Genomic DNA, 121,896 nt, shown 5'->3' with positions numbered 1-121,896 from the left:
CCCTGGGTATCTCTCATAATACATAATAAACACAAATACATAACAAATACAAATCCTGGACCCCACTCCAAACAGGTCAGAAAATCCCAGGGAGGGAACTAGGAACCTAAACCTATAACAGCATCCCAGGTGATTCTGATAATCGGACCAGCCACTTCAAGGACCTAAGCAGAGGCACAAAAATGATGGAGTCATGGTCCCTACTCTCTGAGAGATGAAGTAACTTGCCCAAGGTTACACAGCTAATAAGTGGCATTGCCAGGATTTGGACCCAGGCAGTCTGGTCCCAGAGCCAGTACTCTTAACCACTCTACAGCTTCTAACATAGTTCATGGGCATATGGTACACCAATGACTTCTAGGAAAGCAAAAACCATGGTTAAGTCTCATGAGAAGCACTACAAGCAAAGCATCTGCTCTGTATACGGGAGAAGCTCAATTCCTGTTCAACTAACATCACAAAACGGAGATGGGAAGAGCAGGTAGGTGGCTATTCCAGCCTCAATGTGAGCTGCTGAGGATCTGAATGTCACAAAGATAAAGAAGACTTTCTATAGTCCTATTGTTCGGTGCCAATTTCTCATCATGAGAATAGGGGAAAATCAAGGAGCAGCCTGTAGGGAAACAGTGAAACTCTGAAAGTGACTCATGAAGTGACTCACTGACACATGGCATGCTGACATCAGACACCTACGATAACATTCTTGCAGTATGTAATCTCTCTATAGTCTCTGATTTCAAACGCTTAATCCTGAGGGTTTCTAAGAAAATCCTGGATATCACCGCTAATTATATGAAGAGCAACAGACCGTTTCCACCACCCTGTTGCATCTGGGCAGCTGAATCACATGGCAGGCACCTCCAAATACTTGGATGGTAGTTGAGTATAACTTGTCCCACGGTTTAACCTGAGTCTGCCCTTTGGCAACAACAATCCCCAGAGTACCCTTGAATATTAACAGCATTGGCAGCCTTCCTGATCACAAACAAGATTTAAATAGGGAAGGGCTGCTGTGTTTCACACGTTACTAACAAACAGTATTTTCCTCACCTGTCATATATCCGTCAGCCTCCTGCCCTATGCACAAAAAGAATCAAGAGCCATGAATTCAACAGTGTGAGCATAAAAGCATTTAAACAGGTATAAATAATCTTCAGGGTCATTCATGTGTAGACCATCTGTTTTTGGACAGTTCATGGAGGAAAAGAGGAAGAAAATGGTTATAATCTGCCCTCTCTGATATGGGGGTCGGTTCCCAGTCACAAACACGTACAGCTTCGGGTTTCAAATATAACTCACTGGATCAGCAGTTGTAAGACTGCTGTGCTGCTCCAGCTATACCTTCGCAGATGTTCTCCAAAGACCACCTGAACACTAGGCAGTCCTCAATTTATGAAAGGATTGTGTTTCCAAACTCACATTGATTGTTTTAAATTGGGAATATAGTTTTCTTCAAACATACATATGATTGTTAAAAATTGAGGCATTGAACTTTTACCTATCTATATACCCAGGTAACTAACCAGATCAAGGTATAGCACCCCAAAGGCTCCCACATGCCCCATCCCAGCCAATAACCATCTCTCAGAGGTAACCTCTCTTCTGAATTCTATCACCAGAGATTAGATTTTTAAAATACAGTAGCTTTTTTATTGATATAGAACAGACATATGTTAAGTGTATACAATGAACCCAACAGCACAGTGAAATAAATATTTATATAGCCATGTAACTACCATCCAGAGCAATGTATGGAACATTTTCATACCCAAAAGGCTCCCTCATACCCCTTCCCAGTTAATAACTGGCTTTCCGAAGTTAATCCCTATTCTTAGATCACCACTGTTTAATCTTGCCTGATTTGGGGCTTTATATAGAATTGTGCAGTATGTGCTCTGGTCTGGCTTTTGTTCAACATTGTGTTGTGTTTTGCATGTAACAGCAAGTCACTCTTCTTTAAAATTGCTCTGTAGTATTCTATGACTATACCACAATTTCTCATTTCTACTACTCTACTGTTGACAGACATCTGAGTTATTGCTAGCTTGGGGCTATTATGAGTAAAGCTGCTATGAACATTCTTGTACACACCTTTTGGTAAACACCTGTACTCATTTCAATAAGAGGTACAAGTGTAGAAGAGCATATAGTAGGAGGATTTGACCTAATCTGGAAAGGCCAGGAAATTACTGCACTGCAATGCTTTCTGGGTGATAATGTTTTTCTGAATCTCAAACCTGGAGGCCAGGGACACATTCCTACATCTAGGACCTTAGTGGGGACCCTTCCTGTCTTTCTTCTCAGCTCTGGAAGCATTAAGGTTACAAGTGTTCTGGCACTGGCTGTCATGTGCATATCTGGCCTGTTCGTAAGTGAGTTAAGATAAATCCCCGACTACACTCACAATTAGGACAACTATTAATCTGTAGGTGATATTTGTTTCCTCTTTGGCTGTCAGCATCCAAATCCCTTCATACTCTGGGGAATTCCCCAAGTGATGAATCTCAGTAGGAAGCCGGGTCGGCCTGCTGAAGCTCAAAAGGCCCTTCCCATCCCAGTCTCCTTTGCAATTAGAGCATGGCACGGGACCTAGCTTCCACCAATCCATCTCTCACTCTGAATCATCTGAATCTGAGTCACACTTCCAAGGATGGCAGGGCTGGTAGTGCATTTGGCACACAGAGGGCAGCAGGAGCAGGAGAGCTGTTTTCACCGGATTGGATTTTAGGTGTGATTTTGGGCATTTTTCCTGCTGCATAGCCTCCAACTCAGTTTTCCAGGTCTCCCAGCAATTCTGTAAGCTAGACAGTAGATAGTAATAAATCTCTCTTCTTAAATCAACCAGCTTTGGTTTTTGTGGCTTATGACTGAGAACACTGACTGCTAAATCCTCCTACTAAAATTCCCCCATAAATAATGATTACAAATAGTTTTAACTGGTAGCACAAAATGGTGTTTTGTGTAAAAAGAGCAACATTGTACACTACTTACAATTCAAACGGTCTTGATAAACGCCTACTATGGGTCTAATATCTTGCAATAACTTTAGTTTCTCCAAAGCAGTTAAGTGGTAGGGTTATTCATTAAACAAATTACAAGGCAAACAGAATTGTCATTAAATACACACCTGGGGCTTCCCTGGTGGCGCAGTGGTTAAGAGTCCGCCTGCCGATGCAGGGGACACGGGTTCGTGCCCTGGTCCGGGAAGATCCCACATGCTGCGGAGCGGTTGGGCCCGTGAGCCATGGCCGCTGGGCCTGCGCGTCCAGAGCCTGTGCTCCGCAATGGGAGAGGCCACAACAATGAGAAGCCCGCATACCGAAGGGAAAAAAAAAAAAAAGAAAACCATACCTGGAAGTGGGGTGCGTGACGAAGTTCTTATATCTGGGGGCCTTTTTTCTACTTTATAAAGAAGAAAGGAAGGTGCCAAATCTGTACTCCATTAATTGGAAAATTCCTCCCGTTCCCCAGTGGCCTGCTCTTTGCTCCTTTCACACTGGCACATGCTGTGGCTTCCAAGTCAATCAGCTGAAATGGAAATATTCTTTGTATGTATCAAGGCCATTCTGGCTGTACCAGAATATACAGACCTCCAAAGAAGCCCTGATTATATAGTAAATATGCTATTTTTATTATATTTTATTTTATAAATATGCTGTTTTATATTTTATTATATTTATTATTATCAAGTTATAATGAACTAAAGAAAATTTCTTATTGATAACATTATCAGAACAAAAATATAAATAAATGTAAGGATTTTTCAGAGATTTATGGTTTATGACATTATTTCAGGTAATTTTTGTTTGTTTTGCTGTGCCACACGCCTGTGGGATCTTAGTTCCCCCACCAGGGACTGAAGCACTGGAAGCTCGGAGTCTTAACCACTGGAGGGCCAGGGAAGTTCCCACCTTAGGTACTTTTACCTCATCTAATCCCATTGCTCAAAGGAGTTAAGTGACTTAGGCGCCTGAGGCCACACAGCTTGAATCTAGACCTAACTCCCATTCCTTGCTTTTTCCGCCATACAACATGAACATCAGTAACTAAAACAATAATATAACTGCATTAAAATGAAATAAATAGAAAACATAAAAACTATAAATTCAGAAAAATTACAGTCTAGTTTTATTAATTAAAACACAAAACACAACGTACTATATAATACTCATTTTGTAAATACCAAAACTTTCTGTATATAATATGCTTACACAAATACATACCTGTGTAAGATGAGAATGGAAGGATATGATCTCAAATGTTAAGTGACTATCTCCAAGGGCAGAATTATGGGCAATTTTATTTGTGTGAGCTTGGAAGAGTTCATTTTCTAAATTTTTCTGCAATAAATGCATTACCTACACACTTTCAAAAACAGTCCTTTATTATTGTTATTATCAAAGTCATTTTGATATTCTACCTTTAAAACAGCCAATTCATTATCTAACTTAGTGAAAAGTACAGTTTGAATTGAATAGCTAGCCACCACTAATCGAGCAAGCATCTTCCTGATATTTTACAAACCTTATTCCATTTAATTCTGATAAGTTTCATCAGGTAGTAATATTATCCCGTCACACATAAGGAGGCTGATGCTTAGGTTCAAGATCACACAGGAAATAAAGGAGTCTTTGTTGTGGTGAGCTTGAAGTCCACCTTGCCCTTCTGCTGGGCTCCTCCTACCTTCCTTCTAAGCCTGGCTTGGAGAGCCGCTCTACCACATGCTGGTGCAGCCTCCCAGATACTCTTCTTTGAAAACACTTATGGTATTAAAGTAGACCATTTAAAACTGATTACATGTATTATAAAAAGACTGGAAGGGACTTCCCTGGTGGCACAGTGGTTAAGAATCCGCCTGCCAATGCAGGGGACACAGGTTCGAGCCCTGTTCCAGGAAGATCCTACATGCAGCTGAGCAACTAAGCCCGTGAGCCACAACTACTGAGCCCGTGTGCCTAGAGCCCGTGCTCCGCAACAAGAGAAGCCACCGCAATGAGAAGCCTGCACACCACAACGAAGAGTAGCTCCTGCTCGCCGCAACTAGAGAAAGCCCGTGTGCTGCAATGAAGACCCAACACAGTCAAAAATAAATAAATACATAAAATAAAATAAAATAAAAATAAAAAAATAAAAAGACTGGAAGGATATGCTCCAAACAGTATATATGACCAGGGTGGCAGGACTTCCATTTTCTATGCTTTTGTATCTATTCAGTATTTTTCTTCAAAAAATTTTTCTCTAATAGTTTTTTTAAAAAAATTGAGTCAGAAAAAATTATAGATTTTTCCTATATTGTCTATCTTTTGAACATTGGTGCATCTCAGTATCAGGGTCTCTACACAAACCATTTATAGAAAAGCACATAAGAAAAATGCATACTTCATCACCAATCCTTTATCTTCTCATTCAGATCCTCCTGTTAGACAGTAACCTCAGGGTCTCTACCTGTTTTACTGACTACCATATCTTCAGTGCTAGAACATCTGGCCAATGAAAGCATTTGGCACATAACTGACAAATGAATGAGTGAAGGATATATACTTTTCTCTTTTCAAGTTTTAGATATGCTGATATCTTCTCATATTAAGTTTCAAAATAGAATACATGTTAAAAGTCAGGTGAGAAAAAAATGTACAGGGAACTATCTTTTTCTGAATCTCACAACTTGCTAAAGGTGGCTGTTATGGGTTGAACTGTGTCCTCTCCAAAGAAGATGGGTTGAAGTCCTAACCTCTGGGACCTCAGAATGTGACATTATTTGGACATAGGGTCTTTGCAGGTGTAATTAGTTAAGGTGAGGTCATACTAGAGAGGGTGGGTCCCTGATCCAATATGACTGGTGTCCTTATAAGAACATAGCCTTGTTAAGACAGAGGCACAGGGAGAAGGCCACGTGAAGACAGAGGATTGGGGCAATATGTATACAAACTAAGGAATGTCAAAGACTGCCAGCCCAAACCACCAGAAACTGGGAAGGATTCCCCTACAGGCTTCAAGGGAGGTTGGCCCTGCTGACACCTTGATTTCAGACTTCAAGCCTGCAGAACTGTGAGACAATACATTTCTGTTGTTTTAAGCTTGTGGTACTTGGTTAAGGCAGGCAGCCCGAGGAAACCAACAGTGGCCTTAACTTTGAATTCTTGCAAATAATGGGGGAGAAGGAAATAGTCACCTGAGCATCATGATCTACAAGTTTTCAATGACTTTCCGGTTTATTTTCTGATAATGGAGAATATGCCCAGTCAACTCAGGAACGCTAGAAAAGTAAACAATAAAGGATACACACAAAACAACAGGTGACTGAAATTTTAATATGCCTAGGTATTCACATAAAAACTGTAAAAATCAGCATTACAACATTGGTCTTCAAAGATTAACATTTACAACTGTAGTAAAATAAAGTTTCACAAAGTCAAATTTCCTTAACACTTCATTTCAATATTAATCTCTTTACAGTTCATCAAATTGGTATTATTTCATCTTTCTTTCTTTTTTTTTGCGGTTCGCGGGCCTCTCACTGTGGTGGCCTCTCCCGTGGTGGAGCACAGGCTCCGGACACGCAGGCTCAGCGGCCATGGCTCACGGGCCCAGCCAGACCGGGGCACGAACCCGCGTCCCCTGCATCGGCAGGCGGACTCTCAACCACTGCGCCACCAGGGAAGCCCCTCATCTTTCTTTTTTTATTAAAGCATGCTCTTCTTATGCGAAATGTTAACATGGGGTCCCAATATGTAAAACAGAACGTGCAGCTGTTCTAGTTTGGGGGGCGGTCCAGAGGGAGCCTAGCCTCACACTTTCCTCAGTATCACCTCTTAAGACTCTCAGCACCCTAAGCATAGTCTGAGAACCATGGATTGAAAATAGTAACAATATACACTAAATAAGATATCACTGACAAAGAAGAAGTAGGAAGTTTATTCAGTATCCAATACTCGGTCAGCCTTCGCTTTTCCACATTCTTTTCTTTGGTTTCATCACTTCGAAAATTCCTCCAGTATTAATTGTTTGAACGGCAACTATATGAAGCAGAAATTGTATTTCTACACCTGGGAAATTATCTACAAGATAGATGCTGCTGAATAGGAACCAATAACAATGATTTTTTTAAAACATTTTTAAAGCAGTCTCTTGTTCACATTAATAAAAATAAAACATTTCTCATGAATAAAGCCTCAAAGCCAAGATAATTCTTGGGACAATGAAGCATTCCAATAAATCAAAGGGAGATTCTAAGCAGATGCAACATCATGGGGCCTTAGGATGGACATCTAAACAGGATAGAAATGGCAACAATATTCACACAATCCTTGTATTTGAGGTTTACAGGAAGGGCTGGGCTGTGGGGACGTTGAGAGATGTGCACAGTGATGCTGATTAAAGAAAAGGCGGCTGCACTGGACCCCAGTAGGCACAGGGCCACAGGGAAGCATCTGCTTAAGGCGATGTTTGTAAGATTTATTTACAGCACAAAAAAAAGAAAGTCATGAGGCCATGGCCTTGGTTTAGCTGGCTGGACTTGCTCTTTAAGGTCCTTTCCTTGAGACTTATTCTATGTAGTTTATTCATTCCACAAACACGTCTATATAGTTCACAAACACTAATGCAGTGCTCACAAATGTGCCAGGCTCTGTTCTAAGTGCTTTACAAATATTGACTCATTTAATCCTCATAACAACCCTAGGAGGTAGGTCCTATGATGAGCCCCATTTTACAGATGAGGAAATAGGCACAGGCAGATTAAACAACTCGCCCAAGATCATAAGGCTTCAAAATGGTGAATTCAAACCCCTTTCAAGGGCAGAAATGACATCTTTGGCTAGGAAGAGAAATTTGTCCTAAAAGAATCCCAGGAAATGGCCTAAGTAAAAAAGGAAAAAGCAGCACCAGAATTGACACTCCACTTGATCATCAACCACAAGGACACAATGCTTAAATCAATTTTAACAAGATAAATATAAATTGTACACAGATGAATCCAGAATTTCTTCCACCCTTAGTAAAGGCCCTTAGTAAATTTGAATTTGTTTTGAAATGTCTGAAATGCAATCACATACTGTTTTAACTTGACATACCAGCTAAACCAACTACAAGCTGATTCAGGAGGCATTTGCTTCTCTATCACAGAGACGAACATAAAAAAAGACAGTAAATAAATATGAAGTTTGATATAAAAAAGTGGTTTCAAATAAGTTTTAAGAATAACCCTCTACATCCCAATTCATTACTTTATCATATTCTTGAATCCTTTGCTTTATGTGAGAAAGTTTATTCTTCAGATAATCACAGCGTTCTTTTTTTTCCAGAAATGTAGGATCCTAGAAAAGAAACATAGCTATTATCTCAGCCTCTGGCTTCCTCAGCAAAAAACACAGAAACACACATTATCACCCAGAAAATGACCTTTCATAGCAGATTTTCCTGCGGCAGATTTCAAAATCTGCCTAACAAGAATAACAGGTAAGCTCTCTACATTTTTTTCAGTGGATTTTATTTTTTAGAAGCTTTTGGTTCACAGCGAAATTGAGTCGAAGTAGAGAGCTGAGGCGCCCTTGAGTATTAAAATACATTAAAAAGTAATTAATGGATTAATAAAAGCTCCCTCCATCCTCTAATTTGTGCAATTAAGTTAAGGATGGAATTAGAAACCTGTAAAAGAACTTAATCTTTGTGAATGAAATGTGGGTGAAGAGCTCTATATGGGTGCTCATTTCCCTGGGCTCCTAAATCAAGAACAGCAGAATGTATTCAGGACAGAGACGAGAAGAAAAGGCACCCAGGGGCTTCCCTGGTGGCTCAGGGTTTAAGAATCTGCCTGCCAGTGCAGAGGACATGGGTTCGGCCCTGGTCCGGGAAGATCCCACATGCCGCAGAGCAACTAAGCCCGTGCGCCACAACTACTGAGCCCACACGCCACAACTACTGAAACCTGTGTGCTCTAGTGCCCACGTGTCATAACTACTGAGCCCGTGTGCTGCAACTACTGAAGCCTGCACTCTGCAACAAGAAAAGCCACCACAATGAGAAGCCCGTGCACTGCAACGAAGAGTAGACCCCACTCGCTGCAACTCGAGAAAGCCTGCACGCAGAGCAACGAACACCCAACGCAGCCAAAAGGTAAATTAAAAAAAAAAAAAGGCACCCAGCAGCCACCCATGGTCCCTAACAAGTAGCATCTTAAGAAATACAAAAAAAGAACTACTTTAGCTGCAAGAATCTAAAATCTGTCAGCTGTCACCACTGTACCTGGATAAGAATACACTTTAAAGAAGAAAATGGTTTTACTCACATTCCTTTTTTTCTTAAACTCTTCATGGACTCTTGAAATTCTCTCATGTTCCTAAAAATAATATACTGTATATGTGAACGAAAATACTTGCAGTTACTCACATCATATCTCAAGAATGTCTCAAGAGTACAGTGGGCATAAGAACAGAAAACAATTTTTACCTAAGACTATAATGAAAATATTCATACACGAACAAATTCAACTCACTGGATAAATATTTGAGGGCTTACTCTTGGTCAGGCCCTGAGATCCAGGGATGAACAGTAGGGCGAGGCCCCTGCTCGTGTAAAACCTGGACCGAGTTCCAGTGCCACTGCTTGCCGGCGGTGTGACTTGGGCAAGCTCTTTAGCGTAAGACTTGGTTTCCTTATCAGTAAAATGGGAATAATAACCATAACTATCTCATAGTGTTGTGAGAAAGTTCATTTATTTGAAATGATCCTTCTAAAGTGCTTGCCACATAATAACCACATTAGCTATAATTAGGTAGCACTTTCATCCCCTTTGGCAAGTTGAGACTATTCAACTTTTGGAAATAGCTAATATGAGGCTCCTTCCAACTTTATTCTAAGTTTAATAATAAATATGAAATTTGTTAAAGGGTTGAATAGTCTATCCAAAGGAAATAGGTTACTAGAGCAATGCCCTCATTTATCCAGGTAAACCTATGCTTTGGAGATTGCGAAGCACTGTACACCTAATAAATACAAAATAAAATGTAATAATTTATGTTCTAAAAGCTTCCCCTGAGAACATTTTCCATCACAAATCCACATCCTTTTCCCAATATATTTTAACTCTTCAATGTTTTTTACATACTAAGATCATGAGTATTGTTTGTGTTTTGACTGCTTGCCATCAGTGAGATGAACCTGGTTATTCAGTTGTCATCTACATTAACAGGTCCTGGCCTGGGACTGAACTAGCTGCCTGGGGGCAGGGGTGCTGTGCTGGAGACGCAGGCAGAGATGAGAGCTGTAAAAATCTATCCTAGAGTCGGTCAGAGAGACTGAATTAGGAGGGTGAGGACCGGAGAGATTATTTTGAGCAAAACTCCTATTGGATGGGCTTAGAAAAGTCATGTGATGGTTTAATTTTTCACGGGTGCATGAGCAGGTGTGTGTGAGAACCCATGCCCCCAGCAGGCCCGCTGGGCACAGAGACACTTCCCTGGGGATGCGCTAGGGGACGAGTGAGCCTTGCCGGCAGACTCTTGCCCACCGCAAAACTCAGCCTGTGGCTGCGAAGAAGTTCACTTTTGTGATACAATTGATATCTCCACTTTAGATAAGGCCTGGAGGAGACACCGAGACTAACTACATTTGGCTGTCATTTAGCTACTTACTTGCCAAGCTATGCTGAAAACCAAAGGAAATGACTACTGTGAGATTGTGTGGGAGTACTGTGGGAGGACTCAGTTTCTCAGCACCTGCTGTAATCAGGACCCTCCCACCCCCAATCGCACACCACAAGCCTGAGCCCTTGCCCACGCACACACAGCCTACACACCCGACGCCTCCGGGCCTGGGCTCAAAGGCCACGTCACGTTCAGGTTTCTCAGCGTTATGTCTGTTAACCAGCTTGCTCTTCCCAATCTGCGGTGATCCAGACGCTTGGGGCCTGCTCCTTCTTTCCTGCACTCCTTTGAGGGCAGCTAAACTTGGTCACCCTTCTTGGACCTGTGGACCTTGCTTGTTCTCCAAATGGTACTAACTGACCCTGAACCTGCAGTATGTGCTGGATTTCTCCTGCTTCCTGGTACTGGCATCTCTTAGCCAACACCCTTCCATCACTCCAAGACTGGGAAAATGTCACTACTCTATACATTTGGCTTAGAGGACTTGTAATTACAACTCATTTAAATGTACACTTAAAGGTCTGGTCAAAACAAAGATGCCCAACTAATGCAGGTCTCAGGAGAAGAATCCATCATCTATCTATATAAAAAATGTGTGTATATATTATGTATACATACATTTGACATTTACTAAAAAATGCTGTATGTTTTTAAAATTTCAATTACACAAATAGATTAGATGAATACATTCTCTTTAAAAAGGACAGGATATTACACACACATGTTCATAGCAGCATTATTTATAATAGCCAAAAAGTGGAAACAAACAAAAAAAAAGTGGAAACAACCCACTGTCCATCATCTGATAAATGGATAAAAAAATGTGGTATATTCATACAATGGAATATTATTATTTCACCACAAAAAATAATGAAATATTGATTCTTGACACATAGATGAACCTTGAAAACATGATGCTAAGCAAAAGAAGCCAGACATGAGGCCACATATTATATCACTGCATTTACCCATACAGACAGAAAGTACATTAGTAGTTGTCAGTGGTTGGAGAGAGGGGAAATGGGGAAAAAGTGCTAACGGGTATGGGTTATTTCTTGGGGGGTGATGAAAATGTTCTGGAATTACAGTGGTAATGGTTATACCCCTTTGTGAAAATACTAAAACCCACTGAATTGTACACTTAAAAGCAGTGAATTTTATGGTATGCGAATTATTTCTCAATGAAAAAATATATGTCAGGTAAAAAATGCCATTGATTATGAGGGCATCCTGATTTCCCAGATATTAAAATGTGAAGAAAAAAAAAGACAGAACATTAGAGAAAACACTTCAGTCCCCTATGACTGCCATCTCCACCCTCGTTTTCCTCTCTGCCATAATCACGGTTATTGGTCTGAAGCATGAGCCCTGTAGCTCATGTATGCAGCCTCAGATCCACTCTCCGTCCCTACCCACTGTGCTCTCTGGGCTTGGGGTGCTAACTGCTTGGCTGTGACTTACCCTGGAGAATGCATGGCCACTGGCAGCTCCTCTACACCCCCGTCCACCATTTGTGAATAAACCTTCCTCAAATTACCTCAAATAAAAATTCCTCAAATTACCTTAGAGTGTGCTATCTGTCTCCTTTGGGACCCTGATTGACCCGGTATGTATGTTAGGCAAATTTATACTTAAGTAAGAAAATAAAATACTGTTTAATAATTGAAGGCAAAAGACATTAAATTATATATTTTGAACTGTCACCCTGCCAGTGAGCTTCCTAGACAGCAGATGCAGATGGTCATGCCTTCTCTACAATTCAAACGAAGTCAGAGTTCATCCTTCCGCTATCAGAACTCCTCCCCAGCAGCTGCAGGCACTCACCTGCTGGTTTTCTGAACGATGTGGCAATCTGCTCATCACTGCATCCAGCTCATCAAACTTCTTCAAGACGGCTTGAACTTCTGCAGAGAGCTCTTTGTACTCTGAAAACTGGTCCTGGAACACAGCTTTATAGCGTTCTCGTTCATCATCCGTCTGAATCATAGGGTATTTCCTGAGGAAAAAAAATAAACCAAAGTTGAGGTGTGGCCAAGATGGCAGAGGAGGAAGACCCTGAGCCCACCTCCTCCCACGGGCACGCCCAAGTTACAACTATCTACAGAGCAACTACTGATGAGAAAGACTGGACGACTAGCAGAAGATATCTTCTACAATTAAAGATATAAAGTAGGCACCACCAGATGGACAGGAGGGTAGAGACACGGTATAGTCAAGACCCATACCCTTGGGTGGGTGACCCACAAATGGGAGGATAACTGCAAGTGCAGAGGGTCTCCCCAATGAGTGAGGTGTCTAAGCCCCACATTGGGCTCCCCAGCACTGGGAAGACAAGCCCCGAGAATGTTTGGTTTTGAAGGTCATCAGGGCTGACTTTCGGGACTCTGAGGGCTGTGGGAAATAGAGACTCCACCCTTACAGGGCGCACACAAAATCTCACACGCTCCAGGACCCAAAGCAGAAGCAGTGATCTGAAAGGAGCCTGGGTCAGACCCACCTGTTGATCCTGGAGAGCCTCCTGCAGAGGCAGGAGGCCACTGGAGCTCACCCTGGGGACACAGACACTGACAGTAGCTATGTTGGGGAGCTCATTCTACCACGAGGACACTGGTGCTGGCAGGCGCCATTCGGTAATCCTCCCGCTAGCTTGCTGGCAAAGGGACTGGGCCCTGCCCACCAGCCTGTCAGCACCAGTACTGGGATGCCTCAGGCCAAGCAGCCAGCCAGGTGGGGACACAGTGCCACCCACCAAGAGGCCAGCTGTCTTAAGATCCCCTGATCCCCCTGGTGGATGGGGCCAGGATCTCATCCACCAGAGGACCAACACCAGCTCTGGGACGCCTGGGCCCTGCAGCCAGAGACCCCAGGACCCAGCTCTGCCCACCAGTGGGCCAGCACTAGCTCCAGGACCCCAGGACCTGGCCCCATCGACCAGCGGGCTGGTACTAGCCCCAGGATCCCCTGGGTCCCAGCCCTGTCTACCAGCAGGCTGAAGTCACGGGACCCCCAGACGCCAGCACACCCACCAGAAGGCCAACATCAGCGCTGAGACACTCTGGGCCCCTAAGCCAGCTGCCCTGGGATCTGACACCAGCTTTGAGACACCTGGACCCCACACAGCCAGCCATGTCAGGAACCGGTCTCACTCAAGCAGGCTGACACTAGATATGGGATCCCCAGGCCTGCAACCACCAACCTTGGAAACCAGCTCTGCCCATCCATGGACCAGCACTAGCCCTGGGACCCCTCAGGACTCCATAGACAGCAACCTTACGACCCAGCTCCACCCACCAGTGGCTGGTAGCCTCCACACAAGGCAGGGCCTGGCAACCAACAGGACTGGGGGCTGGCCATGCCTATCAGACCACCCACAGTAGTCAGCCTGCCACAACAGAAGGACCCACGCAGCCCACACAGGGGACACCCTTAGAGCATATAGCCATATAGAAGACACAGGACGTCTTCTACAAAAGGCCACTTCTCCAAGGTCGAGAAACAAAACCAACCTACCAAACACACAGAAATAAAACAGCAAATTAGGCAAAATTAGGCTACAGGCAATTATGTTCCAAGTGAAGCAACACGATAAAACTCCAGAAAAACCAAGTAAAGTGGAAATAGGCAAACTACCCAATAATACTTGTAAAGATGTTCAAAGAACTTGGGAGAAGAATGGATGAACAGAGTGAGAAGTTAAAAGTTTTAAACAAAGAGTGAAAAAATAAAAAGACATATTAAGCACAGCTGAAGAATACAGTAACTAAAATGAAAAATATACTAAAAGGAATCAAGAGTAGTTTCGACGATACAGAGCAGTGGATCAGCTAACTGGAAGACAGAGCAGTGGAAATGACTCAAGCGGAACAGAAAAAAGAAAAGAAAAAAAAAAAAGAGAACTCTGGGACAACATCATGCATACTAACATTCACATTATAGGGGTCCCAGAAGGCGAATAGAGAGAGAAAGGGGCAGAGAACATATTTGGAGACATAATAGCTGAAAACTTCCTTAACCTGGGCAGCAAGGGAAAAGCAACAATTTACTACAAGGGAACTGGCATAAGGTTATCACATGACTTTTCAGTAGAAAATCTGCATGCCAGAAAGAAGTGACATAATATATTTAAAGTGACGATAAGGAAACACCTACAACCAAGAATACTCTACCTCAGTGGTCCCCACCCTTTTTGGCTCTAGGGACCAGTTTCATGGAAGACAGTTTTTCCATGGACGGGGTGGGGGTGTGGGATGGGTCAGGTGGTAATGTGAGTGATGGGGAGCGATGCAGAGCCGCAGATGAAGCTTCGCTCGCTTGCCTACCCCTCACCTCCTGCTGTGCGGCCCAGTTCCTAACAGGGACTGGTACCGGTCCGCGGCCCTGGGGTTGGGGACCCCTGCTCTACCTGACAAGGCTTTTGTTCAGATTTGTTGGAGAGATCAAAAGTTTTACAGACAAGCAAAAGATAAAAGAGTCAGTACCACCAAACCAGCTTTACAAGAAATGTTAAAGGAACTTCTCTAAGTAGAAAAGAAAAGGCCACAGCTAGAAATCTGAAAATTACAAAAAATTACAAAAAATTACAAAATTACAAAATTACAAAAAATCTTATTGGCAAAGGCAAATATACAGTAAAGGTAGTAAATCAGCCCTGTTATAAAGCTAGTAGGAAGGTTAAAAGACAGAAGTCATAAAGTCATCTATATCCCCAATAAGTAGTTAAGGGAGACACAAAGCAAAAAGATGTAAAATTTGATGTCAAAAACAGTAAACGCTGGGGATGGAGAGCAAAAATATAGGGTTGTTAAAATGTGTTCAAAGTTAAGAGATCAGCAACTTAAAATAATCACAGATAGATACATACATATATATACAGTTTGCTATGTATAAACCTCATGGTAACCCAAACCAAAAATCTGTAATAGATGGGACTTCCCTGGTGGTCCAGTGGCTAAGACTCCACACTCCCAATGCAGGAGGCCCAGGTTCAATCTCTGGTCATGGAACTAGATCCCACATGCATACCGCAACTAAGAGTTCACATGTGGCAACTAAAGATCCTGCATGCCACAATGAAGATACCACATGCCGCAACTAAGACCTGGTGTGGCCAAATAAATAAATATTTTAAAAATATCTATAATAGATACACACACAAAAAAGAGCGAGAAATCCAAACATAACACTAATGATAGTCATCTAATCATAAGGGAAGAGAGCAAAAGAAGAAGAAAGGAACAAAAAAGAACCATAAAAACAACTCCCAAACAATTAACAAAATGGCAATATGTACACACCTATGAATAATTATTTTAAATGTAAATGGACTAAATGCTCCAATCAAAAGACACAGAATGTTTGAAAGGAGTATTACTGAGCCATAAAAAAGAATGAATGTTATGTGGCAGGCTGGATGGGAGGGGAGTTTGGGGGAGAATGGATACATGCATATGTATGGCTGAGTCCCTTTGCTGTGCACCTGAAACTATCACAACATTGTTAATCGGCTGTACTCCAATACAAAATGAAAAGTTAAAAAAAAAAAAAGGAATGAAATCTTGCCATTTGCAACAACATGGATGGACCTAGAGGGTATCATGCTTGCTGAAATAAGTCAAACAGAGAAAGACAAATACTGTATGATTTCACTTACATGTGGAATCTAGAAAACAAAATAACTGAACAAACATAACCAAACAGAAACAGACTCATAGGTACAGAGAACAAACAGGTGGTTGCCAGAGGGGTGGGGGGTGGGGGAAGTGAAGCAATAGGTGAGGGAGATTAAGAGGTAAAAACTTTCAGATGCAAAATAAATGAGTCACAGGTACAACATGTACAGTATGGGGAATATAGTCAATAACTATGTAATATCTTTGTACGGTGACAGATAATAACCAGAGTTATCCTGGGGATGATTTTGAAATGTATAGAAATATACATTTCACTATGTTGTGCACCAGGAACTAACAGTGCTGTAGGTCAATTATACTTCAAAAACAAACAGACAAACTCATAGAAAAAGAGATCAGATGTGTGGTTACCAGAGGCAGGGGGAGGAAGTAGGGGGAGAGGGAATTGGATGAAGGTAGTCAAAACCTATAAACTTCCAGTTATAAGATAAATAAGTATTAGCGATGTAATGTACATGATAAATATAATTAACACTGCTGTATGTTACATATGAAAGTTAAGAGAGTAAATCCTAAGAGTTCTCATCACAAGGAAAATATTTTTTTTCTATTTCTTTAATTTTTTATCTATATGAGATGATGGATGGTCACTAAACCTACTGTGATAATCATTTCAGGATGCATGCAAGTCAAATCATTATGCTGTACATTTCAAACTTATACATTGCTATAGGTCAATTATATCTCAATAAAACTGGAAGAAAAAAAATAAACTGAAGTGATAACTTTTTCACTAAAACAAGAGGAATAGGAAATCAGCTTATTAGCTTATTCCTCAACGACCATACTGTACCTTCAATTCAATATACTACCTCCCAGGAAACAAACAACTGTTCAAATATAATTGACTTTAAGCAGAGTATTAACTTCTAGACAAACAGAAAAGAGAAAACCCAAATGGAACCTCTCTATTTTTACCTTGAAGAAGGACTTAGGTAGATACTCACGCCACATAGTCTGGCATCACGATTGGTTTCGGGATGTGGCCAGCGGGGATATGTCCACTCAGTAGCTCAGGTTTCATTTTTGTTGCTCTCAGTTCTTTAAAATTAACTTCTTGGTCTCTCTGTCTGTCACAACCGGTGGCCATGTCACACTACAGTTAGAGAGAAAAAGAGGATTTATTTATAAATGAAGGCAGAAGAACAAACAAAAATCCCAACTTTATTCTTAGAAGAAACCTGGGGGGTGGGAGCAGGAGGAAGAAGAGTAGAGACAGCAATCAACAATTTCCCTTCAGAATTACGTGTTTTATAGTCACAGAGTTGTTCAGAACACTTCTGTAACAGTTAAGGGGAAACAGTGAGCTACGAGAGTATATAATAGATTAAACACCCTCTAATCCCAGTTGTGGGATCATCAAAGGTGGATGATGAAATGGTAAATGTGTCTTAAGTACATTTAAGACGTATACCCCAACTAACTGTAAAAGAACAGAAAATGTAGTTCAAAGTAAGAAATTCAGCGATAAAAATGGAACAAGTCGGGCTTCCCTGGTGGTGCAGTGGTTGAGAGTCCGCCTGCCGATGCAGGGGACACGGGTTCATGCCCCGGTCTGGGAAGATCCCACATGCGGCTGGGCCTGTGAGCCATGGCCACTGAGCCTGTGTGTCCGGAGCCTGTGCTCCGCGGTGGGAGAGGCCACAACAGTGAGAGGCCCGCATACCGCAAAAAAAAAAAAAAAAAGGAACAAGTCAACTTAAATGGAAAGAGAAAAAAATGACACCAGCAACTTGAGATGAATCAATTACAAGTAGCCACTGAGTAGGTCAGAATGGGGGACGAGTCACATTGTTTCATCATCTGAAAAAGAGAGCAAGCAAAACCAAGGGAAGGGCGGTGGATGGCTTTACTTTCCCAGGTGTTCTTAACCTGCGGTTCCTTGAAGAGGTCTACGGGAATGCTGGAGACAGTGGTTTAAGTCACCTGGCTTCTACACTGGAGAGCTCCTAGAGGTCTCTGTAGGAAAAGGATCCATTCAAAGAGGGGGAAAGAACATGAGACAGAAATGCCCAAGGAGGAAGCATGGGGGCAGACCTTAAGAGCTAAAATAGGGCTTCCCTGGTGGTGCAGTGGTTAATAAGCATCCACCTGTCAATGCAGGGGACACGGGTTCAAGCTCTGGTCCAGGAAGATCCCACGTGCCGCAGAGCAACTAAGCCCGTGTGCCACAACTACTGAGCCTGCGCCCTAGAGCCTGTGTGCCACAACTACTGAGCTCATGTGCTACAACTACTGAGCCCATGTGCCACAACTACTGAAGCCCGCATGCCTAGAGCCCATGTGCCACAACTACTGAGCCCACGTGCCACAACTACTGAGCCCACATGCCACAACTACTGAAGCCCGCGTGTCTAGAGCCTGTGCTCTGCAGCAAGAGAAGCCACTGCAATGAGAAGCCCGTGCACTGCAAGGAAGAGTAGCCCCCGCTTGCTGCAACTAGAGAAAGGCCGCGCGCAGCAACGAAGACCCTATGCAGCCAAAAATAAAATTAATTAATTTTTAAAAAATGGGCTGAATGACTACGCTGTCAAGTTAGAAATAGGGAGAGCCAGACATGTGTTTCAGGGTGCTTTTGTCCAATTTCTGATTCTCCTTCCCTTTGAGCGTATGATGTAATGATGCATAGACCCCAATGCCAAACCCACACTATTACTTTTGATACCCAGATTAGATTTTGACTTTTCTAGTTTAGAAAAGCAATCTACTCAACACGTAGGGACTTATTAGAATTTGTTTCTGTCTCTGTTTGATCTTACTCTATATATATTATTTATTTTTTAAATGACCTTATTTGCTTTTTAAAAATTGTGTTCGTGAAAATACAAAACAAGAAGGGACAGCCTAGCTGATAGTTCCAGACAAGGGACAGGAAACTAAGTTCAGGGAGGGTAAGTAATTTCCCCTGAATCTCAGAGTTAGTAGTACTCAAATTCAAATTTGCCTGATTCCAAAGTTTATCTTCTCTTCACCACACTACACTGCCCCTCCTGTGGTCATCTGCAAATTCTTCCCTACCAAGAGCTGGGAAGGAAGCAGGGGAAAATCATACCCAATGAGAAGCTGGAGATTCAACCTTTCCTATAAGGTTCCCATTGGTAAGTCCAACAGAGATTCCTCAATTAAGTCATGAGATTGCCTCTGTCTCTGAATACATTTAAATATGTTGATCCACAGTGACCCATCTCCCAGGAAAAGAGGCCTTTGAAAGGATGCTCTTTGCATTCTGCTCCCATATCTTGAACGAGCAGACGTTAACTGGACTGATATGATTCTCAAAGAGTCTTAGGAATGGGGATTCTAACTCCACTAAGGTTATTCCCGATTATTCCAGGACCTCTCAGGATCTGAGATGCTGCAACACACCCTGGACATACTAGGCACCACCCTTCCAGGGCAGCTGAAAAGACCTACCTAGAACTCTCCAGCAGATCTTCCTAATCCCGTACCACCTGCAGAAGCCACATCAGACTACCCCATCATTTGGGGCAACTTCCTCCAGCTCAGCCAAGCCCTTCAGGTTGACTCTACCCTGCACTTAATCCCCTTGGTAAGTCCCAGCACCTCAGGGACTGATCAGAAGGCCCATAAGATCCACCCTGACCAAGAATGACCACCATTGCTGTGTCACTGCCACACTGCAGCTTAGTGAGACAGTCCCACCCAGCCTGGTGCTGTGCAGTCAACATCCACAAAAGGCATACCACCTTTAACCCCCACCAAGCAAAGAGATTCTTCTCTTGTGCCCCTGGAGATGTTCCGAAACATACTTCCTGATGTTAACATTCTGACTTCAGATTTTGATATCATCTGTCAACAAGAGTGTCAACTTTTAGAAAGTGAGTCTCCTTATATATTTTTTCTTGTATGTTTTTAGGCCTCTTTTCCATTCTGAGCAATACTTCTAATCCAGATCCATCTTCTAAACCAAAGTCTGATTAAGCTTGATCTTTTCCCTGCAGTGAATTTTATTTTAGAACTCTTACTGGGCTGTGATGTAGCAAAGGTTATCGTTCCAGGTCAGGCTAAAATTTATAAGTTTCCTAGTCAGTCCCTCTGAGGGAGTAGGATTTACCAATGGGTTATAGCAATATGGCAACCTTGAATGAGAGTATTGGCAATAATCTGCCAAAGCCATTCTTTTTTTTTTTGTACGCGGCCCTCTCACTGTTGTGGCCTCTCCCGTTGCGGAGCACAGGCTCCGGACACACAGGCTCAGCGGCCATGGCTCACGGGCCCAGCCGCTCTGCGGCATGTGGGATCTTCCTGGACCGGGACACGAACCCGTGCCCCCTGCATCGGCAGGGGGACTCTCAACCACTGTGCCACCAGGGAAGCCCTGCCAAAGCCATTCTTAACGATGACTCTGAGTTTAGAAGACTGCCCTCTCCATTTGGTCAAACTCACTTATATCTCTGTACTAACACTGGAAGTCAGCCATAGGTTAGGGAATTTGCACTCAAATTTCAAACAAAGGGCAGTGTTATTAATTATTTAAATATCAGCCTTATATTGCTTATCTCAATATTTGAAATGAGCATTTACTAACTTAACTTTTTTAAAACTTAAAAAAATTTGAATAGGTAATGTATAGACATAACGTATAATTCAAAAGGTCCAAAAGGATACATAATGGAAAGTAAGTCTCCCTCTTTACCTATCCCCTCACAATTAGCCAGTTACCCTCCTAAAGGCAACTACTATTTATCAGTTTCAAGTATATCTGATTGGTTTGTTTGTTTATTTATTTATTTATGGCTGCCTTGGGTCTTCGTTGCTGCACACAGGCTTTCTGTAGTTGCGGCGAGCGGGGGCTACTCTTCGTTGCGGTGCGCAGGCTTCTCATTGTGCTGGCTTCTCTTGTTGCGGAGCACGGGCTCTAGGTGCGCGGGCTTCAGCAGTTGTGGCACGTGGGCTCTGGAACACGGGCTCAGTAGTTGTGGTGCTCAGGCTTAGTTGCTCTGTAGCATGTGGGATCTTCCCGGACCAGGGCTCGAACCCATGTCCCCTGCATTGGCAGGCAGATTCTTAACCACTGTGCCACCAGGGAAGTCCCCTGATATGTATATTTCAGACAGCTTAAAACTGATGATCTATTTAGCTTCCTGATTGTTAGTGTCACTGAGTCTAATTGAAATGTGTATCTTGAAGCAATAAATGTTGAATAAATAAATGAACATTTAAAACAAATTAAACACAAGGGAATCAGGAAGTTAAAACAAAGTACAATAAAAAAACAAACAAGGGCTTCCTTGGCAGTGCAGTGGTTAAGACTCCGTGGTTCCACTGCAGGGACTCCGATTTGACCCCTAGTCAGGGAAGCTCCATATGACACAAGGTGCAGCCAAAAAAACCCACAAACAAACAAAATGCCACACACACACACACAAAGCAGTATTGCTCTAATTCTATGAACAGTGAGTAAATTGTAGAGGTTTGTAACATTAGGTCCACACTGCACTGTGAGAGAGAAACTCTTCAGTATTCTGTAGACCAGCTAATCCCAGCCTCACTCATCCCATGCCTGGTCAGTCAGAACTGGTCAGATATCTCTTGATTTCTAACGATTTATGGATATCCAAGAAAACCACAGTAGAGCTCAACTGTAATTCAGATGACTTTACATACGTGTCAGAAATCATTTAAGGACTTCCCTGGTGGCGCAGTGGTTAAGAATCTGCTTGCCAATGCAGGAGACACGGGTTTGAGCCCTAGTCCGGGAAAATCCCACATGCCATGGAACAACTAAGCCTGTGTGTCACAACTACTGGGTCTGCGCTCTAGAGCCTGTGAGCCACAATTACTGAGCCTGTGTGCCACAACTACTGAAGCCTGTGTGCCTAGAGCCCATGCTCCGCAACAAGAGAAGCCACTGCAATGAGAAGCCCGTGCACCGCTAAACCCCTGCTCGCCACAAGTGGAGAAAGCCCAAGCACAGCAATGAAGACCCAACACAGACAAAAAAGAAAAAAAAAAAAAAAGGGCTTCCCTGGTGGTGCAGTGGTTGGGAGTCCGCCTGCCGATGCAGGGGACACGGGTTCGTGCCCCAGTCCGGGAAGATCCCACATGCCGTGGAGCGGCTGGGCCCGTGAGCCATGGCCGCTGAGCCTGCACGCCCGGAGCCTGTGCTCCGCAACGGGAGAGGCCACAACAGTGAGAGGCCCGCGTACCACAAAATAAAAAAATAAAAACCACTGTTAAATTCAGCATTTAATAATGCTGAATTTGAGACATCATTCATAAATTGATTTCCTGAGATGTCATAGAAACACAAATCTCTAAGCAAGTTAGTTTAATTTTGTACTTCCTGCTGGCTTGCTCTCTCTCTCATACTCTACTAATCTTTCATCTGTGTTTTTCTTTTTCACCAGATTTGTAAGCCCCTGGAAAATGGAGATAATGCCATTGTTGTATCCATATCACTGGCCCACAGCCTGTGACATGTTTGTTCAATGAATGAATGAATGATGACAGCAATGTATTAATTATGATCGCTTGGATAGGCTGCCGTTCATCCACTTAATAAATTCCGTATTTCAGCATGAACAAAACATTTTCAAGTAATATTTGTATGTTACAACATAGAGAATAAAGTTAAAAAGAACCTCATCAAACGTATTTTCAAAACGAATGCACTTAACCAAAAAGAACTTATACAAATCAGCAACCCAATAAAAAACCTGGACAGGATATGAACAGACAGTTAATAGGAAGAAAATGCAAACATATATATATGAAAAATGCTCAACCTCACTCCTGATAAGAGACATGCAAATTATAACTACATTAGTACCGTTTTTCACCTATCAGGTTGATAGATGCTAACAAATTTCCTGACACTGTGTTGGTCCGGGTGTGAGGAAGCCTGTAGTGCTGTTGGGGGTGGGAACTGGTAGAATTTCTACTGGGCAATCTAGCAGTCAAAACAAAAATGTACACCGCTTTTCATCCAGAAATTCACTTCTCAGAATTTACATTTCAGGTGTACTTGTACTGGGTTGGTGAAAAAGTTCGTTTGGGTTTTTCTGTATCATCTTACGGAAAAACCCAAACAAACTTTTTGGCCACCCCAATACATATAGAGAAGGAAGTATTTATTCGTATGTATAAGGTTATTCACTGTGGCACTGTTTTTAATAGTGAGAGACTGGAAACATGTTAATATACGATAAATTATGGTACATCCATAAAATGCAACACTTACGTAGTTGTAAACCAAAATGCAGAAATTTTCTATGTACTACCTTAGAAATATATTAAGTGAAAAAAATAAGGGACATAACAGCATGTATGGTATGCTACCATTTCTGTAAAAGAGGAAGGAAAGCAAATATATATATGTGTGTGTGTATATATATGTATATATCTCTCACACAGGATACTGGTAACACTGGGCCTCCACAGGAGAACTGGGAAGCCATGGTACACGATGAAAGAAGACTTTGTGTGAGAGACCTTTTTGAATTTTGATCCAAGGGAATATACTCCGTTTTCAGAGACACAAACAAACCCAAAGGCTGAATTCTTAACTTCTTGCTTAGAAATAATGCCCAATATCTTAAAAAAGAACTTTTCAATGAGGTAAAATTATGATTATTAAAATACATTAAATTATTACATATATGTAAATAATTATAACCACAGCATCTTAATCTTATCAAGCAATCTTGTGAGGCAGAAATTATTATTATTCCAATTTTACGGATGAAGGAACCAAGGCCTGGGAAGGTTAAGTACCTTGTCTATTGTCACGCAGTTAAGTAAATTGTGGAATAGGGATTTCTTTCCTGACACAACAAAATTTGGCATCTGAAAGCAAGGTGAGAAGAATAGGAAATAATGGGGAAGAACTTTAAAGAGACTGAAGAAAATTTGGGAGAATCACCTTTATTAAAAAATAAATAAATAGGGCTTCCCTAATAAATAAATAGGAATTCCCTATTCCCTATTTATAGGTGGCGCCATGATTGAGAGTCCGCCTGCCGATGCAGGGGACGCAGGTTCGTGCCCTGGTCTGGGAAGATCCCACATGCCGCGGAGCGGCTGGGCCCGTGAGCCGTGGCCGCTGAGCCTGCGTGTCCAGAGCCTGTGCTCCGCAACGGGAGAGGCTACAACAGTGAGAGGCCCGCATACTGCAAAAAATAAAAAAAATTTAAAAAAAATAAATAAATAATAAATAAATAAATTAGGGACTTCCCTGGTGGCGCAGTGGTTAAGAATCTGCCTGCCAATTCAGGGGACATGGGTTTGAACCCTGGTCTGGGAAGATCCCACATGCTGCGGAGCAACTAAGCCCATGCACCACAACTACTGAGCCTGTGCTCTAGACCCACGTGCCACAACTACTGAAGCCTGCGTGCCTAGAGCCTGTGCTTTGCAACAAGAGAAGCCACCGCAATGAGAAGCCCGTGCACCACAATGAAGAGTAGACCCGGCTCGCCGCAACTAGAGAAAGCCCGTGTGCAGCAACGAAGACCCAACGCAGCCAAAAATAAATAAATAAATAATAAAATTTTTTTTAAAATTAAATTTAAATATGTAAGGAGAACCAACTAGGTTCACTTGTAGAAGCTTTATTTAACACAATTAAAAGATGCTACAAATAGCCTTGTCTGATTTGGTCCTCTTAGTATTAGAAAAAAGCTGAGGGACTTCCCTGGCGGTACAGTGATTAAGAATCCACCTACCAATGCAGGGGACACGGGTTCGATCCCTGGGCTGGGAGGATCCCACATGCTGTGGAGCAACTAAGCCTGTGCGCCACAACTACTGAGCCTGCGCTCTAGAGCCCACGAGCCAGAACTACTGAGCCCGCGCACCACAACTACTGAAGCCAGCGTGCCTAGAGCCCGTGCTGCACAACAAGAGAAGCCACTGCAATGAGAAGCCTGCATACCGCCATGAAGAGTAGCCCCCACTCGCCGCAACTAGAGAAAGCCCACGCAAGCAACGAAGACCCAACACAGCCAAAATGTAAATAAATAAAATTTTAAAAAGAATAAAAAAAAAAAGAAAAGAAAGCTGAAAGTCGTATTATGAACTTAATGCAACAGATACACTTTTACAGACAGATGGTCTACTCTAAACAGGTAAGAGAGAAAATTATTTAACAAATCTAGAGATAAAATATAACGTGAGCTTTATTCTTACCATTTTCCTTTTCGATGGCAATGATTGCTCACTTATCTGGAACAAAAAGAGTTAAAATGACTTTTCAGAGGTGTGTGAAGCTACTTTGCAAATATTTTTGTCCATTTGCATCTATAGCCCAATCTCAACTTTACAGATGTTGATTCTCTACCATACAGATGATCCTCCTACTCTTTTGGCCACGTTTTGATGGGCCAGTGGAGAACCAGAGGAGGAGGGATAACTGTGATTCCCTGTCAATCAGGAGCAGAGAGCAGAGTTGGAAATATGGAGATAGTGGTGACTCTTATGTGAGTTGCTCTGAATTACCTAGAGACTTTATTTATTCTTGGTTCCTATTACCTTGCACGATTAAAGAGTTTGGGATGGTTAAATTATAAAATTAATAGAAAAAAGCTATATGCCATTATGTATTTTAACGCTTAGGAAGTTACAGCAACACACAAACAGGAATCATAGGTGACTCAAGTTTAATTAACCATAAGTCTTATAAAAACAAATTTTTGTTGAGAAAAGGAAAAGAAATAAAAGTACTGTTGATAACAGTCATATTCATGTAGAATTTGAAATGATATTAAGAACTCCATTGTTAATAAACTTACATAAAATTATAAGGAAGTGTGTGCTTCACTATCTGGATTTCACACTGATTAGAATTTAAAGTTCCTTACTTTGTATACACAGATGTAAATTAAAAAAATAGGTGGTGCAGTGGTTAAGAATCTGCCTGCCAATGCAGGGGACACAGCTTTGAGCCCTGGTCCAGGAAGATCCCACATGCCGTGGAGCAACTAAGCCCGTGCACCACAACTACTGAGCCTGCGCTCTAGAGCCCACGAGCCACAACTACTGAGCCCGCACGCCACAACAAGAGAAGCCACCGCAATGAGAAGCCCACGCACGTACCGCAACGAAGGGTAGCCCCCGCTCAACTCAACTAGAGAAAGCCTGCATGCAGCAACGAAGACCCAATGCAGCCAAAAATAATTAAATAAATAAAATTTTAAAAAACGCTTACAGTGCTGAGATAAATTTTTAGAAACAACTTGAATCTATGTCAAATTCTAGTAAGATAAATATATTTTATGACACTAGAGTATGGGGTTCTGTATAGAACACATAAGGTACCTATTATAAAGTTAGTCAAGTTTTTTGCTGTTATGAATATGATTAAAAAAATACATAGGTCAGTGAGTAAATACGTAGGTTATTGAGTATATAAGGAAGGATTTTATTTTTAGCTATAGTTTTGCCCAATATACACCATCTGCCATTGTACCTAGGAAGTCTTTGGAAAAGTGGGGAAAAAAATGCACGGTATAGTTGACTTAAAATTAAGAAAATATTTAAGGTAATACTGACATTTTCAGAGGCACAGGAAATTCTACTACACACTCCTCCTTAGAAGAAAGCAAAACATCAACTTATTTCAGGGAATAATGAAGTTAGCAGAACATACTCTAACATTTTTGCTACCATTCCAAAAAAAATATTTTTAATAGGGCTTTTATATAATCTTATGCAGGTATTATCATCATTTCTTCTTTGTAGAAATTCAGTAGTTGTTTTCCCCTTAAGTATCAGACAGACAATACTGCAACCGACAAACTATATATTGTATTACACATCTGGGGTCTACCTGCAACATTCTACAAATGACACACCAGAGTGGGTTATCCTGGTCAGAGCATGTCAGATGCTGAGTGGGGCCTTTTGAACTTCAGACCCTTAAAAACAACAACAGCTTTGTTTCGAGAACTATACATATTTAAGGAGTAAACAGAAAGAAAGAACAAAGATCACGAAATCCCTTACCTCCTGTTGCCCCATGAATTCCCTATGTCTTCGAGCCGCCTCGTGCCTCCATAACTTTAGGCAAACCAAAGCTCCAATGAGATAAACAATCATGGTGACAAAGAGGAAGATCATTGCTGCTATCTGTCCTCCTTCCACCCGGCACAACGCTGCATTCACTGGCGTGTTAAATAATGGATAGTAGCAGAGCCCACCTCGGTTGGTATCATTCACATAGACTATGGCTGCGGCCATGTACAAGATAAACAAGGAGATGTTAATTCCAAATTCAGTTAGGGGCCACCAATTTGAGTCCAAAAGAATGGTCCGATAATACATGGACATGCCAAGCACCAGAATAATAATGGTGGTGATCCAAGCCAATCCAGCAACCACAAGCACAAAAGCGGTTTTGGGACCACTATAGTAATAGCCCCCATACATGCTGCCCAGGCCACCAACGCCTCCCATGCCATAGGGCTGTGAATATCCAAACAGGTTATACCACTCGCTGTCCTTGTGAATGTACGCCGTGACACAAGCGAAGACGCCGGCCCCCAGAAGCAGCTCCACCACGCCCAGAATCCGCAGCAGGCCTGCCCATGACTTCATGTAGGAATACCTCAGGTGATACTCCTCCACCTTCTCACTGTAGGTTCGGGCTGTGTGTGTGCGTCGGCCTAGGGATCCATAGGGATCCTGGGGAAACATTGCCTCGGCCTCTTTCCGGGAACGACAGCTGCCTTCTGACCCGCCCTGAGGATCTTCGCAGGAGTTGGGGGGTGAACAGTGGTTTGGTCTTGCAGGAGAGGCTGGAGGTGAACACTCCACTCCATCGGAGATGTATCTGATGTCTGACACCCGCTTATCCCACTCTGGGTCCTTTTTCTTCCCTCTGAAGAAGTTCTTCCAGGACTCAGGGACAAAGCGCCTTACAGGCTTGAGATCTGGTGCTACGGCCGGTTCCTCTGTGTCACCTGAGTAGAATTCTGGGCCGAATGGTGGCTGTAATGGGAGAGGGGGTGGTGGCAACGGATCAGCGCTCACAGCCAGCTCACTGTCGTGAAGAGTCTGGAAGGTTCTTACGGTGCCATCTTGATAGTCTGAGTCCCTTGGGACCTCATCGTAGTGCCTGTCCCGATTCCTGGATCTTCCGTCATTTGACAACATTTGTGATGTTCACACCTGGGGCCGAGATTAAAGTTATCACTTATGCTTAGCTATTTATCCTTTCAATGATGCTGGTTTTATTCACTTTGTAGCAAATGATCATATTCAGGAAACCAACATGATCATATCTAATTATTATGATATATAAAAATGACAACAGAAATTATGTACACTTTAAACATGTGTAACAATTATGTTAGCCAGGGATCTACTAATCATTCTATGAGATTTTAAGGGCAATCAAAATTTTAAATCTTAGCTCTTGATTAAAACATAAGTTGAATTTACCTATGAGCCCTATAAACAACAAAATGCAAAAAACCAAAAATGAGACTAAATTTTAATAATACAGGATGCTAACACATTCCAAGTAAGAGTTCTTTCCTCAAATATCTAAATCAACATATTTAAGAGTTGACATACCAAAATGTGATGGGTCAGCAAATACTCTTCACTTTCATTAACTCAAGTCTGCTTTGGAATGGCCCAGGAGAAGCAGTCTGATAAACACAGGGAGTGGAGAGTCCCTTTCTTTTCTAACTCGGGAAGTCACATTACGGGAGTTGCTTCTTCCACTCTAATAGTATAACACTTGATACTAGATATAAAAAATTGAATTCTCAGAAAAAAAAAATCACCAAAGGCTAAGTAAGGTTCCCTGAAAGTACAGCACAGAGCCACAGCAATGGCCATGGACATCACTCTTTCCAGACCAATTATTTAAAGGTGACTTGCTGTTGCCATGGAAAGACCCAAAAAGTATCTTACAGGGTATTCAATCCACCTGAAAAATAAAGCATAGAAAAAGCACTTTTTATCAAACTTGTTGATTTCCTTCATGAAATCAATAACCTGGACATGTATGTAAAAAGGAAACTATTTGCTAATATAACTACTATGTTTAAGGCACAATGATCTTCTCCCTCAAACTGCTCATGAGTATTTACTGAAGACTCGCTGGACACATGGCATTGTACTTGGCACTATGAAGGTCTCAAAATTAAAGCTGGTAATCCCACCTTTACGGTGTTGAACAATTTAGAAATTCCTAAGGCTTTGTTTTGTTTTACTTTGTAAAATGGAGATCTATCACTCAACAAGTATTTACCAAGTGCCTGCCATGCACCAGGCTTGCTGAAGATGTATCAGTGAACAAAGCCAATGGAAATCCTTGCCTTCATGGAGCTTAAATTCCAGTGGGGGAGCGGGGGTGACAAATGATAGATGAAGCAAGTGAAATATATCGGATGCCAAGGAACAAGTTAAGAAAGAGGATAAGAAGTGCAGTGTGGACAGGGTGTTATAATTTTAAACAGAGTGACGAGGGAAGTCTTCAGAGAGAACATGACACCTGAATATAGAAATGAAGGAAATGAGGGAGGAAGCCAGGCAGGTATAAGTGTTCCACACAGATGGAACAGCTCGTGTAAAAGCCTTAAAGTGGGAGTGCCTGGCATGTTCGAGAACTGTTAAGGAATGGAGGCAGCAGCAGGGTGAGTGAGAGGGTGAGTAGTAGAATTGAGGCCATCTGAAACGTTAGGGCTTAAAAATCATTAGAGGGACTTACCTGGTGGTGCAGTGGTTAAGAATCCACCTGCCAATGCAGGGGACACGGGTTTGAGCCCTGGTCCGCGAAGATACCACATGCGCGGAGCAACTAAGCCCCTGCGCCACAACTACTGAGCCTGTACTCTAGAGCCCTTGAGCCACAACTCCTGAGCCTACGTGCCACAACTACTGAAGCCCACACACCTAGAGCCCGTGGTCCGCAACAAGGGAAGACACCACAATAAGAAGCCTGAGCACTGCAATGAAGAGGAGCTTCTGCTCGCCACAACTAGAGAAAGCCCGCGCGCAGCAATGAAGACCCAATGCAGCCAAAGATAAACAAATAAATAAAATAAATTTAAAAAATAAATAAAAATCATTAGAAAGATTTAGGCTTCTACTGGGAGTGAGAAGCCACTGGAAAATTTTCAGTAAAGGTCTGACATGATATGACTTATTTTAACCAGATCACTCTGGGTGCTCTGTTAAGAGTACCTTCCAGGAGAAAAGGGTGAAAAGAGGGAGACTGGCTAGGAGGCCAGTGAAATACAGTTGACGCTTGACCAACACAGGGATTAGGGGCACCAACTCTCTTCGCAGTCAAAAACCCAAGTGTAACTTTATAGTTGGTAATATGTAGCTGTGGTCCCGAATCCACGGATTCAACCAACTGCAGACCACACAGCACCGCAGTACATATTTATTGAAAAAAAAAACCAAAAACGCATATAAGCAGACCCCTGCAGTTCAAACCTGTGTTGTCCAACTGTAATCCAATGGACCATGGTGGTAGCAACGAAGATAGCAAGAAGAGCTTAAACTCTATGTTCAGGGAATTAAAAATTTTTATTTTAGAAATTTCCAAAGACAATAAAAAGTGGAAAGAACAGTATTATGAGCCCTTATGTGCCCATCAACCACTTTCGATAATTATCAATTTATGACCAATCTTGTTTCATCTATACCCTCTACCGTATTCCTTTTGTCAATAGATTACTTTAAAGCAAATCCCAGATCATTTCATCTGCAACATTTCTCCAACCCTCCAGCTTAGTCCTGGGAGAAGCAGCCTGAAGAGAGTCTGAGATACCTGTTAGAAGTCCAGGTAAAGATATCAAGTAGGCAGTCTACCCACAGAAGTGTATATACTACACAGACTAAATACAATCACCTGGGGGTGGAGATGGAGAAGAGGTCTAAATTCTAGGGTCTTCTAATGGGCCACTCCAATTTTAGAGAATTAACTGTGAGTCCCAGCATGGTGCCCAATGCAAAGCAGGAGAAAAAAATTTAGTACAGAAAAAAATTTCTATAATGATAGCAATTAAAAGTTACCTTTTTGTCTTTCATCGCTTTATCTGTTGTCTAAAAACATTTAAATTCTAGGAATGCATAGTACTACTATAATTCTTGAAATATATTTTCCTAAAAATAGTAGAGGCAAAAGCACAACAAATAACTTTAGCAAGTTTTACATATCCTTCAATATCTTTGATATACAGGCATTTAAAGGACACTGGTTGCTTAATTAAACTCACTGGCAAAAGTATGCTTCACTATAATGGATTTAATTCATGCTCACCTGTGAAATGTGGCTTATTTGAATTAGATCACCTTATCAGTGTTTAAATAAAAAGCCAAAATTACAAATTTGAAGAATTGTGGAATAGCAAATTATGTGATTTTGGAAGGGAATAATGGTCAGTTGTATTTTACCACATTTCAATGTCTGGATACCCCTAGCATCTCTCAGGGTGTCACTGAGAGTCCACTTAGAATCAGCACGCTGAGGCAGAGCGGGTCTTTGTTTTGTTCCAGCCGCCGGGGCCCGACTCCATTCTGTTGGCACACAAATCTCCGCAAGTCAAAGCGGTGGGAGGAGAAATGGTTCTCCCCAGCGAAGTGTTACAGGAATCCAGTTGGTCACCTTTACACCAACAGAATCACCACTAAGCTGGCTTTAAAGTTTTGCTGGCCCCGAGAAAGGGGCCGATTTCAGACGTTTCTGGGTTTCCAGGGGGATGGGAAATCCCCTGCGCTCTGAACTGAACCCTCGAGCGAGTGCCCGGGAATACAGAGCATCCTCGTCCGGGGTCCTTCCCCAGGCCGCGGCTCGGCGCTACGTCCCCGACCCACCAACCTCGCTCAGTACTCAGCTCTGCCCACCCAGGTGCGCGTCTCCACGTCAGAGGGAAAATACACTCTTCGTCTCCCGAGATTGTCCCCGAAGTGGCCGGAACTAAATCGGGCCGGACGTGCCCAGCTCGGGATAACCCCGCGCCCGGAAGGACCGCGGCTTCGCGGCCGGGGGTGGGCGCGTCTCGCCCGGCACCTGTGTCCGCCGAATGAAACCTGGCCGGCCGAGGGGCCCTCCAGCCTCCCAGGCCCCCCGCTCTCCCCGGGGCCCCGCACCCCTTACCGCGTCGGCCTCCGGCCTCGGGCGCAGGTAGTGGCCGGCCGCGCAGCGAGCGCGCCGTTTCTAGGGGCCGAGGGACGCCGAGGGACGCCGAGGGACGCCGAGCTACCCCAGACGCCGCGCGCCTGCCCGGGGTCCGCCGGCCCCTCCCCGCGGTCCGCCGGCCCCTCCCCGCCCACGCCCCGGTCACGTGGGCCCCACCCCTGGCGCCCAGCTCACCTGCGCAGCCGCCGGGAAGTGCGCGCCCGCCGCCCGCGGCTCTGAAACCGGGATTGGGCGCCGGGGGCGGGGCCGGGCCGAGCTGAACTTCGCCCCGCCTGGCTTTGTCAGGCCCGGACTGCCGCCTGGGGCCCGGGCGGGTCGGTGCCCTCACCCCCACCGCACCTCAGGGCAACAGCTAGGAGAGCTCTGGAAAGGCCGTTAAAGGTGAGAGCAAACCCTCCGGAAAGTTTTCTTCGCAAGGTTGCAGTCCCCCTCCTTTCTATTTTTGAAAAAGGTTGGCACTGGATGAAGGAGACTTGCGTACTATGACCAGTGACACATGGCAGACCGTGCGTGTTAAGAATCATTGAAGGACAGGAGAAACAAAACAAAACAGAACAGAACAAATTCAACATTTTAATTTTGATATAAATTATGTAAATAGTTTCCAGAAAGTATCTAAAATATTCCACTGTACAACATATAAAAATGGTATCTGAAGAAGCTAGAGACCAGAGAAATTGTGAATAAGGCACAAAGTTTATTTACACTCTTAATTGCATCCTAAACTTTTATAATTCTTATTTACAACCCACAGAGTTTCTGTATTCTGAATTATTCCTTCACATTTTCTGATATTTGGCATAATGTTCAAACACATTTCATACACACTGACCTCTCCCAACACCACTCACAAGGCTAAATAAATACTAGAGAAAAAGATTAAGAGATTATTTGAAGGTTTGATCTTCTATTTACTTCAACATGACAGAAATCAGTTCTCTGTGCTGAAATACTACAAGAGTGAAGAATTAACAAACTAATTCACCTGAAAAGTCTATTATCTCTGTTCAAGTACCACTGAATAAAACGAATATGAATCTGTCAAGTAACAATCTCATGGGCAGGCTGCTTTCTATGTCTCATCACTCTCATAGTCTTCTATTATTATGTCTTCCTCTTCCATGTCTCTCTGGGCTGCAAAGGGCTGAGGCTGGCTGGCAGGCAGTTCACTCCCACTATCCTGACTCAAAGGAAGAGACCAGGTTTCAGGTTCAGCTGTCTGAGTGCGTTCACCCAGCGCTTCCTCTGCAGGTTGCCCTCCACTAAGCTGGGCTTCATCTCCACTGTCCAGGTCTGTCATTCCATGCTCCCTGTCAGTCAGGGCTTCCATTTTCAATCTGCCAGATGCATAACACAGGCATTAATAATAATCAAAGGAGGGGATTCCTTTAAATTACACCATGCGTGTGGTGATTATGAAGCCCTCTCCTGTAGTCTCTCATTTACCTTCCTTGTGCTGTTTAGCCAGGTGGACCGGTTTATTTAACAATATAAACAAAACTAAAAAGTAAATGACAAACTGAATAAATCATTACAACTTATAACACAACCAAGTTAATTAATATCTTTAGTAAAGAGTTCTTACAAAAAGAAAGAATTAAATGGAATAGGAAAACAGACATAAAACATGTACAGATAGCTTACAGAAGAATGGTTACTAAATAAATTGCTCAACCTAATTTGTAATTTTAAAATGGAAATTAATATTGTCATCTTTCAAACTGGTAAAGACCTTTTAAAATAATAAAACCCAGTGGTGGTACGAGGAGAAAAGAACATGCTGAAACACTGTTAAGTGGGCATAAGATTGGCAAAATATTCTTGGAAGTAATCTGGCAATATAGAGCAAAGGTGTATATCCATTGATCCAGCAATTTTATTTCTAGGAATTCATCCTACATAAATAGTATTTGATATGCATGATGATTTAGCTTCAAGGAAGGCTGTGACAACAAAAGCTGGAAACAAGCTAAATGTACAAAACCAAGGTGTAGGAGGACTTCCCTTGTGGCCCAGTGGTTAAGAATCAGCCTTCCAATACAGGGGATGCGGGTTTGAACCCTGGTCAGGGAACTAAGATCCCACATGCCACGGGGCAACTAAGCCTGTGCTCCACAACTAGAGAGAAGCCTACGTGCCACAACTAGAGAGAAGCCCTCGCACTGTAACGAAAGATCCTATGTGCCACAACTAAGACCCAACTCAGCCAAAAATAATAAACAAAACAAAACAAGGTGTAGGTTCAATTATAGGAAATTATGCAGCTATTAAATAGCAATATTAAATGTTAAGTTTAAGTATTAATATTCAATATTATCAATATAAATCAAAGATAATGTTAAAATGGTCACTAATGTTAAAATGGTCACTATAAATGAAAGACAACAGTACTAGTCATTGTAATAAGTAGCACTGACAAATCCTGCCTCCCAATTCAGATCAAGTAGCTGAACCAGTAATAAAACACTGACTCCCATGCTTTTAATTACATCTTAGGAGGAAAAAGACAATAGAAGACAATGGTCTTCCCTTGATTTTGATATCATAATCTTGTGGGGAAAGGAGCCAGTGAAAACAGCTGGTCCTTCTTTGATTCAGAGGGAAGTGAGGAGAAAAGGGAAGTTTATAAAAGGTTTGAGCCCTGATCACATCCCAGTGGGATGATGCTGTAAGATCCATCCATCACTGTATTTCTGTAAAAGGAAAGATGGGCTCCCAATAGCTAAGTCATTATAAGGAAGAAACCATTAACACTACAAAGGCCTTTACTGAATCTATGAAGGCAGAGGGAAAAAAAGCCCAGATAAGCTAGTTTTCCATTTGGGACCAGGAATAGGAGAAGTAGTAGAAGGGGTAATAGATGCCATTTCTATCATTTACTTTTATCCTTGCAACCAGGAAGCAAGCACTTTTTAACCTTTTTTAGAATACCTGAGTGCCTAATTTAACCTTACAAATAAGCCAAGTAGAAATGAACTACAAGCACTGTGTTAATCACTGATATTAGGCCAGAAGCCATTTTGCAATGGAATGAACAGTATGGATGTAGATTTATCTCTATATATATTTTTTTACTTGTCTGAATTTTCTGTGATAAAGAAATAAAAAAGACAGTGCTCTTTTGAGGTAGTTCCTGATTATTGCAGTCTCCAAATATAGACTAAGAACACCTCTTGGCATGAAAGCTGAAAAGGGGTTTTCAGCTATGCAAAATTTGTTGAACTCAAGGATTTTAAAGATTCCTCTGCCTCTGTGATTCAATGATTCTATTTAGCCTAATATTCCATTCTGAGATGGTGAAAATAGCTGTTACATGTAATATATATAATAGATGGGTCTATAATGCAATCATATGGTCTCTGATCGCTAGTACAACATGTATTTCTTGGCCTTTACAGATAACATTTATTGACTGTATAATGAATAAATACATAAGGTATTTGGTGGTTATTTCAGTAACAGCTCTTTGAAAATTAAAATGATCAGCTTACCTTCCAAAGTGTCGCTTCAGAGGAAGTCTTCCAATATCCTGGATAAAAGAAATCTGAGCTAAAAGAGATTTTTAAAAAGCTTTAAATAGACATTTCTCCAAAGAAGAATGGCCAAAAAGCACATGAAAAGATGCTTAAAGTCACAAATTGTTAGGAAAATGCAAACCAAAACCATGAGATACTATTTCACACCCCTTAGGATGGCTATTATCAAAACACCCCATAAAACAACAAGGTTTGACAAGGACGTGGAGAAAGCTGTAGAAATACAAAATGGTGTAGCTGCTGTGGAAAATGGTAAGGTAGTTCCTCAAAAAACTGAAAACAGAATTACTATATAATCAATTCCACTTCTGGGTATACACCCAAAAGAATTGAAAGCAAGATCTCGAAGAAACATCTGTATATCCATATTTATAACAACATTATTCATAACAGTCAAAACGTGGAAGCATATATATATATGTATAGCTGATTCACTTTGTTATACAGCAGAAACTAACACACCACTGTAAAGCAATTATACTCCAATAATGGTGTTAAAAAAAAAAAAGTGGAAGAAACTTGTGTCCAAAAACAGATGAATGGATAAACAAAATGTGGTAAATATATACAATGTAATATTATCCAGCCTTAAAAAGGAAGGAAGTTCTGACACATGCTATAACATGGATAAACCCTGATGACATGCTAAATGAAATAAGCCAGTCACAAAAAGACAAATATTGTATGGTTGCACTTAAGTGGGTACCTAGGGTGGTCAAATTCATAGATAGAAAGTAGGTAGTGTTGGACTTCCCTGGTGGCACAGTAGTTAAGAATCCATCTGCCAATGCAGAGGACACAGGTTCGAGCCCTGGTCTGGGAAGATCCCACATGCCACGGAGCAACTAAGCCTGTGTGCCACAACTACTGAGCCTGTGCTCTAGAGCCTGCGAGCCACAACTACTGAGCCCATGTGCCACAACTACTGAAGTCCATGTGCCTAGAGCCTGTGCTCCACAACAAGAGAAGCCACCACAATGAGAAGCCCACGCATCACAACAAAGAGTAGCCCCTGCTCACCGCAACTAGAGAAATCCCGTGTGCAGCAACGAAGACCAAACACAGTCAAAAATAAATAAATGAAATAAATACATTTAAAAAATAAAATAAAATAAAAAGAAGTAAAGGGAGCTATAATGACAATGACTCATCAAATAGGGAATATCAGTAAAGAGAAGGAAATTGCAAAAAAGAACCAAATGGAAATTCTGGACTTGAAAAGTACAATAACCAAAATGAAAAGTCCACTGCAGGGGCTCAATAGTAGATTTGAACTGGGAGAAGAAATAATCAGTAACCTGGAACACAGACTGATAGAGATTATGCAATCAAAGAGAAAACAGAATGAAACGTGAGATACCTGTAAGTATTCTAAAAAACACTAATGGAGGACTAGAAAAGAGGACAGAGAGAAATGAGCAGAAGAAACATAAAATGTCTGAAATGACATAGTAAAGTGAAAGAAATGGGATAAAAATTGATGAATAAAAAGAAAAGCCAAGGGCTTCCCTGGTGGCACAGTGGTTGAGAGTCCGCCTGCCAATGCAGGGGACACAGGTTCGAGCCCTGGTCAGGGAAGATCCCACATGCCTCGGAGCAACCAAGCCCATGTGCCACAACTACTGAGCCTGCGCTCTAGAGCCCATGAGCCACAACTACTGAGCCCGCGTGCCACAACTACTGAAGCCCGCGTGCCTAGAGCCCGTGTTCCACAACAAGAGAAGCCACCGCAATGAGAAGCCTGCACACCGCAAGGAAGAGTAGCCACTGCTCACCACAACTAGAGAAAGCCTGTGTGCAGCAAAGACCCAACACAGCCAAAAATAAATTAAAAAAAAAAAAAGACCACAAGACAAAAAAAAAAGCCAAAACATCCTATTTTTGACTAAATTTTATAAACCTTCTAAAGTCTGCAAATCAAACACTACCTTACCTTTTTAAAAATCCACTACACAATATGACTAGGATTTTTAAAAAACAGCTTTTTGATATGGAAAACTTAAGGGTTGTGATCCTGGAATGTGAACTTTCTAGTGGATATAATGATTCTCTAGATGATTCCAATGTGAGTAATCCAAACCAATACTTCTCAAACTCCTCAAACATCTCCTGCATAAGAATCACCTGGAGGGCTTCCCTGGTGGCACAGTGGTTGAGAGTCCGCCTACCAATGTGGGGGACACGGGTTCGTGCCCCGGTCTGGGAAGATCCCACATGCCGCAGAGCGGCTAGGTCCGTGAGCCATGGCTGCTGAGCCTGCGCATCTGGAGCCTGTGCTCCACAACGGGAGAGGCCACAACAGTGAGCGGCCCGCATACCGCCAAAAAAAAAAAAAGAATCACCTGGAGAATCTTGCTAATTGATCTTGCAGATCAATTCAGTAGGTCTTGGTTGAGGCCTGAGATTCTGCATTTTTCTCAAGCTTCCAGGTGATGCTGATGATTCTGGTCCAAGGAGACTCTTACTAATCAAACCGATTCATTGTCGCACAGCTAGGAGTGGGACAAAGAATGTGAATGGCTGTGCCAATGTAAGTTGGTGGCAGTAGGGCTGGGACTGAAGGAGCAGCCTGCATTGTCAGGAAATAGGTTATAGACACAGGAATTAAGTAAACAAGTAAATATATTTAGCAAAGTGGGAGATGGGTCCATATCCACTAAAAGGAACCAGGACTCATTGAGATTTCTAAGTCCATGTAGGGAGAGTATGAAATAATCCGGGAACACTTTGTATCGGAAAGAAAGTACACTAAGAGTAAAGGCACAGAGTTACCTTAAAGCAGCTTGCACTGGCCAAATCTGGACAATTTAAGTCCAAAATAAATAATGATAGAAACAACAGCTGAAAAAGCTCCAGAGTCCATACAAATATAAACAAACAAACAAACAAACAAATGGGGAAGAAGGCGAAGCAATACCTTACAGCAGAGTTTATTAACACAAATACAGAAGGAATAATGCCATTAGAAAATCACTTGCCAACCATGACGGATTCAGGAAATAATTATCAAAAGATGCTATAACTAGTGGGTGACATTTTAATGAGAAATAGGATATTTACATAGTCTCAAAGTGTCTCCCCACAAAACACTTAATAACTTTACAATGAAGAACCTGAGAGATGTTATCTTACCAAATAATTAAAGTTAACTTCACCAGCATGGTTTAAATAGACATCATATTCCCCTGATGTGATGCACTGAGAAGAACACAGCATCACTTCTGTGGTGTTCCTGCACAAAATATATATCCTAAATCCACTCATGAGGAATCCTCAGATAAACCCAAATTGAGGGGCAGCCCATGTTATAACAATCTGCTTCAGAAATGTAATGAATGAAGAAAGACCACAGTACTACTCTAAATCAAAGAAGACTAAAGAGATAGCAACTAAGTAACTAAATGTATCATGTGATCTTGCATTGGATTTCTAGACAAGAGAGAACAAGTTTTTGTTGTTAATTTACAAAGGGCATTATTAGGACAATTGGCAAAATTTGAATGGAGTCTATAAATTACAAATGGAGTCTAATAATTAAACTATAAATTAGCAGTAATATATCAATGTTAATTTCCTGATTTTGATGTATATACTGTGGTTATGTAGGAGAATGTCCTTGTTTTCAGGAAGTACATGCTGAAGTGTTTAAGAATAATGGGCATAATGTCTGCACTTTACTCACACATGGTTCAGAAAAAAATACATATATTTGTGTACATGTGTGTATAAAGAAAAAGAATACAAGGCAAATATGGTAAAAAATGAAACACTGAGGAATCTTGGTGAAGGATATACAAGAACTTCTTTGTACCATTCTTCTAATTTCTAAGTTTGAAATTACTTCAAAATAAAGTTTAAAAACTAGTATAACCTGGGATTTCCCTGGTGGTCCAGTGGTTAGGACTCCGTACTTCCACTGCTGAGGGCCCGGGTTCAATCCCTGGTCGGGGAACTAAGATCCCACAAGCCATGCAGCACAGCCAAAACGATAAATAAATAAAAACGAGTATAATCTAAAAATAATAGTCAAGGATAGGGAACTCTCTGGATTCTGACTCACAGATTAATCATTCCCATTGCTCAAAAGTCATCTCACTTCTGCCTGTAAATACAGAATATTTTAAATCTTTAAGTATCAATATTCTTAAAAGATGAGACTCTCATTGTATGAAGGCAGACATTTACTCTATAATCCTCTCTTCTGATAATTCATAAGGCAAACCCTATCTTTAAAATTTGAGAAGTTTTGGACTTTCCTGGTGGCGCAGTGGTTAAGAATCCACCTGCCAATGCAGGGGACATGGGTTTGAGCCCTGGTCTGGGAAGATCCCACATGCCGCAGAGCAACTAAGCCCATGAGCCACAACTACTGAGCCAGCGTGCCACAACTACTGAAGCCCGCGCACCTAGAGCATGTGCTCCGCAACAAGAGAAGCCACCACAATGAGAAGCCTGCCCACAGCAATGAAGAGTAGCCTCCACTCACCGCAACTAGAGAAAGCCCGCGTGCAGCAACGAAGACCCAACACAGCCAAAAATAATTAAAAAAAAAAAAATTGAAAGTTTAAAAAACACTTGAGAAGTTTGATGTGTTATGTAGTAGATTAGTAATATTTTCAATATTACACAAATTCTCTGTTCTACCTTGAAGATCAGCACCACAGACATGTGACCTAGGACTGTTAATGAAATGTGGCCCTTAAGACACACATTAAAAAAGAGAAACAACTGATGGAAAAATTGGTAAAGTTCAAAAAAAGGCAAACCTCAGTAGACACAAACTGGGCAAGTGTGTATTGCCAAAGACATACTAATTTTTTTTAGCATTATTTATAATTTCAAAACTTGGAAAGACAATGTAAATATACTATTAATAGATACTGCTTGTAATATTGAAATCAACCAAAATACCTATCAATAAGGTTGAATAAAATTATACATTTTGAAAAAATCTGAGTTAGATTTGAATATACTTTCGCATTGCTGCTGTTATAGACTAAATGCTTCTGTCACCCCAAATTCATATTTTGAAATCCTAACCCCTGAAGTGATGTTATTAGGAGATGGAGCCTTGGGAGGTGCTTAGGTCATGAGGGTAGAGCCCTCATGAATGGGATTAGTGCCTTTATATAAGAGAACCCAGAGAGAGCTCTCTTTTACTCTGCTCTTTACCATGTGAGAATACAATGAGAAGATGGCCATCTGCAAACTAGGAAGCAGGCCCTCACCAGACACTGGATCTGCTGGCACCTTGATTTTGGACTTCCCAGCCTCTAGAGCTCCTTTGCCCTAATTATAAAATATGGAGCGCTATGCATGATAAGTGACAAAAAAAATTAAAGTTTACATCTAACATTTGTATACACACAGGAAAATGTCTAGAAGAATTTACACCAATCTGTCAAAAGGAATTACGTGTGGTTATAGGGGACTTTCAATTTTTACTTTAGGTACTTCTTTATTATTTAATTTCTTTCTTTTTTAATCAAAAAGCATGTATTAATTCTGATTCAAAAAATAAAGGGGAAAAAAACTTACTGTCACTGGTACATAGGAATAAGTTGATCCACAAAAACATAATGTTATAAAACACTACTTCTTGGGGATAAGGAAAACCCATATTATTACCTTGATTTCTCATTGGAATGGTTAGCAAAGCAAGGTATGGCAACAGCTGAGTTTGGAGGCATAAAGCTGGTAAGCAGAAGTCAGAAAAAAGTGCTTTTGCTGCCAGGCAATTTTCCCGATACTGCAGAGAAGGAAAAACATGGTGAAATGAAAAATAAAAATTTAAATATGGATATTTGTCCCTAGACTAAGTTTATTATATCACAAAGTATGTGGGTTTATATGCTACAAATATACTCTAAGAGTTTATCTGATCAGTTCCTTTTCTTTTTTTTGGCCACGCCGGGCAGCTTGATTAGTCCTTTATAACTGTCCTAGCATTATCTAACAAAGCGTTTTATCTACACAACTATTTCACACTTGATATAACAGCAATAAGAACAAGACTTAAGGTAGAAGAAAAACAAACTTAAAAATCAAAGGACTTCTGTTTATGAGCATACACATATCACAAATTATGTGAGGATATTGTTTCTCAATGAAAGAAGGTATTTTCTTCAGTTAAGAGAAGGCACTATGTTACAGTGATGATAAAAGACGTATGATCTCTGCCTTTCAGGTGCTCACAGTCTTAGGTCATTTATATGTAACAAACGCAAAATTAATATACATGCTATAAAGTGCAAAGCAAGTCAATAAGGGACATAAATTGCTTAAAAGTAATGAAATTCTCCAAGAAATCCACTGAAAATTTTCTTAGGTAATGAATGATAGGTTCATATGTAGCCATATGAATTTAAAACTGGAAGACATCTTAGAGATGACCTAGTCCGGGGGTCACAAATTCAGATGCTATAGGAGTCAGGCAGTTAATAGAAATCAGTGCAGTGGAACAGCTGGGGGAGGTGGTACTGACCACTCCCATCACCAAGGGGCAGATTATACTTGGCTTGAGCAGACTGCTGCCATGTAAAATATGGACCAGTGTTGCCTTACTTCCAATTTTTTTTTTCAGGAGATTGCAGAAATTCTGAAGCCAGAAATCCTTATCTGAGTTTTAACTATTATACTAGTTTTCAAAGATTGGCAATTCATTTAAAAAAATCTGTGTGTAGGTTGTATTCAACTTGTGAGCCACCTGTTTTTGACCTCTAAATAACTCAATCCTCCATATTTATAGCTGTGGAAAATAATGGCATATTAAGTGAAATAACTTGTGCAGATGGTTAGAGGTAAAGCCAGGATTTATTTTCAACTGAAACGAAAATATAATTACAACTATAGGCATACCTCAGGGATATTGTGGGTTCAAGTTCCAGACCACTGCAATAAAGTATCACAATAAAGCAAGTCACACAAATTTTGTGGTTTCCCAGTGCATATAAAAGTTATGCTTGGGACTTCCCTGGTGGTCCAGTGGTTAAGACTGCGCTCCCACTGCAGGGGGGCACAGGTTCAATCCCTGGTCAGGGAACTAAGATCCTGCATGCCATTCGGCGTGGCCAAAAAAAAAAAAGTTATGCTCACACTAGACTATAGTCTCCTAAGTGTGCAATAGCATTATGTCTAAAAAAACAATGTACATACTTTAATTAAAAAATACTTCATTGCTAAAAAATGCTAACCATCACCTGAGCCGTCATCCAGTCATACTCTTTTGCTGGTAGAGGGTTTGAAATATTGCTAGAATTATCAAAATGTGACACAGAGACACGAGGTGAGCAAATGCTGTTGGAAAAACGGTGCTGATAGACTTGCTTGATGCAGGATTAACACAAACCTTCAATTTGTAAAAAACTCATTATCTGTGAAACGCTTTAATAAAGTACTATAAAACGAGGTAGTCCTGTATACTTTGATTCCAATAAAATAGGTATATGCTTCCAATTTTTGAGCGCTTTTTCCTTAAAAAAATGACTAAGCATTTAAGAAGACTGTCCTTTTTATGTTTTATCATAGTTCTAAGAAAACTGTGGGCCTTAGCAACTATTTCTCATTAAGAATGAAAGACCATTTTTCTTTTTCAATTAAAAGAAAAAACCAACTTTACTGAGATATAATTCACATACCATAAATAGTTCACTCTTTGAAAATGTACAATTCTTTTTTTTACCTTTTTATTTATTAGAAACCATTGGGGTTTATGCAAGGGTCGAAAACTTGACCCTCCTCCTTGGCAATGAGCAAATCCTCGGGCTTTGTTGGAATGTATCACACCTCTCGTAGCTATAGATGTACTATATTCCCTGAGTAAAGAGCGCGTCTAGAAAAGGAGACAAGATATGAAATAAAGAAAATAAGAGATTTATAAAACAGTACTTATTGGTACTACTGACCCCCAAAAAAGGCTAATCATATTTAGTTACTGTATGTTCATGTTTTTCAACCTCACCACAGCCCTAAAAATAATAGTGCTACAAAATTTTGAAGAAAATTCAACTGCGACATAATAATCAAATGCTATGAGTGAATATTAACTGGATGTTGGATGGAGGTGGTGGAAATAACTTTAAATACATTTTTGAGATAACTGGGGAAACAGGAATAAGGACAGTATATTACTGAATTTATGTTTATTTTCTTAGGTATGATAATGCTATTGTGGTTGTAATAGAGCAATGTCCTTATGCATGCTTAAGTGTTAAATGTTGTGATGCTACAATTACTTTCCAATTATTTAGCCAAAACAAGTGTGTCAATACAGATTAAGCAAATGTGGAAAAATGTGAAAAACTGGTGAACAAAAGCTAAAGGTATTCAGGTATTCATTGTGTATTCTTTCTATTTGTCAACAGGTTGGAAAATTTCAAAATAAAAAAGGAGCAATATAAAAAAATTGAGCAAATGCAACTGCTGAATAATGAAACTCTAAATATATAACAGAAACTGTATCATAACTGTTTAAATGATGGAAATATGGCTAGTGTGACCAGGGAACTGAATTTTTTTTTTTAATTTTTGTTTTGGCTGTGCTGCATTTTAGCTGTGGCATGTGGGATCTTTAGTTGCAGCATGCAGGCTTCTTAGTTGCGGCATGCATGTGGGCTTCTTAGTTGCAGCATGCCTGTGGGATCTAGTTCCCCGACCAGGGATCGAACCTGGGGCCCCCTGTATTGGGAGCACAGAGTCTTACCCACTGGACCACCAGGGAAATCCCTGAATTTTTAATTTAATTTAAATAGCTACAAGTGTCTAGTAACTACTATACCAGTCAGAGCAGAGTTAAACTGTTAAGAAAAAATACAAACTTTATAGTGAATAATTTCAAATGTGCAAATAAATAAATAAATAAATAAATTTAAAAACCATCAGAAAGTATAGCAAGAAACACAGGGGACTTCCCTGGAGGTTCAGTAATTAAGATTCCACGCTTCCACTGGAAGGAGCATGGGTTTGATCCCTGGTCAGGGAACTAAGAGCGCATGCCACACAGCGTGGCCAAAAAAAAAAAAAAAGAAGAAGAAGAAAAGATAGAGGCACAGTTCCTTTCCTTCTGTCTACTTTTCAACAGTTGTCAAGTTTTCCGACTATGTATTAGTTTTATAATCAGAAAATAACTTTAGAAAAAATTAGTGTATGTTATCATAGAAAAATCAGATTCACTGCTGAAGTTTCACTGGGTTGGATGAATTAATTTTGTCATAGTTATTAAGAAGTTACTTAAAATAATGTCAAATCGGGCTTCCCTGGTGGCGCAGTGGTTGAGAGTCCACCTGCCGATGCAGGGGACACGGGTCCGTGCCCCGGTCCGGCAAGATCCCACATGCCGTGGAGCGGCTGGGCCCGTGAGCCATGGCCACTGAGCCTGCGCGTCCGGAGCCTGTGCTCCGCAATGGGAGAGGCCACAACAGTAAGAGGCCCGCGTACCGCAAAAAAAAAAAATGTCAAATCAGTATGAATAAAAGTAAACTTTCTTTCTCAATTCTGAGGAAATAGTCATAAACAAAAACATTTAAGTCAAATGGTCTTACATTCCAGTCACCACTGAGGATATCTGCAAAACTCAGAAATTCACTGGCTCTCACAAGATCATCCACTTCTGTGAAGAAATCTATGTAGTTCTGATGAAGATATAAATTAAATAATTCTCCTGGCATGTGTGACATTTCTACTACTTCCTATAAAAAGAAGTATATATAATTTTGGTAAAAATTCAGTGGTCATATTTATATGGACACATATTTAATATTAATAGTATACAGCCTGTAAATAGTACTAAGTGTTACCTCAGGTTGAACAAGCAATGTATCTCGCTCATACTCTGATAAATGAGAAGGCAATCGAGGTGAACCTAATTCTGTTACAGATGCTCCTATTAAAAAAAATGTCCGGAGTTATTAAAAATAACACCACCTTTATATAATTATATAGCACCTCTCATTTGAAGATTTTTCAACAGTTGGTTTTAATGTTTAATCCCACTCATAATCCAAAAATACTCTATCTAAATACATTTTTCTGCTATGTCTTTCTTAGGCCCTGCCAAAGAGTATCTGACCTAGTCCTAGCTCTTTCTTGTAACTGAACCAAATATATGACATTTAAAAAAATGTATTTTATTTCAATTATAAGATAATAACAGATTTTTAAAAAATGTATAAGGTTTTCTTACGTTTACAATATAGTATTTTCCCCAAAGCTCTGAAGAGAAAAAGAGAAACATCTTTGCCACCAATAGCTTGGACCTCTTGATTTTCAAATATCCTATCAGGTTTTTGTCTTCCTTTTGATTTTGACAGCACAGCATCTGATTTTAATGAAGACATTCGTTTTTTCCTTGGCCATAAATTGTTCTTTCCTAAATAATATACACCCAAGAAACAATATTTAAAATAAAATTAAAATATAAAAATTAAAACTGAGAAAATTTCAGATATAGTTACACTAGGTATTTTAATTTAAATGTTTTTCTAATAAATAATTATGAAGTATACAGAGTCAGAGTCCTCTTTCAGTTACTAAACTATTAAAACGAACTAAAATGTCATCTAAAAGTACGTCATGACACAGATTTCAAATTTTCACATACACAATGACATACTCTAACATAGTCATATCACCTTGGTTTCTCATGGTGTTAATGGCAAGGTACTATTCTTGCTGCATGGTATGTACTAACTAATTTAGTCCTCATAACAACCCTATCAGAGGAGAACTATTATTATACAGAGTAAAGAAATGAGACATAAAGAGGTTAAGTAACTGGCTAAAGGTCAGCAGCTAGTAAGTGATTTGAATCCAGACAGTCTGGTTCTGCAATCCATGCATAACAATGATGCTATATTACTTCTTTACTGATTTGGACAGTCTCCAATTTATGAATATGCCCGTGTTCAAATTTCACTGGGAAATCTACTTTTTAAAACTCAGGGACTCCCTGGTGGTGCAGTGGTTAAGAATCTGCCTGCCAATGTAGGGGTTCGATCCCTGGTCTGGGAAGACCTCATATGCTGTGGAGGAACTGAGCCCGTGTGCCACAACTACTGAAGCCCGGGTGCCTAGAGCCCATGCTCCGCAACAAGAGAAGCCACCACAATGAGAAGCCTGCGCACCGCAACGAAGAGTAGCCCCTGCTCGCAGCAACTAGAGAAAGCCCGCGCACAGCAACAAAGACCCAACGCAGCCAGAAATAAATAAATAAATAAATTTATAACAAAACAAAAACAACTCAGAATGCATGACTTCAGAAAACCAGCCTGGAGTATTAGAAAAACACAGGATCTATGTTTGAATCCTACTATTGTCTATCTCATTAGGCTGGTCTGAGAATTAAATGAAAAAAAATATAATTGCTAATACAGTTCCTGACCCACTATTATTTTCTTCCCTCTGAAATTTCTGAGCTCAGAGCAATAACGTTATAAATGGTAGTAAGGATCCCAAACTGACCCATCCCTAATTCTAGTAGTGAACCTAAGCACAATTTACATTTATGTTTCTACAGCAAAAAGCAGAATTCTGGTTTCAGTTGTGTTAGGATGTCTATTTCTGTAGAGTTATTTTGAAAAACAAAGATGTAACTAAATGAACAGGTTACACTTGTGGGTAGAAACTAGGATTTCAGGTGGATTTTGAGAGCTCCAAAGAGCTTTTAATTTTTTAAGGTCAATTCCTCAATGTTAAGCATCAAGTAGGTCACTTGTTAAATGTTTTCTGATGAAGACTGTATGCAGTAAACTATGATCATTAAGAGCAAAAATTAACTCATTGCTATTAGTGGGGCTATCTCTTTACTATAACATGGCTAGGGACCCCTTTTATATATTAACAAGTGGAAATGCATTTGTTAAACATATCATATATGAACTATTATTAAATTCATTAACAGCTGGCCATTTGAGCACTGAATGTGTGTCAAGCACTGGAATAAACACTCTACAAGGATTACCTCACTCTTCACACATCTTGATCAGACAGGTTCTCATATAAAAGGTGAAAAAATAAAGGCATGGGAAGATTAAGTAACTCGCAAGATTCAGTCACTGAAAAGTGGCAGAGCCAGGATTTTCTCTCAGGAAGTCTCATTCCAAATTAACTTTGAAAGGTAAAGTGGCAAACCACGTAAATAAATCAGCTTTTGTCTCAGATATATAAATACATATGGTGACACATTCATAGTGGTGTGTGTATGCATGTGTACATACATAATTTTATTACACTGTCTCAATAAAAAACTCGTAAGTGAAGATAGGTATATACCAATTTTAAGTTAAAATGTTTAGTTTAATTTCATTTCATGAACAATTAAGAAAAAGTTAGTCACCTATATAATACCATAAGAGTGTATCTTTTCCAGTTACCTGTTGAAGAAGAAAACTGGAGGCTGTTTATTGCACTTCTGATATCACCAGAACATCCTTGACAGAGCAACTCTAGAGAAGTTTTATCAGGGACAACAATCTTTCCTCCATCCTAAAATGAAAAAATTAAAATTAAAAAAGCTATTTTCTAAGCAAAAAACAAACAAAACCACCTATTTTCTAAACTTAATGGAAGTATAATAGAATCTTTCCAATTTGAATGCTAAAAAGCCTACATGTTAAACAACAGTCTGCTTGTGAAGGTACAAGTGTCAATGACATCACAGTTTAAGGTAAAATTTCAAGGTTATAAAATATCGTTTTACTTTTTTACTTGGACTAGGTTATATTTTGAAGTTCTCTCTCTTTCACTATATACACACATATATACAAATATAGATAGATAAACACACACACTCACACACATATGCATAAATATGTGAATACGATATATCACCTATCACACCCTTGGTAGATCAAGTATAAGACAAGAAAAACTTCTCCTCTCTTCCCCCTCAGAAACTCCTAATAGTTTACTGACAACATAACTTAAGCTGAATTCATGTGATTGTTCATAGATGATCCCATTTCAGCTCTTGACAGAAAAACAGTACTGTGCTATGATCTTCAATATATTTTTAACTTTATTAACCAAAGCTGTTTCAAAAGTTCTTTATGAAAGTTATCCTTTTGCTCTACAGATCCCAACTTTGTAACATGTGTTAACATTTTAGGAGGAGCCTTTCCAGACCACTTTTTGTGCACACGTATCTGTAAGTAAATATAGTATCTGTAAGTATATTCAGAGTTAATTTTTTTAAATATAAGTGGGATAATATCATATGTATTATTCTATGAATTAATACCGTTCTTTGTGATCTTTCTATGTTAGTACCTTTAAGTCTATATAGTTTTAAAAAAAATGTTATGGGTAGACAGTAATTTAACTAGCATTTCCCCCAATGAAGGGACATTTACATTGTTTCCACTTTTTTACTATTCCAGACCTATATATATACTATTTATACAGCTGACCCTTGAATAATGTGGGGTTAGGGACACCAGCCCTCCTCACAGTCGAAAATCCAAGTGTAACTTATAGTTTTCCCTCTGTAGCCGTGGTTCTGCATCCTCGGATTCAACCAATCATGGATCAGGTAGTACTGCAGTATTCACTACTGAAAGAAATGCACATATATGTGGCCCATGCAGCTCAAACCCATATTGCTCAAGGGTCAACTGTATACCTTTGCCAACATGCATGAACATTTCTGTAGAAGCAGAGGGCCCTTCAAAGTGTCTGTAACATTTACCAGTTTTATTTTTCCTAGCAATGGTAGGTGAGAGTGTTCATTTTTCCATATCTTTGACAACCCTGTATATAAATCTTAAATTTTTTGTGCTCTGATATGTGAAAAATGTTACCTGGTTTAAATATGAATTTCTCTGATTACTATGTAGGGCTGAACACCTCTCATGTTTACTATCCATTTGTATTTCTTTGTGTACTGGCTTCTGTTCTTAGCCTTTTTTTTCTTGTAGGCATATTTTTATGTATTCAGGTATCAGTGGGGCTTCCCTGGTGGCGCATTGGTTAAGAATCCGTCTGCCAGTGCAGGGACACAGGTGCAAGCCCTGGTCTGGGAAGATCCCACATGCCGCGGAACAGGTAAGCCTGTGCGCCGCAACTACTGAGCCTGAGCTCTAGAGCCTGCAAGCCACAACTACTGAAGCCTGTGCTCTAGAGCCTGTGGTCCGCAGCAAGAGAAGCCACCACAATAAGTCCGCGCACCGCAATGAAGAGTAGCTCCCACTTGCCACAAGTAGAGAAAGCCCGCACACGGCAACGAAGACCCAACACAGCCAAAAGTAAAATGAATAAAAAATAAAAATTCAGATATTAGTGCTTTTCTGTTAAAAAAACTGCAAATATTTTCTTTCATTCTCATGCTTGTCTTTTATCTTTACCATGCCTTCTGTCATTTCCTAAGTTTTCCATTTTTTTTGAAGTAAATCCATGGCTTTCAGGTTTTGTTTCTTGCTTAGAAGACTTTCCCCCAACCCAAAGTATTTTTTCCTAATACTCTTCTAATTTTTGTATTTAACTCTTTAATCAAAGTTTAAATTGTTTTTGTGCATAGTATGAACTAAAGAGGCAACCTTGGGCTTCCCTGGTGGCGTAGTGGTTGAGAGTCCGCCTGCCGATGCAGGGGACACGGGTTTGTGCCCCGGTCCGGGAAGATCCCACATGCCGCGGAGCGGCTGGGCCCGTGAGCCATGGCCGCTGAGCCTGCGCTTCCGGAGCCTGTGCTCCGCAACGGGAGAGGCCACAACAGTGAGAGGCCCGTGTATCGCAAAAAAAAAAAAAAAAAGAGGCAACCTTATGTTTTCCTATATGAATATCCAATTGTTCCAACACCAGTTGTTAACCATAGTAGTCTACTCTCCTTCCCCAGTGATGTAAAATGCCACTTCCATTATATAAAAAATTCCCATTTACACATACTGATCTATTTCTGTGCTGTCTTCTCATTTTATTCTTCCATTTGTCTATTACTGTGCTAATACCACACTGCTGTACCCTAGAGTTTCATCATATTATGTTCCAATACCTAGACAGCAAGTCTCTCTTCATCACTCTTTTACAAAATTTCCTTGCTCATGCCTTCTTTTCCAGATTAACTTTATTTTTATTGGGAATACGTTTACCTTAAAAATTGTTTTGAGAGGAGTACTTGTTTTTGAAAAATTCTAGATATGGATTACTTGCCAGTAAGGAAATATAATTTGAAATTATAATCCTTGGCAGCTGAAGAAAATACTATGGATGTTAATTACTGTGAACATGGCAAATATGGCTAAGATGTATGATCAGCAGTTCCTTCCACACTTTACATACCTAATGATATCAGAAAAGACTAAAGATCTTTCTTCCTATGAATACAGAGAAACATTTAGACTTAAAGAAAAACACTTAAGATATTCAACACTCTTTCTTATTATAACTCATTCATTTAAGACGTCAACACTCTTCCCTAATATAATTAACTAAGCTACAGAATACCAGAGATTAAACTCTCCTTTAAATCTTCTTATACTATCATTATCATCCTTGGAGACTCCAGACAGTATCATGACATTTGATTTTATATTTGATTTATATTTACATGTAAATATTGTGCTTGTTGCTGCTCCTTTTATGTAACATATCAATGATGATATCAAAAGTATACTAGTTCTAAAATTCTTGCTGGTCAACTATTTAAGGTAAAGCACATTAACCACATGACAAAGAAGTTATGGTATCTCCTTTTACTAACTTGCTAGAGTAAATGCCATTTGCAATTTAATGACTTAGTCTAAAAAGAAGTTGTGAGTAATGTGATACAGTAGTATGATGCTGACTATTTTTATTTCTTCAGTGTTTAATAAATATTTAAATATAGTTTATAATTATCATGCTTATAGTAGAAAACAGAGATTTTTTTCAAAAAGACAATAAAAAAATCACAAGTTATCCTACCATCCAGAATAACACTCAGCATTTTTATGTATTTCTTTTAGTATGTATAGGTTTATGTATATATGTGCATTGTGTTGTCATTGACAACTGTATGTTTTGTTCTAGCACAGTGAATTGGAGTCAGAACAAAACTTAAGCTCATCTGATACTTAATAGTCATGGAATATTATTCGAGTTATTTCCCTCCAAAGTTCAGCTTCCTTACCTATAAAATGGGGATAATTCTGTATGGTTGTGGTGAGGGTTTAATAAGATCAGGTATGTAAAATTACTTTGCATAGGGCTTGACAGATATATCAAGGGCTGGAAACATCATTTCTATTGTTAGAATTATCATATAACTTCGCATCTTGTTATTTTTAACTTGACATTAAATTGTATTTCCCCATGTCACTGAATATTTTCAAAATGCTAATTAATGACATAATAGTTCACCACAGTAACTGCTCCCTCTATTCCTGGACTCAGGGTGTTTCTAATATTTCACTATTAATACTTGTACTTATTCAGCTAGGTGCTCTACATGCATACATTATTCTGTTTAATCCTCAAAAATAACCTCTCCCTTGGAGACTTCCCTCAGTTCCTGTGATCCAGCACTCTAAATATATTATGATGTAAGATCCAGTTGATTTATAGCAGTAGGGCCCCCTAGAACCACGCTGCTTGGAGTAGAAGTTTCATCAATTTATCTTAACATCATCTTGATTTGAAAGATAGAAAACAATGATGCATTAAAAGTAACAGCTATGGGACTTCCCTGTGGTGCAGTGGTTAAGAATCTGCCTGCCAATGCAGGGGACACGGGTTCAAGCCCTGGTCTGGGAAGATCCCACATGCTGCGGAGCAACTAAGCCCATGCACCACAACTACTGAGCCCGTGCTCTAGAGCCCGCAAGCCACAACTACTGAGCCCGCATGCCACAACTATTGAAGCCCACGCGCCTAGAGCCCGTGCTCTTCAACAGGAGAGGCCACCGCAACGAGAGGTCCATGCACCACAACAAAGAGTAGCCCCTGCTGGCCGCAATTAGAGAAAGCCTCCATGCAGCAACGAAGACCCAAAGCAGCCAAATAAATAAATAAATAAATAAATAAAATTTATGGGGGGAAAAAGTAACAGCTATTTCAGGGACTTTGCTGATGGCGCAGTGGATAAGACTCCGTGCTCCCAGTGCAGGGGGCCTGGGTTTGATCCTTGATCAGGGAACTAGATTCCACATGCATGCCACAACTAAGAGTTCGCATGCCACAACTAAGGAGCCTGCCTGCCGCAACTAAGACCCTGCACAACCAAATTAAAAAAAAGAAAAAAAAAAAACTAACAGCTATTTCAGAACAATGTTAGTATACTTAACACTATTGAATTGGATGGTTAAAAATGGTTAAGATATTTCTAATATATAATACAGCTAATAATACTGTATTACATATTTGAAAGTTGCTAAGAGAAAAAAATCTTAAATGTTCTCACCACAAAAAAGAAATGGTAATTACATGACATGATGCAGGTGTTAGATAACCTATGGTGGTAATCATTTTTCATTACATAAGTTTATCGAATCAATGTGTCATACACCTTAAACTTACATGATGTTATATGTCAGTTATATCTCAATAAAGCTGGAATAAAATGGTTAAGATGTTAAATTTTATGATTTTTTTTATCAAAATAAAAAATATATTAAATCTTTAAAAAGTGACAAGACAAAAGTAGAGCTGGACTGTTGCTGACTAATGGACGTAGATGCCAGAAAACAGCTTCTTGATAACAGATACAATTTAAAACACTAAGCCAAGCAAAGGGAAATTTACCTCAATGTGAAAAAGAAAATTAAGTTTAAAAGTAGAAAAAGGTTAAGGATTTTTAAAATTAGTATTTCCTACATTTTCTAAAATGACGTGCTTTATGAGTGTAATTAAAATTTTTTAATTTTAAAAACTGAAATAGTTTGTGTCTCTAACTCCTCAAGTTTATATAATACTACTTAAGTTTGGCTTTCTATAATTACAATGTAAGATTCAAATTAATCAGTTCTTAAAAGACTTACCTTATTAGCTTCTTTTGTCACTATTCGATTAAGAAACTTCATCATAATTGTTGGTGCCACAGGGTTGAAACTGTGAAAGTTTTACAAAGAAAGATAGTGGTTATGTGATTAATTTAAAAATACAGTATGTATATGAAATTTTAAGCAGAAATTTCATTCTTACCTAATATTTGATATAGCACACTCCTCCTGAATTTCTTTGGGAAACAGTAACCTTTGATTATTACCTCCACTGAGACTGTCAGAGATTATAAATATTAGAGGACATCGACCAATCTGCACGTACTTCCTAAAATAACAAAAGATAGCAAGCAAGGTTGAAATTTAAACCACCTGCCATTTAATCTGAAGTTTTAAAAAAGTTCACTGAAACTCACCTCAGAACTTCATGTAAAGTATGAGAATCTCGATAAAACTGGTTAGGTAAATCCTACCAAAAACAAAGGAGAAACATTAGCTCAGTTTTATTCCCATGTAAATTTATTTTCAGATTTATATTTACCAAAACAGGAGAAATGTTATCTATTCAATGTACTGTAACCAGAACTGTTGTAGAAAGGGAGACATCAAATAGCTGATGTCCTAAATAGTAATACACATCAATGGGATTTTGATAGCAAATTCCTTAGGATCACTACAGATCATAATATTTTTACTAAGACGTCACTTTCTAAATATTTTTTGCCTTTCTATACGTAGGCCATTAAATTTTTAAAGTTCATTAACCTATAGCTACTCTATCCAAGTTTACTGCAAGAAACTTTAGGTTTCTTCTATTGCACAAAGCCTTTATGTTATATTTTACCAGTACTAATACTATGGAGAGAGTAAATGTCATTATCACATAAAATATATCTTACAATTGTTTACTCAATAGTTATAGCAGAATTTCAAAAGCTGTCCTTACTTCAACTAGAATTATCTTCTTATCAGTTCTCAGATCATCTCCAAGCATTTGTAGTTTGTTATATTTTGTCGCTCTTAGTAGAAACTCTTTAAAAACTGCTATCTGAGACTGATAAGGAAATACATGGAAGCTTGATTCTGAAAGGAAACATATTTAACACTTTTATTTTCAACCAATTATATACACATCAATATTATACATATGTACGTAATATAGATATACGTTAATGAATACATTTACATATACATGAAGGAGCACACTATTGTAGACTCTTTTTCAATTAGGCAAAACAGTTCAAATTTAAAATATTCATTTCAAAAGACAAAAGTCACTATGAACAACAGTAACTTTTCTGTACCAATGAATGTAATATGGAGTTAACTGATTTCAGAACACAGCTGTTAGTATAAAAGTCATACAATTGGTAAAAATATTTATGACTCTGCCTACACATTGAAGATTCTCCCAATCAGTGCATGACTATAAATGAGCTGTTTTCAATAATAGTAAGTTTTGGGCTTCCCTGGTGGCAGTGGTTAAGAATCCGCCTGCCAATGCAGGGGACACGGGTTCGAGCCCTGGTCTAGGAAGAGATCCCACATGCCACAGAGCAACTAAGCCTGTGAGCCGCACCTGCTGAAGTCTGAGCGCCTAGAGCCTGTGCTCTGCAAGAGAAGCCACCGCAACGAGAAGCCCATGCACCACAACGAAGAGTAGCCCCCACTCTCCACAACTAGAGAAAGCCCATGCGCAGCAACAAAGACCCAAGGCAGCCAAAAATAAAAAATAAATAAAATAAATAAATCTATTTAAAAAATAATAAGTTTTAATGACAAAAAGAGAATGACTGATTAGTGAATTTGGGAATAAGGGAAGAAATACTTTATACAGAAGACTGTAAATAAAGACTTCCTAACAGGATAGAGAGCCCAGAGATAAACCCACGCACATATGGTCACCTTATCTTTGATAAAGGAGGCAGGAATGTACAGTGGAGAAAGGACAGCCTCTTCAATAAGTGGTGCTGGGAAAACTGGACAGTTACATGTAACAATAGGAGATTAGATCACTCCCTAACACCATACACAAAAATAAGCTCAAAATGGATTAAAGACCTAAATGTAAGGCCAGAAACTATCAACTCTTAGAGGAAAACATAGGCAGAACACTCTATGACATAGATCACAGCAAGATCCTTTTTGACCCACCTCCTAGAGAAATGGAAATAAAAACAAAAATAAACAAATGGGACCTAATGAAACTTCAAAGCTTTTGCACAGCAAAGGAAACCATAAACAAGACCAAAAGACAATCCTCAGAATGGGAGAAAATATTTGCAAATGAAGCAACTGACAAAGGATTAATCTCCAAAACTTACAAGCAGCTCATGCAACTCAATAACAAAAAAACAAACAACCTAATCCAAAAATGGGCAGGAGACCTAAATAGACATTTCTCCAAAGAAGATATACAGACTGCCAACAAACACATGAAAGAATGCTCAACATCATTAATCATTAGAGAAATGCAAATCAAAACTACAATGAGATATCATCTCACTCACAGCAGTCAGAATGGCCATCATCAAAAAATCTAGTAACAATAAATGCTGGAGAGGGTGTGGAGAAAAGGGAACACTCTTGCACTGCTGGTGGGAATGTGAATTGGTACAGCCACTATGGAGAACGGTATGGAGGTTCCTTAAAAAACTACAAATAGAACTACCATATGACCCAGCAATCCCACTACTGGGCATATACCCTGAGAAAACCATAATTCAAAAAGAGTCATGTACCAAAATGTTCATTGCAGCTCTATTTACAATAGCCCAGAGATGGAAACAACCTAAGTGTCCATCATCGGATGAATGGATAAAGAAGATGTGGCACATATATACAATGGAATATTACTCAGCCATAAAAAGAAACGAAATTGAGCTATTTGTAATGAGGTGGATAGACCTAGAGTCTGTCATACAGAGTGAAGTAAGTCAGAAAGAGAAAGACAAATACCATATGCTAACACATATATATGGAATTTAAGAAAAAAAAAATGTCATGAAGAACCTAGGGGTAAGACAGGAATAAAGACACAGACCTACTAGAGAACGACTTGAGGATATGGGGAGGGGGAAGGGTAAAAAAAAAAAAAAAGACTTCCTAGGGACTTCTCTGGTGGTCCAGTGGTTAAGAATCTGCCTTCCAATGCAGCAGACATGGGTTCAATCCCTGGTCGGGGAACTAAGATCCCACATGCCGCGGGGCAACTAAGCCCGCACGCTGCAACTACTGAGCCCATGTGCCACAACTAGAGAAACCTGTGCACTGCAATAAAGACCCAACGCAGCCAAAAAAAAAAAACCCGACTTCCAAGATTGTCAAAAGTAATGTTACTGTTAGAAAGCAGTAAAATTTCCAAGAGTATGGGATACTATGAGCATAAGGGTATTGTAAGGCCAGCAGGTCCGGGGAAGGGCCCAGGGAGCCAGACGGAACCCCCACCAAAGTGGCTGATGCAACCAACACCTGACATTGCCACACCACTCGGCCGGGTCTTCCCGCTCCCCGAGGGGCGGAACCAACGGCTCTGAGGCTGATGCAACCGACACCTGACATTGCCACAGCACCCGAGAGATTACCAAAAAAGGGCTGCTTCACACAGCAAGCACCTCCCCTGAGTCCACCCCTATAAATTTTGTTAGCGCCCACACCCGGGCGCGACTTCTCTGGCCCCTTTCTCTGGGACCAGTGAACCTCGCCCGGGAGCATTCCCAAATAAAGCTTGTTTAAGCTCTCCTCCGTTTTTGGTGCCGTTCCTTACAGGTATGCATACTAAAGATACAGTAAGCACAGAGAATATTAAAGAAGAGCCTGAAGAAAGAATTTTGAGGAATACTGCACATTAGAATATAATCATCCTTCTACAGAACCCCTTGCACTTCAAAATGGCCTAGGAGATTTGGATACCCCTAGCTTAGTTACCTAAAGCAGCAGTAAGACAGATATGAAAGTTAAAAATGATCGTGCTGGAGTTTATGAGCATATATGTGAAGTTTTAAATTGATACGTCTTTAAATTGATACTATCATTATTTTTGGATGTTTGTCTTAAAGCCCCCTTTCGAATTCCAAAGACCATCTTTCCCTTATACTTTGATTCTAAAAGGTCTGATCTAAACTCTTGTTTGGAGGCAAGTTACTTTAACATATTTTAAGGCTTGATTTACATTTAAACAAAGAGTTCATTTATACAGCCAGAGCCTGGGAAGAAAGTACATAAGTAATGCAAACTGATTAGCTTGTTATCTAACAAAACAGTTAAAACATTTAATCCTTAAAAACATCCCACTCTCCTTTGCTGGAGGGACCCTTCCTTCTCCTAAAATTACTTCTCTCTGAACCTAGGAAGTATGTGAGAAAACACACACATATAGTTTCATCTGATTGCTACTCTGACTTTGTGAAGCAGTTGGTAGTGGGCAAATGCCAGTCTAGTGTAGAGGCGGCAATATATACCTTCCTCTCAAAAACATATACCCTGGGACTTCCCTGGTGGCACAGTGGTTAACAATCCACCTGCCAATGCAGGGGACATGGGTTTGAGCCCTGGTCCGGGAAGATGCCACATGCCACGGAACAGCTAAGCCCGTGTGCCACAACTACTGAAGCCCGCGTGCCACAACTACTAAAGCCCGCGTGCCTAGAGCGCGTGCTCTGCAACAAGATAAGCCACCGCAGTGAGAAGCCCATGCATGGCAACGAAGAGTAGCCCCTGCTTGCTGCAACTAGAGAAAGCCCGCGTACAGCAACGAAGACCCAATGCAGCCAAAAATAAATAAATAAATTTAAAAAACAAACAAACAAACAAAAGAACCCATATACCCAATAGGATCTTAGAAATCTTAAAGATATAGATGGGGGGCTTGTTACAAACCTCCTGTAAACCAGACTTTCCCCAGTATTTCCACTACCTTCAGAGTAAACCTTACCAGGATTAAATATCTCCTTGAAATCATCTTTTTGGAATTGTGGTAAAACTGGATTAATCCACTCTTGTACTTGAATACCATGCTCCTTTGATAGTATTTTTATAGTTGTTGTTTTTCCACATCCAGGGGGTCCTGTTATTAATAAAATAGATCCACCCTAAAACCAAATATAAACATGAATAAAAAATCAAAATCATTGGAATGCTAGAATATTATGTATGAATATTCTTTTTAAATGTTTATTACCTCTACAGATATTTACTGAATGTCAGGTATAAGCAGAGTAAATTTCACGATGCTAGCTGGAATAAACCAGCTTTAGATAAGAGAATTTTATTTCCTGAACTTCTAAGCATAGTTTCTGATAATTCCTCAATTCTTGCATTGTGTTCCTCCCAAGGACTACTCAGTAGCCAAATTAAAACAATTTCAGCTAGATTAAAGAGGTAATGTCTAAAACAAGTATTTTTAGGGGTTACCTGAACTCATAAAATTCAATCTTAATACAGACCTCTCTTTGGATTATATACTTCAATATTATATAATATTCTTATGGAAAAACCTCAGTTTAGATATCAGATTCTTTAAGAAATGTATATTAAGGGCTTCCCTGGTGGCGCAGTGGTTGAGAGTCCGCCTGCCGATGCAGGGGACACGGGTTCGTGCCCCGGTCCAGGAAGATCCCACATGCCGCGGAGCGGCTAGGCCCGTGAGCCGTGGCCGCTGGGCCTGCGCGTCCAGAGCCTGTGCTCCGCAACGGGAGAGGCCACAACAGTGAGAGGACCACGTACCGCAAAAAAAAAAAAAAAAAAAAAAAAAAAGAAAGAAATGTATATTAAGAAACATATTACCAGGAACAGGACTCTAAAGACAGACTAGAGGATGCAGCTCCCAGTAACATTCCCTCATTCAGTAAATCTGATAAAAAAAGTTAAAACTGAAAAATTATCAGGGGAAGATGTCCTACATATAATGGTGGGCTGCAATCCTTGCTCATTTGTTTACTTTTATTAACTACAGTAAATAAGGGCCTGTATACTTGGACCTAGAGAAGAGCCAGTTACACTTTAATTTTATTATTTATTTATTTATTTATTTGTCATGCTGTGCGGCGAAGGTGAAGGCAACTCTTCTAGATTTTAAAAGCCCTAAGAGATAGAACAATCAAATGTAATGGGTGGTCCTTGATTAGATACTGGTTGTAACAAACCAGATATAAAAGACAACTGGAAAAATGTGAATATGAACAGAGCATTAGATAACATTAGAGAATTAAATGCCAAACATTTATAATTTACATTAAAATACTCATGGGTGAAAATGATGAGTATTTTTACAGGTACATGAATATTCACTTGCTATTCTATTTTTACTATTCTATTTTTTCTTTATGTTTCAAGAATCTCAAAATTAAAAAAGTTTAAAAAGAGAGAGAGAGAATATTCTAGCTTGGGGGCCAAGGGTAATTATGGAATTAGGAAGTGAAAGAAAAAACATAAGCGTAGGATGAATGACTATTTTAGGTTATATTTAATACAAAAACTAATACGTAATTTGCCTGCTTGCTTTAGTGTGAGATGATCTGATATGCTAAATATATTAGCCCCCTAATGGTTTACTATGCTTTATATATAAGAGGGAAAAAGAGGTACAAGTCAAGGGGAAAACGCAAAGTCTCTTGAGTCTTTTAATGACAAAGAAGTAGTAAGGTCAGACAGCTTTCTACTGCAGGTGATCTGGACTTATGAGAAAGTCAACATGAAAGTTTTTAACTTCTTATAACCAACCAGAGAAACATTTGAGGCCAATTATTTTTAAACACATTTCTTATTTAGTTACCTGTTTGTGCTGCCTTTCTAAGACTTCAGCCTTTAACCAGGTTTCAACTTCTTCAATTTTCTTTTTATGCACAGCAAGTTCATGCTAAAATTTTCAAGTTTAAAATAAAACATTTTAACTCAAAATTTTTTGATACATCAGCACAGGTTAATCTACACGTTTTTAATGAAAAAAACTAGAAACAAGTAACATGATATAGTAATAAAAAGGTCCTTTTGATTATACTTAATTCAATTCTTTATACTGATATGGAAAAATTCTATTCTTAAACTGACCCCAATATATGAAAATTTGAGACACATATGCAATTATAAAATATTTTAAAATCCTGTTATACATTTTGGGAAGGGAATAAATAGGGAGGGGTATTACATTTAGCAAAATATTAAATGGATCAAGTCTATGTTGGGGGTTAAATTAAATCGAAGACAAATAACCAATGGTATACCTTCTGAATAACTGTTGGGAAAATTTGAGCCTTGGAATATAAAAAACCTAGAAATTATTATTTTTTTTCTAATTCATTTAGGCAGAAAGATTTTTATGAATATCTGAAAATGCACATCCCTCTCCTTCCTGAAACTAAATTACGTAGACTTGTTTGTATGTCATTTATTACCTGCGTTTCTGGTTTGTATTTATCCACCCATGGTTCATTTTCTGACAGATATTCTTTTGAATTTTCTAGACCATAAATCTGCTTTGAGGAAGATAGGTTTCCTCTTTTTCTAGCTGGAAATTTGCTACTTTCTACTGTGGAAGGCACCTTTTTTCTTCTAAGGCTTGAGTTATTCACACCTAATGATGTGGCAGTAATAGTAGAGATGCTTGTAGTCTCTGAAAAATCATCAAATGATGAGTCTACCCAGTTTGTTATCTGAAAAAAAGAAACCATGTAAACACTATTACATTTTTTTTGCATCTATTCCCTATATAACGACTCTATTAAAAAAATTCTTATACTTGTAACATTTAAAATAAAAATCTCACAAATTAGCTCTTTAAATAAAATTGACTCTGTATTAGTCATTTTTCTACTTTACAATAAGCATAAATGTATACTTATCTACTTGACCATGGTAATGATGGATGTCATATAAATGAATATAGAATACAAACTTAAGTCTTTTTATTAATTATAATCTTCCCAGAATAAAGATTAGACTGATACTTTAAAAACTCATTTGTAGCTCTGAAACACAAATATTAAAATTACCTACCAAAAAAAGAAGTAAAACAGAATAAAGAAAAAAAGGCATTATTTTAACTATGTAGAGCAGTAAGAAAAGTAACACTTCTGCCTTGACCAGGTTAATACATTCACAAACTTAAGAACCATTTTATACATTCAAATAATCCCTACCGGCTTTAAGATATGTGAAGATAGGTCTAAGAATACTGACACTATGAATAGTTTGTAATTATGACTTGATTATATTTTTCTTCAGCTCATGAAGCAACTAATATGTTTATGAAAGGGAGGCAGGCTTTCCAGGGAGGGTGATTTGTCAGATTTGTTTAGGAAAACGAGTACTAGTTTAATAGAGCAGGAAAATCAGTGAGTTCTATTTCATGGTCTTCTAGTCTATAGAAACTATTAACCCCTCTACGTTTCCCTTCAACACTTCCTTTTCTTTAAAATCCTTTGTAAGAATACACACAGAGAAATGCTAAATTAAGCAATTTTAACCTAAAAATATTTGAGCATTAAAAAGTGTTCTTTTTTTAATAATTAGAATTTTAAAAGTGGACTTTTTCTTAACATTCCAACAGTATAAATCTAAAAAAATCTAGCTTAGTACCTGACTTTTGTAATTCCCTGCCTGGCTAACAAGATTATATTTTCCTTGAAGAATACTCAGCCATAGTTGTGAACCATTTATTTGACAATGCTCCTTTCTGGGAGACAAACAAAACAAAAAACAGAGGTTGGAGCTGAAAGTAGGCTCAGGAGAAGCAATACTTTCAAGTATTTTATGAATGTGAAATCAAACTTCATTCCTCTTATAAACAGAATCTAGGATTATGATCAGCAGTGGGTAAAGAAATGAAGACTTTTTGGAAAAAAAATTTTAGTCATAGCTACCCAATTTATTTCCTCCTCTTTAAAAAGACTATTACTAGTACTACAATTTTGGCCCCTTTCCTCTATTTTTAAGAGTACATAAAAATATTAGTAGTAGTAAAACTCTTGATAGCAATTCTGATCTAGGGATTCCAATCTCCATGTTACTTATACATTTTACAGTTTTCTTATGTAAATATGGATTTCCATTTACTTTTAAAAAAAAGAGGAAGAGAAACAGCAAAGTTAAATAATTCACTTAGAGTAAGAGAAAAATCAGATCCACCACTAGGAAAACAGCTAACTTTCAGTATACTGTCTGATACCCATCCTACCCACCCGCTAGCCTTGTTGAGAACTGGCACATTGAACCACCTAATTTCTAAGAAGCAGGGTTTGTTGTTAAGCTATAACACCAACTACAGCTCATGTATTTCCTTTTCTTCTATTGCTCTTTCATTCAAGAGTTTTCAGCCTTTTCTTTGTGACCAGGATTGTAAATAAACATTTTTTCAAAACTAAGGTTGTGTTTTCAGTGTACAGTTGTTTCACATTTTTGAACTTTTTAGATCACTAATTACAACAAATACTGGGCACCATTACTCTCATAGCAGTAATAAGTCATTGGGAACACATATAAAAATTTATAACTCCTTTTGGGCAGTTATCACATGGCCATTTTAGTGTATCATACCTTTGTGGAAGATGCCTTTGGTCTAAGAAAAGTTTTTGACATTATAAACTTTAATAGTTCCCATCCGTAGTATACAACCTGTAGTACATTAAAGTATAATTCACCTAGGGGAAAAAAAGAAAAAAAATCTCAAATTAAGAAAAACTGTAAAACAGAAATAATTAATATATATTGATAAAAATCAACGACATAATAAAGTTAAGGCTCAAGAACTAGTGAAAGAGAACACAGCAAACATACATGCAGCAAGAAATCAAAATACTAAAATAAATTTTACTTTTAATGACTATAACTGTCAAATTATCTGTGGTGATGTAACATTTTTCCTACAAACTCAATAATGTATTAGAGAAAACAGAAAAACTACACATTTGTGAACCTATCTTTTGTCATTAAGAAAAATTAAACAATTTTATTTGTGTAGTTTTCATATGAAAATTAAAATTCCCCACATTTCAAATTATAAAATTTCAAAAAATTTTCCAAAATTTCAAAAATAATAACAAAAAAAGCACCATACAATGAATTCAGACTTATCACTTACTTTGGACAAAGACTTTATATCTTACAGTAAACTTTTTCCATAACTGTTGTTATTCGAATAAGTTATTATGAAATTTTTTGGCAACACTGCTTTCTGACTTTCATAGTTCTTCAATGTTTATACAAACTCGTGAACTCACCAATTTTAAGTTAGCCAGAAGGAAAGTTTTTTAAGGTCTACAAACCTGTAAGCTGAGCTTTATAGTTTGGAGTCACAATAATTTATGTGTAAATACTTCCACACACTAGAAAACAAATCATACACACACACACACAAATTGTTCACGACTAGAGAAGTTTTTGCTTTGCGGTTTCAAAGAGATACATAGGTGGAAAACACAGAGTTGGCAGCTCGAAATAAAAGACGCAGACTGTTGTTATAGTCAGGACTCTAGTCGCTCTTTGAAAGCAAGACTGACAGTTACCTCCTTGAAAAAGCAGGCAATTGTCCTTGATGGTACCAGGTTTCTGAAATGAGACGTCAGAGACAGAAGAGAACCTGAAGAGTATTTCTAGCAAACCCACCACCATCCTACACACTGCACTGGGGATACTAAGCTCACATATTCGTCCAACGTAATACTGCTAGTCAACGTAAAGCCGAGATGAGCTCGCGTGCTCCGGCTCCAGGCCAGAGCTCTGCGCCCCGACCCGTCTCATCCCCAGATGGGATGGGCAGGTCGGGAGGAGGAGCCATCAGAGTCTGGGAAGGCGAGAAGGCAGAAATGGACTCGCGTCTCTACGACATATATACACCGCAGCCCCAGCCGCGGCAGCCTTACCTTCCGGTAGCTGCATCCCCTCGTGGGCCGAGAGGAGCGGTGGAGCCCAGGCTCAGCTCCAGGTGCAAGGGATACCACCCAGCCCTAACCGGGCTCAGCGCGGAACCCTCTTGGAGGTCCCGCCTCCCGGGGACCTTCCAGGTCGGTCGGCGCTTCCGCGACACAGCCCGAAAGGCGGGGCCTCCTAAGGAGCTACTGTCTTAGGCATCCAGCGCATTGCCTGACCGGAAGCGCCGACCCGACGTGTGCTCGTACTTCGGACACTGCGATGGAAGCGTGTCATAGAAAGCCAGGTAACCAATGATGGGTGACGAGGCGGCGGAGGTGGGTCGCGAGCGACACTCCAGGCCTCGAGTACGCCGGCGCCACTGGCGCTTGCCGTTACCCTCCCCTTCCGGCCCCTCCCTGTAGCGTGTAGGGCGCTTGTGCAGAGGCGTCGGGAGCCAGCGCGGCGAGGACCATGTTGCTTCCGAACATCCTGCTCACTGGTCAGGGGGCGCACTGGGGGTTGTGGTGGGCGGCGGGGCTGGCGCGGGGCGCGGAGTGCTCTGAGGCCTGGAAAGCCCGAAGTGGGGTCGCTTAGTGTTCTATTGCGAGGCTCGGCGAGGGTCGCGTGGAGTTGTAGTTGTCAGGGCCTGTACCCCCCGCCCTCGCGACGGTTTTGCACGAGGCTGGGGGAAGGGGACGACGGACGTTAATTCTTTTGCTCAGAGGTTGGCTACTCGGTGAGGCGGAGAGAGGTAGATAATATACAGTTCCCTTTTTTGGCAAGCTGCCTAATCTTTCGTAATCAGGTTTTTGTCTGTAAAATGGCTGTTGCTTCTTTACTTGGCGGGGTGTCTTTGCGTGGTTAGCGAGATAAGGTAAGGCAGTATTTGGCCCTTAGTAGATCCGCTAATGGTGGATGTTTTAGTCCTTAGGCCTCTAGGGCCGTCTCTTATTTTCCCTTTGTATCTGAGAGATTTCGATGAAGGAGTTCGGATATTTGCGGTGTGGGGTGATAAATTTGCTGTATACGCTTGCGGAGTTAGCATGAGAGGCTTTTTCTTTGTGTTTTAAGAAGTAAAGGCATCTACTGAGCATCTCTGGTCGTTTCTCGTAGAGATGCTGTAAAATTCCCGGGCTGATCGTGGGGTTTTTTTCTGGGTCTTTGGATCCATACTCAGGGCGCTTGTTACCTGTGAGGGGTAGTAAAATGCCGCATAACGACTTTAAAAAATATTTCTGGTCGTTTAACTCTGAAAATGTTTACTAAATTGTAGTATTTAATAGCATCATAGGGCATTCCTGGAAAAATCTAATGGGTGTAGATGCTGTTGCAGCATAATAAAATTTGAGGCGCTGTTTGTGGATCAAAGCCAAGTTTTATCCTTTAACAAAACGTAAGCATATTGGCAGCGCACAAGTCCTGTCTGTGTCTGAGAGTAGCAGATTAACCTCAACAGGTTACTATTTAGCCTTTAAGCGTCCTTAAGGGGAAGATTTTACAATATCTGATTTGTTTGGGTCAGACAGTGTCTTGGTTTTTTAATATTAAGCCATATCGTCAAAAGTCTAAATGTGAGCGTTTTATTGAAAACATGGTGAGTTGAGGATTCAGACTTGGTGTATTATAGTGGACTGGAGGTAAAAATGTTATTACCCTTATAGGTAGACTTGACTTATTCCATCCTTTTTTTTTTTTTTTTTTTTTTTTTGCGTTACGCGGGCCTCTCACTGTTGTGGCCTCTCCCGTTACGGAGCACAGGCTCCGGACGCGCAGGCTCAGCGGCCATGGCTCACGGGCCCAGCCGCTCCGCGGTATGTGGGATCTTCCCGGACCGGGGCACGAATCCGTGTCCCCTGCATCGACAGGCCGACTCTCAACCACTGCGCCACCAGGAAAGCCCAATTCCTTTTATCTTTAATTATAATGATCAGGTTTTGTAATTTCAGTGGCGTTAGTTCAAGTTGAAAATTAAGTGTTTGATTATTTATCTTGAAACAATAAATATAAAAAAGGGAAGGTGAAGAACAATGTATAGTATGGCCATTTATGTAGAAGGAAATATATGGTGTGTGTATGTATGTATGCACGCAATGTGTATATGTACACGTGTAGTACGCTACCGTATATTTGCATATATATGGATGTATACACAAACATATGTATATGATGACTTCTTTGGAGAGATACATAAGAAAGTGGTTTACACTGGTTGTCTCTAGGGAAGAGTATAGTGGATATTCTTTCATACTGCTTAACTTTTTTCCATGAACAATTTAATTTTTTTAAATTAAAGCAAATAAATGATGGCAGTTTATTTGAGGTAGCTAGTTTTATTCTGGGAATTTCCATGGTGGTGGCAGACAGTCTGTAATTGTCATCAGATTCTCCCAAGCTCCACTCCTGGTGAAATCAGATACACTGGGTGAAATTCTGATCTTCAGCAGGCTTTGGGTAGTTTTGATTAGATTATGGTGTGTGTAATTTTATATAGGATTGCTAATTAGGAAACTCTTCAGTTGTTAAGAACCTTAAGAAGGCAGATTAGAGGCTAAAGTCTAATAAGTATTCATGAACAGTATTTTTCTGTGGCTTGTCTTGCAGGTACACCAGGGGTTGGAAAAACCACGCTAGGCAAAGAACTTGCATCAAGATCAGGACTAAAATACGTTAATGTGGGTGATTTAGCACGAGAAGGTAAGGGGCACTTTGGTGTTAGCTTTGTTGAAAAAAGTGAAAGGAATAATGGAGTATTAGTACTGTACTTGTGAGAAGGTACAAAAAGCAGAGAAAAATTGCCATAAAGGAATTGATGCTCTGTTGGGGACCCATAGAAATAGAACATATTGTCTCATTCTGTGTCCTAGTTATTTTGACCACTGCATCCCCTCTGCAGTTGGCTAGCAGTTCTTGTGGACGGTAATAAGTGGGGTAGCTTCCAGGAAGATTAGACTTAGGACAGTTTGAATATGAGGAAGAGGGAGAGTATTTTTGAGTTGGGCAAACACGTAAAGGTCAGGGTGGTGCTAAGCATATATATCTATGGAGACAGTGAGTATATGAGCTCACTGGAAGGACATGATTTTGAACTCAGGCAGTAGGACATGGCTGTCCTATGGTCTTTTCTTAGATTAGTTTATAGGTGCACGCCTGTAAGCAACTGCACATTTTTTTTTTTTTTTTTTTTGCGGTACGCGGGCCTCTCACTGTTGTGGCCTCTCCCGTTGCGGAGCACAGGCTTCGGATGTGCAGGCTCAGCGGCCATGGCTCACAGGCCCAGCCTCTCCGCGGCATGTGGGATCTTCCCGGACCGGGACACGAACTTGTGTCCCCTGCATCAGCAGGCGGACTCTCAACCACTGCGCCACCAGGGAAGCCCCAACTGCACATATTTTAAAATGATGTATGTTTTTGGTTATTTTACCCTGTTTTTCCCCAATCTTTTATCACTCCCTTATTTGTGTCTTCATCTTTTTATATTCTCTAATGGGTAGAAAATAAATTTAAGTGAAGGGAACTTTAAATGTGCCTCATTAAAATTAAAAAGATTTAGCGTATTTTTTAATTTATATTTTTTAAAATTTAACATGTATTTTAAAATTTTAAAGTTCCTGACAGTTGCTACTGAAGTAACTATTTCAGGTTTGATCTAATGTACATATTTTTTTCAAATGATCTAAAGTCTGATCACCGGATATCATGGAGTCTGGCAAGATGGCTTCTCCCAAGAGCATGCCGAAAGATGCACAGATGATGGCACAAATCCTGAAGGATATGGGGATTACAGAATATGAACCAAGAGTTATAAATCAGATGTTGGAGTTTGCCTTCCGATATGTGACCACAATTCTAGATGATGCAAAAATTTATTCCAGTCATGCTAAGAAGGCCACTGTTGATGCAGACGATGTGCGATTGGCCATCCAGTGTCGTGCTGACCAGTCTTTTACCTCTCCTCCCCCGAGAGATTTTTTATTAGATATTGCAAGGCAAAGGAATCAAACCCCTTTGCCATTAATCAAGCCATATTCAGGTCCTAGATTGCCACCTGATAGATATTGCTTGACTGCTCCAAATTATAGACTTAAATCCTTACAAAAAAAGGCATCTACTTCTGCGGGAAGAATAACAGTTCCACGGTTAAGTGTTGGTTCAGTTACTAGCAGACCAAGTACTCCCACGCTTGGCACACCAACCCCACAAACCATGTCTGTTGCAACTAAAGTAGGGACTCCAGTGTCCCTGACAGGGCAAAGGTTCACAGTACAGATGCCCACTTCACAATCCCCAGCTGTAAAAGCATCAATTCCTGCAACATCAGCAGTTCAGAATGTTCTAATTAATCCATCACTAATTGGGTCCAAAAATATTCTGATCACCACTAACATGGTGTCATCACAGAACACTGCCAGTGAAGCACCAAATGCATTGAAAAGAAAACGGGAAGATGATGACGACGACGACGACGACGACGATGATGACTATGATAACTTGTAATGTAGTCTTGGTGCATGTAACATGTATACTTGGCTTTGAATCCATTGTACTGAGATTAAACATGCATGCTAGATGTTTCCATGTTGTGTTCTAGAAAAATAGTATTTAATGAGCAAATATGGTTACCATACTTTTCAATTGAGATACTGTGTTGGATTTTCTTTAATAGGGTTAGTAATGGTTTTTCATCAGCCTTTAAGTGTAAAAAATAAAGTTGTAATTCATCCATTTGATTGTTGGTACTTTGGCGATAATGTTTTTACATTTTTAGATGCAATTTTCTGCCTCATTATCACCAACAGAAATAACAGTTGCAAAAGCTTGAAGTCATTGCAGTCTGTTCCTTACCAATAGTCACTTCTAGTGTCTTCACATGTTTAGGTTATAGTATGATCTCTGGTGTGTAAGTCACTCTTACGGGCCATTCTTTCAGATTGCTGAAGTATACCATGTCTGTTTTTTAGAGAGACCACTTGGTCAGGATTTTTATTTATAGCGAATCCTCTCCATTTAGATTTATCTTTCTCAATTGCCAGACTTCTTCCTAGGTCCCATTTTTCTATCCCTTTGGATATATTTAAGGACCCTTGGTGTGGCTCCCAGTATCTTACCACTTAAAAATTTTTGAAGTTTTAGGGCTTCCCTGGTGGCGCAGTGGTTGAGAGTCTGCCTGCTAATGCAGGGGACACAGGTTCGAGCCCCAGTCTGGGAAGATCCCGCATGCCGCGGAACAACTGGGCCTGTGGGCCACAACTACTGAGCCTGCGCTTCGCAACAAGAGAGGCCACAATAGTGAGAGGACCATGCACCGCGATGAAGAGCGGCCCCCACTTGCCACAACTAGAGAAAGCCCTCGCACAGAAACGAAGACCCAACACAGCAAAAATAAATTAATTAATTAATAAACTCCTACCCCCAACATCTTTAAAAAAAATTCTTTTTTGAAGTTTTTTCCCATTATTCCTTTTTGCAGGTCAATTTTTGTGCATCTTTGCTTGTCATATTCTTGATACTATAAGCTAGTATCATGCTTATATTTTTAATCCAGGTTTGGAATTCAAATTATAGTTAATAAAACTTAGGTCTTTCTTTGCTACTGTGCATAGCTTGACATTCTCCATTTTATACCTATATGAAATCTGGTTTTGTTCCTTTGCCTGTTGAACTTTACTCTTTTTGACAAGTGATTTCAGAGTCACATACGTCAGTCAATTTCAGTCATGTCTTCCAGTTCTCATCTCACCCACTCAATATTTCTAAACTTAATGAAATTACTGTATAATCTGTCATGAATATTACTGAGAGCAACAGTAACACCAGACCAGGGATGTTCCACTGTGAGACACTCCTTTTCCTCTTCACTGAGTCTCCTTGTACTCAAAAGATGTGTGTGCACTTGATGGTGCGTGGTCCTGACGATCCTCTTTGTATTTTATTGAGATTATTTCATGAGGATCTGCCTTAAAGGAAAAGTGGAGCTTTTTTCCCTCCCATTATGCCAGATACAGGATTTCTGATCTGATTTGACGTGTGTTAGATGAGGTGCTTTATAGTGATTTCAAAATGTACCAGATATTTTCCCTCCGATGCCATCTGAGTGTATCTGAAAATCTTACTAGGAAGTAGTCTGAGACATTTCAGCCTCCTCATTTTTTCCAAATGGTAATATGTTGTAAGGGAAACCATGCAATCTTCTATAAAGCAGTGTGGTTCTCAACAGGGGGTGATTTTTGCCCTCCAGGGGACATTTGGCACCTGCTGAGATGTTTTGGTAGTCATAACTGGAGTGGGGGGGTTGCTACTGACCTCTAATGGGTAGAGTCTAGGGATTCTGCTGAACATCCTACAACTCACAGGACAGCCCTCCACCCCCATAACAGAATTATCAAGCTCAAAAGGTCAGTAGTATTTCAGGTTTAGAAACCCTGCTATAAGGAAGGAGACAAAAAACAAAACTGGTTTTAAACAAATGTGTCTGAATGGAGTTTATTGCCATCCTAGTAGTCATGTTGAATGGCTGTATTATTTGTAAGAGACCTTCTTTATGACATTTAGAACTAAAGCAGGAAAAATTAGGTGGGGAATTAAGCTTAATAAAACTATGGAGAGTCCTGAATGTGGAGTGACCAAGCATGCTTTTCTTACCCCTGTTCTTCCAGTCTCGCATTCCTCACTTGATGTCCTTTCCCATATGCAATCATTTAATTAAACTTCTACCAGCATCCTTAATTTTCCTGCCACCAGTTCTGTCAGTCTTCAGCCTCTATGCCTAACCCCAGGATGCTCATATGTCTAGACATTGGGTGCGTTTCAAATATCTGGCCCTCAACACTTAAAATCTTGATGTGTTTCTAAGGCAGGGGTTGGCAAGCTGCAGCTGTTTTTGTAGGAGCCACTAGCTAGATTAGGCTGCAAATCCTGAAGTATTTATTGTCTGGCCCTTTACAGAAGAAGTTTGCCATTCCCTCTCTAACCTATGTGTATCGCATTTTTTTCCCTCACCTGAATCAACTACCACTGGAAGCCTTTGAAACTAACTTCTCCGTTGTCCTCTCTCCAGCACTGCTCTCCCAATCTTTTCATCTGATTCTCTCCTTCCCACCATATATATACCTCTTTCCCCTGTGAACTCATTGCAGCCATCTTGTAATCCTGCCCCTCCCTCTGGTAATTTCATTGACTCAGGACTAGTTAGTCCTTTTTACTTATAACTCTTAAATTTATTATTAAAACTTAGCCCAACATCTAGACATCTACTAGATTTAACCATCTGGATAGTTCCCACATATTTCCAAGTTAATGTTTAAAAAGCACATGTTCTGAAGTCATCCCTGACTGCTTGCCCATTCCTGATTCCTGTCACCCACACATTAAAAACGCATTTACACACTACACAGATGCACTTGTCTCCTAATCTTGATAGTTTAAAAAATCTTTTTGATACCCCTATCCCATTCCTAAGACCATTAACGCTGTGTCCCTTTGGTACCGCTATACCATTCTCAAGACCATTCGTGCTGAATCTCTTCTTCAGTATCTCTTCCCTCCCTCTTCTGTACACCATCATTATGTCCTTTAAAAAGGGGGCGGGTGGGGAGAGGGGATGAAATTACTTGAACTTTTTAACGATAAAGGCCACTCACCTTAATGAAGTAATGAACTGGCCACAGTTTACCTTCAGCCCTTCCCTGCAGCCACTATGCCCTATGTCCCCTTAAGTCTACCCACAGTGCACTATTGTTCTTCAAACGCATGGGGAGTCTTCCATCTCCATGTCCTTATACATGCTATTCCCTTTACCTGTACATGCCCTTCCTCATCTGTCTTATAAACAGTTCCTTAAAAGGCCCTACTCGAATGCCGCATCTTTTGGTGCTAACTTCTCTTGGCAGAATTCATTGCTCTCTTTGCATAAAAGGCCAGGTATCAAAGCTCCCAATCCTTCTAAACCAATTAACTTCTTATACTAATTGCATTAGTACAGATGCAAAATAGATGACTAGCATCCCTATATGGTTAGCTTTAAAGAACGGCTTTCACGTGAGTGTATAAATGATAGGATGGCAGTTAAAGGAAAGGTCATGTTTTTATAGCTTGACTAATGACAGCTTGGAAGGTCTTTTTAAGGTAAGAAGGTCATTTTAACCGGCTCCACAATCAATTTTTTTCTGCAAGTAATTTATCTAAGTAAATCATAAAACTTCGTTTAGGAAACGGATTTAATTTTCTAAGTTTCGATAATTTGATGAAATCAAGCTTTTTTTTCCTCTTTGCCATATGAAGATCCACTGTATAGACAATTATAAATGTGACTACCAGTTGAAGTTTCTAAAGTAGCACAAATTTTTCCTCTTTTTGGAAATTTGAAACAAAGTTTAGAATTCATCTCTCTCCATTCCTTGTAGTACACGTTATAATTATCACCTAAAATTCTGCAGTAGCTTTTATATGGTATCCATGCTTCTTCTGGACTTGCTTCCTTCCAACTCCACACAGAAATCAAAATGATTTTTAAAAATTTGAAATCAATCATGTCATTTCATGCTTAAAATGCTGTAATGATTTTCCTTTGCTTTGGGATAAAGTCTAAACAACTCAGTGCAGCCTTCAAGGTCTTTTTTTTTAATTTAATTGATTTATTTATTTTTTGGCTGTGTTGGGTCTTCATTGCTGCGTGCCAGCTTTCTCTAGCTGCGGTGAGCGGAGGCTACTCTTCGTTGCAGTGCGTGGGCTTCTCATTGTTGTGGAGCACGGGCTGTAGGCTCGCGGGCTTCAGTAGTTCTGGCACTCCGGCTCAGTAGTTGTGGCTCGCGGGCTGTAGAGCGCAGGCTCAGTAATTGTGGCGTACGGGCTTAGTTGCTCCACGGCATGTGGATCTTCCCAGACCAGGGCTCAAACCCGTGTTCCCTGCATTGGCAGGCGGACTCTTATCCACTGCGCCACCAGGGAAGTCCCTCAAGGCCCTTTTTAATCTGGCCTTAATCCCCCTGACCCCTTATCACTTATTTTCTAACTATTCTGAAAGACTTTTCCTCCCTTGAAAGGCTTGCCCTCCTTAGTCTCTCTGCCTTTGAATATCTTGTTTTCTCTGTTAAGAATCGTCTTACCTACCTTTTTTTCCTGAGCTAACTGCTTCAAGTTTCCACTTAGAAGTTACCTGCTTCAGGAAGCCTCCTCTAATATCCCAAGTTTATGTTCCTAACCTAAAAGGTCCCCATGTTATTGCTCCCAGAGCACCATGATCCACAGCATTAAATATTACAATTTCCAGGTTACTTGTCTGTCATCTCCCATTTTATTGTCAACTCTTCGAGGGAAGGACTGTGTTGGTCTTCTTGTTCAATTTGTTCACTATTATATCTTCCTTACCTCTGTAATTACTGGTACATGGTGTTTGATAAATGTTTTTTGAAATGAATGTTGGAAAGCTTGGATTACACTATTTTATTAATATGTATTCACATGACTTAAGAAATCCTGCATTTCAGCATTGCAGTATATAAAGACTTTAATTCTAAAAGCTAATACTGCTATAGTTGTCTGTGTTTTAGGCAGCATATATTTTTAAAGATTTAACTAGTCTGGATTTAAAATATGAAGGAACATTTATCTACTCCAGATTCCCACATAGTACAAAATCAGCTGTAGGTATTCTTAGATTTTGTGGCATTGTAAAAAAAAAAAAAAAACATATATATATACATATATAGTATTGTAAAAATAACAGAAATTTAACAACCTGATATTTTACTTACTTAAGTTTAATTACATAATATTTTAGCAAGTTAGTAAACAAGATTTAACTAATTCGCTATTGTTGAACATTTTAAAGCATCTTTTAAAATTTTTTTCTGGTTTGAAATTCAATGGTCAAAAGAAATCTCTGAACGGGTATGACGTTTTACTTTTAAAAATTATTCGTTTCCAGAGTCAGTTTACTAAATGCATGTATAACTAATATAACAGGTATAAAAAGCCTCATTTAAATTTTCATCTCTTTAGTAGCTGGGAAAGTACAGTATTTTTTCATGTATTGTTTACTAATTATCTTTTCCATCCTGTGTGAATTTTTTTCTTATTCTTTGTTAAGCTACTTATTGTTATTTTGAATTTAAGGTATTTATATAATCTACATTTCAGTCCTTTGTCCTAGTATTTCTCCCTGCCATTTTTCATTTTTTAAAAACTATATTATTTTTCATCGAACAGAGATTTAACATTTTATATGTTTCAATCAATTATTTTATTTTTTTTCACAAACTCAACTGTATCATACCTTTGTAGGTTTAATTTTCCATTAGTTATCTTTGGAATTAAGAAATTAGCTCTTGGGGCTTCCTTGGTGGCGCAGTGGTTGGGGGTCCGCCTGCCAACGCAGGGGACGCAGGTTCGTGCCCCGGCCCGGAAGGATCCCGCATGCCGTGGAGCAGCTGGGCCCGTGAGCCATGGCCGCTGGGCCTGTGCGTCCGGAGCCTGTGCTCCTCAATGGGAGAGGCCACAACAGTGAGAGGGCTGCGTACCGCAAAAAAAAAAAAAAAAAAGAAAAAGAAATTAGCTCTTTAATTCAGCTAGGGTTTGTGGTGTAAAGTAAGGGTTTAGATTAGTTTCTATATTGTTAACCAGTTTTCCCCATACCAAGACAGTTTAACTTTTTAGCTGGTAAGAGTTTCTGGTAACTGAACTGTAACCCAAGAAGTCAGAGGCCACACTAGGATGCTAGAGAAATGGTTCATGTGCCCAGAATCAGCCCACAGACCCTCCAGGAAGACAGTTAAAACTGCCTTTGTGCCTTCCACAAACCCTCAGGACCACCCCTTCGTCACTTCAGAACTCACGCTCCTTTGAAGCTCATTTCAACCTGTGCCAAACTATTAAGGGGAAAGAGGTGGGAAGACTATAGCATGCTCTTCGAGATGGCTAGAAGAATGATCTAAGCCTGCCTTAAGAGTATATACCTCCTAGGGATTCAGGGTGAGGGTGGGATTGGTATGTCTCACCTCCTTAAGACACACTTCCTTTGAAAGGAAGCTTTAATTTGTTGAAAAATTCTTATGTTAGATTTAAATCTGCCTTCTTTATGCCTGCCCCCATCATTCTTGTTTTACCTTCTGAAATAAGATATTCAACCCTTGGCTTTTGGGGATGCTGGAATTCTAGAAGTGAAGGAGCATCTGGGTACTGACTCTCCTTCCCCAAACCCCATGAAGATGTGACCTCAGTGACAAAGGGTTCATTTCTGGAATCAGGAACCTGCTGTTCCTTTTAATAAGTTTCATATCCTTGGCCTAATAAATCTGGAACTTAATCTCCTGTTAATGTGTGTATGAGTGTTTGTATACATGTGTCCCCTCTTCGCACCAATCTGTAGCTCACTGAAACTAGTTCTCTTCTACTAATAGCCCCACAAATTCTGAAGTTGGCTATTATTCATTCTTTTTCAGGTATTTTGTTATCCAGGTTTCCTTCTAGACAAAATTCTAATTTATCAATACTGCTCTTTATGTTTGCTGTCCATATGACATCTATTGTATTAGTGCCCTCCCTTGTCTCTAAGAGTAGTTGAAAATTACTGAAAGTTACTTAGAAAATACTACTTTAATATGCCAACGTAGATCTCTTTTAGGGCAGTTATATGATGGCTATGATGAAGAGTATGATTGTCCCATTTTAGATGAAGACAGAGTAAGTACGATCTTTTTTATACAGTATACATTTAAAAAAATTTTATAGGAAAGTTGACCTCAGTTTTTTTAAAGAGTATTCATCTTTTTTTTTTCTCCCCTTTCTTACAGGTAGTTGATGAGTTAGAAAACCAAATGAGTGAAGGTGGAGTTATTGTTGATTACCATGGTTGTGATTTCTTCCCTGAACGCTGGTTTCATATAGTATTTGTGCTGAAAACAGATAACAGTGTTTTGTACAACAGACTTGAAACTAGGTAAGGAAGGAAGAACACTGAATCCTTGAAGTATTTTGTAAACTTTTACTCAGATTCCTGAAGTTGGCCAACATGAACATCATAAAAGGTTCTATTTGAGAACGTGACTACTTTATTTTGGTCTTATTATAAACCAAGTCTGTACGGTACCAACATTCTGAGCCTCACGGAAAAAGGTGCATTCGTAAAACGCAAGCAGTAGTTTCTGAGTAAATGAATACCTCAACTGACAGTCTGATTCAGTAAAATGTACTATATATCAACCCTACTTAGTCATGCTTTTTCCTTAATGTAAAACTTTTATAGGAAAACAGCCAAACCAATAACATACTCTTTGCTATGGAATGAACATTACCCACTCAAATCATCCTCACAACAGAAATGAGAAAGCTTATGAAAAGCTAAAGATAAATGTACATTTTACAACCTTTAACAAGATAAATTAACATTTCACAATATATTTGAGTTCATCCCTTCAGGAGAGCATCAGACTTAATCCAGAATAACCAGAAAAGCAAAATTTTATGGAAGACACTTTCCCACTGTCTTTTGATTCAGACTGTGGAAAAAAGGAGATTTTACAGGAATTTAGAAAGCAGTCTCCAAAAGGAAAACTCCAGAAGTTTGCCTAACTTCAGGTTCAGAATTTGTGGTTCTCACTGACTATAGTCAGCTCTGACTAAGCACCATTGGATGGGATACTTGCAAATTCTTGCACAAAAAAGTATAGTGGCAAATACATAGGGAAAGTTAGGTTGGAGCTATACCTAAAACTTTCATCATCTTTCTTTAGTCAGGGAAAAGCCATTAAAAATATTTGAACAGAGCAGTAATAGAGACAATACGGTATGTATGTGTTTTCTAAAAGACCATTTAACATTTTTATTAAAAATTACTATTTTATGTAAATAACTAAAGACTAAAGTATGAAAAAACTATGAGAAAGTAGTCTTGTTTTAACCGCTGAAAAAACTTACAAAGTTAATCACCTTAAAAAAGCTTTATTGAAATAAATTCACATACCATGTGAATTGTACACCCATTTGAAGTGTACAATTAAGTGGTTTTGAGTATATTCACAGAGTTATATATCCATTACTATAACCAATTTTTTAAAATGTTCATCACCCCTCCCCCACCAAAAAACCCATACCCATTGGCAGTCACTCTCCATTTCCCCTCAGTCCCCAGTCCTAAGCAACCAGTAATTTACCTTCTATCTCTGTGGATTTGCCTGTTCTGGACTTTTTATATAAATGAAATCATACAAAATGTGATCTTTTGTGTCTGGCTTCTTTCACTTAGCATAACGTTTTCAAGGTTCATCTGTGTTATGGCATGTACCAGTACTTCATTTCTTTTTATTGCCAAATAATATTCCATTATGTGGATATACCGTATTTTATTTATCCATTTATCAGATTATAGACATTTGGATTGTTTGCAATTTTTGGCAATTACGAATAATGCTGCCATGAACATTCATACACGTGTTTTTGTGTGAACATTACATGTTCATTCATTTATCTTGGGTATTGAATTTCTTTAGGAATAGGATTGCTAGGTCATATGTTAACCTTTTGGGGAACTGTCAGACCATTTTCCAGAGTGGCTGCACCACTTTACATTCCCAAGAGTAGTGTATGAAGCCGCCAGTATTTTCACATCCTTGTTATCTTTTTGATTGTAGCCATCCTAGTGGATGTGAAGTAGTATCGCATTGTGGTTTTCATTTGCATTTCCTTGATGGCTAATGATGTTGAGCATCTTTTTATGTGCTTATTGGCCATGTGTATATCTTTTTTGGACAAATATCCGGATCTTTTGCCCAATTTTTAATTTGGTTATTTGTCCTTTCTTTATTAAGTTACAAGAGTTCTTTACGTATTTTAGATGTAAGTCCCTTATCAGATATAAGATTAGCAGAAATTTTCTCCCATTCTGTGGGTTTTTTCGTAAAGTTAATCACCTTTTAAGTACTTCAGTTTAATTTTGATTGTTACAAAGTTTAACTAATTTGAGTTTGAATTTTCCTTATCTTTTTTCACTAGCTAATGAGTTGGCTAATTTACATCCGCATAAAGATTATATAATTTTTTCAATGTCTTTGGAATTGGTAAAGTACAGATACATCTGTGTGATCAAGTACCCAATCAGTATATGCTATTCCTTATCATATGCATTTTATTTTATTATGTGCCATCTATTTGTTTTATGTGTCTATATCTTAACTCCTTAACTCTTTTGAAATTTAGGACCATAGCTATAGACTATTTATCTCATAGCTTGGCATCTGGCTTGAGGTAGGTAGATGTTTGCTAATTGAGTGGCTGACAGATTGTAGGGAAAAAAGTCTCAGACAAAGCTAAACTTTGGTCCTTAGTTTAACCCTCTCTCTTGTCAAAGAAGTCTCTCATATTCACAGAAGCCAATCTGTTTTCTCTAGGTAAAGAGCCTACAAGAAGTATTTTTGCGTGATTTTTCATGTGTTCAAAAGTGTCCAGTTTCTAGTCTGTTCCTAAAACTCCAGTTAATGCCATTCAGTTTGTTTATCTTCTCTTTGCCTTCTAGGGGTTATAATCAGAAGAAACTAAAAGACAATATTCAATGTGAAATTTTTCAAGTTCTTTATGAAGAAGCCTTGGGATCCTACAAGGAAGAAATAGTGCATCAGTTGCCGAGCAATAAACCAGAAGATCTAGAGGATAATATCAATCAGATATTGAAATGGATAGAGCAGTGGGTCAAAGATCATAGCTCTTGACTTAACAAGAATGCCACTTTACAATCACTCTTGATACCTCTCTGCTGACATCATATAAATTGTTCAATTATCAGTATCAGTACAACTTTCTTATTGAAATTGTGCTGTTGGACTCATAGGTGGATAGTATAAAGGTTTATGTTTAGTTTTTTTCCTCCATGAGAAAGCTAAACAATCTCAAGTATAATGAATAGTATTATTAAGGATTGAGAGTTAAAACTGTAATTGTTTAATGCTTCAGTTGCTAAAGAATAAATCTGATCAAATGGTTGGATATCTTTTATTACAGAAGAAACTGAAGATGATCTCTTAAAATAAAACTTAGACTAAAGATAAAGCATCAGTCTTTCATTTTTATTTCTTTCTTTAAAAAAAATGGAAGTGGTAATACTTGCACTCTGTATAGAATTCAAAAGGTACAAAAGCGTATACAGATGGCGCCCAACTTACAGTGGTTCAGCTTAGGATTTTTCGACTTTACTATGGTGCAAAAGTGATACGCGTTCACTAGCAACCGTACTTTGAATTTTGATCTTTTCCTGGGCTAGCAACGTGCAGCACAGTACCTGGGACGCTGCGCAGCAGCAGGGAGCCGCAGCCCCCGGTCAGCCAGGTGATCGCGAGAGGAAACAACTGATACACACAACCGTTCTGTACCCATGCAGCCGTTCTGTTTTTCACTTTCAGTACAGTAGTCAAATTACAAGAGATAGTTAATCCTTTATTATAAAATAGGCTTTATGTTAAGATGATTTTGCCCAGTTGTAAGTTAATGAAAGTATTCTGAGCATGTTTAAGGTAGGCTAGGCTGGGGACCTCCCTGGTGGTCCAGTCGTTAGGACTCCACGCTTCTACTGCAGGAGGCGCGGGTTCCATCCCTGGTCTCGGAACTAAGATCCCACATGCTGCGCGGCGCAGCCAAAAAAAAATTTTTAAAGTAGGCTGGGCTAAGCTGTGATGTCTGGCAGGTCAGGTGTATTGAACGCATTTTTGACTTAGGATATTTTCAACTTATAGTGCATTTATCGGGAAGTAACCCCGTTGTAAGTCAAGGAAGATGTGTACCGGAAAGGTAGGTTTCCCTTCCAGGCCACCCTGTTCTTCAGTCACCACTAGATTCCCTCCCTTTAGGAAATAATGTTACTCATTTCCTGTGTATCTTTTCAGAGATTTTATGCCTGCAAAGCATGTGTGTGTGTGTACTTCTTTTTTTTAAGCGTATGGTAGCATACCATGCAAACTTCTGTCATTTCTTTTTCATTTAACATATTTTGGATATTATACCATCTTAGAACATACAGACCTTCCAATGCTTCATTCACTTTATTAAGGTATAATTCACATATCGTAAAATTCAGCATTTTAAAGTGTACAATCCGTTTTTAAAATCGTATTCACAAGATTGTACAACTGTCCCACGCTGTAACACTTCCTCACCCCACCCAACAGACATCCCATACCTATCAGCAGTCACTTCCCATTCTTCCCTTCTAGCCCCTTGCTATCACTAATCCACTTTGTTGCTATAGATTTGCATACTCTGGACATTTTATATAAATGGACTCATACAATATGTCGTCTTTTGTGTCTGGCTTCTTTCAATTAGCATAGTGTTTTCAAGATCATCCATGTGGAAGCTTTACGAATACCTCGTTCCTTTATATGGCTGAATAATATTCCACTGTATGGCTGTTCCACATTTTGTTTATCCATTCCATCAGTGGCAGAGTTGGGTTGCCTCCACTTTGGGTATTATGAATCATGAACATTTGTGTTCAAGTTTTTGTGTGGATGTATGTTTTCAACTCTTGGATATAGCTAAGAAGCAAACTGCTGGGTCATATTGCACCTGAGTTTAACATTTTGAGGAAATGCCAAACTTTTCCAGAGTGGTTGCAGTACTTTATATTCTTACCATGCATGTATTAGGGATCTAATTTCTCCATATCCTTGACAACACTTGCTTCTGTTCATCTAATAGCCATCCTGTAGATGTACAGTCATATTTCATTTTGGTTTTGATTTACATTTCTCTAATGATTAATGATGTTGAGCATCTTTGCATTGTTTGAGTCCCCTATTGATGGACATTTAGGTTGTTTCCAGCTTTTTTACTATTGCAAATGGTGCAAGGATAATAAGAAAGAATAGCATAGGGAACTATATTCAATATCTTGTGATGAACCATAATGGAAAAGAATACAAAAAACAATGTATATATATGTATAACTGAATCACTTTGCTGTACAGCAAAAATTAACATTGTAAATCGACTATACTTCCATAAAAAAATACAAAAAAAGAATAGCACATATATTACTATGTGGCAGGCACTGTTTTAAGCGCATTTCAAAAAGTGAACTCTTAATTCACATGACTACTGTCTGAGGTGTAGGTATTATTATTGTCATTACAGGTGATGGAACCAAGGCACAGAAGGATTAAGTGACTTAAGATCACAGCAAAGTTATCAGAGTTTGGATTCCATCTTAGGCTCTTACCCACTGAGTTGTGCTGCCTAATGCGTATGCAACTTTGCACATGAGCAGGTTTATCAAGTAAATTCCTGGAAGATAAATTGTATGCAAGTATAACATTTAAAAGGTTCATTTTAATAAACAGATTACCTATAATGTAGACTCCATGCAAATCACTGTGGTGCAGAAGTCCTCCTAAAATAAATTCTTGACCTCCAGATGATTTTTTTTTTTTTTTTTTTTTTTTTACCGGTACGCGGGCCTCTCACTGTTGGGGCCTCTCCCATTGCGGAGCACAGGCTCCGGACGCGCAGGCTCAGCGGCCATGGCTCACGGGCTCAGCCGCTCCGCGGCACGTGGGATCTTCACAGACTGGGGCACGAACCCGTGTCCCCTGCATCGGCAGGCGGACTCTCAACCACTGCACCACCAGGGAAGCCCCAGATGATCTTAATCTAGTACACAAAGAAGATAAACACTCAAATGGACACTTTAAACAAATAGTAGATTGTGATACGTGCCCTTCTGGAGGTTCTAACATAATGAGAGAATAAAAGAAAAAAATTAAGGATACATGACGTAGGATGCAGGTCCTTGAAGGATGGGTATGGAGAAGAAGGCTTACCCAGACTAGTAGGATACTATCACAAAGGTTTTACCAGTACTACGTGGGATCAAATCAAATATAGAATGAGGACAACTACTACTTCAGAGGACTACTATAAGGAGGAAACAAACAGTGCTTTACACATACTAAGCACCATATATGTGTTTGTTGTTATTTTTAGTAGTACTAGGCTGCTTTTTTTTTTTTTTTTTTTTTTTTTTGGCCACGTGGCTTGTGGGATCTTAGTTTCCTGACAATGGATCAAACCCATGCACCCTGCAGTGGAAGCATGGAGTTCTAACCAATGCACCGCCAGGGAATTCCCACTAATGGCTGTTTTGAAAAGACAATATTCTTTTCACTACTGGGATTCACTAAATTCTCTTGCTTGTCAACTGATTGCTAATAATTATCCATCCTAACACTAACATTGGCTCATAATAATAAAGATTTTCCTTCAACAGAAAGGAAATAATGGAATCTAATACATTATGAGAATCTTAAAAGTATTAATATACTTATTAATTTCAGCCCTAGGTTTTCATGTGAAACTAGTGACAATGCTTTAACATCTTATAGTTGCTTGAAAAAGGTCTTAAAAATAATCCTATTTACTGTTTGTCTCTGGTTTTATCCAAACCTACTTGTTAACTTTTTGTTAAAATAGGCTGATTTAAACCAAACTGAAGGAGATAAAAGTGTGGCAAATTTTAAATCATTTTATATTTCTTTAAATGAGACTTCTTAACGTGATTTATTCAGTTTCTCAAGAGTGTCTTAAGATAATAAGCTTTGATATGTGGATAACTAGTCATTTTTTCCACTTATGCTCTTCTTGTTATATTTTTATTTTTGCGGGCTTTGAAATAAGGTATTGGCCTTACTTGAGCTGTATTTCTTCTGCATTCTAAGCATATCCTACCACCAATCCCTACCAACATTTAAATTCGTGTTTATCTTTAACACAAAAGTGATAGGGGTCAAAACTGCAGAGAAATATTTATTCTTTCCTATCAATGGGGGAGGGGGCAAAGTAAAAACAAAAACAAAAAACACTGTTCTTAATAACTTTGGTTGCTGCATATGTGAAAAACAAGATCATGAAAATTATACCTGTGCCTTTACTTAAAATTTATTCCTTAATCCTTTTGATGACATAAATCCCTTTGGCAGTCTGATGTAAGCTATGAACCCACTTCCTCCAAGGAAATACAGATATACGTACTAACATAAAATGTTGCTTATATTTTTCAAAGATTCACAGGCCCCTGAAATCCATCTAGAGGTTTATTTTTTAAGGGGTTTATTTTTATGGAAGGGGAGATTAGAAAAATATAATTTGTTAAGCAAGACTAGCAAATAAAAAGCAAATTGGTCATCCTGGAAGTCCTGTCCAGTGCATTAAGCAAGAAAATAAATAAAAGAGCTGAAAGGAATAAATAAGCTATTCTCAATCAACATGATTATTTATGCAGAAATTCCAAAGAGAAACCACACAAAAGCTACATGAATAACTGACCTTAGCAAGGTCACAGGATACAAGACCAATACACAAAAATCAAATGCATTTCCATATAGTAGTAACAACTGGAAATTAAAACAACAATACCATTTACAATAGAACCAAAAAGCATTACATACTTAGGTATAAATCTAACAAAATATGTGCAAGATCTGCATGCAGAAAATCAAATGAGAGAAATAAAAGATCCAAATGGATGGATATACCATGTTCATGAATTTCAAGACTCATAAATATTATTAACATGTCAGTTTTCTCCAAATTGATCTATAAATTCAATCCCAAGCAAAATCACAGCATACTTTTTTTTTTAAACATCTTTATTGGAGTATAATTGCTCTACAATGGTGTGTTAGTTTCTGCTTTATAACAAAGTGAATCAGCTATACATATACATATATACCCATATCTCCTCCCTCTTGAGTCTCCCTCCCACTCTCCCTATCCCACCCCTCTAGGTGGTCACAAAGCACCAAGCTGATCTCCCTGTGCTATGCGGCTGCTTCCCACTAGCTACTTTACATTTGGTAGTATTTATAAGTCCATGCCACTCTCTCACTTCGTCCCAGCTTACCCTTCCCCGTCCCGGTGTCCTCAAGTCCATTCTCTACATCTGCGTCTTTATTCCTATCCTGCCCCTAGGTTCTTCAAAACCATTTTTTTTTTTTTTAGATTCCATATATATATATGTTAGCATACGGTATTTGTTTTTCCCTTTCTGACTTACTTCACTCTGTATGACAGACTCTAGGTCCATCCACCTCGCTACAAATAACTCAATTTCATTTCTTTTTATGGCTGAGTAATATTCCCTCGTATATATGTGCCACATCTTCTTTATCCATTCATCTATCGATGGACACTTAGGTTCCAGCATACTCTTTTTTTTTTTTTTGCGGTACGCGGGCCTCTCACTGCTGTGGCCTCTCCCGTTGCGGAGCACAGGCTCCGGACGCGCAGGCTCAGCGGCCATGGCTCACGGGCCCAGCCGCTCCGCGGCACGTGGGATCTTCACGGACCGGGGCACGAACCCGTGTCCCCTGCATTGGCAGGTGGATTCTCAACCACTGCGCCACCAGGGAAGCCCTCTGGCATACTCTTTTAAAGTAAAAATTGATAAGCTGATTCTAAAATTTATATGGAAATATATAGGAACCAGAATAACCAATGATGAAAAAGAACAAAGTTAAAAGACTTACAGTAACTGATTTAAAGATTTGCTATAAAGAGTAAAGTAAGTCAGTGTGGTATTGGTGGAAGGATGAACACATACCAGTGGAACAGAATAGAGTCCAGAAATAAACCCACGCATATAGGGGCAATTTTTGATGGAGGTGCAAAGACAAATCAATGGGGGAAATAATAATCTTTCAACAAATGATGTACCTCCATACACAAAAAAATAAACCACAAACTTAACTGCATACCACATTACTTCAAAATGTTTCATAATAAATTTTATATGCATGCAATCAAAGTTCTGCATTCTGGAGAAGTTCTGACAAAGAAAACAGAGCTATTTAAGTTTTTTTTTAGGGGAGAGACTTGAAAAATTTTAAAGACTGCTATTTTAAATAGTTAAGTCGCAGTTTTAAGTGAAGAAAAATTATTTGGGGTTTGTAAAGCTACTGAATATGCTCATCACACTAAACAAGACAGCAGGCAAACTGGCTTTAAAGTTATAAACATATTGATCTTTTATGGTAATCTAAATCCCTGAGCTTCTAGTATGCTCATAATCAGGAGAAATTAAAGCCTCAGTTCTAAGTCTCGTTTTCTTCATATCTAGGTATCTTTACTTTGGGGAAATGGATGGTTATGGATTTGCAGAAAAGGAAGATTAAGAAGCTTGTTACTGCGAGAAAAGGGTTTACTAGTGATGAAATAAAATGTATACTTTAAGACAGGACAAGAACAATTAAACATAAAATTCTCTGTGTGTCCCTTTGGGCCTCCTCCCTCCCTAATGTGCACGTGCATCTGCATTACACATTAACCAGAGCTCCTCAAAGATAGAAGCGCATGCTCCACCGTAGAGACCAATTTTTTCCCTTTCTTCTGATGCTAGCCATGTAACTTCCTAAAAGAAGCGCAGCTCTGTAGGGGGTCATGGTGCCTTGTTGCTCGCTTTCCACGTGCTTACCTGGGCTATGTATCTTTGGTGAACCTTATGTAAAAGATCAGTATGTCATTTCCACGTAAGATTCTCCGTCTTGAAAATGGATATAACTGTGTCTTAGACTTCTAACAGGTGGAACAGTTCTCAGGGCTTTCTGAGGGTCTGTCTTCTGGGTTATAATCCTCAGTTTGGCCCTAATAAAATTCCCTTTTTTTCTTCTTACTGTCATTGTTAACTGAATTTTCTATGGCATTAGTTTATTTCTAATCCAGAGTAATCATTAAATCTGGTCAAGTTTTTGACCACTACAAAATTCCTTCAGTTATTTCAAGGATGTTGGGTATTAGGGAATAATACCAAAATCATTGCACCAGGTGAAGCTAATGACGCAGCACGTTTTGGGAGGGGTTAAAGGGAGGTAGGGACCTTCGCCGTATATTCACAGGAATGGGTGGCCCGTATAGCAGCTTTCCAGGCCCACCAGGCCCTGCCCTCTGGCTCCTTCCCACTGCCTGGCCTTTGCCCCAGCAGCTCCTCTGGCCTACAAGGCCCCCTCATTCCTTAGCTCTGAAAGCCTGCTTTTCAAGAGCCGCCACTCCAGCTCAGCTCCATCTTTCTCTTACTCGATTCCTAGACGCTTAATATTTGAACCAGCTAATTTTACCTTCACTGACGCACGCACTGCCTCGCCCTGTTTTTCTAGGTCTCGAGCTATTATTTAAAACTCGGTTGCGCACAGCTGGTCACGTTACCGCGGTCTAAGTCGGACAGAACTACCCGCGCCGTCCCCTAACCATGTGAGCTCCGGCTCTGGCGCAGAGCCAGGGGGCGGTGCCGGGCCCCCGGCCGCCACGCCCGCCTTTCCGGTTGGGGCCGCGCAGCGCGGTCACGTGGGTGGAGGAACTGCGGCCAGCGCAGCGTGGAGTCTCGGCCTCAGGTGAGCGCGCTCAGGGGGCGGAGGGACGGGGGCGGCGCGAGGCGGCCGGGGTCCAGCTCACTTAGACCTGCTCTCGGTTCCTCACCCGCCAAGGACAGTGGAGAGGGTCCGGGGCCAGACCCCCGGGCGGGGCTGCGCAAATTCGAGAAGCTCGGCAGGTTATGTACAAGCTGGTAAACTGGCTCCTTCTTCCGCTCTTGCTAGTTGAATGTCCTCATCTTATATTGTAGAAATAAGGAATAGATTTTGAAAGACTCTTTCTACCTCTCTCATCTCCTCCTTTATTATTATTTTTTCTATATTTTTCTGCTAATTATGAGCCTTAAAACTACAGCGCAGTAAATGCAATGTGGTATCCTGGATTGGATCTTAGAACAGAAAAAGGACATCAGTAGAGAAACTGGGGAAATCCTGATAAAGTATTTGGTAAGTGCGTGTATCAATGTTAATTTCTTATTTTTGATAAATGTACTCTAATATTGCATTAGAGGAATTTGGGTAGAGAGCATACAGGAGCTCACTGTACTACCTTTGCAACTTACTGTAAATCTAAAATTATTTTAACATTAAAATTTAAACAAAATCCTACAGCAGTATGCTGCAGATCACTGTTTACAGAAAGGGCTGAAGTCAGTTCCTTTTTTGCCAAGCCTGACAGGAATTAGGTGTCTGTTTGATCAACTTGTTTGCTAAGGAAATAGTTGTCTGGCTAGTGGGTGTGGATGCTTCTAGTTCAAGTTTTCCAGGCAGGAATCTGTTTTCTTTTTCAATTCCATCCATTAAGTGTCTCTGGAACACCTGTTATGCGCAAGTAAATGAGAGACACTCATTCCCTACAGTAGGGCCCTGTGTGATAAAAAAGCAAGTCAGGTAGGAAATACGGACTATTAGAAGGATACAACGCAGAGCTAGGAGGGCTCAGAGGTAGAAGAAAGCACATCTGGCCCAGGGGAGTCAGGAGGGCTACTGGAGGGAGTGGCTGTCATGAACTGAGGAGGGCCTGAGAGGAGAAAGCATTCTGGGTGGAGAATGGCTCCAGCAGAGGCTTTAAAGAGACCAGGCTGAGGGGCCCTGGGAGCAGGTACAATCCCTTTTCCACGGAAGCACAGAGCATGCCCAGGGAATACTGGCAGATGGCACAGGAAGTGAAAACTGGTTACATTGTGGAAAACAAGGTGACACCTACTTTAATCATATATACCATGGGAGCTATGGAATGTTTTTGGGCAGGAGAGGGGCATCATTGGATCTGTGCTTGCAGATGACTGAGTTGGCAGCAATGGCTTGGAGTAGATCAGTTAGGGAAGTATTGGTTTAGCCCAGGAGAGGTAAAAGTTCATCCGGGGCTGTGAAGTTGATATGCAAAGAAGGACATGGTTTGGGGAGATTTTGTGGACCTAGAGGACTTGGCAACTGAAGGAACTGAAAAGAAGAAAAAGGAAAAAACCCCAAATCCCAAAGTTTTGGCCCTGGATGTTTTGGAGCGTGATTGATGGGTTTGCAGAAACAGAGGACTCAGCAGGAGACCTGGGGTGGCAGTGGGGAGGGTAATGCATTTGTTTTTGAACAAGCTGTGTTTGAAATGCTGGCAGGATATCGAGCTGGGGATGTGTATTTTAAGAGTTTTCAGGAGTGGAAGCCAAACATATACAGAAGGGACAGGAAGAGGCAAAGGAGTCTGAGTGGGCAGGTCGGAGCCAGTCAGGGATCCCTGTGGGGTTGAGGAATGAAGGTGGGCCGGAGGACTTGGACATGGTGAGTCAGTAGCATCACAGCTTCTGCAGAAGCGCAGGAGCCTGAGGAATGAGGCTAGATCTTAGATTTAGCAATTAGGAAGATACACGTCCCTTTCAGAGTTGTTTTAATGGAAGAGTAGAAGATTGTGTGCTCACGGTCTGTAGTCTGTTCATTCAGTCGCCATTCCCAAGTGGACCAGGAGCCAGGGATATGGATTCTAGTTCTGGCCCTGCCACTGCCTGTGTAATTTTGGGCAAGTCATGTATGCTTGGGCTGGCATAAGAAGACACCCATAATAAGACCAAAAGGACCTTTTTATTTCTAGCAACACCTAATAGTCCATAGAGCCAGGGTTCCATGGGGCACACTTTGGAAAATGCTACTATAGAGCCAGAATTTTAGAGGTCTAAAGAACGGAAGAATCTTATCCAGTCCCCTGACTTGACAAATGAAGAAACGAGTACTCAAATTCATATTAATGAACATTGATTTCAAATATATTAATAGTGTCCAAAATACCCCTATAAAGTAGTTATGCTTAAAGCCATTTTGGAAATCCTAAAATAGGGTCTGAGAGATTAAATGACTTGCCCAGGATCACAGAGCAGCACGTGGTGGTGTGAGATTTGAACCCAGGCCTTCTGGGTCAGGGCCCTTCTCTGTCACACATCCTGCTGCCTCCTTGGTTGTCAGCCTTGAATGCATTTAAAACTGGTTGAATGGGGCTTCCGTGGTGGCGCAGTGGTTGAGAGTATGCCTGCTGATGCGGGGGACGCAGGTTCGCGCCCCGGTCCGGGAAGATCCCATATGCTGCGGAGCGGCTGGGCCCGTGAGCCATGGCCGCTGAGTCTGCGCGTCCGGAGCCTGTGCTCCGCAACGGGAGAGGCCACAACAGTGAGGGACCCGTGTACCGCAAAAAAACCAAAAAAACCCAAAACTGGTTGAATGGAATGTTAGTAACTTCAACTTTTTTCCCCTTTCTTAGAAGAAATGTGTTCCAAAAGTCAAGTGTTAACCACTGGACCACCAGGGAAGTCCCGACTGCATTACATATTAATATTACTATATAATTAGTATATAACAGTGGGAGAGTACACAGCCAACAATTCCCAAAGTTACATTTTAAAAAACACTAGAGCATTAGACCATGTGAAAGCTCATTTTGTTCAACTCTGAACAGTAGGAAGGTGTACCTGTGACGCCTGAATATATGTGGCACATTGAAAAATATTCTTAGCTGATCCTGTGATTGCTTACTCTTTCCTCTTATTGCTTTTTTCCTTTGCGTTGACCAATTCTGTTTTCTGCACTGTTGGCTACCAGACCCTGACCACGCCCTTCTTAACAGAGGCAGGAGGCTGCACTAGAGGTAAAATACAGCCTCTTAGGGATTAGTCTTTGATTCAGTAAGTAATATCCTGTCTACCTTGACAAATAAAAATAGACAAACATTTTTTAAAATTATTTATTTATTTAGGCTGCGCCGGGTCTTAGTTGCAACATGTGCGATCTTCTTGTGGCATGAGGGCTTCTTAGTTGCGGCACGCAGACTTCTTAGTTGCAGCATGCGAACTCTTAGTTGCAGCATACGTGCGGGATCTAGTTCCCCGACCAGGGATCGAACCCAGGCCCCCTGTAATGGGAGCACAGAGTCCTACCCACTGGACCACCAGGGAAGTCCCTAGACAAACTTATTTAGGAAATAAACTTGTAGAGGAACCAAGATGATTTCATAAAAATTTTGGGAAAAAATGGGTCCAATATACTTCATTGAGTGTTGCCAAACTAGCTATTTTAGACTTTTACTCTCAGTTTTACTTGATATCATAAATAATAGAAACTTGGTTTACTCTGATGTTAATCTCATTGAAGTTCTCTGAAAGATAGAAAGCAGTGGCTAAGAGTCTAACAGTATCTCTGACGTGAGGGGTCTAGATTCAGAATCTGGCTCTCTCTCTTTTTAGCTATGTTATTTAACCTCTCTGTGCTTCAGTGTAATTGTCTAGACAACAATAGTATTGTCTTGTAAAGTGTTTGTGAAGATTAAATAGAATAATCTAAGTAGCGCACTTAGAATAGTGCCTCGCACACAGAAAGCAAGCAACAAGTGCTAGCTGTTATTAGATCATGGCTTAAAAGTTGTTGCCAGTTTTTTAAATTAATTAATTAATCTATTATTTATTTTTGGCCGTGTTGGGTCTTCCTTGTTGCACTTGGGCTTTCTCTAGTTGTGGTGAGCGGGGCTGCTCTTCGTTGCAGTGCACGGGCTTCTCATTGCGGTGGCTTCTCTTGTTGCAGAGCATGGGCTCTAGGTGTGTGGGCTCAGTAGTTGTGGCTCGCGGACTCTAGAACACAGGCTCAGTAGTTGTGGCATACGGGCTTAGTTGCTCCGCGGCATGTGGGATCTTCCCGGACCAGGACTTGAACCTGTGTCCCCTGCATTGGCAAGCGGATTCCCAACCACTGCGCCGCCAGGGAAGCCCAAGTTGTTGCCAATTTAAGGCATCCAGTTTAATCATTTTCTTTTCTAGGAGGACACAGCTGATTAACACACTTCTTGTCTTTTCCCCTAATCCAGTTAAAAGGTCTCATTTTTTTTTCTGTTTTTAAAAATACATTTTAATATATTATGGAGGTATAATTTACATATAATACAATGTACCATCGTAAGTATATGGTTTAATGAGTTTTGACAAACCATCATTCCAGTCAACATACAAGACTTTTTCATTACCCCAGAAAAGTTCCCTCATGCCCTTTGAAGCCAACCTTCCCACCCCAGGTAACCATTGATCTGTTGTTTTGCCTGGATTTCATACAATACATGGTTCTTCTGTTAGCATAATGTAAGATTCATCCACATTATTGCATATATCAGAAATGTATTATTTATTACTGAATATATTCTGTGTGTGGACTACCACAATTTGTCCATTTTCTTGTTGATGGACATTTGGATTGTTTTCAGTTTTTTGGCTAATTTGAATAATACTCTGAACATTCATGCACGCATCTTTTTATGAACACATGTTTTCATTTCTCATGGGTAAAGCTTAAGAATGCAGTTGTTGGGTCACTTGTTTGAAAGAAACTGTCAAACTTTTTCACAGTGGTTGTACCATCTTATACTCCTGCCATCAGTGTATTTGGGTGTCCACATCCTTGGCAACACCTGGAATTGACAGTGGTACGTGGTGGAATCTCATTGTAGTTTTTTGTAATTGTAATCTATAATTCCTTGATGAATGATATTGAGCCTCTTTCCATCTATGTATCTTCTTCTTCCTTTTTTTTTGGCTGTGCTTTATGGCTGGATCTCAGTTCCCCGACCAGGGATTGAACCCGGGCACCGGCAGTGAAAGTCTGGAATCCTAACCACTAGGCCACTGGGGAACTCTCAAAGTATCTTCTTTTATAATGTATCTCTCTAAAATTTTTAAGGGCCTTTGTTTGTTTTGTTTTGTTTTTTAATTTTTTTTTTTTTTTTGGTTTCTTTTTTTTTTTTTTTACTGGTACGCGGGCCTCTCACTGCTGTGGCCTCTCCCGTTGCGGAGCACAGGCTCCGGACGCGCAGGCTCAGCAGCCATGGCTCACGGGCCCAGCCACCCTGCGGCATGTGGGATCCTCCCGGACCGGGGCACAAACCCGTGTCCCCTGCATCGGCAGGCGGACTCTCAACCACTGCGCCACCAGGGAAGCCCCTGTTTTTTAATTTTTTAAGGGCCTTTGTTTTTAAACATTGAAAATGTATGGTACCTTGACCCTAAAAATAACAGAAACCCCTTCAAACATGATAGATTTATTTGGCATCTTTGTGTGGTTTTAAAAGTGGGAGACTAAGAGAAACTTCAGCAAAAATACAAGACTGAGATTTAATTATTTTTGAATGTCCTGGTAAGCAATTACTTAAACAGCAGGATATTTAGAAAGGATTTCAGATGTGTTTATTTTCCTTTTAAAAAAAAAAGAGTCTTGAGAAAAGGATGAAATATTTCTAAATACCTTCAGCAAAGCAGCTGTTTTGAAATGGCTGGTGGTGAAAGTCCCTCTTCACTGCCCTTGTACTGGAGGGACAAGGCTGAGCATTTCCAGTGCTCTCCAGCCAACAGGTGGACACTGTCACCAGGTAGGTGCCCACAGTGGGATCCACACGGGGTGGGGGTGTTTTTCAGTGATGGGCATTTCTCTGTAGGGCTTTTTTTTTTTTTTTTTTTGCGGTACGCGGGCCTCTCACTGCTGTGGCCTCTCCCGTTGCGGAGCACAGGCTCCGGACGCGCAGGCCCAGCGGCCATGGCTCACGGGCCCAGCCGCTCCACGGCATGTGGGATCCCCCCGGACCGGGGCATGAACTCGTGTCCCCTGCATTGGCAGGCGGACTCCCAACAACTGGGCCACCAGGGAAGCCCTCTGTAGGGCATGTTTATCCGGAGTTAGCCCCAGGTTATCCGGTGTGGAGCCTTACAGAGGTGGCTGTTTTGTTTTTCACCCCAGGCAGGTATTTCAGTTTATTGGTTTTATTTATTTAATTAATTGATTTATCTATTTATTTTGGCTGCACTTCGAGGCATGCAGGATCTTAGTTCCCCTACCAGGAATCAAACCTGCGCCCTTTGCAGTGGAAGCACAGAGTCTTAACCACTGGACCGCCAGGGAAGTCCCTCAGTTTGTTTCTCCCTTTATCCACTTATTTAAAAGTACTGTTGTGCACTGATCACTGTCTTAGATAACTGTGTAGGCACTGGGCATGCATTGTGATCCAAACAGACCAAAATCTCTACCCTGTGGAGCTTGCATTCCACTTAGGGCCCTCGGGAGCGGGTTTGGGCTCTGGTAGAGGAAATGTCCAGGTCGCACTACCTTTTGAGAAGCGTAACAGGCAGGCCAGAGCCACCTTCTGCTTCCCTAGGCTCCCAAGTGTACTGCTTTCCCCCTTTGAATGGTGTGCTTTGAAAAATGAGTACAATATAGAGGGGTATGTTAGAAGGTCATAAATGCCAAGAAGAAAAATCAAGCAGAGAAGTGGGATAGTGAAGAGGAGTTGGCAGTTTTAGGTGGGGTGCCAGGAAAGGCCACGCTGAGAAGGTGACGCTGCAGGAAAGACCCAAGGAGGCGAGGAACCAGCTGTGCATCTGGCTGGGGGAAGAATGTTCCAGGCAGAGGGAACTCGAAGCCCTGGGGCAGGAATGCCTGGCTCGGTCAGTAATACCAGGGAGGCTGGGGAGGCCAGGGTGAGGGTACGGGGCAGAGGTGAGCTTGGGGCCCCTCGCCATTGGAAGGGCTTTGACTTTTACTCTGTGCTGAGAAACACTGGAGGGTTTTGAACACAGGTGTGGCATGGTTAGAGAAAGAGAGGGACGATGGGGGGACCTTCTTCCCTCCATCTGTCACTGTCCCGACAAAACCTCTCCTAATCGTATCTGCACAGAAATAGAAAATGAACCAAGTAGAGCCGTACGAGAGAGCGTAAGGGCCCTGAGCACCTGAAGTAGATAAAGGGTTGTGAGGAACAGAGGCAAGATGGTCTTAGTCATTGGAAGCTGGGTTTTCAGAGACTCTTCTGAATTTTATACAGCTCTTAGGCTCATGAAAACTGATCCCTTTCCTTTGTAAGCTTGTTTGTCAGGTGCGTTCTTTTTCCTTGGCAAAGCCTGATCTGCTTTATCCTGATCAGTAATTATTGGATTCAGTAAAAGTCTTTCCTATTTCCTTGGAAATAAGGAGTCAGATCTTTTCTTACCCGAAAAGTCCTGAAATGTTAAACAGCTTCAGTTGGATTGCAAGGGGCATCTGTGTGCTTGTGCATTGCTGGCTGTGCCTGCAAAATATAGGAAGGAACTTTTCTTCCCTGGCAAACCCAACTTTGATTATACTGACGGCTTTTTAACTACTGTTTTCTCTTAACTGCAGATAACTTGTTTATCCCTACGGTAAAGAAGGCACGTGGCTGATGAGCAGGGAGGCGAGGCCGCAGAGTGAGGCAGAGGGGCAGGCCTGGGAAGCAGAGGACGATGACATGGCAGAAGGCGATTTAGGGTATGGCCTCAGAAGAAGGCCCGGCGGCATTTATGAAGTGCAAGTTTCACATTTATTTACATCTAGAAAAAGATCAGATGGAAAGGCCTTTAGTCCTCCCCCGTTTTCAAGAAATGGGGAAGAAAGAAACAGTGCCGTTTTTCAGTATTCCAAGCATAAGAGCTTGCATGATACACACCCGGAAGGACCCCAAATTCCCTATCACGGCCGACAAAGTAGCACTGGTAAGAATGCCCAGCATCCTCTTTCTCCTCCTCTTTTCTGCCCTGTGGATTTTATCAATGCTGTCAGCCTCCCAACACATGAAGATGGGTCACCATCGTGGATTTTAGAAATTTATCTTTATTCACCTCTAGAGGTTGATTGGTGATGGTAAAGGTGATTGATGTTTGTGTCTCCATGCATTATACAAATTGTGAAGTACAGTAATTATTCTGCATCAATACATATATGTTAGTTATATCAATAAGTAATTACTTACCTTGCTTTTCTTGTGAAGTAGTGGTATACTTCATTTGTTCTTTTTTTGTCTTATTCAGCAAACATTTATTGGGTACCTGTTAGGTGCCCAGCACAGTACCAGACTCTGGGAATAACATCAGTAAATAAAATAGTCAAAGGCCCTAATGCCATGGAGTTCACATTCTGGTAGAGCAGACAGAAAATAAACCTGCAAATCAACAGCTATGTAACATCAGGCAGTAGTACGTGAAAAGACAGTGAGTGAGTGGAGGGGCTGGGGCGCTGCTGTTTGAGGCACAGGTCAAGAGAGGTGACATTGGGCTTCCCTGGTGGCGCAGTGGTTGAGAGTCCCCCTGCCGATGCAGGGGACGCGGGTTCGTGCCCCGGTCCGGGAAGATCCCACATGCCGCAGAGTGGCTGGGCCCATGAGCCATGGCCGCTGAGCCTGCGCGCCCGGAGCCTGTGCTCCGCAACGGGAGAGGCCACAACAGTGAGAGGCCCGCATACCACAAAAAGAGAAGTCACATTGGAGCACTGCAAGCCTGATGCTCATCTGGGGAAGGAGTGTTACAGGCAGAACACACAGGCTTCAGGTTATTTTAGGGATGTCATAAAATTCTCAAAACAAAATTAATTTATCATAAGTAAAAATAAATTGTGCTGTACACTAAGGAGAGAATAAAATTCAGAATCATACTGTGATAGAATGTTACAACTGCGAAGTGACCCGGAACTGGTGGATGAGTCCCAGCCTGCACTGAGGTACAGCTCTGGTGTGGCTGAATCTTTTGTAATCCACATTGTAAAACTTCCCCACCAAAGTGGAACAAACACAATTAGAACAACATGAAAATAATTTAAGAAACATTTCAGATTTACGAAAACATGGTGCAGCTGGGGATCGATCTCTGTCCTTCAAAATCCTTCTTGAAATTAGGATGGGATTATTTATATATTTTTCTTCCAAGTCCTTATCATGCATAGAGGATGGATACTGTTTTGCAAGCAAGATGTTGAAAATTGAACATTATGCTAAGATGCCTTTACAAAAATGTGAGGAAACTACTGGGATATAAACAAGAAGTAATAGTAATGGTATGAGCTCCTATATTTTTTGAGTTATCGACTTTTGTCTTTTTATCAAAGTTGACTTGATCCTAGGTGAGAATATTGTGTTAGTTTCCTCTTGCTAATAGGCAGTTTCCAAATTACCAGAAATTTAATGGTTTAAAACAACATAAATTTTATTCTCTTACAGTTCTGTAGGTCAAAAATCCAAAACAGGTTTCACTGGACTAAAATCACGGTGTTGGCATGGCTGCCTCCCTTCTGGAGGCTCTAGGGGAGAACCCACTCCCTTGCCTTTTCCACCTTCTAGAGGCTGCCTTCCCTGGCCGTGGTACCCTTCCTCCGTCTTCACAGCCACTTCTCCCGCTGCCTTATGCTGATACTGACTCCTCTGCCTCCTTCTTTCATTTATAAGGACCTGGGTAATCCAGAATAATCTCCTATCTCCACGTATTTAATCACACCTGCAAAATCCTTTTTGCTAGGTATTCACAGGTTCTGGGATTAAGATGTGGACATCTTTGGGGGCCATTTTTCTGCCTACCACAGGTGTTAATAGAGTAGAACTTGTCATTGTCAAACCAGTGTTACTTTTTAAAAAATTTAATTTATTTTTTTATTTTTGGCCACACCATGCTGCATGCAGGATCTTAGTTCCCCGACCAGGGATTGAACCCATGCCCCCTGCACTGGACCGCCAGGGAAGTTCCCCAATGTCACTTTTGTCCCTCATTGGAACCCTGAATTATCAGAGTAAAAACATGACTTAGGTTTTCCCTTGGTTACTGTCATGTTGATGAAAGTTCAGAATAGCAAAGAAAAGAATTGTTTTGAGAAATATTTAATGTCCCTCAAAATACTCTTTCTAAATTTTTTTGCTTCTTTTTACTTCCTGTTCTCTTGCTATAATTTATCACTTCAATGTTTTTCTATTGCCAGTGAAACTGCAATGTAAATGAAGTTCCTGGGAAGCCCAGATTAATGTCTCAGTTGATCGATCCCATTAAGGAGAGAATAATTGAAGTTACTGGAGACTTCTAGTGATTCTCCTTGGAAAGAAATTAAATTCAGGTTATTTCTTAGATATTCATATCACGATATTGATCAGGCTTAAGCCAAACACCAAAATTTATTTACTTTACTCACCAACATTCATTAATACTGTGTTTGGATATAGTAAGTAACCAATTCATTAACAACAGTTTTATTTTAGAGTCCTTTTTTTTAAGAGTCTTTCGATTCAAAAGTATGTGTCTTTTCATTTGTGGAATGTTCTAAGCTATCTGTTTTTATCGTCATTTGGTTTATTACAGTTATTTTCTCGTTTCAGTTTAGGGAAAGGCTGTATTTGATATTTTGTAAACAAATGTCCCATATTTAACTAGCTAAAGAAAATATTTAATTTTTTTTTTCCCTCTAGTAGATTCTAATTCAGAGTTGTCAAATGTGGAATTAAGGCAACGTCTTCAGGAAACTTTAGAGGTAGGTCCTCTGGCTAACATACAAATTCTCATGTGAATAAAGTCCACTGATAGATATTTTGTGTAAGTATTACTAACATGGTATGGAAGTCAACTGTTGGCTTTCCATATATTCTCGAGCCACACTGTCAAGCTCATAGCTTCCAACTGGCCTCCGCATCTCAGTGGCTTCGTCGCCTCATCTCTCCGAATGGCTGTTCGTATAAACATGCCCTCTTGTTCTCCTTTCCAACTTATTTCTCTAATCTCCTCCTGGAGAAAATAATCACTCCCTTCCATCTGTCTTCCCAGTATGTGTGACTTGAAATAACCTGACTTAATTGAACCTCTTTGAAGTCAGAGGACTAGAAAGTACCCCAGGGGGTCTGAGGAGACCATCCGTCTTGCTGGGAGTTGGAGTTTCTATGAGGGTGCTTGTCCTTTCAGGAACAGAAAGCCTGTCTTAGTGTGCATTTGTTTTTTTTGTTTGTTTTTTTGGGTTTTGTTTTGGCCGTAGCATGTGGGATGTTAGTTTCCCGACCAGAGGTCGAACCTCAGGCCCCCTGCAGTGGACGCATGGGGTCTTAACTGCTGGACCGCCAGGGAACTCCCTTACTGTGCCTTTGTATCTCTTCTGGTGACTGCTACTCTACTGGTTTCTAGGGCTGCCCTGACAAACTGGTGTCTTAAAAGAGCAGATCGCAGCTTCCCTGGTGGCGCAGTGGTTGAGAGTCTGCCTGCCGATGCAGGGGACACGGGTTTGTGCCCCAGTCCGGGATGATCCCACATGCCGCGGAGCGCTGGGCCTGTGAGCCATGGCCACTGAGCCTGCGTGACTGGAGCCTCTGCTCTGCAACGGGAGAGGCCCGCGTACCGCAAAAAAAAAAAAAAAAAGAGCAGATCGATTCTCTCTCAGCTATGGCGGCTAGAGGTCTGAAATCAAGATGTGGGTGGGCCATGTTCCCTCTGAAGGGTCTAGAGGAGAATCCTTTACCACCTCCTAGCTTCTGGCGGTTGCCGCCAACAACCTTTGGCTTGTAGCTGCGTCACACCAGTCATTGGATTGAGGCCTACTCTAATCTAGTATGACATTAATTACATCTGCAAAGACCCTATTTCCAAATAAGGTCGAATTTATGGTACCAGGGGTTAGGACTTGAGGATATCTTTTGGGATGGGGGGCACAGTTCTACCTATAATAGCTACTGTAGCTGTGTAGCCGATCATGTTCTTATTTTATGTGGTCTAAAGCTTTTTCTCCAAATTATTAACTGTGTGTGTGGCCTAGATGGGTAAAAGCAAAAGATTTGGGCTTTTAGTCATAACTGGCACCTGACAGCGAGCATCTCAGTTTTAGCCTCTCTGGTCCACTTACAAAGCCTGGAGGAATTTCCAACCTCATTTTGTAAGGTCAGAGCACTTTGAGTCAAAGTGAATGTTGAGCTTAAATGTAGACTGTCTAAATTGATCATTTGGGGTTGCATATCTCACAGATAGGAAGACTAATTGTATTTTTCTCCTCAGGAGGTAGAAATTTTGAAAACTGAACTTGAGGCATCTCAAAGACATCTTGAAGGTAAAGAGGAAGCATTGAGAATTCTTCAAAGCAATGTAAGAAGTTACTTTTACACTTTCATCAGGTACACATTCCAATGATAGGTAGTATGGTTTTATCTTTTTAATTTAATTGAATTTTTATATTTTTGGCCATGCTGCACAGCTTGCCGGATCTCAGTTCCCCAGCCAGGGATTGAACCCAGGCCATGGCAGTAAAAGTGCCGAATCCTGAACACTAGACCACCAGGGAACTCCCTGGTTATAGCTTTTAAAATAAAAGCATCAGTGTTTATAATATAGTTTTTTTTTTTGAGCTATAGATTTTTAAAACAGCTTTATTAAGATATAACTTAATGTCATGAATTTCACTTGTTTTAAGCAATTTATTTTTAGTAAACTTAGAATTGTGTAACTATCATCACAACTTAATTTGGAACATTCCCATCACCCCAAAAAGGGAACATTCCCATCACCCCAAAAAGGGAACATTCCCATCACCCCAAAAAGGGAACATTCCCATCACCCCAAAAAGGGAACATTCCCATCACCCCAAAAAGGGAACATTCCCATCACCCCAAAAAGGGAACATTCCCATCACCCCAAAAGGGAACATTCCCATCACCCCAAAAGGGAACCTCTTACCCATTAGCAGTTATTCCCATTCCCATCCCCAGCCGCCACTCATCTACTTTCTGCTTTATAGCTTTGCCTTTTCTATTTCATAAATAGAACCATACAGTATATGTCTAGATTCTTTTGCCTCTTGATTCTTATAGTTAGCGTATTTTGAAGGTTCATGCATGTTGTAGCATGTGTCAGTGCTTTCTTCCTTTTTTATTGCCAGATAATATTCCATTATATAGATATGCCACATTTTGTTTATCCATTTACCAGTTGATAGGTATGTTGGGCTATTATGAATAATGCTGCTAGGAATGTTCATGTACATGTCCTTGTGTGCGAAATCCATTCATTCATTCTCACGTTCATTGGGAAAGAACCAAACCAAGATCTTCTGACTTTTGAACTATCAAACTCTATACAAAAGGTCTCTGCGGGAATCTCATCTCAAGGTACTTTTCTACTGTCTTAAAATAAAAATGTGAACTTCACCTTGCATATAAGGGTGATTGGAAATTTAATTTATACTGTTACAATCTTTATTTTTCTTAGGCAATATTTGGCAAAGCCACAAGTCATACCCAGGCAGTGCTTCAAAAAACTGTGGAACAAAAGAGATCCTTGGAGAAGGTATTTGACCACATATAGCGTATAGTGTAGACTTGTTCAATTCAATAAGCTTTCAAATAGAATTCCCTTAAAAATCACCGTACCAGTGGATATGTCATTTGTGCATACCCTCTGCTAGGTGTACTTCAACTTCATACAGTCCCTTCCCTTTTGGAGCTTATAATCCAAAACAGATTGTCACATGGGCTAAGCCTGCCAAATCGACACTTCCTGTTTTTCTTTTCCTATTTTTCTTCTTCTGCTTGCCCTGCAGAGCCTGCCTCTTTCTGACCATCTCATCTTCACTAAAAAGGTAGTTAGGAATCACCCTAGATGGTCATCTTCCTATTCCTGTTTTACTCTCCCTTGGTGGGAGTGTCCTGGGCTCAGACTTCCAGGAGTATATGTTGGGGTCTGCATGGGTTGGGGACAATGAGAAATCTAGGTTCAGGCCAACAAATTTGAAACGTTCCCTATAATAAGTAAGCTTCAGCAAAGCTTTTTTGAGTGCTAAAGAGGCATGTCATATGTGTTTATAAACATCATAGACTCTTTTTGAGCAGTAATTAGTTTTTTGTCTTTAACCTATTTCTGTGAAGTGACTAAATGATTTATTTCAAATATTCAAAAGTCATGAAATGATTTATTTGTAGTAATTTCCTTGAAAGTGCTATTTTTTTCTGTAGGAAATAAATGCCTTGCAGTGGGAAATAGAATTTGATCGCAATAGATTTAAAAATATAGAGGAATCTTGGATCCAAAAATATGACAGGTTTGTATATTATTCCATAATTTTTCTTTGGAAATTTTTAAACCGTGTATAATTCAAATGTAGCTTAGGCTTTCTTCTTTTTTGAGCACACTAAGTATAAAATTCAGGGAATTCCCTGGTTGTCCAGTGGTTAGGACTTGGTGCTTTCATTGCCATGGCCCGGGTTCAATCCCTGGTCGGGGAACTAAGATCCTGCAAGCCATGTGGCACAGCCAAAAAAAAATAAAATAAGATTCATATTGCTTACCTACTTACCATTTCCATATTTTATTGTTACTGTTAATTTTTTTTCTTTAAAAACTAGTATAAACTGTATATTAAAATACAGTTTAAGAGCCATGTTTCCCAAGTTATTTTAGCCTTGCACTGTTTTTTCAAAGTCTTTTGAGCAACTCTTGTATTAGTGTGAATTTATTTAATAACTTTGACCTTATGAATATGTTATAATTTAATCACTGAGAAATTGATTTGGTATCTGGGGTTATAGATGGCTTTAGTACCTAATTTTTAAATTTATTACTTCTTAACTTTTAATTTGAGATAATTGAAGACTTACAGAAAAGTTGTAAGAATAGAACAACTCCTATATATCTTTCACCGCGATTCTCCAAATTTTAACTCTTTATCACATTTACTTTATCATTCTTTTTTCCTTTCTTTCGCTCTCTTTGTAGTTAAATACATAGAGGTAATATTTTCTGAACCATTGTGCATATATAGGGTCCCATTACTCTAAATACTTCAGTTTGTATTTTTTTTAAAAAGGGACGTTCTCATTTATAACATAATATAGTTATAAAAATCAAGACCTTAACCCAATACTATTATTTAATGTGCCAACTATATTACCAACTATCTTAATAATGTTATATTATTCTTTATATTACCAAGTATCTTAATAATGTTCTTAGAGCAAAAGAGAAAACACCATTTCCCCTGTTCAGGACCAGTCCAGAACCACACGTTGCATTTGGTTGTCATGTCTAAATTTTAGTCTCCTTTAATCTGAAACAGTTCTTCAGTGTTTATCTTTTATAACCTTTACAGTTTTTTGAGGTGGACAGGCCCATTATTTTATAGAATATCCTACAATGAGGGTATCTGATGCTTCTGGCTTGAATTGGGTTGTGCATTTTGGGCAGTATTACCACTGAAGCTGTGTATTCTTAGTCCATCACATCAGGAGGCATGTGGTGCTGATTTGTCCTGTTCCTAGGATGTGAATCTTGGTCACTTGGTTAAGGTATGGTGTCTGCCCTCATTCTCCACTATTAAGTCACTGTTTTTCCCCTTGTAGTTAATAAGCATCTTGTGGAAAGATACTTGAAAATTATGTAAATGTACTGTGGCTCAGCAGACTTTTCACCCACTCGTTTTTATATCCACTGATAATTCTACCTGGAGCAATTATTACTACAATGGTTGCCAAATGGTAATTTTCTAATTCCCTTATTCCTTCTACATTTGTATGTTGGCATTTTACTGTAAAAAAGAGTTTTTCCTTCTCATTTGTTTGTTTATACCAATACAGATTCAAGGATTCTTGCATTATTCAGTGGGTTAAAAGCTATTACTACCATAATTTCTTTTGATGCTTAAAATTTTCCAACTTCGGTCAGTGGGAGCCCCATCAAGCACAGGTGTTCCTGTGACCTTTTGACATTTATTTTTCTTTGAGCACTTTCTTGCTTCCTGGTACAAGATATTCTAGGCCAGGATGCCTACAATATTACGTATTTCTTCAAGGAGCAGCAGTTCCTTTTAATGGGGAATGGTGTTTAGAAATCAAGATCTGAGTGCTAGGTGTGCTCATTACTACTGAGGATTCACTGCGTGAAGTTCCTCTCAGAGGACAGAGTTAGAAAATACACAGATGCAGACACACATATATATATATATATATATATATATATATATATATATACATCTATCTATCTGTCTTTCTGTGTCATCGATTTATCATCTATCTACCTGTCTCTTTATCATTTATGTATGTATGTATCTATCCCATATCAATGAGATCATACTCATATCTCCAGTTGCAGAACACCACCACAGGGTTCATCTTAGCCTTGCCCCTCTCTGCATTTGTAAGTCCCACAAGGAGACACCTGGCTCCAGTTACCCTGTATGTTTACTTATTTGTTCCATCATAGACTATACAGAAAGTAACTTTAGAATTGCTAATACATACCATTGTAAAATCAAACCCATTAACTAGACTTCCATATTTGTTTACAGTTTTGTTTTTAGCCTGAATTAAATTTAGCCTGAATTGTAATTAAAAACGGTCGCCAGATCATCTGGTCTAATTTATAACTTTAAATAAAATACCTATCAAGACGTGATATTCCTAGGGAATATTACATGCTGTGCTTGGGACAGGCCTCGTATCATTAAAACGGTGGTCATGAAGTTAAAGTTTCTCAATTAAAAGTGAAATGTGGTTCACATCACACAAAAAAATTCTGTATCCATGTATGTGACGCATGTTGACTGTATTGTGGTGAACATTTTGTGATATGTACAGGTGTTGAGTCATTGTGTTGTACACCTGAACTAATGTAATATGTCAGTTATATCTAAAAAACAAGAAATGTAAATCTAAGACATCCCCTTTCCATGAATTACCTACAAATTAATAAAACATGAAATCAGTTTCTCAAGCAATGTCTATAGCCCTTGAGGAATAAAGCACTTTTTTTTCCCTTTATAAATTTATTTATTTATTTACTTACTTATTTTTGGCTGTGTTGGGTCTTCATTGCTGCGTGCAGGCCTTCTCTAGTTGCTGAGAGTGGGGACTATTCGTTGTGGTGCATGGGCTTCTCACTGCAGTGGCTTTTCTTGTTGCGGAGCATGGGCTTTAGGTGTGCGGGCTTCAGTAGTTGTGGCACGTGGGCTCACTAGTTGTGGCACGTGGACTCAGTAGCTGTGGCTTGTGGGCTTAGTTGCTCTGCGGCATGTGAGATCTTCCCGGACCAGGGCTCGAACCCATGTCCCCTGCATTGGCAGGCGGATTCTTAACCACTGCACCACCAGGGAAGTCCCAGCCTCCATATTTTGAGTTGAAAGGTGGGACTAAGGAAGTAGACCAGAGTCAAAATGTGAGAGGATATTTTTAGTCCTGGAAGAGCAGCGGATTCTTAACCACTGCACCACCAGGGAAGTCCCGATGGTGGGCAATTTAGGAACTCTTGTAAGTAATTCCAATTTTCATTCAATAGATAAAGCTCCCTATCTATCTTTTTCTTAAATTGAGGTATAATTGACATAACAGTGTATTGGTTTCAGGTGTACAATATAATGATTTGATATTTGTATATGTTGCAAATGATCATCACAATAAATCTAGTTAATATTCATTGCCGTACATCATTACAGTTTTTTTCTTATGTTGAGAACTTTTAAGGTCTACTCTCTTAGCAGCTTTCAAATACTGTACAATAATTGTTAGCTACAGTCTTCATGCTGTACATTGCATCCCCAGGACTTATTTATTTTACAACTGGAAGTTTGTACCTCCCTATGTATCTTTTTATGCAAATTTTGGAAGGTGAACTAAGCATGTAGTTGGTGTTCAAATGGTTATTAACTTGATTGAAACTTTAGTAAAGAGAATGAATGTTCAAAATAGATGACTTAGAGGTATTTCTGGTTCTGATACTTTCTCAGCTAAGTATACAGAAGGGGTAAGAGTAAGTTCGAAGTCTAACCACACTCCTTTAAATTTTTATTTTATTACCTATATAAATTCTAGACTGTTTTGATGTAAGAAAAATTATATTAGAGTTTTCGTGTTCTAATTATGGGATTAAATATTCTCATTCACCTACAAAGTATTAATGTTTTAGTTACTTGGAGGGTACTTTTTTCCAGGCTAAACTGTGAAAATGCAGTCCTCAAAGAAACTTTGAAACTGAAAACAGAAGAAATTAAAATGCTCAAGTCTGAAAATACAAGTAAGTAGAGTGGTATTTTGATAATTCTTTTAAAATACTATGTTAAAAGATCAGTTTTATATAGAATGTCCTATGTTAAGAACAAAATATCAATAGACAAAGTGCTAATATTTTGAAGTAACATATTTTAAGGATAAAAGAGAAGAAATGCATCAGTTAGGTTTTTTTTTTTAACATCTTTATTGGAGTATAATTGCTTTACAATGTTGTGTTCGTTTCTGCTGTATAACAAAGTGAATCAGCTATATGTATACATATATCCCCATATCCTCTCCCTCTTGCATCTTGCTCTCACCCTCCTTATCCCACCCCTCTAGGTGGTTGCAAAGCACTGAGCTGATCTCCCTGTGCTATGCAGCTGCTTCCCACTAGCTATCTGTTTTACATTGGGTAGTGTATATATGTCAGTGTTACTCTCTCGCTTCGTCCCAGCTTACCATTCCCACTCCCCGTGTCTTCTAGTCCCTTCTTTATGTGTGTGTCTTTATTCCTGTCCTGCCCCTAGGTTCATCAGAACTATTTTTTTTTTTTAGATTCCATATATATGTGTTAGCATACGGTGTATGTTTTTCTCTTTTTGACTTACTTCACTCTGTATGACAGACTCTAGGTCCATCCACCTCACTACAAATAACTCAGTTTCATTTCTTTTTATGGCTGAGTAATACTCCATTGTATATATGTGCCACGTCTTTATCCATTCATCTGTCGATGGACACTTAGGTTGGTTCCATGTCCTGGCTGTTGTAAATAGAGCTGCAGTGAACATTGTGGTACATGACTCTTTTTGAATTATGGTTTTCTCAGGGTATATGCCCAGTAGTGGGATTGCTGGGTCATCTGGTAGTTCTACTTTTAGTTTTTTAAGGAACCTCCATACTGTTCTCCATAGTGGCTGTATCAATTTACATTCTCACCAACAATGCAAGAGAGTTCCCTTTTCTCTACACCCTCTTCAGCATTTATTGTTTGTAGATTTTTTGATGATTCTGACTGGTGTGAGGTGATACCTCATTGTAGTTTTGACTTGCATTTCTCTAATGATTAGTGATGTTGAGCATCCTTTCATGTGTTTGTTGGTAGTCTGTATATCTTCTTTGGAGAAATGTCTATCTAGGTCTTCTGCCCATTTTTGGATTCTTTTTTTTAAAATTAATTAATTAATTAATTTGGCTGCGTTGGGTCTTCGTTGCGTCGCGGGCTTCTCACTTGCAGTGGCTTCTCCTGTTGCGGAGCACAGGCTTTAGGCGCCTGGGCTTCAGTAGTTGTGGCTCATGGGCTCTAGATCACAGGCTCAGTAGTTGTGGTGAATGGGCTTAGTTGCTCCATGGCATGTGGGATCTTCCCGGCCCAGGGATCAAACCCGTGTCCCCTGCATTGGCAGGTGGATTCTTAACCACTGTGTCACCAGGGAAGTCCAGGTTGTTTGTTTTTATGATATTGAGCTGCATGAGCTGCTTGTATATTTTTTGGAGATTAATCCTTTGTCAGTTGCTTTGTTTGTAAATATTTTCTCCCATTCTGAGGGTTGCCTTTTTGTCTTGTGGTTTCCTTTGCTGTGCAAAAGCTTTTAAATTTCATTAGGTCCCATTTGTTTATTTTTTTTTATTTTTTATTTTTTTTGCGGTACGCGGACCTCTCACTGCTGTGGCCTCTCCCATTGCAGAGCACAGGCTCCGGACGCACAAGGCCCAGCGGCCATGGCTCACGGGCCCAGCCGCTCCGCAGCATGTGGGATCTTCCCGGACTGGGGCACGAACCCGCGTCCCCTGCACCGGCAGGCGGACTCTCAACCACTGCACCACCAGGGAAGCCCCCATTTGTTTATTTTTAATTTTTCTAGGAGGTGGGTCAAAAAGGATCTTGCTGTGATTTATGTCAGAGCATTCTGCCTGTTTTCCTCTAAGAGTTTTATAGTGTCTGGCCTTACATTTAGGTCTTTAATCCATTTTGAGTTTATTTTTGTGTGTGGTATTAGGAAGTGTTCTAATTTCATTCTTTTACATGTAGCTGTCCAGTTTTCCCAGCACCACTTATTGAAGAGGCAGTCTTTTCTCCATTGTATACTCTTGCCTCCTTATCAAAGATAAGGTGACCATAGGTGCATGGGTTTATCTCTGGGCTTTCTATCCTGTTCCATTGATCTATCTTTCTGTTTTTGTGCTAATACCATGCTGTCTTGATTACTGTAGCTTTGTAGTATAGTCTGAAGTCAGGGAGCCTAATTCCCCCAGCTCTGTTTTTGTTTCTCAAGATTGCTTTGGCTATTTGGGGTCTTTTGTGTTTCCATACAAATTCTGCAATTTTTTGTTCTAGTTCTGTGAAAAATGCCATTGTTAGTTTGTTAGGGATTGCATTGAATCTATAGAGTGCTTTGGGTAGTATAGTCATTTTCACAATGTTGATTCTTCCAATCCAAGAACATGGTATCTCTCTCTATCTGTTTGTATCATCTTTAATTTCTTTCATCAGTGTCTTATAGTTTTCTGCATACAGGTCTTTTGTCTCCTTAGGTAGGTTTATTCCTGGGTATTTTATTCTTTTTGTTGCAATGGTAAATGGGAGTGTTTCCTTAATTTCTCTTTCAGATTTTTCATCATTAGTATATAGGAATGCAAGAGATTTCTGTGCATTAATTTTGTATCCTGCTACTCTACCAATTCATTGATTAGCTCTAGTAGTTTTCTGGTAGCACCTTTAGGATTCTCTATGTATAGTATCATTTCATCTGCAAACAGTGACAGTTTTACTTCTTCTTTTCTGATTTGGATTCCTTTTATTTCTTTTTCTTCTCTGATTGCTGTGGCTAAAACTTCCAAAACTATGTTGAATAATAGTGGTGAGAGTGGGCAACCTTGTATTGTTCCTGATCTTAGAGGAAATGGTTTGTTTTTCACCATTGAGAACGATGTTGGCTGTGGGTTTGATCAGTTAGGTTTTCGAATTAAAAAAAAATTTGAGGTGAAATTCACATAACTTAAACCATTTAAAAGTGAACAATTCATAACGCTTATAAACATCTAGTTCTAAAACGTTTCCATGACTACAACATAAAACCTTATACCCATTAAGCAGTTTCTCCTGATTCTCCCTTTATCCTTTAGTTTTTATACTCAGTGTAAACAAAATGGTAGAGTACCTGATGTTTGAGGAACCTGAGTAGGTGTATGTTTATTGGGAATCTAGTAGGAAAAGTATAAAATTGTATAGTTATTCAACATAATTTTTTCTCATAAAAGTGTCTTCTGTGACTTTGTCACTAATGCAAATATTTTTCAAAATATTATTTGACTCATTAAGGACTTGAAATTATATAGATGTATGTGTATATACACACACACACACACACACACAGAGCATATCTTTTATATAATGAGTCACTATATGACAAAAGTTAATGAAAGAGTATTAAGGTGGTACCAACTTTTTAGAAATCTTTTTTTTGGCCATACCATGTGGCTTGTGGGATCTTAGTTCCCTGACCAGGGATCAGACCTGGGCCCCTGGCAGTGAGAGCCCAGAGCCCTAACCACTGGACTGCCAGGGAATTCCCAGCAGAAACTCTTTTAAAGTGGTGGCTTGAAAGGCATAAAATGAGTTCTCAGTCAGGTCATGGGCCCGAGAGTGGCACTTTACATAGTGTAGTAAGTGAACTGTGGCAATCCCCTGGGTGAGAACTGCACACGCAGATATGCTTCTGCACACCAGTGATTTGAGCAGGTAGTGATTTCCCCCATGTTAGGTTGGTGCCAGGACAGAAGTTGCTCATAACCACTACTCCTGTCCCTTCCTCCCTATCCTTCCACCCTATAAGAAGAGAGGGAAAGTTACTGTTATTCTGCTTTCCAGTAAGTAGCAGGACCCCTCTTGTTCTAAATATTTGCGTTGAGAGCCTCTTGTGAAAACTAACTAAAAGAAAAGTCTGATAGAGTTTGGAGAGCTGGTAGAGTTGACTTTAATACAATATATGAGATTTCATCTTCTGATCGTCTCACAGTGTGGATAATTAGCCTTTGTATGTTCTCTTTTTGAAAATCCTACAAAGTTTCTTTGAGCAAATGAAGACCAGACTTAGGTTGCAAAATTATTTCCACATTAAAAATAACATTTTATCTAGTGTTAACTCACTTGATACCCACTATTCTATCAGATTTTCTGGTTGAAGACAGATTTTGTGGGTAGTTGTATATCCCTTGCTTAGAAGAAGTATGTGGTGTTGGTTTAACTGGATTGGGTGAGGCTGGGGTTAGACCTCCTAACACTTTCTTACATGGCCCTTCCTAGTTTTGAATCAACAGTATTTGGAGGCCCTCGCCATGCTTGATATCAAACAGCAGAAGATGGCTCAGGAAAACACATGCCAGGACACAAGTGGCTTTACAGAGGTTTCAGGTCTTGAGGTAGGTAAGCAGGTATGAAAGTTTAGTAGGAGGGAAATTTTCCACTTCCATTTTCTTTCTGCTGTCGCCATCAGCTCCACTTCTAGGATAGAACCATACTTAGCAATTTGAGACCGAGGGTGAGAGAGGCCCAGGTCCACTCTTCAGCCTTGCTGGTACCATACCTTTCAGGCACAGCATTCTTGGACATTAGGGGATGTGCTAGCCACTTCCTGTCCCTTTTATTTCCTTTTTCTACAGCTTTAGCAGAAAGTGTGTTAGTAGTATCTTCCCTGGGTAGAGGCTTACAGCATCAGAGTACTTTGCCACACATTTTTTAATCTGATCTTCGTAATGGTCTTGTGAGGGCTGCAAAGCAAGTATTATCCCCATTTTACAGAGGAGGAAACCCAGGCTCAGATAGTTTTAGTTACTTTCCCAAAGTGATGCAGTCACTCCGGGGTTGAGCCAGGTCCAGGACAAAGATCTGCTGATGCATTGCTAATTGCTTGCTGAGGTGTGAAATGTCTTACAAGTGTCCTGGGGACTCATGAGAAATAAGCGTACCAGTGGAGTGAGAAGGGGTAGCCATTCACTTATTATGGAACTTCAAATAAAGCAACTACTACTACTAATAGCAAATACATAGTCCTTAGTAAGTGCCAGACACTGTTCTAAGTGATTCACATAGATTAACACATTTAATTCTCACAACTACCAAATAAGGTGAGTACAATTAAATCCCTATTTTACAAATGAGGTAATTTTGGCACAGAAGGGTTAAGTGATTTGCCCGAAGTCACAAAGCTACTAAGTGGTGGAGCTGGGAATTACACCCAGGTAGAGTTTAGAGTCTGTGCTTTTGATCACCATGCTCTACTGCCTGGGTGGAAAACTAGTGTAATAGCAAAAAAAAGAAAAATAAAAGAAACTGAATGGAGAGAAAGTTCAGAAAAAGCGTGCTTTATTATAATCTTGAGTAGGCTCTAAGTAACTTTATGGCAGGCAAGAACATGGGCCCTGAGCCAGTTGATGAAGGAGCACTGAGGTAAGGACATAGAATTAGGATGCAGAGGTCCTTGCAGAAACCTTGCATTTTTATATTGGCCCTACCCAGGTCTTAAGTTGCTTTTGGCAACTTTCGCAGGGACAATTATCAGGAGCGGGAAGTTGAAAAGGGAAGATACCAATCTGCCACATAGCCGCCATTTGTACACTTGAGTCAACTGAAAGCTCACTGTGTACTTCACAGTTATCATTAATGCAAGAAGGAATTTTCTGAAATAGCCTTTACACTAAGAGAGACCGTGGAATCTTCCTCTCTAAACAGTCTCTAAAATAAGATTCTGTTTTAAGCCAGTCCATGTGAAATTTATAGCAGCAGGAAGCTTAGACAATAATTTTGTAGTTCCACATGAAACTTTAAAAGATATGGCACAATATGTTACATAGACTGCATCCATTAAATTGGAAGCTGTTGGAATATTTTGGGAAAGCAACTTGTGGTTACTTGCCAAAATGGGTTTTTAAAAAAAAGTACAACAGGGCTTCCCTGGTGGCACAGTGGTTGAGAGTCTGCCTGCAATGCAGGGGACACGGGTTCGGGCCCCGGTCCGGGAAGATCCCACATGCCGCGGAGCGGCTGGGCCCCTGAGCCACGGCTGCTGAGCCTGCGCGTCCGGAGCCTGTGCTCCACAACGGGAGGGGCCACAACAGTGAGAGGCCCGCGTACCGCAAAAAAAAAAAAAAAAAAAAGTACAACAGTTCTTACTTTTCTTCTGGCTACAGTGGTCAACCAGGAGTGACCCACATGGATTAGTCTCTTCATTGTGATCCAAAGACAGGTTTTGAAGGATCAGGGCCATATGCAATTCCAGAACAGTGGATGAGCCAAGAAATATATTAAGAATTTATTACATGATCATAGACCATTTTTTTAGGAGTGGCAGGATGATTGTTTTCCGTAGAATTCACTCATCATTTCTGAGCATGCATCTCTCCTGGCAGGACCTGACAGTAATGAATGCTGGGTGGCAAGGCCAAACCCAGTCACAGGAAATCCATATTGTGGATGTTTAGATTTACTTCGTTAGGTCAAGTTCCTGCCAAGAACTCAGAAGTATAGGAAACTGGTACCAAGTGAAAGGTTTTGGAACGTGAGCAGAAGGAATGCAGAATTCCTGTGTATTTTTGTTCCAAGTAATAACAGTCTCTCCTCATTTGTAAATTTCCCCTTGGGTCCTGAAATCATGGTCTCAGCTTCCTATTTTTGTTTTCCTTTGCAGTTTCTTTGAATTAGGTGCTTGAATAAAATGTGCATGGGTTTGTGTGTGCGCCCCGTGTTTGTGTATGGCTGAGCAATGTGACACTTAGTAACGGATAATTCTTTTGGATTTAAAGCTTGCAGTCCTGGGAGCCTGCCTTTGTCACGGTCCCAGAGGGAGCCCCTGTACCTGTGCCAGACTGGCAGCATCTACTCGGAAAATGCTCCTTCAGGTCAAACAGGAGGTATTGTGTTATCAAAACAGTAAAAGCTTTGGTTTTGCTTCTCCATTAACACAAAGCAGAATAAATGGAAGTATATGTAATAATTAGCTTAATTTGGTAGTCTTTGGCTATGGAACTTATTCTTAGTTTTAAATGATAACATTAACACATAAACTGGATTTTATTTACATTACTTGGCATGATATTGCAGCCATGAAAAGTTGTTTGCCTGTGTTTTAGTTAATATTTCCTAAGTTCATATTTCTTTTGTCTATACATGACCCTAAAATTACTAGATATTAGAGGAAAAGGCACACATGCTTAAAATCACCATGATGGGGCTTCCCTGGTGGTGCACTGGTTGGGAGTCCACCTGCTGATGCAGGGGACACGGGTTTGTGCCCCGGTCCGGGAGGATCCCACATGCCGCGGAGCGGCTGGGCCCTTGAGCCATGGCCGCTAAGCCTGTGCGTCTGGAGCCTGTGCTCCGCAACGGGAGAGGCCACAGCAGTGAGAGGCCCGCGTACCGCAAAAAAAAAAAAAAAAAAAAAAAATCACCAGGATGTGCAACACCGATTAGCCGAGAGATAAACATGAAGCTTATTAGAAAAGCTGCAAGGTACAGTGGAAGGAACCTTTGTGCCAGCCAGACCTAGGTTTGAATCTCAGCTCCATCATTTTCCAGCTTTGTGGCTTTGGACGCGTATGTTAAATGGAGGCTAATAACTAGTTTGGAGGGTTGTTGTCAAAAATAAACATGGTAGACATATAATGTTTAGCACCGGGCCATGCCTGGCATTTAATCAAATGATAGCTGCCATTATAATTAGGCTTTCACAACAAATACAGTATGGACCATAATTTTTAAAACATTTTTATTGAAGGTTTGGAATTTAGTCTTCAGAGTATATATGAAAGCAAGCAGCTAAACATTAGCAATTCATCAGGAAAAGCATAAGATTACAAAGATCAGAGTCAGCTGTGGGAGGTATCTGAAAGATGGTATTCATAATTGTTTTCAGTGGTATTTTCTGGCATGGCCCAAGGCAGAACTGAAATGCAGCCATTGGCATCCTCCCTTCTTCCTCGTTGGGCAGGACATACACGAGGCCCGTCTAGGATAATGAGGTCTAAGAGTAGGATTACCAGGGAACTGATAGGCACAAGAGAAACTCCTGGTAATCTAGTTCAGAGTGGGCAGCTACTGCAGAAGAGAATGGCATGTAGTAATTAGATTAAGCGGATGCAATAGATCAAGGGCAGGCAGAAAACTCCTACTAGGCAGGGAGACTGCATTTGCTAATCTGACTCAGCATTCAGGAAAGAATTGTTCTGGTTTTGCCTCTAACACCTCTCAAACTTTCTTTCAAAACCAGTTGGAACTTCTGCAGAAGAGTAAAGAAGAAGCCTACATAATGGCAGATGCATTCAGAATTGCATTTGAGCAACAATTAATGAGGAAAAATGACCAGGCACTAAGATTGACACAAATGGATAAAATGTGTAAGAAAGCAACAAAAGGGACAAATTGGAAGCACCTTAAAGATGATGGTAAATATGGATTATAATGGTAATAATCAGGTGTAAGGTAATTTCAGTTGTTTTTGGTTATAATCATAGTTGATTAAGCAGTTAATATGGTGACTATAATTGAAATTTCACATATAGTTATGATTTATCTAAACATATAACAACCATGGGAAAAAAGGAGTCACTGGATGTTACTTACGCAGATGAAACCATAAAATAACAGGAGAGTCTCTTTTTTGGTAGAGATTTTTAGTGGAAAAAATTTATAATAAGAGCACTAGAACCCAACATTAAATCTATCTATCTAATTAAACTTTATTGAAATGTGTGACTTTGGAAGGAGACACTGAACAGTAGAGAAATAATCTTAAATTGGACAAATAAAATATTCTTATAAAAAGTGAAACAGAAGTTAAGGTTTAGGTTTTGGTTCACAAGCCTATCAAAAGTTCATGGCCATTTTGGAGTCATGGTATTAGTGTAAACAAAATATACAAAAATGGCATGAGAGAATAAACTGCCATTGAAGTATGTAGACTGTCCAATATAAACAAAGTAACTGTTATTTTTTAGAAATTTTAGTTTCTCTAAATGGTCAATCTCAATTTTCATTTGTAAGTATTATTCAGTAGGCTTCATATTGCTTCAATTTAAAATTCCAATTTGAAACCATTTATCAGTCAAGAAAGATTAAAGTGAAGTTTGTTAAAAAGTGTAAATTTTTAGTATTCAGATTCTGACATGACCCTGTTTCTAAATCTTTTTTGACAAAATCCATAATCCTAGTTCTAGTATCTCTCATTTTCAGATGAATTTAGGACCAATAAGAATCTTCTAGTATTAAAAATGAAACTTTTAATAGTAGATACCTAATTTTGTTTGAAATATCTCTTTTCAAACAGTGCATATTAGCATTAGTATATGGGTCACGTGTTGTGAATTTTAGCTTCATTAACTAAACTTTACCCACCTCTGCTGAAGTGTTAAGAAACAGCTTATAGGGATAATAAAAATAGAAGTAGTAAACAAGAACTGTGAAAGCAGGTGAAAGCAGATTATAAAAGCTATGTATTTAGTCAGGTGGAAGTCAGGGCAAAAGGGGGGGAAATAATGTTCCTCCACTCTTGTTCGTTCTTAATCAGGCATTCCACATTGTACTGAAATTAACTTCTAAAGGTGTTTTCTGATATGAGACTTACAGAGGCCAGTGAGCAAATATAATGGCTAAGTCCTCAACAGTCACTTATAATAAAAAAATAATTAGTATTTATATGGCTGTTTTCTATAATAATCCCTTGATAAAACGTAAAGGTATAACCTTAATGTCAAGGTAAGTGGTTTGCCAGGGGAATAAGCTAACATAGTCCAATGTACTTAATTAGCCTTTGAGGAATTGGTGGAAAACATTAAGAATATGTAGTTCTCCCGTGAACAACAAATGTGTAGGTGATCTTCCTCAAGTACCTCTTCTTTCAGTGAGGCCCTTGATAGGAGCTGGATTGCAAATTTTCAAAGGTATACTCTCAGAGGGCAGCCTAGGTGTTTTTTGTGTTGTTAACTGAAGTCAAATCCCTTTGAAAATCTGATTTTGTTTTGATGGAAGGTAGAGAGAAGAGTAGGGAGAAAGAATAGAAGCGGTAGATTCATATTCAGTTCAGCACTTGTACTCATTTTATATTCCAGAATTCCTGCCTTTCTTAGCTTTTTACAGAATTCAGGAACTTCTCCATAGAAAATACGATTTGAGAGGTACAGCTCCCAATCTTTGCTTTCCGTTAAGGTACTGAGAGAGACTGGAAGCAGAATTTAAAATAATTAGTTTATCTCTGAAAAGCCTTTACAAGTCCATAAAAGGTTTAGCAGCTCTTTGTTTCTTAGTGACAAGACTTTGATTCATTTTAATATACTTCAGTAATCTGGTACAAGATGACTGTTACAGGTCATTTTCTTATTTGTGGTTAACACTATGTTAACTTTTCTTCTTGATAAGGCTGCTTAGACAAGTTCTGAGAGAGAGCTTATAAGCATGTTTCCTTTTTTTTTAGATTGAAAAGAGAGACAGATTCATCCACTCTCAGAACTGGTGAGCTGGTCAACTTGTCCGGCTTTTCCCCCTTGCCACAGCTGCTATTGAAAAAGGTCAGGTGTGAGGCCCAGTCACTGTGGTTTATCAGGATTGGGTGGAAAGGGAATTGTCCCTTTAGACTTTATCTGATCATTAGACCATTTGCACAGCATTCTAAAAACATTCTTGAAACTTTCTTTGTATAAATCTATAAATTTTGTATTTTCTGCTACAAATTGCATCCTTTCTGTGGATGAAGAAGAATATCAGTGTACATATTGCAGGATGTGGACTTTTAAGCATTATGTCAGTAGCTGGGCTAGGTGCTTTCACAATTGTTTTTTTTTTTGTGATAAAATATGCATGAAACTTACCGTTCTTTTTTCTTTTAAGTAGGTACATTTTTTTTTAACATCTTTATTGGAGTAAAATTGCTATACAATGGTGTGTTAGTTTCTGCTTTATAACAAAGTGAATCAGTTATACATATACATATGTCCCCATATCTCCTCCCTCTTGCGTCTCCCTCCCTCCCGCCCTCCCTATCCCACCCCTCCAGGCGGTCACAAAGCACCAAGCTGATCTCCCTGTGCTATGCGGCTGCTTCCCACTAGCTATCTATTTTACGTTTGGTAGTGTACGTATGTCCATGCTTCTCTTTCACTTTGTCCCATCTTACCCTTCCCCCTCCCCATATCCTCAGGTCCCTTCTCTACGTCTGCGTCTTTATTCCTGTCGTGCTCCTAGGTTCTTTAGAACCATTTTTTTAAAACTTACCATTTTAACCATTTTTAAGTGACAAGAAGTCCATTCACATTGTTGTATAATCATCACCACCATCCATCTCCAGAACTTTTTCATCTTCCCAAACAAACTCTGTATCCCGTTCAATACTAACTGCCCACTCCCTTCCCCCAGCCCGTGCTCTATTATTCAATGGCACAGCAACCCAACAGTAGAGCATAGGTACTATTATTCTCATTCTGGAAGTGAGGATATGTAGCTCAGAGAACTTGTCCATCATGATACCATTAGGAAGTGGTTAAATGGGGATTCAAGTCCAGGTCTTTCTGGCTCTAAAGCAGAGTTTGCATGGTTCAGAGGCCACCTGTCTGCAGACATGTTTTGTTGGGAGTGAATAGTGTTCTCAAATATTGTGGGCCGGTGGCTAACCTTTACACTGGGAGATTTCATAAGCAAATGTGGATTGCTGGCTCCTTTGGAAGACTGAGATTATCAGGTAGCACAGGCTGCATTCTCCCATGGGCAGCTGCTGAGCAATGAGAGTGGGAGGGCGCTGCTCTGGGTTCTCACACTGTGGCCTCTCACCTGCGTTTGCAATCCTGGCTCTAAAGTCTGCTTTTGCCACTGCACTGCGCTGCCTGACTCACTCGTGCTAGAGGTCACCTGAAGAGGACAAGGTCCTGGCTGATTCAGGAATGAATTAGCCTTGGTTCACACTTACCTCTTTTTCTGGAAGTACTTCAGTGAGTGTCTTTTTGTGTCTCAGCTGTATTTTCATGTTCCATTTTAGGGTTACCATCACAAAGGAGTAAGAAGACCTTAGGGCAGAAACTGTTGGGTATGCTCCCTCTGGAAAACAGTTCTAAGAGTACTGATGACCAGCATGATCCTCAGGAAGTCTTTAAGATGCTAACAGATTTGGTTAGTATCTTTGCTTTTTGTTAGAGGCTGTGGATGAGCTTATCTTTTTCCTTCCTATTAATTCAACTCTTTATCGCTCTATACTTGACTTTTATGCTCTGTTCCCATTTCAGGTACCATTTTCCAGAATCATGATCTTCATCTCCTTAAACACCCCACACATGCTTCCCACTTCTCCCATCCATGTTCTTCCTGTGCAGCTTTAAAGCTCCACCTCTGAAAAGAGGAGGCTCCCTGTGATTAAGTCCAGGAGGAGGCTCCCTGTAATTAAGTCCAGGCATCTCCGTCATCTGCGGTTACATATACAGTTCCTGACAAGACTTATATATTCAGGAATTTTTAAAGTGTTCAACGAACTTCCTCATGCATTATATCCTTTAATCATTACCACAACCCTGAAATCGGTCCTGTTATCCTCAATTTCATAGATGACTATACAAAGAAACTCATGTTATATGAACATACTTATCTATAGAAGAGTATTAAAGTTTATTTGCATATAAAAATATAAAAACAATTTTTATATAAATAACTTCAACATTCTTTCAGAGGTAAGTACATGTTGGTATTATATATACATATATACACATATACACACATACCATGTAAATATATACTTCTTTCTTTCTCTTCAGATGACTTAAAAATTTTTTCGATAGAAAGAACGCTGTTTTCTATTTTTCCTTTTAAAAAAAATCCTCAATACCATGTAGCATAATGCTTAGGAATCAGTGGATACCTAATTGATTTATTCATACTGACTGGCTTAGATTGGAGGTTGAACATTTTCATGAAATACTTCTGACTATAGCTCTGTACTCTGTGATATACTAACTGGTATGTTTTTAATTTCTGTGCATGCAGTTAAATGATAAAGAAGAAGCTTTGGCTCATCAAAGAAAAGTTAGTTACATGCTTGCTCGGGCTTTGGAAGACAGAGGCACCACCTCAAAAGAGAATAAAGAAAAAAATCCTATGAAAGACAATTCTCCATTAAAAAACCCCTGGCAGAAAACTTCAGAATTCCCTGTTTTACATGATCCTGTACATTCAAGTGTTCAAATTTTTAATTCTGTGGGCTGCATTTGTTCAATTCAGCACTTTCAAACAGATCAATACCACACAAGAACTCTTAAAAGATCCTATTCTTTGCCATCAAATATCATGTACTGAAGACCAGTTGAAATTAGAACTGAGAGCTGTTTATATCGAGACTTTGAAAACGGACCATGTAAATGTTGCTACATCTTCAGAAGTTGTGTTTTCTGGGTATTCTAAATTTGGGGAAGCAGCTTAAATAAATGTTCTCTACAAGACATTTATTAGTGTTCTGTGTTGACATATTTATAAATTATATTACTATATTTTTGAAATTTTCAGTATTTGCCAACATCTTAAAAACAAAGAAATAGTGATTTTGAGAAGAAAATTAACTATTTAGATTGACTTATAGGGATCTTTGGCTCAAGCAACAAGAGTGTTAATTTTTGGAATACATTTATCTGGTTTTGTGTTTTTCTGGACTTTTCATTTGCCATATAAAGTTTAAAAATAATTTCCTTCACTTCAATAAAAAAGTTATTATGGTGGGACTTTGGCAGCAGTATATTCAAAGTCATTGCTAGTTACCTATTTCATAGCTTCCTTTTTCATAGCTTCCTTTCTGTCAGAGTGGTGACATTCTGTAGCCAGATCTATGCAGAATTCTGGCATTTAGGCCACTCTGAATTAACTTCTTGGTTTTGATGCTGAATTTTAGGCCATTTAAAATTATTTTCTCTTTCTAGAAATATTACATAGTAATAACTTTAATATCTTTTGGGAATATTACTATATTAATAGCATCACAATGATATCAAAGGAAGTGCATTACCTTGTCAGCAGTTATAAAACTTATCTCTAGTGAAAAGAAAAGATATTACTACTTAATTAGATAGTTAACAGTAGGATAATAAGGTAACAATATAAACCATTTATAGTTGTGTTATAGGAACAGCACTGGTTGGCATTAATAATAATAAAAGCTGAAAAATTGGCAAATACATTTTGAAAACAGGATTAATGAGCATCTACTGTTGCCAGATATTAAAATGTATTATCCTATCAACTATATTCCAATATAAAACAAAAATTAAATTAAAAAAATGTGTTGTCCTGATGGTAATACAAAGCTACATTATTTAAAACAGTGTAACAGCAGGTCAATGAGAATCGGATAAAGACCATACACAGACCTAGTATATATAATAATTTAACATAAAAGGTAGGGAAAGGAAGGATCTGGGATTATTTAATAATACCAAAGTGGGAAGTGTAAAAAAACAAATCACATTACAAAAACTAGAAAGAAGTATGTGTGTATATAAAACAAACTCAAATAAATTGATAAAATTTATATTCCAATTGATAAATGGACAAAGAATCTGAATCAGTCTCCTCAAGTAAAGGAAACAAAAGCAAAAATAAACAAATGGGACCTAATTAAACTTAAAAGCTTTTGCACAGCAAAGGAAACCAACAAAATGAAAAGACAACCTACTGAACAGGAGAAAATATTTGCAAATGATATGATAAAGGATTAATGTCCAACATACATAAACAGCTCATACAACTCAACATCAAAAGAACAAACAACCCAATTAAAAAATGGGCATAAGTCTTGAAAAGATATTTTTCCAAAGAGGAAATGCAGATGGCCAACAGGCACACGTAAAGATGCTCAACATTGCTAATCATCAGGGAAATGCCAATCAAAACCACAATGAGACATCACCTCACACCTGTCGGAATGGTTGTCATCAAAAACACAAATAAATGTTAGCGAGGATGTGGAGAAAAGGGAAACCTTATACACTGTTGGTGGGAATGTAAACTGGTGCAGCCAATGTGGAAAACAGTATGAAGGTTTCTCAGAAAACTAAAAATAGAACTACCACATGATCCAACAATTCCACTCCTGGGTATATATCCAAAAAAACCCAAAATCATTGATTCATAAAGATACATGCACCTCAATGTTCACAGCAGCGTTATTCACAATTGCCAAGGTATGGAAGCAACCTAAGTGTCCATAAACAGATGATGGATAAAGAAGATGTTGTATCTATACATACAGTGGAATACTACTCAGTCATAAAAAAAGAACGAAATTTTGCCATTTGCAGCAACATGGATGGACTTGGAGGGCATTATGCTAAGTGAAATAAATCACAGAGACTAATACTGCATGATATCACTTACATGTAGAACCTAAAAAAATACAACAAACTAGTGAATTTAACAACAAAGCAGCAGACTCACAAATACAGAGAACAAACTAGTGGTTGCAGGGGGAGAGTTCATATAGGGGTGGGGAATGGGGGTACAAACTATAGGATGTGAGACAGGCTCAAAGATGTATCCTACAACACGGGGAATACAGCTGATATGTTGTAATAGCTGAATGGAAAATACCTTTAAAAATTGTATTAAAAAAACTGAACCAACAGTTCACAGAGGAGGGATTAGCAACACAGTAGAAATCAAAGAAAAGTAAATTAGAATGAGGTATCAAATTAGCAAAGACCCCAAAGAGTATGAATGCTAGAGATGATGAAGTGAAATAGATTCTTACATAAAGGTTAACGAATGCATTCATTTGGGATACCGCATTCAATTTTTTTGCGTATATACTCAGAAGTGAAGGTGCTGGATCATATGGTAATTCCATTTTAAATTTTTTGAGGAAACACCACAGTTTCCCACAGCTGCTGGCACTGTTTTTATACATTCCCACCAATAGTTTACAAGGGTCCCAATTTCTCCACATGCTCACTGACACTTGTTATTTTCTGGGTTTTTTTGGTAGTAGTCATCCTAATAGGTATAAGGTGATAATCTCACTGTGGTTTTGACTTGCATTTCCCTAATGATTAGTGATGTTGGGCATCTTTTCATGGGTTTTTTTGGCCATTACTATATCATCTTTGGTGAAATGTCTATTTCAAGTCCTTTGCCCATTTTTTATCTGGATTTTGTTGTTGAACTATAACAACAACATATATTCTTCACAGATTCTGGATATGAACCCCTTATCAGATACATGATTTGCAAATATTTTCTCTCATTCCACAGGTTGCCTTTCCATTCAATTGATTACGTTCCTTTGATGCACACAAGCTTTTAATTTTGATATAGTCCAAATGGTCTATTTTTTACTTTTGTTGCCTGTGTTTTGGGGTCATATCCAGGAAGTCCCTGCCAAATCTGATGTCATGAAGCTTTCCCTCTATGATATTTTCTAAGAATTTTTATAGCTTTAGGCCTGGTGTTCAGGTCTTTGATATATTTTGAGTTAGTTTCTGTATACAGTGTAAGGTAAGGGGCTTCTTCATTTTTAAGAACTACTGAAC

General features: G+C 39.7%; 5 protein-coding genes and 1 non-coding gene across 20 annotated transcripts; 4 read left to right on the top strand and 2 right to left on the bottom strand.

Annotated features, from left to right (window-relative positions):
* Positions 1 to 4,112: 4,112 nt before the first annotated feature.
* Positions 4,113 to 32,546, bottom strand: MARVELD2 (MARVEL domain containing 2). Of its 3 annotated transcripts, none has more exons than XM_089908951.1 (7): positions 32,415 to 32,546; positions 27,299 to 28,462; positions 25,484 to 25,519; positions 17,281 to 17,429; positions 12,468 to 12,639; positions 9,287 to 9,337; positions 4,113 to 8,315 (listed from the first exon to the last, which is right to left on the bottom strand). In XM_089908951.1, exons 2-7 carry the CDS (start codon positions 28,445 to 28,447, stop codon positions 8,193 to 8,195), a joined length of 1,680 nt encoding a protein of 559 aa, XP_089765077.1. In that variant the 5' UTR covers positions 28,448 to 28,462; positions 32,415 to 32,546; the 3' UTR covers positions 4,113 to 8,192. The 3 variants fall into 3 exon arrangements, with proteins under 3 accessions (XP_089765077.1, XP_022451558.1, XP_089765078.1); XM_022595850.2 differs by lacking the exon at positions 32,415 to 32,546 and adding an exon at positions 28,871 to 32,406; XM_089908952.1 differs by lacking the exons at positions 25,484 to 25,519; positions 32,415 to 32,546 and having other exon boundaries at positions 27,299 to 32,406.
* Positions 32,547 to 33,008: 462 nt separating this feature from the next.
* On the bottom strand, positions 33,009 to 64,936 carry RAD17 (RAD17 checkpoint clamp loader component). 5 transcript variants are annotated; one of them, XM_022595811.2, is made up of 17 exons: positions 64,752 to 64,934; positions 63,427 to 63,530; positions 61,287 to 61,544; positions 60,668 to 60,751; positions 58,829 to 58,985; positions 54,842 to 54,978; positions 54,312 to 54,364; positions 54,098 to 54,223; positions 53,935 to 54,004; positions 48,361 to 48,472; positions 46,173 to 46,358; positions 45,787 to 45,872; positions 45,532 to 45,678; positions 43,674 to 43,823; positions 41,621 to 41,741; positions 35,948 to 36,005; positions 33,009 to 33,793 (listed from the first exon to the last, which is right to left on the bottom strand). In XM_022595811.2, exons 1-17 carry the CDS (start codon positions 64,765 to 64,767, stop codon positions 33,529 to 33,531), a joined length of 2,130 nt encoding a protein of 709 aa, XP_022451519.1. In that variant the 5' UTR covers positions 64,768 to 64,934; the 3' UTR covers positions 33,009 to 33,528. The 5 variants fall into 5 exon arrangements, with proteins under 5 accessions (XP_022451519.1, XP_022451511.2, XP_089765068.1 ...); XM_022595803.3 differs by lacking the exon at positions 64,752 to 64,934 and adding an exon at positions 64,395 to 64,432; XM_089908943.1 differs by having other exon boundaries at positions 33,653 to 33,793; positions 35,948 to 35,985; positions 64,752 to 64,932.
* TRNAG-UCC (transfer RNA glycine (anticodon UCC)) lies at positions 39,872 to 39,944 on the top strand. The gene has a single exon. It is a non-coding gene; the product is annotated as a tRNA-Gly (tRNA).
* A 7-nt stretch (positions 64,937 to 64,943) lies between the features above and the next one.
* On the top strand, positions 64,944 to 79,706 carry AK6 (adenylate kinase 6). 3 transcript variants are annotated; one of them, XM_022595946.3, is made up of 5 exons: positions 64,944 to 65,044; positions 67,342 to 67,434; positions 76,358 to 76,416; positions 76,527 to 76,672; positions 79,244 to 79,706. In XM_022595946.3, exons 1-5 carry the CDS (start codon positions 65,020 to 65,022, stop codon positions 79,434 to 79,436), a joined length of 516 nt encoding a protein of 171 aa, XP_022451654.1. In that variant the 5' UTR covers positions 64,944 to 65,019; the 3' UTR covers positions 79,437 to 79,706. The 3 variants fall into 3 exon arrangements, with proteins under 3 accessions (XP_022451654.1, XP_022451646.1, XP_089765075.1); XM_022595938.2 differs by lacking the exon at positions 64,944 to 65,044 and adding an exon at positions 65,132 to 65,239; XM_089908949.1 differs by lacking the exons at positions 64,944 to 65,044; positions 67,342 to 67,434 and adding an exon at positions 65,137 to 65,239.
* TAF9 (TATA-box binding protein associated factor 9) lies at positions 67,342 to 69,462 on the top strand. 2 transcript variants are annotated; one of them, XM_022595907.2, is made up of 2 exons: positions 67,342 to 67,434; positions 68,420 to 69,462. In XM_022595907.2, exon 2 carries the CDS (start codon positions 68,437 to 68,439, stop codon positions 69,232 to 69,234), a length of 798 nt encoding a protein of 265 aa, XP_022451615.1. In that variant the 5' UTR covers positions 67,342 to 67,434; positions 68,420 to 68,436; the 3' UTR covers positions 69,235 to 69,462. The 2 variants fall into 2 exon arrangements, with proteins under 2 accessions (XP_022451615.1, XP_022451633.1); XM_022595925.2 differs by lacking the exon at positions 67,342 to 67,434 and adding an exon at positions 68,012 to 68,140.
* A 5,588-nt stretch (positions 79,707 to 85,294) lies between the features above and the next one.
* Positions 85,295 to 118,823, top strand: CCDC125 (coiled-coil domain containing 125). 6 transcript variants are annotated; one of them, XM_089908947.1, is made up of 12 exons: positions 85,295 to 87,098; positions 94,743 to 95,092; positions 97,819 to 97,880; positions 99,383 to 99,469; positions 100,589 to 100,666; positions 101,332 to 101,417; positions 105,297 to 105,379; positions 109,664 to 109,779; positions 112,159 to 112,266; positions 113,622 to 113,796; positions 117,375 to 117,505; positions 118,370 to 118,823. In XM_089908947.1, the coding sequence occupies exons 2-12, from the start codon at positions 94,783 to 94,785 to the stop codon at positions 118,676 to 118,678; spliced, it is 1,545 nt and encodes a 514-aa protein (XP_089765073.1). In that variant the 5' UTR covers positions 85,295 to 87,098; positions 94,743 to 94,782; the 3' UTR covers positions 118,679 to 118,823. The 6 variants fall into 6 exon arrangements, with proteins under 6 accessions (XP_089765073.1, XP_022451683.1, XP_089765072.1 ...); XM_089908946.1 differs by lacking the exon at positions 85,295 to 87,098 and adding an exon at positions 87,161 to 87,524; XM_022595966.3 differs by lacking the exon at positions 85,295 to 87,098 and having other exon boundaries at positions 87,161 to 95,092; positions 97,822 to 97,880.
* Positions 118,824 to 121,896: the final 3,073 nt, after the last annotated feature.

Source organism: Delphinapterus leucas, chromosome 3, assembly GCF_059928025.1.
Source record: "Delphinapterus leucas isolate spDelLeu-1000000601 "Yukka" chromosome 3, BTC_Dleu_Yukka2, whole genome shotgun sequence".
Classification (NCBI taxonomy): domain Eukaryota; kingdom Metazoa; phylum Chordata; class Mammalia; order Artiodactyla; family Monodontidae; genus Delphinapterus; species Delphinapterus leucas.
Note: the sequence above shows the minus strand (reverse complement) of the source record. Positions and strands in the feature narration are given on the sequence as shown.

What these genes read in the sequence shown, in the direction of transcription:
- MARVELD2 (XM_089908951.1), bottom strand. Translation starts at nt 28,447, where the DNA reads ATGTTGTCAAATGACGGAAGATCCAGGAATCGGGACAGGCACTACGAT. An exon ending in TGCCATCGAAAAGGAAAATG is followed by an intron (nt 17,430 to 25,483) that starts GTAAGAATAAAG and finishes CTCTAACTGTAG; the next exon opens with TGTGACATGGCCACCGGTTG. An exon ending in ATCGTTCAGAAAACCAGCAG is followed by an intron (nt 9,338 to 12,467) that starts GTGAGTGCCTGC and finishes TATTATTTTTAG; the next exon opens with GAACATGAGAGAATTTCAAG.
- RAD17 (XM_022595811.2), bottom strand. An exon ending in TGTGCTATATCAAATATTAG is followed by an intron (nt 54,005 to 54,097) that starts GTAAGAATGAAA and finishes AAACTTTCACAG; the next exon opens with TTTCAACCCTGTGGCACCAA. An exon ending in CATTGCTTGTTCAACCTGAG is followed by an intron (nt 45,679 to 45,786) that starts GTAACACTTAGT and finishes TTCTTTTTATAG; the next exon opens with GAAGTAGTAGAAATGTCACA.
- AK6 (XM_022595938.2), top strand. Translation starts at nt 65,212, where the DNA reads ATGTTGCTTCCGAACATCCTGCTCACTG. An exon ending in GGGTGATTTAGCACGAGAAG is followed by an intron (nt 67,435 to 76,357) that starts GTAAGGGGCACT and finishes GATCTCTTTTAG; the next exon opens with GGCAGTTATATGATGGCTAT. An exon ending in CCATTTTAGATGAAGACAGA is followed by an intron (nt 76,417 to 76,526) that starts GTAAGTACGATC and finishes CCTTTCTTACAG; the next exon opens with GTAGTTGATGAGTTAGAAAA.
- TAF9 (XM_022595907.2), top strand. Translation starts at nt 68,437, where the DNA reads ATGGAGTCTGGCAAGATGGCTTCTCCCAAGAGCATGCCGAAAGATGCA.
- CCDC125 (XM_089908947.1), top strand. Translation starts at nt 94,783, where the DNA reads ATGAGCAGGGAGGCGAGGCCGCAGAGTGAGGCAGAGGGGCAGGCCTGG. An exon ending in CGGCCGACAAAGTAGCACTG is followed by an intron (nt 95,093 to 97,818) that starts GTAAGAATGCCC and finishes TTTTCCCTCTAG; the next exon opens with TAGATTCTAATTCAGAGTTG. An exon ending in CAGAGGTTTCAGGTCTTGAG is followed by an intron (nt 109,780 to 112,158) that starts GTAGGTAAGCAG and finishes TTGGATTTAAAG; the next exon opens with CTTGCAGTCCTGGGAGCCTG.